The 121,999-nt window shown below is 40.3% G+C and overlaps 1 protein-coding gene across 2 annotated transcripts; it reads left to right on the top strand.

Moving 5' to 3' along the window:
• The first annotated feature begins 11,756 nt into the window (after positions 1 to 11,756).
• Positions 11,757 to 114,198, top strand: LOC138186801 (uncharacterized). 2 transcript variants are annotated; one of them, XM_069127017.1, is made up of 6 exons: positions 11,757 to 12,147; positions 40,099 to 40,617; positions 66,419 to 70,283; positions 104,384 to 104,556; positions 111,524 to 111,727; positions 112,259 to 114,198. In XM_069127017.1, the coding sequence occupies exons 3-6, from the start codon at positions 69,911 to 69,913 to the stop codon at positions 112,997 to 112,999; spliced, it is 1,491 nt and encodes a 496-aa protein (XP_068983118.1). In that variant the 5' UTR covers positions 11,757 to 12,147; positions 40,099 to 40,617; positions 66,419 to 69,910; the 3' UTR covers positions 113,000 to 114,198. The 2 variants fall into 2 exon arrangements, with proteins under 2 accessions (XP_068983118.1, XP_068983119.1); XM_069127018.1 differs by lacking the exon at positions 40,099 to 40,617.
• The last annotated feature ends 7,801 nt before the right edge of the window (positions 114,199 to 121,999 follow it).

The following is a 121,999-nucleotide window of genomic DNA, read 5'->3' as shown; positions in this document are numbered from 1 at the left end:
TATTTGCCTGTCCTGCGTATCGATACTAGTTCGGCATAATACGTGTGCTAGAATTTATATGGTGCTTGTTACAGGAAGCCCAGTATTCGACATGCATAAAATTAATAATCGTCCGATGAACTGGGTTACGATTTTTATTCAGTTCAACGTTCTTTCTAAAAATGGGAAAAGAAACTAGAACGTCTGGTCGAAGAAATGTCTAAAGAAACTTGCATATTATTAACCAACTAAATAAACAGCTTCGATATCAATTTTTTGTAACGAAACTTGTAAAATCACAAAATCTCCACGACAAATTGTTAAAAAAGAAAGAAGCGGAAAAAGAAAAGAAGATCGAAGTAAAGAGAAGAGAAAGCGTGGTCGTGAAAAGCGCAGCACGCGACGAGCTTTATTCCCCCAGAAACTCTACTTCTCGCCTCGGTTGTTTCACCGACATTGCGTCGAACTAATTTCAAAGTTGCCCGCCGTTGGCCGGCATAAAATTAAGAAAATCTATCCGCGAGGCCGGAAGTTCCCATCGAAAAGAAGCCACGGCACCACAATGAATATGAATACCAAGTTTTAGAAGAAAACCGTAGGTATAGCCCACTGATGGTGAAACTCAAGGGGAGCAAAAAGGGGGAGGTGGTAACAGAAAGAGAAAAGAAAGGCGAGCGGACGCGAGCCAGTCCCTGGCAGCAACTTAAATTGACTCGATAAAAGTTCGCGGAATAAAGCGGCGCTGGGCTTCGCCACTATATCAGAAACATCTGCCAAACGTTATTACAACTTTGAATAAAGAACGGCGCCGGTCGGGGGCGCGGAGGGGGTGCTAACCGTTCGGAGAAAGAGAGGAAACTTCCTTTTCTCGTGGCAACGACGACGACCGCGACCAGCCAGAATCTCGCCCTCATCCCTCGCCGTGGCGAAAACTTTTTCGCTCCTCGACCGTGAGAACTTCCACGATAAATCAAGCCGTTATTTTAATTTTTCCAGAGGGGGGCTGCGTATATTAGCCACGGCACGCCATCCGTTGCTTGATGTCGCCATTCCTTTTAATTTCCACGATACGGCCTACCATTCCTTCGTCATTTTTGTATCGCTTCTACGAAGACGAGCAAAGAGGGTATCTATCGTTCATTGGTCGCTTGTTTCTCAAGTGCGTGGAACGATATGTAGATCTGTATAATATACTAGAAGGAGATGCTTTGCTTTTGTAACTTACGGTGTTTGATAGATGAGATAGGGAAGGTTCGAAGGCGATGAGACGGTGGACAAAGATATTTATATAGTCATCGTCGTTGGGTATAATACCTTGGCAGCTCCGATTCATAGGGGGTTCTCTATTGAAAGAGGAATTTTTTCCACAGAGGAGATAGCACGACTAACGGTATGAAAGATTGAATAGCCTGTTCTGATTAAACCTCGAACGATCGTTGGAATTGCAAGAAAACGATTCGTGAAGCGAATCAATTAAAACCTCGGGCAACTGGGTGTCGGCGGATGGTACGATCGGCCGAGGTAGAAACAAACAGACGAGCGAGCACCGATACCTTGTATCTCAATTTATAATACAATCGCTTCTTCCTTGGAGCTTTTCAATGGACCCGTCGATCTCCTTGGAGCGACCATTTACGACGTGAAATCGTGGAGCCTGACGATTTCACCAGAGAAGAAGCGAACGAGAGGGAGAAAGAAGGAGAGAAGGGAAGAAGGAAAAAAGGAGAAAGCAAAGGGATCGTAAAGAGAAGAGAAAAAAAAAGAAGTACGCCACGTTCATATCTGTGCTGGGATCTTTTGTGGTAGCTTCTGGTCTTGGAAGCATCGACGAAACTCCTCGACGTTCAAAGCTGATATCTTTTGATCGGCTACCTTCCTTTCAGCAAGATATAGACTTCTCTCTTGACTCGTCCTCCTTCGATCCTCCCGTTCCTCGTTTCTTCGCTCTCTTTAACGTTCCTCGGTCACGTCCTCGCGGTTTTGTTCGACAAACAAGCCGATGATTGTTGCGGTCGGGCCTGCGCTCCTCCTGGTGGCACGCCATTTCGCGGTTACTGTGAAAAATCCATTATCGCCGCGTCTCGACCGAGAAACGCTCCGCTCTGCTCGCGAGATCATTATGCCCTCACATTACCTCGATGAAAATTGAACCGCTTTCGGGCTACTGTAAACGAGGAGATTACGGAAAGAGATCGAGTCTGCAAAATACCGGAGGAATTTTAACGAAATATGGAATCGATACACGTCCTGATAATTGTAATGTAAATTATTTTTCCAAAGATACAGTATCTATACGGCATCTATAAGAAGACGAAAGAATAGTTTACATTAACCGTACCGTCGGTCTAGTCAAAATGGACATTTTCCGAATTGGTCTTCTAAGTTACATCGTTGCGTTAATTTATAAAAATTGCGAGTGTCTTCTCGAAGTAGAAAAATAAATATCAACATAAATTCCGAAATTTTATACTTGATGACATTTTTTCATCTTGTAATTATGATTAGAAAGTTGCAACGCTAATCAGCGATAACATCAGTACAGACCTCACGTCGCATTTCGTAATTCAATTAAAACAATCCAGAAAATCTCGGACGCCTTCGAAATACCTTGAAAAAACATCAGAGTCGAATTGATATTACCGAACGAAGTTCGAAGAAAGGCGAGATTGAGAGGAAAGTAGCGAAGCTTGAACAGTAAACCGGTGGAAGGTGCGCGCCGAGACCGAATCGATCGGAATTAATCGAATCGACGGGGAAGAGCGGCAGGTTAGCCAAGATTTCTGACGATTTAATTCCGTGTGCCCGAGTTTCCATCGTCGCCTGGCAGCCGGTGGAATTCTGCGTTCCCATTCCCTAGCTCCGATCCGGTTCAATTGCATTGGACGCGAATGGCGTTGCGGGCACGTTCGATCCTCGGAAGTCGAGGATTCCGCGGCGGCCATTAGTAACCGAATTAATTAGGCAAATCGGTAGCCACGATGCAGTTACAATTAATCTGCAGCGCGATTCCGCGTGCAGCTATTCCGAACGTTGTACATTCTGCGGCGGGTAATTGTGCGGTTCCAGCATCGACCGTTCCTGTAGCTCGATAACAAAATAGCCGAACTTCCGGCCACCGCCAGCCGCTGGTCCGTTGTTTTTGTTAATTATAGTCGCCGAGGTAATTGAGATACGTTTCGAAAATCCGTACCGTGTATCTCACGGAGCTACCGCCCGCCGCCACTACTTTATCGAGCTTCTCTTTTTCTGCTCGTTCCTCGCCGCCTGATTGAGGCGAGTCTCTTGCGCAGTTTGTTCGGGAGCTTGTTTGTCTCGTTACTCGGTGGATAGGGGAAAAATGCCACGTTCTATTTTTTTACGCGATTTATCGTCGTAGTATATTACCTCTCATAAGATATTCTGAACGATTTTTTGGTGATAGTAGCTGAATTTTATCGGAGTAGAAATTAATGGTAAATTAATGTAGGTTGGGTCTGCGTGGAGAAATATTTCTTACGCTGAAAATTATGGAATAATAGGCAGACGTATCGATCATAATTTGTGTCACATTTTCTTTGTCTCTCTCACACATCCACGCACACTATTTGCATTGCAAATCGAACGTTCGGATTCACATGCGTTATTACAGCGTGATTTCCTTATTAACGACTAGAAGAAGCATTTACTATTTGCTTATGCAGTCAGCTGGCGCTATAAATTAAAATTATCTATTAAAGAACCTACCAATAGTAGTATCTATATTGTAATAAAATATGCCATTTGTCCATGTGATTAATGGTTTTAAATACGAGTGTCTCTTGTTTGAATCGATGTCAGTTGTCTATGAGTTTAGAAAAGCCTTGTACATTTATAAGGATAAAGAGCTTCACGAGCGATAAAACAGGTTCCACAAGAGTTGACCAATTACGAACCTCAATTTTATTATTATACAGCCAGCGTTTAAAAATCAATTTCATCATTTCATAATATTCTAATATATCATAAAGAATGAACTCATAGAAGATACTTTCATAATTAATTTTGCAATTAAGTAACATCCTATCAAAAAGAAAAGAAGAAGGTATGATTACTTTTAAAAGTAGATAACACATTAAGGTTAATAATATAAATTATGTAAATTGAAAACGCTAGCGCATTAAATTGTATGAGAGCGATATTGCTGTTAAATAGAAATCGATGTTAATTCATCTCGCTCCTCGACACGGTGCAAGAGAATTCGCAACGATTACGATCATCATTACGAAACAATGAACAATTCTTTGCGGTGTGTCCATTAGAAGGCAGATTAAAACAGCGACGTAAGAAGCGTAAGAAAATTACCTTTTCCCCAAACAAATAGAAAGAACCGTTAGCAGTTATAAACGGAACGCTGATCACATTAAGCGAATATTTATCTCGTGTTGCCATGGACGACGTTTCCGTCGTCGTTATTTCATCGTTATTTCCCAGTTATATCCGGCACGTGGTTAAGCGAGAATTATTACGAGCGTTCCTGGTATCGGCCAGACACGATCCACAGTCGCGACGTCATCTTTCTTTTTTTTTCTTTCAATATAAACAACCAAAAATTAAGTTACGGACAGGGATTATAAGCACTTCTCGGGTAATCTATGTTCGAGTCGGAGGAGAGAGAACGCGCGGAGAACGAATGGTACGATAAGAGTTTCACGGCTAGTTGATTTTCGCGCGTGTGTTAAAACATCGGAAGATGAATTGGAAAATTACTCCGCTTTGGGAAACGTAGCGTGCGCGTTTCAGAATTTAATTTAACCCTTAACGCTCGACAATTTTTCTTCGTTTAGGTTGCACTATTAGTACTCTTACAGTTGCGAGAGTTGTATTTAGAAGCCCAGATCTGTGTTATATAAATTAAACATCCGCTGGTCTTAGATGTTAATATCATTATTATCATTATTTGAAGAAATCGGAACAGAAGAAATACATTTACTTCGTAGAGGCTGCACCGCGAACGAATATCGATTAGATCATATAAAATCTATGTAAATTTGAAACGTACAATCTAGCACCTGCCTAATATGCCCATTATTTTTAAAGGTGAAATTTTATTTCTTGCGAGTAAAATGATTTTAGTTCGACGCGAAATTTGCACGATCTATCGGTCGGCGAAAAAAAGATATTAGCTCTGGCCCGAAAATGTACTTGGAATTCTTTTAAACACTTTAGAACGGTGTGATCAGAGACGATCGTAAAACAGATCGAAACGATTAATTATCGGCCGCGCAAGAGGCTCTCGACCATAATCCGGCCGAGTTTAAATGTCGAACGGGGGTTCCCAAATCGCGTCGGGGTGTGATTTGTGGCGAACGCTTAGAGGACGAAATTGCACCGCAGGACCAAGCAGGATCGGTTCTACGTCAGGGTGATTAGACGTTATTGATGCCCAAACGGCATTGCAGCTTCGTGGCAATGAGCATCTGAATCATTCTGCGCAACCGTACTGCTTGGAATTACCGTTAAATCCATATTCTTTCCGTTAACATAGCTGTTAACCATGTCGTAATTGACTGTAAAATTCTCTACCACCTCGTAATTGAACGGCTAAAGTCCTGATAGACAGTTTCACGTATTTTCTGTAAACGTTTTACCACTAATTAGGGTAAAATGTAAATTGCATGCAAAATAGAAATTTTACAGAGATCTCTGCTTTCCATTAAGGTTGGATATACTTGTCTATTTTTCGGAAAGAAACGATATGTGGAAATTGAGTATTACGGTTAATTGTTCGTGCAAAGAAATTTCATGCAGCACATTTTATTCGCAATGGTGACTTCTTATACAATCGTACACTATATTACACAATAACATTACCATTGATATTACATAGTTGTTAATAACAATTAAAATTAATCACACTATATTAATATTACCTAATATCGCACCGTTGGAAATTACAGTTAGATTAAAAAAAGATAATCACCTAACTATTCGTATAATATTCTTCAAATACGTCTAGTAAACGCTACAAGACACTGTTCGTACATTGTAATCTGCCATTTCGAAGATATTTGTATTAAAATATGTAGGTATCTATTTACGTATCAGCAGTGAAATAGTAATCACAGTTAAATATTTTCCACGATCACCAGATGCAACATAAATATCCGCAAGACATCTACGACACTCGTTAACCAGGTAGGTGTAGCAAACAAGATTGGTTAGCGACTATATAGGGGGAACAATTAATTAAGATAAACGAGAGAAAAGTCGAACGAAGAGTAACATATAATTAATAACGACGTTAATCTGCCGCTGTAATCTTGCCGCGAGATCGATCCTTGATCTTTAATCTTTTTCCCCGAATTGTTAATTGACGCCGATGGAGAATAAAAAATAAAGATGTAGATAAGAAGCGACGGAGAGATGGTTCGGCTGTCTTAATTACCGTCTCTTTCGCGTCTGATTCGTTTCAGATAACTATAATTATGAGTTGCTTCGTGAAAAAGCGTGCCACTACGAATTGGCGTCAAACTTTTCGTTTTTCCCGCGGACGAACGATCCAGGTGCAGAATTCACGCTTGCAACGGCGGTGTTTACGTGGTGTTACACCTTGTACTAGGGATTTTCTGATGCTTTATGCCTCTTCTAGCCCTTTGGAACAGCAGGAATCGTTGTTCCCTGATCGGCCAGCCGGGAACGATAAGGGAAACATATTTATTTCCAGGTGAACCGAGGCGAATAGCGGAGACGTGATGCGGAAACGATATCTGGATGTTCGCGGAAATAACACAGGCTTCGTATACAGTCCTCCTAGAAAGTTTATAGCCTGTCGCGATCCTACCTATCTTGCTGTATCAACCATTGTAACTTAGTTCTTCATTTATTTATGTACACAGTGTATGAAAAATTGAACGTAATATACTCAACGTCTTAATTCCATATCGTATAATTGTTAACGAAATTTACACGAGTTGAAAAGAAAAGAAGCGAAATATTGCACGTAACACGAAACATAGCAGAGCCACTGTCGCAACGTATCGAAGTACGATCTTAATTCAATTAACTTTATTAAAAGTCGTTTAACGTGTAAGATAACGCACGAATTGTTGGCGAGGTTATCGTAATTTTTCTATAGAGTGTACGGAATTTTTCATTTCGCTTGTACGTAAAGTTTTATATTCGAAGGAGGCAGTCGCGATGCCGTACATCTTTCTGATCTCCAATCGAGCCGTCGCTTAGCGGAGCGTGAAACACATTTGCTCGAATCGCGGTACCCTTAACCACGCAAGCTCTTACATACACCACCTCCTTAGGTGTGCTAAAGTAAAACTCGAGTGGAATACGTAGCCACTATTCAACCATATTCCGGGAAACATTTGCGGAATACTTTTTCCCCTATTCCCCTATTCCCCGCGCGGATCGTCTAAAGTATTTAGGGGATCGGTGTCCCAGTCTGGTGTGTTTATGCGTGTTTATTTCACAGCCATACTTTTCCACTCCATTTGTTCGATTCAACAACAGTAGCGCGACAGTACCGGCGATCCAGTGGAAGCTGGTTTAACTAATTCCTTCTTTCTGAAATTTCATATTGCCTGTATTACTTTTGTCGCTTCGGGGGAATTCTGTTTAATTTAGTTCGGAAGAAGAATTTATCGACCGGATCGGAAAGCAAAGTTACATCTTCAAGTTTCCTCTTTTCATACAGAAACACCACAGCATCTTCTTTCCTATAAAAAGTTTAGATTTATTAATAGTTACCGAATCGGACACTAATTGGACGAGAAAGCGAAGCTGCTGATAAAGGTAACATTCTATGTAACAGATCGCCTCGTCCCTAACTTCTTTAAGCTTCAGACGTGACGTTCGTTCAGCTCTCCATGGAATAATTAGTCAAATTAAGCCGATCTATAAATAAAATGGTTCAAGTGCCAATTATAATTCGCATCCAGTTATATCGCGCAACAAATCTACACACAATAGGTACGCGCCATCTATTTGACGCAACGATCTAGCAATCATCGGTTGGAATGGTGTTCGAATTGAAGCCTATTGACTGAATCCAATCGTGTAATCCCAACATCAGCGCAGCCATTCGAGCTTTCCAAATATGACTCAGCACCGGAGCTAGTCAAAATTACACACTGAGCACCAATAACCATCGATAGAACACCTCGGCTCCAGCTAACTTAGGATATACCAATTGAAACCTGCTTGTAACGGCCGATCTACCAATTTCCCTTACCCTCGGCCCAATCTATGAACTCTTCGAACACGTCCGAGACATCGCCAAACAGTCAGCCCTTGCTCTTCGAGGCGGCTAAGGATGAAAAATGAATTGAAGGCGGAGAAACGTCGGAGGATCGAGGATCTTCTCGCGACTCGGGACATTTTTATTCAGCAGAAAAGATTGCAGCGCATCCGGCGGAGGCACCGCGGCCAAAGAGATACATAGAACTAGCACGAGTGGAATTGAGCGGCGGATAATTGTTTCGAACAATCCCGGGCGACGCTTTTCGTCGGTTTCCATGGCGACTTGCGCCAGGCGAACGTTCGCTACGTCGGTTGGCAATCGAAGTACACCAACAGTGGGGAGTTTACCCCTCTCTCTAGGGGAATTCTGGTGGGGGCAGAGAACGACGGAGGCGTAGGCGGGGCAAAAGTTGGACGAAGAAGTCGCGTTCGCTGGAAACGCCTCTTCCGCCCGCGTGCCGTTGGTTTCCCCTCGCCGCGTCCTCCACGCTGCAGGGGCCCGAAGCCTCCGCGAAATCGTTTCGTTTTTATTATCGCTCTTAAAACAGTCGAGCCACGACGTCGGCAGGGCACATCGATCCACATTAGCTCCTAATTTCACGTTATTACCCCCACCAGAGGCGAAGCGTAGCGCGCGACCCGCGCCGAGCCCGGGACCCTTGATTTTTCAGTTTTACCACCTTCCGCTTTAGATCCGCTCGAGTCTACCAAATTAACCGGCTGCCCCGTTCCTGCGCGCGCGATCTCTCTCTCTCTCTCTCTCTCTCTCTCTCCCTCTCTCTTTCTCTCTTGCTTTTTCAATCGCTTCGCTCGGCGGCATGACGATTAGCAGCTGCGAAAAGGGACATTCGATATTCTCGTTGGATGGTTTGATGGATCTTTTTCGATGGAAGCTGTGGGGTTGGTGTTGTTCTATGTTAAGTATATTCAGAGTGGATAATAGACGGTATATGATACAAAATGTAGGGAATTATCTTGACTCTGATGTTTAGTGTGATACAAGTAAATCCAGTGTGTAGTTTGTCAGAATTAATTTCGACTGCTCTTATCGTAAGTTAAGGTTGCACAGTACGCGTGTATAATAAGAAAAAGGAAAAAGAAATGCCAGTGGAGATTATTTTAAACGAAAAGTTTGGAATAGTAAAAGTATAGTAAAAAATTCTTGGAATTAATTTGAATCGTTTGATGTCGAACGAAATCAACTTCCCAAGCGAAGGGGATTGAGGCCGTACTGGTTAGACGATCGATTTATAGAGTTTCTGGTATTTGTACGCGGTGACAGGCATTTGAGAGATTTTTGCGAAGTCTTATATCGATTAATACCGAACATTTTCCTTTATTAGAAATTTAAAAAAACACTGTCATTTATATAAAACAGTATATTATGACTCGTATATCCCAGTATTGAACGCCTAGTACAAAGTGGCATAGACAAAACATCCGCAATCAGTTCTACTCGCAGATTTCTCTGTTACAGTTATCGGTACTGTTCATCTCGATTAATCAGAACCTGAATAGCCTTCGTAATATTTTCGATACGGTGCAACGTTGAATATTCGAAACTGAAGGCTGGATAATCGAGTGATGAGGTGTTATCAGCCGGTAGCTCGATCTATCTCTTATCCTCGTTCGTTTCACAGTGTTGTTTTATCTGTCGTTTCATTCTACAGCTTCTCTATCATACTCGACTTGTCCTACCCCTAAACTAAATACTGGTTTCCATCGGACTAGCGTCTACGCTCGAACGTAACGCGTAAAAGAGAAAGAGAAACGTGCAACAACGATTTATCACGTCAGCCTATTTTACTCATACAGTTGGAAGAAACTTTGCTCGATTCATCGGACAAAAGTCTTACGACCCCTTCCCCGTTTTAGCGCTCGCATCCAACCTGATGATTTCCTCGATACACTGTGTTACATTTACGATGACTCCACATGTATTTCTGTCCAGTTGTACACGGTTTTGTCGGCTCGTTCAATCTACGATTCCATTTCCGCCTCTTTCATCGACTTCGATCGTTCCGATCAAAACGAGCTGTACGATTAGATTAACGCTCATAGTATGGAGCGGCGACGAAAAATGCAACCAGGGAGCAATCGTTGGATGGATGAATAATCAAGGTGCAATCGGATTTCTCGTGGTTGCGATCAAAATAGAAGGCACGTCCTGCGCGAATCTATCGTGCGATGTCTTCGCGTTATCAATGATGCCATCGTCTATGGGAGCTCTGATAGGATGAAACATACGGGGACTCGATTACACGCGCATGTGCCAGTAGGCATATATCGACATTTATTGCCTAGCACGGTGGTCGATAATAGGACACGTGATGCTTGGTTATCAGTTTACCTCGAAAACTGGTAAATTCGCCTCTTGTAATCGGCTCGATTAACGCGACAGATATAAATAATATTCTCGAATTCTACTCGATATCGTTTCAAATATTTTCCAATGTAGTAGGCAATATAATTAACACCGTGATGCAATCGCAAATGACGAACTATTAGATATTTCTATATTTTCATATCTTCGAAGTTTGCGGAACGTTAAGAAAAATATGTGCTGCCCTCAAACAAACCGAACAGTTATGTTATATTAACAGTAGTACCCTCGGACATAGTCCAGGAAAATATGTTTCTCAATTTTTGTACTCGTTCAAAGTCGTTTCTATCGAAAACGTACGAGATGTCCGAATCCATTGACGTGCACACGCGATGGTGTTTGTTGCTCGTGAAACAGAACAAATAGTGGAAGATAATTAATTTACGTGGACAAAGCCAGTAACACGTTCGGTGCATGCAATCTACGAGCGAGGAGACTGTTCCTCACGCGATATCCAGTGATATTCGTACGAAACGCAGCGTACATGTTGACTGGTCTTAATAACCCTCCTCCGGTTTCCTCGGTTGTCGTGTTTCGTCGTAGGTGTATCGACTCTGCCCACGCTTGATACTCCTTCTCTATATCTTTTGATTTATTGAAATTAATCAGCATACTGTTTCAGCTTTAAAATACTTTCATTTCACTCTTAACTTATCATACGAAACTTCTACTGAAAATCAAGTAAAATAAGAATAATCACTGTTTCAAGTTGCTTTTAAGTATGTGGTAGGTTGATAACGTACGAAATGTCCATTTAGACACTAAGAATTATTCATGTAGAAACGAGCATGGAGAAATATATTGTTTATGAGTAATCTGATTTATATGGAATCGAATTTCAATTCGTACCTTTTGGTTTTACGTATCTTTTGTTAGAAACCATTCAGTGCGAATACTCAAGAAATTCGGGTGATTTATATTTTTGAGTTTTTCTAATTCTTCAATCGAACCTGTAACGAAATTTTTGAAGCGTTGAAATTTTTCACTTTGAAATTTCAACAACAACAAAGGTGACGTTATGTAATCAACTATTCGTCGTTGTCATTTTTAATTTTATGCAATTGAAATTTGCATTGCTTTTTGAAAGTAGTATTAACACTAATCCAAAAAAGAGGACATTTCATACGTTACGACCTAGTGGAACAATTCACGAGTAACACCATATATTTTATTTTCAGATATTATCACTACAAGAAAAAGGCGTATTTGTCGAAAACACATGGAAAATTGATCGAACTAAATTACACAGATAATAATGAGGATGCAATTAAAACGCTGCACGCGGGGCGCATGTGTCAAAGTTGGCGCGAAAAGTGGGACGTGTTTCTCGTGTTCCTGCGGAGAAACAGCTGTCTCTATTCCGCGGCGAATCCCTTGGCAGCAGGAAAATTAGGTACGGATTCCTCTAGTCTCGATCGGAGATGCCCGTCACGAATTAGCATTTATATCACCGTGGTACCGTGCAACGAGGTGGAAATGGAATATCCAGAACGCCGTGATAGAGACTCGCCCGGTCTTCCTGCCACGAATTAATACGTCCGTGTCTCCTCCAGCTGGAATCGATCGTCTTGTAACAGGTAATTATGCCGATGTTAATTAACGCGACTTTTAATCGCCCACGGATGTTTCGTTCTCGTGTTATCTTCCACGAACAGGCTAAATATTCTTTTAGAGAATTTTTACTACAACTTTTACTATCTTCATTTTGATATCACGTTCCTTCGGCTCACTGTCAGGTTATTTTATAAACAATGTCGTCTTTCGTTTTATTTACGGTATATTTGAACAGTAATTACCAAAATTTACAGTTAACAATTAGAATAATCGAAAATAGCGTTATCTGATACAGAAAAATCAGCGAACCTTTATGCAGATATCAAAGAATGGGAAAGAAATGTTGTATCGTTATGCAGTGAAAGCAACACTCAATAAGATAAAAAAGTATAATTGAGAATCGTTACTTCGTTCGTTATATTTTTCAGACTTGGCATTGATTTTCATTCATTTTGATTACTTATTGAAAAGCTATAGACAAAGGACTCGAAAAGGCAGTAGGTGAATACCTATTTCTGGAGTCTGCTTAAAATCTCTTACAAACGTTGAATCACTCTAAAAGACACTCTATTCGTCTTTCTATTCGCGCGAGTGGTCGTCAAAGCACAAGTACGAAAACATGGTGGCGCGGTTAAGAGTGATCGATTTCGTGTCGCCAATAAACGCGTATCATCCTCGTGGGGGTTCGGGAATCGAATAACACGCCGTATGTCGTAAGAGCTGCTTGCCTTTACCCGTGGTAGACAGCGCGCAAGAAAAATGAATCGCTAATTACGCGCACGTATCGCGCATCAGAATGCTTACGTAAAACCGTTAAAACACAACGTAGAACAGAATTTGCGTAACATGATTGATGAGGATTGTCTTTCTAATTAACGTCGAGGCAACGCTTTCCTAGTCGCTTTTCTCCCTACACGTTCGTCTCTGTTTTCTCCGAACCCTCATGATCGAACTCTCGATTCTTGTAGCACTCTCGCAATTCCTTTTCAGCGACAAACATCGTTCTTTCAACTACCATAGCTATTACCGATAATAATTTAATAAAACTTTCTCTGAATACTATGATCTTCAGCTGGCTAAGGTACACGGGTATCATTTCTATATTTTTTACGATTATTGCGACGCGAAACAATAGGCACAAGGGGCAATAAATTGTTAATTTGGTGCTTGGTACTTTCCAATTATCTTTCGAAATTGATTTATTAAAATTAGTACTTAATCTTTGACTATTGAACGATATCAGACGTAGAAAATTGATGAAGTGCCAATTACAAATTATATCAATAAACTCTGTTACCGAAGTATTATATCACGTATTAATTTAGGATTTCTCCGAATATGCTAATGTCCCGAAACAAAAATCAAGTTTCCTGTGTTCGAACTCACACGTTGTAAAATTCCCTATAAAAATCCTTGCGGTAGAATATTGTCAAGCTCGTTGTCCTCTTTGGTCATCGTTATTTGCTAATTCGCTATTAGGATGTTTACGTTGGATTGCGCGTAGATTTGAAGAAAGCACGTGGAACAATGAGTTTGCAAGCGCGGGTCACGAAACATCCCCGTGGTGGCTCGTCAAAGAGGGACACGTCAGCAGTACACCGGGCGAGTCCCCTTTTTCGGTCCTGTGGGATGAACACGGATGAAAGATAGATGGAAACGATAAGGAGAACGTTTTTGATCGGCCGCCACGTCGCGTTAAGAGATGAGCACGATGATCAGACACGTTAATTACGCGATTCCCTCGTTCGAACCGATCCTATATGACGACAGAAGCTTTGTTAGGGGTGATTTGTCACGACCCGATGCCGTTTCGTGGATGCTGTAAGTTGCTTGGCGACTGATCAAAATACAATTGTAAGAACGTGGGTGGAATCGTTCGGCAGACTCTACAGGAGTTTAAACGTTCGATTGTATTTTTGTCGGAGATAATTGAATTATAATGTATAAAAATTTGTCATACAGATTTCTGATTTTGAAAATTTTTTTTGTTTCCGATGTTTACGCTTTGTCGTATCTCTGCAAAGTATTTATTGCTTTTGGACTCGTCCCTCGAAATTCTAAACCAAATGTCTTAAAAAGTACAATTGAACTAAACACATGATACAGCTTCGAAGCTTACGAGCGTTTACAATACGATCAGTATTTCACACGTTTGCCTGAGAAATCGACTAGACCTTTCTACTATCTGACTTTTCTTCACACATAATCCTTTACCGAGTCTCGCGCCAAATTATCTTACTTTCCACCATCGAATCACAATTACTCACCGCTAATACGCAAAAAATGAGGCATTATTTCATCGGCGATCTACGCGCACGGTAATCACGTTGAATTTCCAGCGCGAAAAGCGAGGCATCGCAATCGCAGATGAGCGCCTAGCCTGGTTCGAACGAATCCATGACTCACTGCTCACGGCTGTGGCAAACGGGAAGATCGTGTCGGTAATACTTTCAGCGTTGGCCGGCTCGCCTCTCGTTTCCTTTTTTCCTCGCCTCCGTGGTCCCCTTCCAACGCCGTGGACTTCCTCCTGTCCGGGCGTCCGCTTTTCATTATCACCCAGCACGGGATCGCGCGCGTTCTCTCCTCTTGAGTGAGACATAACCACCCGAGAACGGGCCGGGGCACCTAACAAGACGTACAAAATAAATTGAGAGACGCGAGATTAATGAAACGCCCGTAGGCGGCGGAGGGCTCGAAAGGAACGCGGCTAAAAAACCGCTTCGAAACGAGAGAGATCGAGTGCTACCTGGCTCACGGGAAACGAAAGAGAACGGAGAATCTCGTCGCGGAATTATTGCGTGGCTGAACACCGATCACGAACCGAGTCTACTCGACTGGTTAGTCTAATTTACTCGTTTTTAATTAGTCTCCGCTTATCGTGATCGCGATCGCCCTCTTTTTTCGCCGGCTTTACACTTTTTTCCTCTCGCTATCTCTTCTTTTTTTCTTTTTCTTTAAATTCTGGTTTAAGAAAAAAAGAGATTGCGACAAGTAGCAGGTAGCTGGTTCGACACCTTGGTAACGTGTTCGCGGAAATTTACTCACGGCAGAAAATTTAATAAGATTGATATTGATGTAATGAGGTATCGATCACGAAAGAGGTTATTATAGGATAAGTATCGAGGAGAGGTGTTGATTCAGTAAAAGGAGAAAACCTTGGCGGGCGTCGTGAGCAACTGATCAGGAATGTTTTTCATGAATAAGCAAGTGGACGTGGTTTGAGAAGAGTGATTTATGTGTGGAAATGTTCGGGAGGTTTGTAGTTCCTGGTGATACAAAAGCTTCGGTAGCTAATTGGTGTAAGGTATTCTATTTGATTAACTCTTGATTATCGTCGTTGATTATCTAGGTAGGCTATCTTGATTCTCATCGAGCCTGCTTTTTATCTGACTTGTAATTCCAGATCTCTGTCATTCTTCAACACTAACGTTCATTTTTTACCTTAACAGCATGGGAGTAATTGGATATTAATCATATTCCTTGAGCAATTAAATTACGAAACATTAATGATTTCCTTGATTCGAATCATTTTTAATATGTTTTCAATTCTTTTCTGAATATTGATTATTTCGCTCGAGCAATTCAATTATGGAACTCCATATTTTCCATTATTTTGCTACTCCTAACCATTCGATCGGCGAATTTCTTCAATTCTCTTCTCAGTGTCGATCTTTTTCGTGAAAATGTCGAAAGAAGATGCTGCAATTTTCTGGAACCTAATAATTCCTAATGTATTTCCAAATTCTTTTTTCTTTCGCTATCCAAATCAAACGCTTTCGCGAATTTCTTCCAATCTAATCGTTCCCGACATTCCCCCAATTTTCCTCGTTTTCCGGAACTTTTGCGCGGTCGGCGGGAACGCGAAAAAATCATTCATATTCATCGATGATTGTTTCGCGTGACGTTTTTTCCAAAAGCAATTCCGCTCTTCAATGAACGAACGCCCGGGTTGTCCCGCGATCAAATGGAAAAGCCAAAATACCGGCCCCGGAAACCCAATCTACGAGACCGTCACACCAGCCACGGTGGAGAGCTCGTTAAAAAATCATCACCGAATTAAATCGAGTTGCCTTTCCACCATGTAAACAACCACCCTTCGCATATAGATTTCGAAAGGGGGATACGGAGAGAGAGAGAGAGAGAGAGAGAGAGAGAGAGCGAGAAAAGGGAGGCTCGACTTTCGGGACAGTGGCAGGCCGACCCTCGATAATAGATGGCACCCCTGGGTACCGCAAATGAACCACGAAATGCTGCCGGTGCGCAGGACCAACCTGTCATAGGTCCTGCCGAGACGCTGCACCATCTGTTCACCGCTGTGCGTGCGGATGCAACGATGCACTTGGAGAGATAACGCGAAATTCGAGGCTGCGGCTGACACGTACGCTTCACGGCCGTGTTTAATGTCGTTTCGTGCGATCGCTTATGATGGACGAGGCGATGAAGGGTGAATCGTCGGGGGTTGACCGATTAGGAACACGCCAAATGCCAGACACTCGACAAATGTCGCCGTTTTGTCCACCAGATTTCGTTCGCTTTTTAATCGACCTCGTCGAATCGCGATGGGGGTTGATATAAGACATGGTTAGATAGCATCGTTCGAGTTACCTGCGCTTCGATATTTTTATATTTAATTTTGAATCTTGCACGGAATAATCAAACTTGTACAATTTAACCACGAGACACCATTAGATTTAGTACTATTTATATAGTAATGATAGAACGTGAAATTATCGCGCACTCTAAGCCCAGTGAAAAAAAATATTAGCACTGAGTAAACGATGCCACGAGACAATGAAGGCATTATTGGAATTAGGACGATTCGCCAGATTTTGTAGCCAATTATCTTTCATAGAACATAGAGATTATTATATTCGAAAGATACAACTTTTAAATTTTGCGATCTTTGATCGTAAAGTCTTTTCATTGCACGCTGTATCGTAACGAACAATGTCGCGATCGCGATATAGGAGGGTGGCATTGTGTATAAGGGATTGGCGGTTGTAAAAGCGCCAAATGGCGGTGGTGTGTAAGCGGGGCCGCGGATAATCGAGCGTGAAATTTGAAAATTTTCATTATTGCTGAACGCGCACGCGGACCTTTCGGTTGGCTGAGCGCGGAATGGAATTTCGAACTTTGTGTAATGTGCCTCTGAAGAGTGGTTAATACGTGTGACACGTTTAAACACGCCGCCGCCGCGCCAGTTGCCACGTTTGATCGGTTTTAACGATGATACGTTGTTGGTTCCTGAAGCTGTTAACGTGCACGAAGAATAATTTCTAGTGTTAAATGAATCCGATGTGCAATTACTGGAAATATCTATCATAATGTAAGCGAAGATATTGGATAGATATCGAGAAAATTTCTATAGTTTCTGACACGTATCGATATTAAGTACACGAGTGGACGTTTGATCTTTTTTTAACTTAATGACCATGTAAATGTACGTTATCTTTCTCAAGGACTTCGATATATTTTCCAAGCTACTATCTGTCTCAATCGCTGTTTTATAATTGAGAATTTATTTCCTTGGCAATGTCGTAATTTGCATTTTAACAAAGAACAGATAAATAATGAGGGCTCCGCAGAAGGGACGAAGATTTCGAAAGCGGATCGTTTAATCGCTTTTACCACTCATTAGGCTTCCGCAGCACTTGTGTTCCAAGTATTACAAACGTGATGTTGTAACAGAAAAATAATGCCATCCAATTACAACGGCGTCCCAATTAAGTCGCCCTATAATTTTCGCGCCGCGGTACTATTCGCGCTTGGCATACCTTTTTGTTTGAACAAACAATTCATCAAGAGCTGGCGGCGCGACGCGAAATTTGTCGCTTTTAAAAATAATTGCAAAAACGCGTGTTCAGGAGCGAGCGAAGTCGTTTTCGGGGCCATTATGTCACGTCCGCATAATTAACGTTCCTTCCTCGCAATTTTCTGCACGCCCGATTACACGACCGGCCTGGCTAATTACAATTTTCGCCGGGTAATTTAAATTATTTCAACGTTAACGTCTAAACGCTGGCCAGAACCATTGAAAAAGCAGCCGTTGGACCGTGCTCGCCAAAAATCCGCATCGTAAATCCTCCAACGCGCTGCCAATCAACTTGATGGAGAATCGCTGTTTTTTGTTTATTCGTTGTCCCGAAACAGTACATTGTTAGCCTGAATGTGTGCTACCCCCGGTGCACGCTCCACGGATGTCGAGGGTTTCGCGGAGCGTGGGAGTGGGGGGTAGCACCTTCCCCCTTTTCCGTCGTTAGCTAGCGTTAAATTAGAACTGTCATGGCGGGCCGAAGTGGAACAGGGATGAGGCCACAGCAAGAGAAAGAGGCACGAAGGAAGAGAAAACCGTGCTTTCGAATATTTAAACCGACCACCCTCGAAAAACGTTCAAGTGGCTCGTTTCACCGGAAGTTTCCTCGTTAAAGGATTTTTCCTGGTGCTTTCGACGCGCTTCGGCTAAGGAAGACTTTCCAAGTCGATGAACTATGGATAGCGATGGCCAATCGCCGACCAACTTTCCAATGAAAAATTCATCCGCCCACGCAGTCCCACAATTTTAGTATCTCTGCGAGTTTCCACAAACCATTGCCCTCGGTAATTAAACAGAGTTTTGCTTGGAGAGTAATCTTTGGCGAATCGTAAGGAAGGTTTCGTTTGGAGATTCATTAATGTGACTTTTCTTGTAACAGATTCTAGTGATAAATTTATTATTTCTTTATTTTCAGCACACTTATGATACCCATATCTTTGACATACCATAGAATCGCGGTTTTTACATCATTTACAGAATTTTCCAAAATACTCTAATTCCATTTTTCCAATTTGCAGAAAGTATGAGAAGATCCAAAGTTATCCAAAACTTAGAATCTCAGCGAAACTTTAAATTTGAAAGATCTAGATTTCGTAGAAAATCTATAACTTACAACTCCTGAAACTTGGAAATCCAAAATCCTGCAATTCCCGAAAAACCTAGAAACTGTAATTTCTAAAGTGCCTAAGGTCAAGAAAACTAATCAAGACCCTGCGGCTCTACTTTACCTATCAAGAACTACTCTCAACCGCGAACCTACAAATTTCGATTTCCTTCGCTCGGTACAGAATGGTTCGGAAGGGGTTGGTCAGACTTCCGCGCGTTTCACGGCGCATACGACAGCCGGGGTTTTCGAAAATTCCGATAAAATATCGGCGCGTCATCGATACCGTGGTCGAGGAACGCGGGTACACGGGGACGTGCAGATACAGACCGCTGATGCATTTTCGTCATAAATAACGGGCGCCGCGGCGAATAAATAAATGCCCGCTGCGTGATCACCGTAACTCACAATTATGGCGGGCCGGTTTTCACGGTGCCGATATGCAACCGTGCACAATACACGCCGCTCGCCCGTCACTTTTAATTTCGCGGCCGGCCCGTTTGACACGTTTTGATTTGCGATTTATGACTACGTTCGATATCCCCCGGGAGACCGCCCTCCAACCCCCTTGGCTCGCACCCTTTGCCCGTCCCGCCCCCGCCCAATGATTTGTGCCTCTTTCTCCGTGACTTTTTTTTTGAGTTATAGATACTTTTATCACTATCTGTGCTCACCTATGCTGTCTGCCGGAATATACGCCGGGTGAATAATAATTCGTGGATTTTTAAGGCTTGCAGATGCAAAATGCTGTTCGTTGTTCGTTTCTTGAAAAATGGATTCTGTCCGACAATTTAATGCCACGCAATTAGGAGGAATATTTGTGACAGATTTCGTTTGCATTGAGAATAAAATTCCGATATTTGAGATTATCGTTGTTATATGTGGAATTGTGTATACTGATTTTAACTAAATACGTTGGAACATTTCGCTTGTAATTTCAAATGTATCATCCATTAGCGTTCGTTGTTCATTTCTTCAAACATGGATTCTGTCGGGCTATTTAATGCAACGCAATTGGAACAGAAACTCGTGATAAATTTCGCGTCTGTTATTGTACTACTAAATAAAAATGATTTTTGTGCAAATTCTATCCATCCGAGATAATTCGATTACTATCGATATCATCGCAAATTTTAATTAAACTAATTAGAATACTCCTTTCCTGATTCTCGATGAATCCTCGAAACGTGTTTATTCACGACAAACAGTTTGGTGGAAAGCATAGTTAAAACAGTGCAAAGCGGAACAACTTCCTATGAACGCTTAACCAGATTAATCCCAGGATGACAGACACTGGTCTGGGAGGAGCGGTTCTTCCACGAAGTAGAACGTCGAAGTACGAAAGAGGATGGGGGTGGTGGTGGCACGAGGTCGACGATAGGGGTAAATGCCAGGGGGTAGAAAGTGTTGCAGGCGTACAGGTGCCACCAGGGTGCCGTTACTTTGCCGTGCAGAGCGGCGGAAAATTGTTTACTGGATTGTTTAAACGAAATTTACTAAAGCTTACTGATTTTATATCACGGCAACGGAGCCCCGGGGAGCCACCCCGGATTATACATTAACGAAGTTAGCTGCGGAATAGGGGCGTAGAGAAGGCGAGAGCAAGAGAGAAAGAGAAGAGAGAGGACGAGCTCTCAGCTAGTTGGAAATTAGCTTTTCACTATAATCGTCCTGTTATAAAGTCGCAGTTAGCGGCGACTGTAAAGAGTAAACGCGAAAAAACGACGGTGGTGAAATTGGTCGGAATACAAAACTGCAAAAGAGTGCGGTGCACCACCCGATGAAGTATTTTTAGTAACTCCTATCCACGGAATTCGTGAAATAGCGCGGTGTATTAAAGATACGTTTCCTTGGAATACTACACCTCTTCGTTGCAGCTTGGTTGTTTCATGGTACTGAAACTCCGTGCACACGAAATGGAAATGTGGTTAAGCGGATGTTTTAAAATATGAAACGCATGAAGATTTAGAAGATAGCCGGTTCTTCCATTAAGAATAAAGGATTCAAAGTACCATAAAGAACAATGTAAGACAAGAAAAAGAGATTCTGCGGTAAAGACACGGTACTTCTATCCTTGGAACACGATCTGAGCATTTTTCTTGAAACATTTGCAACACGTGTCCTGTTTTTAAGATCGGTTGGGATTTCTCTGCCCTTTCAAGATCATGCCTTTGGTGCCTGAAACGATTTTCAGCTTTTTCGCTCGGAATTCGAAGAATTTTTGAAATTTTGCATCTCACAGAAGCTGTAACGACGTTGGCCACGCTAGTCACGAAAATAGAAAAAGAAAGAGAATTTCAGAGGGTCTAGTGTCGATGAGCAGGAAGTTTGAAGAATATTTATGGGGGTTCCATATGCCGTGGCGCGAATCGCCACCGAAAACGGACCGATAGACCCATCTGGTCGAAGTGGCGATCGTAATGTCCCGTCGGTTATCACCTATAATTTGAGGTAATATATTATCTGGTAATTCACTGCTCATTGGTATAAGATGTAATTATGAGCGTAACAGGCGCATCCCTCGTGAGCACGTTTCACGTTCGCCACATGTTTTGTGGATGATCGGCGGCGACTCTCGATCGGCAATTTTTGATTTCGATCTCGCTATGCCTAAATCATTTAAGATGAGGCCACCTTACGATCGGTATAACTTAATCCGGCAGGTGAACCTCCACCACTCTTTTATTCTCTATATTCTCCTTTTGGCATCAGCTTTGTTATATTATTTTTTCCATAGACTGTTCAATGTTGAAGTCATGGTAAAGTTTGATAAGTCGACAAAAATAGAAAAGCAGTGAGAATTAACGTTAATGTTTCATAGTTATCGAAACCTTCTTTCAAAGTTTCATCAAATTAAACATAAAATTGTAATAAAAGCTTCCCTCTAAATTCACACGTAAGTTCAGGAATCGTACTGATAAATTTCATATATTAAAAGCAAAGAAACATAAAGAAAAATATAAAAAGTGTACGAGAAACAAATCTTCGTTTCGATTCCATCTCTTTAGACGTGCTGGGAGGAATATGAATCTCCATAAACAACCACAGTCTAGTAATTTCGAGGCTTATAGAAATTGAAGTTGAGAAATATTTCTTTCTTGTTTCTTGAGAAATTCGAAAAGAGACAATTAGCTTCGGGGTTAAATACCTGCCTCCCTTTGGCCGGCACCGAGATAGATTAGACTCGTAATAAAGTGCTGGGGGTGTAGTCACGTTGGAAACGGTCCACGAGGGAGCCACTAAGGCACCGCTCGTTGGAAACTGGTCTGAAACAGATTTAAACTCGTTTCCTCGGGGCTGCCGCGAAAGTTTCTCGCGTTTTAATTAGCCGACCGAGCACCGCCGTAGAATCCGCACTCTGAGCGTTTGAGGAAATTTTAAATAATCTTCCATCCTCTTCGATTTATCATCGGTTCAAGGCCAACAAACAACGAAGTGGAAATAACAAAATTCATTTTCTTTTTTTCATTTTAGAAGTCGATCGAACTTTCTGACAAGGGTCTTCTCCCTTTTTTTAAATTAAAAATAATCCTTATATATTTATGCGATACGAATGGGTGATCGGTCGTTCATGTTCTTGTTGAAGCAAAATACACAAAAATTTAACTCGTTCTTGCAATATATAAGAATTTTTGTTACAGTCTTTTAGGAATTGTCTAAACCTTCTTAAAAAAAGGAAGGAGCTAACGTAGGACGATTCATCTGTATTTTAATATTTAATTTCTGTAAACGAAACTTTTTATCAGATTTTTCATCGCACACCCATGAATTGCTTCCACGTATAATTATATCTATACCAAGTAAAATTATTCAGTCGCCCTGCGTCTGTAAACGATCGCGAATATCCAAAATCTTTTACCGAATTACACCTCATAAACATTCGAACGAAAGGCGATTCAGAAAATTACTATCCCCACAAGAAGAACCACGGTCGTGCACACTATGACACGCAAGAACATCAGTGATGTTCCGAATGAATAAGAACGGGCGAAGAAAGCATAAGAAGAAATTCGTTCAGTCAGCGGGATGGAGGTAATTCGTGAGGAGAAATTACTTAACTCTCGGATGATACATAAATTAAGTCAGAATCGTAAAGGGGTCCGTGGCACAGTCGCAGCCAGTTAGCGTGAGGGTGCCCCAGGGGGCAGTACACCCCTGCCACCGTTCTTCCTCCTTCCGCCTCTCTATCTGTCCGTCTGTCTCTCTTTCTCTCCAACTATGCTTCTCCCCTCCCTCTCTTTTTGTCTGTCCGTCTGTCTCTCGCTCTCAACCCTTTACGATGCTACGCCACTGCCTAATAGAATTACCCTCGGAGCTGAAGTTAGTCGGGCTGGATTGAAATTGCCATCGCATTTTTAAAATCTCGTTAATTAAGGCACACCGTGGCCGCGCGACGAGTTCCTTCGCCTCTCGTATGGATTAATACCAACGACGTTTCCTTTCTCCTTCCTGCCTATCTCCGTGGTTTCTGCCCGGATGTGCAGGATCGTTTCATTCTCGCGCGGTCTGATTAACATGATACCGGTAATTGTATTATCTCGTTCGTGGCGCGAATTTTTAGATCGCAGCACGATCATGGGGGAGATTACCTCGCAGGGAGAGGCAATAGGCTGGCGATTATTTTTTCTCTTTTTTCACTTCTTTCGATTTTTCCCAACGTCTTTCGTGTAAAAGAATTAACTGATTTCTTTAGAAACGGTTTTGCACGTTCTTGAATATCAAGTTACTCTAATTTTTTATTTAGGAATTCCGGGATTTTTATTTTTGTAGAACTTACAATCAGGGGAAAGATGGTACGAGTCTTACATTTGGGAGAATTGTGATTAAGTGATTAGTATGCTTTCGTATATTAAAATATTTCATTCGCGACGATTACAACATTAAAGTCCTAACAATTGATTAGAATATTTCCTAGGTAAACACATCCGTCAAAGTAAGATTGTTTTGCTTACAGTACTTTGTCTTACGACTAAATAATTTGCATAATTTACACTTTAATTACAAGGTTAACTTCCTCCGCTCTGACAGTGAAATAAAACATCACCCAGCGAATATTCCCAAGAAAAGACTCTGTGAAATGGCCCCACGTCACGCGAAGCGCCCTCCCGTCAAAAAGCTACCCCACCGTTGGCCGTTTCGTCCCACGTCACCCCGCAATCTCGTTACCCAATTCAACCTCGACGACGTCAGTCCTATCAACCTTACACGCTCGCATCTTGTGGTCGCGAAATTACCACGATTTCACGCGTTTCACGTGTTCCTGTCCGTCTTTCTCTCCCTCCGAGTCGGAAACAGGCCAACAGACACGTATGGGGTGACCAGGCCTCGGCAAAACACCGGGCCAGGAAGGAGAGGGCCAGCAGTCCATTAAACCTTAAGTCCCGTGTGAAGCGATGCGTCATTGAGATACATGAGGATCTTCGTAATAATAATTCGCCTGGATTCGCGTTCCACCCCTGATGGGGTTGCTCCGGCATCGTGTAAGTAGGGTAGCCGAATATTCGGTCCCATATCTATCGCGGATTACGAAATATGTTCCCTAATCCGCGAACGCACGCCCACCGTGGCGTGTAGCCGGCTTCTCTCATGGGAATCGGGATTATTGTCCGCGATAAGCTAATTTTTCCTCTTCTTGCGTGGCGTACCGCGCCGGAGTTCGCTGGGGCTTCGGGGAAAATTGGAAAACGACGCCGCGCCGTCGCTGCACAGTAATAATCATGGTAATGAGACACAGGGAGACGATGGAAAGACGGCACGATCCCCGAACAACACCGAATTGTGTGCGCTAGCTCGTCGAATATCGTTGGTTAAGCTTGGTTCGTGGTTACTTTTTTCCAGCCGGATTATTGAATCGTGCACGGATAAGCTGGAGATGGTGAGATAATTCGTGTTAGGAAATGTGGATGTAGGAAGGTAAGGGGTTACTGGGAAAATTATAGAGAATGATTTCTAAGGATAACGTTTGGGATTTAAATATGGAATAGAAAGATAGATTTAAGGGATAATTCATATTTCTTCCTTCAAAGAATAAACCTGGAATTAATACGTTTTCTGAAAGTTTCAATAGTAGCGCTTTATAATACTTGAAAATTATTTCTTTTTATTACTATAGAGGACTTAGGTCGGTTAAATAGATTCAAGTAAAAATATCATCTCTTTCAATAAAATATACAATGCTCCTATCAGACGTGTGAAGCAAGTATTGCGTAAAAATTAAATAAACAGAGTCTGAATATCAGGTTACGTGAAGCAGAAGCAGAGAGATGGCATAATTGCCAGCGATTCCCAGCGACGAAACTTTTTCTCCATGAAAAAAAAAAAAAAAAAAAAAGAAAAATCCCATGGAGCCGCGATTTCCATCCAACCAGGGAAAAATGGCGACGATCGGCCGTGGATGCTCTAACTCCTTATTTATTCCCGTCTAAAATCTCATTCCCGCTGAAATATTTGCTCTATACCCAGCGGTACGTGCATTCGCCGTATGATTTTTCATTAAAGTGTCTCTCGTTGCTGAGATATGGCCGGCACATTGAATGTAGCTACTCCCATGAGCGAGAGAGACCGGTGTATGAGAAATTCACGGGATAAAGCGCGACCACGGAAGAGAAATATAGCAGAAGCAACGAGGCAAAGGCAGAGGATCAGAGAGAGAAACGTGTAGCCGCGTTTTGCACAATATTGCGCCGGTGATCTACGGCCAGCCTGGTGTTCCCACGAGTGCGATAAAGATGGTGCCATGCAAAGTTATGCAGCACAAAGAGAAATGGCCGAATTGCTCTCCGATTTTCTTGCAAAATTCGTTTCGCCATTACCGGCCTCCCCCTTTTATTTTTCCACTTTCGAGTTTCGACGTTAGAGGAATAGTATATGTGTCCTTCGGTGCTTTTAGTTATTTCTATGATCTTTACTTAGAATCAATCCGTAAATTATTAATTATATCTAGTAATATTAAAATTTAAATTATTTTCTCACAATGGAGGAACTATTAACGTTTTAAGACGAAAATAGTTTTCTATTGAAGATGAAACATTTGTTTCCCTGCTACTCGTAATAGATCTGCACGAACTTACAATACTTTAATCATAGAAACACGAAATAATATGTCAGCAGTCGTTAATATATGATTTAGAATAATCCGAAAATTTTATTAAAACTTTTAATAAAGTTTGTTGAAACTTAAACTTAGCTTAACTTCGATCACTTAAATATAATTCCTGAAAGTTCAAAATACATCGTAAATTTACCATTACATCTAGCCACTTATGGCACTATGCCAGCCTCCATACAACAGTCAAAATACTTGCTCATCACGAGCAATCGTCATTCGGCGACAATGGTTCTTTTTGACACAGGAAATATCGAAAGATAGGCCCTATTCGGTTGACAATGGAGGGTCGAGAGAGCCACTCGACTTTCCCATTTCCTGGGCAAACGAGGAGCAGCGCGAGGTGCACATGGCGACAATAGACTCTCATCGACGTAGCCCCACTTTGGCACGCTCGACCGGAAGTCAAGACTAATGTGTTTGATCAGGACGACCTGACACGAGCGGAGGATCCTCCGGCCTCGTTAGCGAGAACTCGATATCCGCTTAGCCACGCTCACCACGATTTCTCACGTTCGAGCGTTACGAGCAGAAATACCTAACGATACAACCAGCTGATCGATATGTTTCTCTCCACTAGAGGTTCCAGGTGATTATTTTACGAGATGAACGCGATTGGAACTAATATACTCGTGATTCGCTCTTTTGATATATTAAACGGAAAATGTACTTTCCTTATATGATAGGTTTAATAAAGTTGGGATTAATAAAAAAGGATACCAAATACCGGAATTTAAGAAAATGATGGAAGTAACGTATAAATATAAGAACTTTGAGAAATAAAATAAACAGCATGTTGCAAAACTCGTTTCCAAGAGAATATTCATATCATACTCTAAAACGTTAAGTCTCATAAGAATCTATCTATAACATGGGAAAAATAAAAGACCAAATAGGAAACTTCCAATTCTTTGTGACACATAAAAAAGAAAATGTAGAAATTTCCATGGGAGACAAACAAGATACTTTGCAATTCTTTCAACAAGAACCATCAACTTTTATAAGCTTGATTATTGCTCGATTATTCTGATTCACAAGAACACTTAATTTCGCATGAAGCTCCTTGAAAAATAAACTAACCTATAAAATGGCGGAATATCTTGGAGATCATCGAATCGTGGCTTGCGTCTCCCCGAAGGCGGCCGCCAGATCGATCATCGAAATTCCCAGGCATTCTCACGCGTGCGAAAAGGGCAGGAAGAGAGCGGGGCCTGGAAATCCATTGATTCGCGTATCATCGTAATTTCACGGCGCGTTACCTACGCGAAATAACTCGGGGGACCGTGGCCTCGTCGACGTCCTATCTGGCTTCGGCTTTAAACAAGCCACGAAATTGGTTTACTTTTGAGCTGGATGCCACCCCATCGTCTGGCCGGGGCGAGTTTTCTCCATAAGCGAAGAAGGGCGACAAAGGGAGGTCGGAGGAGGATCCCACGGGCTTCCGTCAGGGAATTAGCCTTTTAAATTGGCTCGCCTACGCCCACAAACTCAATGCTTTTCGTGGATCACGCGGTTACAAGCGTACATGGAACTTGCAACTTAATGGTCTTTTTTACTAAGTGCTTCGATTACGCTCGCCATATTGCTGGAAACAGATTTTATCGTGGTGAAGAAACTCGAAACTCTGCTGATTGATTCTTGTTTAACATATGAGAAGGCAAGTATTTTTTAAGAGGATTTTTTGGAAAGAGAATTGGAACCACTTTTATTATCATTAATTTATTTTATTATTAATTTATTTTTATTATTATCAATTAGATAACTCTGGTAGAGAAATGAGTATTGTTCTCGAAGTTAATTTCAAGACACTAAATATCATATTTTTTATAAGCATAACTTGTGTAATATATGTACCTATATTTAAACGAAAAATTATTATTTTTACTGGGGATTCAAATTATTCAATTCGATTGAGTTACCCTGTATCATTTAGAAACATATTTTCAAATCCTAGTATTTTGTTGCAATAAATTTCCGAATCAGCTTTCGAATATTATTTCCAAAGTAACTCGTCACAGTATCTAATAAAAAAAGCGTCCAGCGCCAAAAATTTCCAGCAAATTCGAGAAACCCGTGTTCCTTGTTTCGCCCCGAAAAAAAGGCATCTCCAGAGCGCAGCGAGGTCAGCCCGGCCATTGGAAAATGGTTCAATCTACCGACTCGTAAAGTAGATTCCATGACGATCTCACCCCGCAGCTAGCACGTCGTGTTCAGGAATTGCGGCGAACAGAGAGAAGAACGAATCCCAAACATATTTTCGCCAGGTTGGCAAATTCTCTGGCTTTTGGTGTGCGGTATCGGTGGCTGACCGCGGGGCTGGTCACCTCCCCTGGCCAAGCCTCTCCCTGGGGGATGTTATCCTTGCGGTCTTGGCAGGACTTCGACCCACAAGTAAACGCATTCTGAGTGGACGAAAGAGAGGGGAAACGCGAGGGAAAATCGAGGAAAGAGCTAGACGAAGACAGGATCAAGCTGGACTATGAACATCGGATGGATGGAAGAAGATGAACAGAGTAGCAAAAAGATTATTGGAGTGGTGAAGGGGTGCCATCGAGGTGGGACTAGATGGCAAAAGTCCACGTGGAGAATCAGCTTGAAAATCCCGTAATACGTGTATCTACATAGCCATAGAGAGGGTCGAATTCGTTGCGTAGCCCGCGGCCGAATTCCCATGGGTGCCATAACGGGGCGTCTCTACCCTCCTGACACCGGGACACTAGGACCACGAGAATAACGGATCCCTTTTGCTGTTATCGCGTACGAGGCACCAGGACCATATGGACAAGTGCATACGCGTTAAAGACAAACCCTCCCCTCTCTGTCTCTATCCGGTCTCCGGTTGCTTTTTAAACGATTTTATACGGTTCGGTGTTTGGATGCCGCGCGTTTTTGATCTCGTTAATGGCTGTGTTAAAGCTGTGCTCGTCGCAGTGACGAAAAACGTGATTACGTTGAATCGTGGAATTTTACGTGGTTTCGTGTTTTTCGTATTTGGGTGGAATATTAATTATTTCATCTTTTTATGTTTTATCTGAATTTGTTTTATTACTATCGATTACCGTTTTAGTGAATGAACTAAAAGCCAGTGACTGTTGTGAAGTAATAGTACAATAACGAAACAAAGTTGTGCTATAGTGAAAAGGGCAAAGAAATAATTCTTGGGAGCGTTAAAATGTCCTCGAAAATAATATAAAGTGTCAGTAAGAAATAAGTTTCTGACGTGGCGTAGAAATTATCGAGAAATGGAAATATTTCTGCTAAGAAAATATCTATAGAAGAGGAATAGACCATCGAGAAGGACAGAAGAAAGGGAGGAAGAAAGAGAGGAAAGAAGAAAGAAAGAAAGGAAGCGCGACGATTCTTTCTGATTTCGAGCAGCAGGGTGAGAAGACACGAAAGCGATATCGCGTATACGCATCCCTCGAGGGGTGCGATGGTTATTTTTATTTATGAGGAAACCACCATGAAAAGGGAGCCACCGACGGGCGACAAACCCTCGTGGCAATCTGTTGGGATTTCCACAAGTTGAATTCGCTTGGTCGGCATGCCCGGGGCGTGTCAAAACTTAACGATAATCGTATTTCCTTTTTCTTCGTTGGTCAGACCTATAGAAATGGAATCCTTTGGAAACGGCTGCTTTCGATTTGTAAATTCCATATAAATTCTATCATTTCATTAAACTTCGTCGGTCGTCCCGTTGGCCCGATCGTTTAATGGAACACGAAGTGTGTGTGCCTGATAATTGAAAGTTCGCCGCGCTGGAAAATATCCCAGTTAATTATAACGTTAATGAGACGCGTTTAGATATCGGATCGAGGGTAGATTTAAGCCTTTCGCTGTTCAAAATAAAAAAATATATATATATATATATATATATAACGTGGAACATTTTAAAACTATTTTTCATTATTTTAGTTAACAACGAAGAAGTTAATGACGATCCCTTGTCAAATCGCGATTACGACTTTTTCATTCTTGTTAGGACTGTTTCTTAACTATCGTACAGGGATGCTTTTTATTTTTTGGTCGTATGAAAAAGTGATCAAGAAGGAGATCATATTTTTCTCTGGCTTATCTCTGTACCTCTCGCTTTAAAAAATAAGGCTGACAAATATTTCTTAGTCCATAATCTCTGAAGAACACTCTGTCGTCCCTATAGACCGTCCTGTTATCAGATAACAGGCTAATTAATTTTGTTGCTAATTGCCACGGAACACGCTCGTGTCAGCATTAATGGTGCGCCTCGTTATGTTTCAGAACGTCTCGAGGAATCTTAAAAGAATACTTCACACCCCACCCCCCGCACAATTTTGATCAAACTGAATAAAATATCAACCTATTTAATTCTGTTCAAAGTTTTCTTCCTGCTATTTTTAACTTTATTTAGAGAATCGTGATAATAGTATTTTCTTATCGATTATATTATCGATCATATACATTTTTATCGATTATATACATAATCTTTTTCTTTCATCAACGACTGATGTCGAAAATCGAAGCAGTAGCCACCGCTTCTCGAACCAATTTTCTTCGTCGGAGAATATCGTCTATGAGTTAGATAAGACTCGCGTTTTCACTGATCCTATCGCATATGAAATATTCGCGGAAACTCTGACGAGAATTCTCGCGCGTCTCCTCAGGATCGCGTGCCCGTAATTGGCTCTTCGCCAGCTCCTCTCCTCGAGCTTGGAAACCGGTAACGAGGTGGAACCTTTTCGCGAAAGCGAACGATCGCTCTCTCGTGCGGAGATAGCCGAGAGATGCCTTACATCGAATCGGCCGTGGCTCGCTCTATTTGCGTTTCAGCGCACGCCATTATGCGGTGTGTTTGCACGTAGAAGCGGATAATTTAATACCGGCCCCCGTATCATCGAGGGGTCGACGAATCACCTAGGAATATGGAAATCAGCTGCTGACGATCGTCAGGAGCATATGGAAAATCGTTCCCTTCTCGCTATGGAAGTATCATCAAATACGCTTATTCAAAAAATAATTTTTCATTCACTGAGCTGAATCACTTTTCTGAATCACTATTTTGTAAAAGGCTCGAGTATCCTTGAAAACAAATATGGATAAATCATGTATCGTTCTCTTAATAGGAATTTTACATTTAAATGATACTTATGAATTAAATACTGAGGATATCGATGAATGAATTTCTTGCGATGGACAGATTCAATTGACGAATATTTATGAGTTTCTTACAGATTGGTTCCATAAAATTTGCAACAATTTATTTTTACCATCGAATTAATTAAAAAATCTAGTTTAGTTGACCGATTATGTTAACGACATTAATCATTTAATATAAGAACGATGTCTGGATGTTTATTCTCTGCAACGACGATTTAATATCAGGAAAGTTGACAGTAAAACATAATCCGTTTACGATACGACATTACCTACCCCATTGCGTGACAAAAGCGTCGAATTCCGCTCTGATTCCTTTATCCTGGTATCATCTTGGGAACCATAAGGAGTCGAGTCGCTCGATACGATATAATGTCATAGTCTAGTGTATCGAATGGAAGCTCAGAGCGGCCCTGATCCGCGTGTAATTCGTCGTATCATCGAGGGTGGGTATGGTCGTGTGGTTGTTCCGGGGTTACTGGCGTCTGGCAGAGCTCGAACGTCGCCATCTATCCTTCTATTTGTTAGCGGGCTTAGCAAATCATCCGAACGAGCTTACCGTTGCCTGGAACGAGGGTGCTAAGCCGTGCCTTTTGCTCGTCTCGCGCCTCTCAAGCGTTTCCTTCGCAATATCGACGTTAATTTCGACTTAAGCTTGCGATCGTTGTGACGTTGTGACGTTGTAACGGTGACTTCCATTAGCGTAAATGTTATTCCATTTTTTCTCCATTACAGATAAATCTGATCGTTCGAACCGACTATTATTCAGTATCTTATATTTTTGGAATCGTTACCTCTTTCATACGGATCAGCATATTAAAAAGAAGGAATCAGTGTAGAATTCGTTCGTCTCAGAAAAATGTTTTGGCCATAGATCTATTAAGATGAAAGAAGATAAGAAGCATCTATTCGAGATTAAATACTTTTTTTTATAGAATTTAATATCGAGAAATCTGGACATATAAACAAGGATGAAATAAAAAAGGAAAGGGAAAGAATTATCTCCTCCACAGCGATATTCGTATTAATAATCCCCGAGGTCGTCAAGACGGCAGGCCATAAATCCACGAAAAATCGCGGCGTTCGAAAGTCACTCTGCCCGCCTCCTCGCCCGCCGTGATCCAGTAAATCAGACCGTAAAAAAAACCACGAAATTTCACGGTGCGGAAACCTCTTGGATCGGGGCAGCATGGTGGCGCGAGGCCGCCAATTTAAACTTACAAATTCGGCCATAAAAGGAACGCTGTTCGGAGTGCTTGGGTCACGCGTACCATTTAGAAAAAAAAAGAAGGAAAAACAGAGAAGGGAAAAAATCATAGACAAGGGTGAGACAGAGAAAAAGAGACAGAACAAAGTTCATAAAGGAGACGCTTAAAAAACCAGCAACCACCAAAGAGAGGGGGAGTTATAGGTGGAGTACGTAAGAGAGAAAAGGACGAGGAGAATTTCCACCCTCGCTCGACAATCGAGCTCGTATTTTCCGATTAGAGGGTGGCATTCACTTATAAGCCATACCATAACACTTGTCCGCCGGCCGTTATGAGCCCTTACAGGCCGCGTACAAGGGGTGAGCAGCGCGCTCTGCTCCATCGTGTTGCCGACGCCGCGACTCTACTCCAGGGGGACAGATTTACAGCCACCTTGGGTACTGATTTACTCGAGGTTACTTACGAGGTGACTCCTGTCCGAATGGGCCGCATTGCAACCCCCGAAATACGCGAGTTTGCCTACAGACGCTGCGCCACATGTTACTTCCACGTGAGTTTTTGGAACATGTAAAATATACACATGTTCAGTGTATGATTTATAGGAAGTTTTAGAAAGTGATTTAGGTTTTTTTTTTTAATTTGGCATTTCGGAAGGTTCGATTAACGCTCTGTTATTTGTAAATTCGGTTTACTTAGGAGGGAAAGGCGTTGTAATTCATTAGAGATCTGCAGCCTTGTAATTAGTACAGTGTCAAGTAGAAGATATAATAGAAAATATAGAATTATATTATTGAACAGAGATAGGTTGTTTAACGGTCGAAGCACCCAACAAGATAATTATTCGGTTTTACCTAATTTTTCTGAAAGTGTCTCGATATTTATGGACGAAGGTGTATATAAACACGTTTGTTAACTTTCGCCATAAATAATTCTTTTGCTTCTATAATTACGGTCTTGTGAAAAAGGGCAAAATATGGAACACACGACGTAACGTTTGACATTGCGATTATCGTTCCTACGTTAGGGGGTTTTCAAGCTCGTTAAATTTAACCAAAGTGTCTGATTTAAAACGTTTCTTTGTGTCTCGTTCTTCTTTTTAATTTTTTATTAACGGACCATTTCCGAGGAGCATGTAGGATTTCGGGAAGGTAGAAAGAGACGAAACGACTTTTTTTTGCCATCGGCTCGCGAATAATCATCGATCGGATGATTTATGTTATTTCGAAGCCTGCTGTTTTATCATTACACGAACCATCGGTTGTTGCTTAAATATGTAATATGCCAGCTTGGTAAAAAGCAAATTACAGTGAAACGTTGGATGCGATTATAACTGCATCCTTCACTCCTTATGATTATGTCAATCCAATGGTTACATGTGCTTTGCATACGCTTAAGCATGGCCCCTTGCATTGCTGGTAACACAATTTACGTAGCGGTTTCTCGAATCATCCGAACGATGGTCGTAGCGAATTTATTTTTCAACAACCAACGTGTATAATATATGTCAATTTCAGTGTAGAAATTCTTATACTAAATTCGGAATTAAATTGAACAATTTTCTTTATTGCATTTTGCAGCACGAAGTACAATTTAACATCTTTATCTTCCACTTTTCATAATGTTTTGTTTAACGATTGACGTACAAAGTATATAATTTTCTGATTAACTAAACTACTGATATATATATATATATATATATATATATATATATATATATATATATATTGCTGTAAAGATAACTATTGGTAAGCAAAAAATATCTATTTGCTTATACACGGTAATACAAATTTTATAGCTCGAAACTGGACGAGATGGTAGAATAATTTTTCCTCGTACAATACTTCGTCTTTTAGACAAATATGCTTCTGTAAATTGTAAGGAGTTTAAAATATGCAATAAAGACTCTTTCATGGACAGTTACTTTTCCCCTATCAAAGAAAAAATATTTATGTAACTAAAAGATACAACGTCTATCAAATTTTTTAACGCTTTCTACCATTCTCGGATTTCTAAATCATATCTGTTACCTCTACCACTAGAAAATTTCCTTCGCAACTTCATCAGAGAATTCCAACTCAATAAGACCGTATTATCCCAAGTCAATAAGCCATCTTGTGGAAGACATTCTATTGGCTGGAAAGGGAGGGAACGAGGGGGTTGATCGGTGTAAATTCGGTCGAGCTCTTTCGAGCTTAAGGAAGATTCACCGTTTCACGAGGAACGACGAGTGGACAGCGGGGCGGGAGGGGGAGGCTGAGAAGAAAAGAGGTGACCAAGGGTAGAATGAAAGGATGCTCGTAACAAATGGTCGTTTCCTCGAGGGGTGCCATGCTCCAACTCGTCTAACAAGGTGTCGGACGCCCCGGGACGCTCGGCTTTCATCTCGACCGACCGGGAATCGACTTTATCTTCATCTCGATGCCAAGACTCACGCCGTGAATCCCGAGTGAATCACGTACTCGAATTGATATTACCGCTGGATTCCGTCTTCTTTGTCGTCAGGTGTCTCTATCGTACCCTGCTAAATTATTCCCGGACATAATCGACTGTCCTTAGCCGGCCGGTCATTATTCCGGCTTGATTTATTTCATAGCCGGATTAACGCTAATGGTGTAACGCTGCTTTCCCTCGCGATGCAAATGGCCGATCGTCGTTTTCGTCTGTTCCTATCGAAACGCATTAGCGTCGTGAAGAATCGACGTCCTCTACTCTTCCTGCAACCTTCTACTTCCTTTTAATTTTGCGCCCGACTGATTACCGGATTTCTTTCGTACCGAAGTTGATAATGAGGGCTGTGGTTTCCGGAACATTTTAACTTAATGTTTTTTGAGGTGGGATTGGAAAGATGTATTTATTGTCAGTAGCCTCTTACCTCGTGTTAATTTACATTCAAGATCATTTGTAGGGATTGTTTCTAAAGTAGATCTATGCGTGATCTGGATATTTGTACGTTTCATCGGTTGCTAACGTGACTGCGAATATAATTAATTCCTATTCCACCGCTGTTCACTTTGTTCCCAGCAGATTGTTCCAGGGAAAGCGATATGATAGGTATATTAAATACCAGCGATTGTTGCAACTTGATTTTATCTCGACAATTAGTTTAATTTAGAATTTCATAATGAATACGGCTTCATCAAATTATCGAACCACATTTTATTTGCAGCATCGCGTGCATAAGTTATTCCCAGGTCCCGTATAAATTACAGTCGAGAATTGATCCTTGTTTTCGTAACACGGAGGAGTACGCATATTTGTTATTCAGTCATATCTCTATCAAATATATGGAACACACGCGTATCTATAAAAAGTTATAGATTTTCTATCATTTTTTTCATCAAACTCATCTTTATCGATATAGCAAGTAGAAGATCGTTGACAAATTATAATGACAACTGCGCTCGTAAATTGAGGTATTGAAATAACATTGATTTATGTAGGTTTCATTTGGAAACCAAAATGAATTCTTCCACTTTTGTGTCATTAATACAGCTTATTGGAGAAGATTAACGGTATAAGATCAAATTTAGAAAAAAAATCTGACCTTTTCCATTTTTCCATTTTTGACTGCAATGCCGCAATTGTATATCAACCCTAAGCTCGCGCCATATTCTCGGTACAGGCCGCAAAGTTGCTCGTCGACGAACCGCTTGCAGAATTGTCGGCTCTGCGAGTGGTCATCCGGGGCCGCGAAAGGGCTTAAATAGCACAATAAAATTCGCAGAGAAGGCCGACGGTAATAGCGAAGGAACGGGAACGAGAAGGAAAGAAAGAAAAGGGTAAAAGCACGCTTTCTTGCCGCCGTTTATTTTAATTTCGTGTATACGCGGTACCGACGGTCGTTCCTTTGTTCTGTCCGACTATGCCGCTTTTATTTCTCTTCTTCCTTATAGTTTTTCTTTTCATCCTTTTTCCCTCGGTTCACCAACACCAGGGAGATACAGTTCTTCTTCTTCTTCTGGCAGATGTTATTTTAAGACTCAAATCGACGGTGCTATTATTCATCATCAATTTGCTTCAATTCACGGGAATTCTAATTCCTCGGGATCTGGCTAAAGTGATTGTCACAGATCTCGATCCGATATGCATTTTCTTCACATACGCTATCACGAGTATTATAACACGAGTGTTTGATCGATTTTTAATAGCTTCTATATGATCTAATTTATAGGGAGCAGTAAGGAATGTTAAATACCTCTTTCGAGTCCTTCGACGTCTTATAAAATGATGTCAGTGCTCATAGTTAGAGATATCACATATAATTACACAGAAGTTTCATCGTACGCCCGGGAAAGTAGTTCTTTCGTTGTCGAATTGGTATTCCTGAAAATATTTACTACTGTGATTCATTTTCACGGTGTAGCAATTTCTTTTATACGTTCTACGCAAGCAAGGTAGATATCAGAAGCAAAAATAATGTGAATTAATTAAATTTTATACTTTCTAGAAAATATTGTCCTTAATCCCTTAATCTACGATTTATGTTCAAGAATTTTGGTTTGAAAACGTAAACAAGCTATTATATATCATATTATATATTATATTTGGCCCGATCATCGTACTGCGGGCTATGCCCGTAATATTTACGTTTGGTACGATCATCTACTACGGGTTATGCCCGTAATATTTATGTTTGGCCCGATTATCGTACTACGGGCTATGCTCGTAGTTGTAGGTTAAGGGGTTAACAAGTATTTGTTAGAATATATTTGAACACAGTTACCAACCGTTTCGAACAAAAGTTGCTTTAAACAGATAAACAATAATATAACTGAGGACTTCGAAGGTTAATACACGTCTTCTCTAACATTTGTGCTTCAACCCTCGCCTACGCTTCTCCGAAGCCTATTATCAATCCCCTTGTTCGACTACACCCTACCTCCCCCTATTCATCATTTCTAGCGCTCTATCAATCATCATCGTCGACTTGAAAATTCCCCAGAACGAGCTCCGGAACACTCCACGTTGGTCCCTTTGAAGCACCCACCAGCATCATCGGTGGATCACGATGCGGTGGCCGCGTAATTGCCACAGTCCAAGGCCGACAAAACGGACGTAATTAAAGAGCACGGCCGCGAAATCTTTCCACGTCAAAGAAACGATATTTATACGGTGCTTCCAGCATCCGTGAAAAGCCGCTGGTGCATTGTTGGCCGGCTCGTAGGCCTCGGTGCCTCGCCATGAGAAATGCGACTCTGGAGCTGCGGCATCGACTCGAAGGGGGCCGTGAGAGGGATGCTACGAAAGAGAGGGACGAGAGAACGTGGGGATGAACGGTGGAAACGGTGGAGCAAAGAGAGAGTGAAAGAGAGAGAAAGAGAGAGGTGAAACGGGGGTGGGGAGAACGAGCCGCGCGTTGCCGGGGCATAAATGCTACCGTAGTGGTGCCCGGACGTATAACGTTTAACATTTAAGCCTTTAGAAGGTTGTAAGGTTGGCTCCCTGTAATTATCGGCCGAGGTGCGGCGCCTTGAGGTCTTCATTATGGCGAGCATCCTTGTTATTTCTCTCTGTACCGAGCATGTACGCGCGAGCGCGTCCAGTCTCTGTTCTGTTGTGTACACGGCATGTATCGCAGGTATGCGCGCACGTACAGATAGAGAAAGGAAGAGAGAGAAAGAGAGTGAGAGAGAGGGAGAGAGCTGTAAAGAGCAGTAGGCTCGACAGAAAAAAGCGTTTTGGTTGGGCGTCGTAAAGCGGAGGACCGAGGAGAAAAAAGAAAAGGCACGTCGTGATTCTTCGCGTTCCTTTTGCTTGGTCGAGGCGAAGTGTCTCTTGGAGGTTGAAAGGAGATGGTGAGGAGATTGCGGAGGGCTTGGAGCGAGAGATTCTATGGGAAGGAAGGGGAAATATATCGAGGCGTGTGTTGTTTACAGGTTTGTTAATTAAGGGACGTTCAATTTAATTGGTTCGTGGTGGGTCGTTTTTTGGATTTCGTTTTTAAGAGTAGAATAGTGCTGATTTTAATTTTTTTTCGTACGTGTCGCGTTTTCTCAATTTACGAGATAAAATAATTTTCTATTTTTAACGATCTTCAAAGGGCAATTTTTTCCATAGAAGGTTGCGTTTCACAGGGTATGTGGAACTGTGGAACGATGCCGACGCGGTTTGCCTAGGAAAATCATGTTGCAGCAAGCGGCAGGAATTCGTACGGGCCGCCATATTTCAGTTAAAGCGCGCGGGGGTGGCGTTCAATGCCTCCGCTCCGCGTTGCCATGGCAATTAATTACCTTCATCCCTTCCCGGGGCATAGGTACGCCTATAACGGGTGTACTGATCGCGTTCGAAAGATATCCGCATCTGTCTCGGCGAGAGAGAACCGAGAACCCGGCAAATACGTTAATTACCGCGGACCAGTTTCCGTGCAAATTACTAATGAGATTTTCGCCTCCCGTAAGAAATCTCCTCGTAATTTCAAAAGCATCCTACAGGGGTGGACGCGTCAAAGGCTGTCGTCGGTAATTTTGGGGAAACGATTCGGTTAACTGGCCTCGCTCGATTATGCTCCACTCTTTCCTCGAAGGGGTGGCTGCTGGAAATATATTCGCCAGACGTTAGTTCGTGATTTGCCTTCCGGTTCTTTGGGAATTCGTTTGTGCCTCTGCGGCTGATTCGAAGTTGGTGAAATTTTCAAGTGATTTCTGACGTGCTTTCTTTTTCATATAATAAAGTTTGAGATTTTCAAGCTAAGGTTGATGGAATTGGGGATGATGAATTCGTAATGATATGCAGAATTATTATCTATAGAGATGAGTAGATAACGAGATAAAATGTTTGGTGTAACATGTACAATCCTTTTTTCCATGGATAGGAAGGTGATTGTGTGAAACACCCGGTATAAAGTAAACGCAACAAACACAATCGGGGCTTTTCCCCATAGCAGCTACTGGAGATAATAGTGTAACTGATAGTAGTGGCTAACTAGAACCCACCCTCTCGACTTTCCGCGTTCCTCTTACCATTTTCAGTTCTGTCCCTTCTCCTCGACTAATTTTCGGTTTCCCAGAGCTATCGTTATTGACCAAAGAAATCGTCCGCTCTATTCGTCTCCGTATCTTCTTCAATTTATCCCTGACGTTTCATTTAAAATTTAATGAAATGTCCACGTACTCGACGTTAAAGAAAATGGATACAATAAATTTAGCAAATTTTCTCTTTAACCAAAAAGCAAAGAAAATAACAACGAACGTCACAATTAAACAAATCCATCCGTCATCTGGTATCCGTGTGTACGTGTGTTCCTCTTCCACAAATCTCTCAGCACACACTGCACATTTCCGTGCAACCATTACATTGTAATTAGCCCATCCAGCTGTGTCTTCGTTAAATAGATTTAAGAGATACAAACAGGCAGGCGCAAACGCTTTATGAATAGCTTCATCAGAAGGTACTGCTCGAAATAAATAGAAGATCATCCATGTGGATGGCGTTATCGCTCAGCAGGGTATCCGTCAACCGTATAAATCAGATATTCATTTAAAAAATCTCAGCCTGTTAAACACGAGCGTCGCCGTTCCTCCGTTTTATACGCTCCTGTCGCAAAATATTTCTCGCGGTTTCTCTTCATACATCAAAACCGTGATCTCACTCTCGCTTTTGCGCATCGTTTTACAGAAACTCGAAGCGGATTTCTACGCCGAACAGGGGCCCGATCAACAAGCTGCTCGTTCCTTCAGCTTCTTCTCGACAAATGGATTGTACCTGTTTCCTCTGGACGCCTGTTTCATCAACCACGGCGTCAGCGTTCCGTCTCAATAATCATTGCGGTCTTTCACGTCATCGCGAGCAAGCGTAAAATCGTAATCCAATTTGTCTGCGGAGGCCGCAACGAGCGAACGAAGGCGACGCGGCCCGGTCCAATGAAGTCGTCGCGCATCCCTGGCCTGGGCCGCCCGTTTAATCATCATAAATTTCGCGAGGAAACCGCAAACCATCGTTCTCCCTTACGTCCACTTTGTCCCGGGGCCCGCGAGGCCGCTTCAAACGTGTCACGACGTTCCACGCGTGTTTCTCGTCGTGGTTTCACTTTGGACAGCTATCCACCGCTTCGTTTTTGTCGGGATGCAGGTGTTAGAAGGCTTGGTTGCACGCAGATCTTCGTTCGAAGCCGACGTTCTACAGGAAATTTATGACGTGAGTGTTTTTGGTTAATTCCTTTTTGTTTTTTTCTTGTTTCCTTTCTCCACAAGCGCTTCTGTTGTTAATTTAATAATCGCTATATTTCTTTATCTTTTTATTCTTCTTTTCCTTGAAAAAAAATTAATTAAGATTCTTACGGATCGTGGATATCGCAAAAATAACAAAAGAGCACCTTACGTATCGCTTATAGAATTAGAAAATACTTCAAATAGTTATATATTTCAATAGATCTGTTTATTATCGATGAATCTTGAAACTCGTTGCCCGAAGCCTGGATTGCTTTTTGCGTTATTAGCGAAAAGTAGGTAATTCTAATCGTCGTTCATTCTCGTGCGTAGTCGCTGGATTCCATTCACTAATGCTTCTATTAAATAAGTAATGCTCACCTGTCGCTGGAATCAAATAGCTGATTAATAGACTGGCTCGCAACGGGAGAAGAGAGAGAGAGGGAAGGAGAGAGGAGAGAGAGAGATAGAGAGAGAGAGAGAGAGAGAGAAAAGCTGCCAGCTGAGCGAGAAAAAAAAAGTGTCTTCGCCACTATAAAACACACTCGCGGGAATAAACCAACAATAATTAATGAGCGTAATTTATAGAAGTATAATTAGAAGAATGATTTATAGAAACTCTAATTTGCTGCGGGCAGTCGGCGGTAATTTGTAGCGCGGGAAACGTGTATAGCCGGTTTGAATGTTTAAAAAACAACTGCTCGAGCCCGGCAAAAATAGATGTTCCACTTATTTCGCGTGTTTGCGGGCATGCCTTAAGCTCGATATTCACCGTACAACAGGCTACGACTCTATCATCCAGCACGTACTAATTATTCAGTCATTGCTGTCTATCCGCCAATCATCGTTTTTTTCTATACCGTTTAAGACACTTCTAAAACTACACAGAAGGCATAAAGCATCGAATTTCCAAGCGGAGAATCTTTTTTGATGGAGGTGCTTATTAACTTAATACATTGTACGGCGCACGTCAGCCAGCATCGTTTAATCGACGCGTCTTCGAAATTTGACTGGCATGAAAAACGCTCGAAACACTCGAAAATGATAGGTTTATGGTAAAGCAGTTAATACCATCGACATCGACGAATCGACGCGGCGCGACGGTTAGTCGTTTAGTGTGAATAATACACTACCGTTCATAAGTATTGGGACACTTTGGTTAATCCATGGTAACAATGTATGAATTTTTCTGAAATTTACAACTTAATGCACAAATTATCTGTAATTTTAAAATGAGGGTAAAATTATATTCTGTCAAAGTCGTAGTACTACTAGTAGCAGTAGTATTAGTAGTAGTAATGTATTATAGGTTTGTATTTCAGTAGTAGAAGTGCTAAATAACTTTGCAAATCAGGTTTTTCAATTTTTACTCTAAACAGAGTGGTGTATGAGCTACTTCATCGAGGTAAGTGTAAACGTTAAGGATATACGAATCGATGATTCAGGTACATAGAACTTACTTACACTCATAGAAAATATACAATTCGCAAACGGTTCAACAAGTTCGAGCATCGACATAATTAATAAACCGGCGGCTTATCATTAGTTAATAGAATGTCGAACGGAATTACTAAGATGAACTTTGGAGGCTAGGGTTGGCCTTGGAACGAAATAATGCTCGTACAATTTTTTCCACGGTCGATGTTAATAACACGTTCGTTATACCGCGGTTAATTGCGAGGATTCCGTGTAATTACACCTTCGGGTAACTCGACTGTCAGTCAATTTGTGCGCACGTAAGACTTTCTCGCTCTAGGAGGAAATTAATTGTTTTATTCGATCGTTCGTGTCGACTCCGCTAATCGTTCGTTAAGAATAGTACCTTATAAATAATCTCAGAGATTACTGTGGTCAGCCGTATCTATAATCCTAAAACGCTGAAGCTTAAATGGAAAAGAAAAAGTTTACTGAAAATACGGCTAGAGAGGGCGGAAGGAGGGATAAGATAGAAAAGTAAGATACAAAATTCTCATACACAGACACTATTACAGATAATTACATTCGTAATTTTGAATTCACAGAGAACCTTACACTTTCGATGTTAAATTTTTGTAGAAAGAATGAAGCATCTCTAAAGCATAAAAGATTTAATAGTTTTGGACGTGCAAGTATTTAAAGACTGTATTTAATTCTAATAAATTCAACAAGGTCTATGCTTATAAAAAACTTAACATAACCATATAGCAGATCTTAAATGGAAACAAAAGAGTTCATTTCGTGAGAGCATGAAATTATCATGTGATAATGGATGCAAGTAATAATTACTCATAGGCATTCGCGTTTTTATATTCCTAAAACCACCTTACATCTCCGATCCTGGTCTGGAAAAATTACTTCGAAGTTAACTACAATATCTAATTGGTACTTGGAGCCTGAAATTAAGAGAACCATGAACAAATATTACCTTTTCCTTTTTTTTTTTTTTCACACAGTCGAATAAAACAACCGTAAAATGGAAACTAATCTGCAAAGTAGAACCTAGCGGAAGCGATGCAAGTACTAGGATGTAACGACGTTGTTCTGAAATAATGGCAAAACGTAATCATTTAAGTGGTTACACGCGAGCGTGACGGTTTTCTAACCAGACCAGAGGTTTTAAGACGTTAATACGCCATTGAGAATGTAAATCAACTGGGATGTTCACGATTATATTTCAACGACACCGTCGAAAGAATATTATCCTGTTTACCAGCAGGATGGTGTACACTGTACAGCAATCGTTGTGTGGTAAATGTGACAAGGAACGAGCAGGTAGCAAGAACAAGCACTAAAAGTCTTACTTTATTCCACGTGCGCTGGCAGTGAAGATAATTTCTGAAGCTGATTGGATCATTACTTATCCGCAGTTAGAAGTTACTCGCACGGAATCGAGTTCTAACTAAAAAGAAGCCCACGCCTAAATAGACAGGACTCTGTAATAATAACAACGAGGTGAAATATTCTAGTTTATGGTCTTGCAATTACATTGAGATATTTTTCTTGCAATTTCATTGAAATATCCTTCTTCGGTAATTATAATAGTCAATGTCTGGTTGAAGATGTTTTTAGAAATCGTATGAGAAAAAGTTACAAATTTTACCTGCTTCTGACTGCAATTTCGCTTGTTGATTTCCAAGCAAACTAGAGATCGTATAAATATTTGTAGTTTCGTAAGAAGTACTTACCTCTGTGGTGTAATTAAACGTAATACAGACTTCGAATTCGAGAACGTCCGTTCTCGGTTTCATAAAGATCCTGGAAACCTTACTATTTCCAAGCATGCGAACATTCTCCGCGAGCTTATTCGCGAATAATTACGGTCATAATTCAAACTTGCGCTCTGAATATCACTCAACGTTGATCTATGGCGCTTTCGAAGCATCATAGGGAATATGTAGAGCAGATCTTTCCACGAAATGTAAAAATCAACGTAAACGAGATATATGTTTGTATAATGAAAATTATCTTTTAAATAAAAAAACTAAAACGAAACAAAAATGAAATGAAGTAGTGGAGGATGAAAGAGAAAGGTTCGTTCCAAGAGGATTAAATCCATGAATCAAAAAATAGAAAGGCACAAGAATTTTGTATTTTGAATCATCTTCCCATCCTTTGCCTACTAAAATATTTCTAAACTACTTACACAGTAAAAAGAGAATTGATCACAAACGAAACATAAAAAATACATCTATTGACTAGTAATACATATTTGTTCTATTTCAAATCATATCCTATACGGACTTGAAACATTCCGAAACAATTTCAAACCTACTCATAAGAAGACAAAAAGACAGAAATGAAAGAAATTTCATTAATTTTGAAAGAATCGGACATTTTCTTGTCATCAAGCTGCTCCACCATCGCTGAGGATGAAGTAGTGGCGTAAGGCCAGTGGCTTACCACCCCGTCATCGTCCAGCTGTAAATTCCCGGACCATTGACGGGCAAACAAATGATTTCTCGAAAGTTTTCCGCGGCAAACGTGCCGACTATAGGCGGGCAGCGAAGGAACGGCTCGCCGTATCAATCTAAATTACAAATTCCATCGAACAATAGACCGAGGATCCAGAGGGCCGGGAAGGCGTTAATACTCTTCGCTTGGAGGGAGATCACACTGGTCGAGCGTTGGAACACATTAACTTAATTTATTTGTCCTTTATTTGGCTGTCAGCCACGCCGCCAGACGTCCGCCAGTGGCGTAGACACCGGTGCAGTATGCATTCTTAGGAGTGGCCTTTGGCATTATACACCGACGTCCGCGAATATATTGCGATTCGAATGACCTCGGAGGCTGAATTATGATTCGATGCCTCCTCGCGTTGACACCGGATTGAATTAATTACCGTGCCTACGATAGATCATTTAGGCACGGTTTGGTTCATGGACCAAGATCTATAGACATGGGATAGGTGTTTGGATTGGTTGGAAAAGGTACAAGTGGATTCGTAGAGTCATGGTTTATTGGAGAAAGTTTAATGGCAACTGTATAATTTTTTAGTTAAAGATTAACACTTTGCTGTCCACTCAAATGTACTAGTAAATTTGATTAGTAGACGGGCGTCTTTTGGTAAAGAAATGTCAAATTCGTAAACTTTACGTAGAGGGTCGATAAGTGCATGACATCAACGTGGAGAATCATCGAACACTAACGTTTGACTTGCATTTAACAACACGTTAGTGCCACCAGAAATTGCTAAGATTAATCAGGAATTTGCAAGGATTACAATTTCAAATACTCCTCATCACAGACACGATAGTAAATATTGTGGCGCGTCCTTGTATCATCCTCTCTCTTTCCTATATGTAGCGTAGACGGTTAAAACATTGTGTGTGGGTGTTCTTAAAATGATGATGCATTTAGTATATAAGAAATCCCGTGAATTTTCACACCTAAATCTTCATACATTCTTCTTCATCAACCCGACAAGCAGCAATCAAATTTCCAATCTCGCTAATGTTCTCACCGATTCTAACTAAGCTTCGCCATTAGCTGAAAACTATTGTAATTAGAAACAACGAAAAATCAGTATCGTAAGGATGATAAGCGATTGCAGGGGTGGCCTAATTTCTTGGTTGCTGGATGTCTGGTAGTCGTGAACGAGCGGCGTAGGGATGAATAAGCGAAAACCCTCGGCAATTCCGCTGCCATAAAAGTCAAGTTCATTCCGGGGCGATAATGCTTGTAATCCAAATATAATTCTTGTCGGAGGGGCGAAACCCGTCGAGTTAGCGCTCTCTCGACAGGGGTAGAGAGTTAAAATCATCCCGTGGCGTGGATGTATCTGCAGCCTCCATTTCGTTGTTGCCGCCAGTACACCCCTCTACAGGTCTCTTTGTACACCCTAGAATCATAGAACCCACCCCTACTTACGACCGCAAACACCGTCGGCCACCCTCGGCTGAGTTAACGCCAAGTCGAACCTCTCCTGGTTATTATTGCCGTGGAAACCTCTTCATCCTAACTAAGCTAAATTTCCTCTCGGAGCTAAGTTTACTCGTACAAATTGTTTAGACTGCCGCAGGGAGAATAAAATGTGATTGAACGATATTTTAACTTGTCTTGTATGTGAAAATTGTTGTAGTAAGTGGATTTAAGATTTTTATTAGACGATTGAATATTTTTGTTATGGTATATTGTTTAAATAAAGATAGGCAGGAAAGGGATAGACTGTCGTTAATTTTGTATCTTGCAACTTGACAACTAATAATTATTGTAATAATGCTATATTAGTAAGTTATAGGTAATAGTATATACAGTGATAGGAACATGTATATATATATTAGACGTAACTTTTGTGTTACGTCATGTTACATGGGATTAAATATTCTAAAAAAGATTGCTGATATATTCACTTTCTTTTTTTGCAAAAGAATTGTTAATGGAATGGAACTTTTTATCTGCTGATGAAATACTCGTTTCTGTAAAATATTAAAGATTCGTTAGGTTTTCGGAAGGAAGGGATTCGATACAGGTGAATTTCATAGAAGTTTTAGTAGAATAATTAGAATACGAAAGTTTTGTACAAATTTCGAATCTTTATGATAATTTTCTAAGTTAAGGAGAATATCGTAGAACACTAGGGGGCAGAATTCTACGGATTCTGCGAAATTGTCGCACAACGTCTGTACCTTAAATTATACAGAAAATTCACCCTTTTGGTCGAAGTGACATTTAGCTTTGAATCATGCTGTTTCTAATTAATGTAGGTTTGGTTTATAATGCTGTAATTAGCAATCTGAAGTAGATTAACAGATATTCGCATAAAACTAACCCAGTTAATACAGCAGACATCCCATTAATCATTTTCCATCTTGCACAATATCTTCTGACCTCGCTTCTAATCTTGCCTTCTGCATTTAATTCGCGCTACCATTTATCTCAAATCCGTTGCACTGCTATTTCCATCATTTGCATTCATTAGGTCTCGCGTAATTCACGCTCTGAACGTAAAACAATTAACTTTAATTATCGAACTTCATTTCCTCCGGATTTTTATAAAATTATACTATTCGCATAGTTTCTTCGTTTGCAATGCTAACTGTAAGTGTAATTATTGCTCGGTACACTGTACATAAAGATTACAGAAAATAATCAAATTTTCAAATAACATCTCCACGATAATCATTCATCCAGAAATTTACAAAGTGATTGCAAATCAAACGAATTATCTTTTCACCTTATCGCCGCGTTCTTTCTTCGCAATCCCTGAAAAAACATCGCCAGGTCGATCGATCAGGCAAAATTGTCGTAACGTTTAAAAGGGAGGAACGTCGAGGAGGGACGAAGGAAGAAATAGTCGATTCAAACCTGGGAGCCTTTCCTTCATCCACGGGCACGTGACTTCGTCAACGTTTTGACAGCGTTTAGCGGCCTCGGCCTTTCAGTCTGTTCGGCATCTTGGAGGCCCTTTAAAGGGATGATAGATGCTTGGCACGCGACCGACACGCCCACGACGCCCGATCCGTACACCCTGCCACCCAACGCCGGGGTTACGTTGGATATTTAGGACAATTTATCCGTCGAATGGGCGTCGAGCTGTTAGCACAGGCATCCCGGTGATATCAAACAATTCATATATCTCCTGGTTGACGTTCTGAAATAATAGGGAAATGAATTCGCGCAAAAGATGGAAATCGCCCGGGCGATCGAGCCATGGGCAGGAACAGTTAGGATCATCAGTCATTAAGTTACGATCTCGAGGAGGAGCGGGGCCAAGCCAAATGGATTTACGGCCCGGGTCCTTTCTGTTTTTTAATAAAAGTTTGACGCTCCTATCGGAAACTCGACGAGAAGCTCTAACGACGCCCCTGAAAAATCATTACTAGTTTAGTTCGATTTAGTTTGCTTGTGCTGGATCATCGATCATCCGCGTCCGTCTACCCCTTCCGGAACGGTGGATCGGTTAAACGATTGCTCGCGGAGTAATCAGTTTCGCTGTTTTATTCTATTTTAATGAAATGTTTGCTCCACTGGGAGAGAAGCGACATGTAATTCTGCCAGGAAAGGTGGTTAACGGAGAAGTAAAAAGGAAACGGGGAAACGATGAAATATATTTTAATTTAAGACGCGAGTTGTCGTGCCAAAAATGAAATGTAAGATGTTAATGTGGTTTTTAGCAATTAGTATCCGTTACAAACAACAACCGTTTTGTTCCGTTACAATGGGACATTTCGTCTATGGGGGGGGGGGTAAGGCAAATCAACGAGATTGGGTACTCCAAAAGAGGCGAAGAGAAATGAAGATAATGAAGAGTAAGTAAATGAAGAGTAAGTTAACTGCAAGTCATACCTTTGATGAAAGAAATGTACGAGTAATGTTTAGTTGATTTCCTCGTTTTGTTTTATGCTAGGTATTACTAGCTTCATTACAAATAGATACAAGGATAAGAAGTTGATTTATCCAATTTCATTTTGCGCTTAAACTTTTCGCCTCTTGACAAAATGTTTAAATATACACAGCCGAGCAGATATAAAAAGGTAAATAAAAAGACGGGAGAATATCTCAACGATAAATCTTACATCCTACAAGTATACCATCAACTCGATTCTCTGCGTCCGCTTTAAAGTTATCAATTTTTTAGTACAAAGAAGAAGAGAATGGCGCAGGCAATTTGTGGGTTCCCTTGTACAAAAGCAAATATAATTACGTTAGCGAATTTCTCATTTTCCCCGTTTATTATTCACTCCGTCGCTTATCTGGAATATATGTAATTTCCCGGCAGAAAGCCGGCGAATAAACGCAGCCTCGCGAACGTTCCATTTCTGCCAAACAAATTGCCCTCCCACGCGAGCGGGACAAAGGCTCGCTGCTGCATTACAAGCTCATTCAAGAATCGTGGCGGCAAGATACAACCTGGACATCCATTAGTGGTTGAACGGTGGCTCGGTAGAAGAGGAAACGCGCAGGTCCCAGCAATCCCAGAGCTAATAAATTCGCGAGGCTTTGCACTGCCTCGAGTGGACGTTAAACCAATATTCTCAGGGAAATTCGTGGACCGTTTCAATTTGTTTCTGATCGGGCTAGTTTATTCGTTCTCAAAGTAATTTCCTCGAAAAACACCCGTTTCTCTTGGCCAACGACGTTATTTTTCTTTATCGGCACCGATGAAAGTCGATTATTTTAACGTGTTCAGCTTGACAATTTGATTGATCGAAGGTTTCAAGGCCTTGTAATTCTTCTAAGAATTGTGATATCTTCGTTAATAATTCTTTTATTATATGTTTATTATTTTTCTATTACCATTTCTATGATGGTATTTCAAAAGAGGATGATCTAACATACATAATTACCATTTTATTGAGGATGCAAATTGTTTCAATCGATTAGAAAATTCTACCGAGAGAATCACACTACTCGTATTAAATGTAAAGTAATCACTATACCAATCCTATTAAATTTCCATTTTAATCAAATTCATCAAAGCAGACAAGAATTATTCAATAAATACAGTCGTCTTAAGATAAATAGGATTTTCGCAATAGAAATTTTAACTACTCAAGAACGGAAGAGTAAATCGAAGGAGACAAAGAGGCCGAGGTTAGTTCCGAACTAATAAATTCGCGAGATTCTGCAGCGCCCGGGGCAGAAGTTTTTTAATCGCGACGCATGAACCGTCGTCTGCCGGAGGCAGTCGGCTGTGAGACACTGCACTCTTGGGATAACCCCTGCGCTGGCCTGGAGCGGTTGTCATTTTAAATCACTGCCAGAATGCCGAACAACCCTGATTTTCGAGCCTCCGCAACCCCGAAACCCTTGGTCAAGTCTCGAAATCGCCGGAATTAAATTCTCTTTTTGCTTGTCCTACGAAAAGTGGCCTTTTTGCGCGCGGAAAAGAGGACACATTTCACCGAAATGCTGCGCAAACGTGCAATTTTTTTGCGCGGTCTTCTGAGAGTAAATTACTGCTACGATGAATTCGTGCTGTCTAGGTACGTGTAATTTGGAGTGGTTTTTTTTATTAAGGGAATGTAGTATGTAACGTTCGCAGAAGTAGTATCAACTACTTAACAATATAGTTAATTAATTCTTTCACTGTTATCCGGTTAGGAACTGAAAATATTTTTGCTATATGTTACATCTCTTTCAGTCTTCTTCTCAATCATAAACATCAATTTACCAAAAAATTTGGAAGATTAAACTTTTCTCGTTAGAGAGATAACTCGAAGTTCAAGAAGAAATACTTAATCTTCAATATATTTTAATCTTATTCAAATTTGAAATGTATCCTTTTTATTCGGAATACTAATAAGACGTTTATGAATGTTGATACGTGTCCAATCAAGAAACCAGCAATTTTCCTCTCTATGTAACTCAACTCGAACCAAAAAGAAGGTTCCGCTTTTCCAAGACCGTCGATGCATATTTACAACTGAAAAAAATCCTTGGAGAACGTGATCTTTTTTCCATGCAATATTTATCTGAACTTAAACACATGCAACTCATGCATAGTCCATCTAAGAAGCAGCTCCTGTAAACACGGAATATCTAGCAGAACATCCGCCCTTTCCTTCTCTTCTTTTTTTTTTTATCTTCCCTCCGCTTCGGTTCCATCAACTTTCCACATCTTAAGCGATGACTTTGAAACTTTGTGGACGAAGACTATCAAGCATCTTCCGTGGCATAGCGACTAGTTGTGATACGCGTGTTCACCGTCGCGATTTTCTTCAAGTTAACAGCTTCTGTAATTAACTGTACGCCAGCCACGACTACCGGGCTTAATACAATAATAAGGCGAAGGTAGCAAGTGCGAATAAATTACCGGCAAAGGGGTTGTATAGCTCCCACGTGCGTTGTATTTACGTGGCGCGAATGCGCGCCGGGGACGAGCGCTAATTACGAGGATGAATGAGCCGCGAATGGATGTCGTTCATCTTACTGAAAACGCAGCTTCCTCTTCCGGTGTACAGCCACCCCCATGCACCACCTCGTCGACTTAAGCCCAATTTGCATCTGTCGCCCGACTCGCGGATGCAATTAGATTGGAATTATCGCTGCCCGTTTGTCCGCGTATAATTGCAGTTAATCGCGACTGCTTTCCCAACGTTTCAACCGATCCGATTTTCTACTCGCGTTTGCCAACCGAAATAAGATTTTCTGTCGTATAAGATTTTGGAATCATTTTTGATATTAGTCGATTTGGAGAATTTTGTAATATAATCTGTGGGTATTGATCCGTTTCAATATTGATGTTATGATTGTACTATATGGTTCTCGAAACTTTCCCAATTCCAATTTCGATATTTTTAGCGTTAGTAGAGCAGCTCTGAATGGAATTATTTACTTAGCGGGTATTTTGTCATAACAATTTCATATAATATTTGAATATAGATTAAATTTTTTGTGTGAATTATCATGAAAGTTTCCTCAAAATTCTATAATTTTTAATTTGCATCCTGACTCCAAGTAGACGTTATGCGCAGCACAAGTGTTAATCGAATCACAGAATTTTCATCGTACAAAAAATTAAAAGCCTTCGAATGTTTCCCCTGAAACATCGGAAACCTACAAATATTCTATGAAAAAGGAATTCGACTATCGATATACCGCCAAAAATTTACATTGGAGATTGTACATCACGTTACGCGATTGAAACTGGGAATTGAATGGAATCTGAATCACCGAAACCATTGAATGAACGAGAGACGATGACCCATTGAACGCGCCGAGGAATCAATGGCCCGTCTTGATAGAAGATTTACGGATGCTATTTCCGTTTTATCAGCAGCTCTCGTTCCGTTTAGACGTCAGCCAAGCTAGGGAAACGTATCTGCTGGCCAATTAACGGATTCGTTGCTCCAGCGTGATTATCAGGCGGCATAATTAATATCCCATACGGAGCGGAACGAGGGGTAAACGATCGAAGAAACGAAAGAAAACGGAGGAAGAGGAGGAGAAGGTGGCCGCAGCTGGCTCGACCGTGGCAGACTTTAAGACGCCGCTATCGAAGGAAGTGAGGTCGACCTCGAAGATGGTTAATGGTCGACTGGGCGTGGGACAGGCTTTCCACGATCGTGGATCACGGTCAGCTAGAAAACACATGGATTTTCATATTCGAAAACAACGATAATCATCGGACAGTTTTAAAGTAACATCGAGGAAACTGATGTATCAACGGAATCTCCAACGAATGTGGAATAGTCCGTGATCATCGTCCCAGTTATTCATCCGTTGGTATCGCTGGCGCTGCATTTCTGATTTCAGTCGGCCTTTCATTGAGTTATTATGATCTAGAATGTAATCTGGCCGTTGATAATTTGGTAACGAATGTAACACATTATCTTGTGATTCGTTTGTCTCATATTTTTCAAAGTGGTAAGACCCTCTCGTTAGACAGCGACGAGATTAGCCGAGTTGAATTTATGAATGGCGCAGAGTGAATGTACCAATTGTGTAACAAGTTGAATGACGGAGTAAATATGATTCCATAATTAAGATATCGCTAACTGTTGCGTGATATGTCCTATTCGTGTGTAATAGACTTTTGATACGGTCTGATTAACTCCGAAGTGGTCATATTATTACAGAATGAAGTACTCAGCGTTCCAGAGAATCCATTAATGAAAATGTACTTACATAGCAAGTCTCTTGTTTAAATTGTTGTCACTTGACTATTTCCAAGTTAATTAGTCGCCGATCGGAGCGGTGTCGAACACAAATCAACAACGTCAAACTTGGCTCTTCGTCGTTTCAAAGCTTCGAACCAATTACATTTACATTCTGCACACCAGATCAGATGTTCAGTGAAATTATTGAAACTTGCAATATCCAAGGCAATTGAGCTCACTCAAAATCGATAGAATCAAACTCAAACCACCAACCCGAAGCTTCAAACCCAGACTCGATTCAATAACGTTGGAATCCAGTGGATGACCAACCCCGTCAGTCCAGTTGAAACAGCAACCCCATACCGTATCCCCGATCCCGTTCAGCGTTACGATATTCCCGTTCCAACCCTCTATTTCGATAAATCGCACGGGTTCGCAAATACTGGCGAGATAACGTACGATCCCATCTAATTTCGATAATTGCACCGACTGGTATCAGCCCGCGAGCAGGATCTTTTCCCTTGTACCTGCGATAGGAGGCACGAAAATCGGAATCGAGCGGTGGGAAGGGAGTGAAACGTCAGCCAGATGCGTCGCACGAGGCGTGTCGAATTCCCCTATGGGCCCGGAGTCGGCCTGCATTCCCATATTAACATAGAGATACGGTGTTACGATGGTTGGCACGAGGTTCGCGGCGCGCGGTGCCGTTTTGTCCTGTATACTTTAGGATGGTCTAATGGAGGCTCGCCACGTGGCGCCACGCGGCTCCGGGTTAAGCAAACTATCGATTATGGGATTTCACGCTAAGCACCTATAGGATTACCACCGGCGATGGACGATAAAGCCACTGGATTTGTTGCTCTTTTCAAACAGAGGGAGAAAGAGAGAGAAAGAGAGAGACAGAGAAAGAGTAAGATCTTCTTGGTGTTGCAACGGTCGGTCTATCTGATCGGTGCACTGCCTCCTCGTTGCCTGCTCCCGTGGTCCCCAAGGTCCACTCGATGCTCCCTTTGCACAACCTGACTGTGCGAAAATCTTGCCTCTACCGTGGCTCGTTCAAGGTTTATGGACTCGGTGGCTTTTGGTTTCGAAAGCGGATAATGGTAGAGAGTCAACGCTGTTGGGTTCTGTGTTGAATGGCAGAGAATTTCTGGAATGTTAAGGAAATTGAGAATAATCAGGATCTTAAAACGTACCTAATGAGATAATTAAGTTTTGTATTTTATTCCTGAGATTCAATATTCTTGAATGAATTAGCTATGTATTAGGTGTCAACGTTAATTCACTATCTTTTTGAACGAAATTTATGTACCATTTATGTAATTTATGTACCATTTATGTAATTTATGTACTATTTATGTATTATCTACTATCCATCTATTCGGTATTTTCTATTATCCTATTCCATTTTTGGCTGAAATACTCGGCCCCTTCTTCTGTTTTAAATATAAAATACATAAAAGCTAAAATAAATGCAACAGCGTACAAATATTTTCTTATCCTGTGTATATGCAAGATAAGAGAAAAGTTGCAGAGAATTTTTAATGCGAGCCAAGTTTTCTCATGGCACAGCGTTTTGTCGTGTTAAATAAGCTGTCAGGCGGCGTGCTTCCAAATATACTTTTATATAATTACCCGTGGCTGATCAGGGACACCGTTTTTTGAAACGATTTTTACGGCCATTAGAACCAGGGCGAGTCGATTTGCCGTGGCAGTCTGTTCCCATGACGTAGAAACGAGGTGTATTTAATCGTGTGTGCCAGTGATTCGATGCGGCCGGTTTGCAAGATGGCTAAATGATTTGGGAACCACCCACTGCAGCTTGCGTTTTCTCATAACGTTACGAACCATGTTCGAATTAATCGTCGATCTTCGATCGTTTTCCTTTACGCATTTGTATGTTCCTTTCGTTCTTCGTTATTAATATATTACAGTAGGGAAGTATCGTTAATTATTTGATATCGTTGGGGTAGTAAATGAGAGTGTGATTAGGTTTCATTGAACTTTCGATAGTGTAATAAATTGTCTGCCGCTATATTAATACACTTCGATTCGATATTTCACTTGAGATAAAATTAATTTTATATTTAGTTAAATACCAATGTGAGGAAATACAGAATCACGGACATTTAATTTACATTAAATCAGTTCTTTGTAGAAGTCTATTATTATTTCTACATCTGAATAATTTACATATAAAATAACTGAGAGGAAAAGAGAAGTGAATCAGATTCGTAGAATTTAAAACGTCCATCAAATAGAAATCAACGCGTGATCATAATTCCACCGAAGGTAATAGAAAATGATCAACTTCAGAATCGAAGTGGATTGATCTATTTTTCGAAGAACAGAGGGTCGTTGGCCTCCCACGAATCGACGAAAGAGGAAGCTGCGCCGGACAGAAATAACGAAGCAGGAAGTGGCGAATCGGAAAAAGAAAAGGGGTCGCTAGATACGAGACGACGCGACGATTCGTTGCTCGGTTGGTTCACAAGGCGTGAGTATGTCGAGCGTGCATATCGAAAGCGTGGTGAGAGGAAGAAAAGGAAGGACGAGACGCGGAGGGAAGAGCGAGGGACCTCAGCAGGAGATAAGGCCTTTGAATATAGCCGCAAGGTCAGCATGGAACTGACCCCAGCATCCTGCCCGACTGAATTCGAGTTTAATGAATAACTATTGAATCCCGCCTCTATCGCTGCCAATAAGAACAAAACGGAAGCCACGCCGATGGTGAACTGATGCTCAAGCTGGAACTTGCCGAAGGAAGTCGTGTCGGGCTCCTGTTTATGTGAGATGATTTAAAATAATCGAGCAGATCGATTAAAACCACCAGACATCGTTTTCTATCGTTCCTATTCGTGGAACGATGCCTTTGTTTCTGAGCCAGATAGAAACCGTTTAGAAAATAAACTACGGAGAATGTGGATTAGAAAACTGTTTAGCAGAAGTATATTTGTGGTTTTCGACTCTTTTTGCGTTTCTTTCGCGATATTTTTATAGAGAAATAAACTTGTTGCGCTATCGATTTGTTTCTTCGTTTCTTATATGATAGACTCGTTCAAAGAAACATTAAAGCTTAAACAACAATGTTGAACGCCATCTTTCTTCAGACGTAATATAATTTACGCATTTTAATCGTCATTGATATTGTGGTAGCGCACAAGACACTTTTGTTTCCACTCAGAAGTAATCTTAAATTTTCATTCGAATCACAGCGAATTGAAAAAGGCGAGAAAAGTTTCACCTTCCTGAATAGGATAATCGCTCGAGGCAACAGATTTCGCGCCCCTCATCCGGCAGGTGCGTCACGAAGCGTCATCGCTGATCCGTGGAAAATGGCGGAGACGCCTCGAATTCACCGGTGTACGGTGGGAAAAAAAGTACAAAGAAGAAAAGAGACGAGGGAGTAGACATGCGAAAAGGGGAGAAGGTAGAAAGGGGTAAAAGGAGGATCCGCAAGGAGGAATGGGAAGGGTTAGCGTAATCTGTATGGTGCTGTGGCATCGGTGCCATCAGGCCGAGAGACTAAGTATACATTTTATCCGTAACGTGTTCGCCATTACCCTACGACGCCGAGGCCACGGGCTAAGTAACGGCTCGTGAGGGTCGAGAACGGCCTCGTAATGCGATGTGTGTGCAACATAAGTGGCCATCAGCCAACATAAACAATCGCCATGGTAAGTATATGGTGCGACGATACTTGGCCCTCTCCCTCTTTCATTGTCTGCCATTTCTGTTCACCTTGCGCCGGTCGTTCTTGGTACATCCTCGTCTCACCGACTCGAGTGGCGATCATGGAATCGTACGGGGTCCTTCACGGGATACCTGCTACGTATACGGGGCCCCATTGGAGACGGTGCAACGTAATGGAGCCATTATCGCTGGATAACTTCATCATCGGCCATTGGCGTAGGCCGTTCACCACGCAGTGTACGCTCTCTCTCCGTTCTTCCGCTCGGTATCACGATCAACCGATACAAAACGATTGCCGGGTACGCGGGGAGGGGCCATCTTATCGATGATGGGAATTGTGCTTCGTCTTCGTTCCTTTGGCATCGTGTACCGATATTATAGCACATATTGAAAATTCTACATAATTTAATGTGCCCCTCGTGGACGGATATGGGCTATGGTTCTTGGAACAGAGCCGTTTATAATCTGGCCCCGATCGCGTTTTAACGTCCGCGCGGACCCGCGCAACTTTCAGCATCGATACACCGGCCATTCTTAATCAACGGGCAAAAAATAACACGCTGGAATCTTGGAAAAATAAATGTTTTGACGATCCGTATGCCGGATAACATGGAAAATTTCCTTCGAATCACTGATAAACGTTTCTCGTTCGTTCGTCGAACGATCTACAAGTTAATAACGTAGTTGTAGACGTAGCAACGTCGTACGAGAAGCAGTAGAAAAATTCTTTGGAACTTTAATGGGTTTAATTTCACTGGAATTTACATCGAACTCCGAGTTTCAACAAAGGAGAAATAATCTCCACATCGATTCAATAACTCGAGTATCTCACAAAGACCGTGAATCATCTCGCCATCATAACGCCGAGATTACACCCTAAGAAGCGTTAACTTGGCGCGAATCTCCAAGTAAAAAGGTTCTCGCGGCGATGGTGGAAATAATGTTCGAAGGAAGATGGTCAGAAGTTGATGTCGAAATTCGTCGAACTCGCCTCGTTCGGAAGGAAATTCAAGAGAGAATTTCAACCATATAAAACGAACGACGCGCCGTCACGAATGTAACGCGGACGAAAATTGCAACGTGGTGGAGAAAACGAGCCACCATGATTCCTAGATACCTGTTCGCATTGTCCGGTGAAATTTACCGTTTCCGGTGAATACGCAGACCCAGTGTGTACACCCTGGACGGCAGAGGATCACGATCAGCCGCGAGCACACACGTGCTTTTGAAGCATCGCGGCCTGTGTGTGCACGCAGAAGAAAGATATTGATATAAACAGGGGGCAGGGCCAGAGTGGAGCGTGCTTTGTAATCAAGCCCCCATTACTATCGAAGGTGGTCAATCTTCTCCGTGGACGTTGGCCGGAACGACGTTGTTCCAAACGATACGACTTTTAGCACGGTTTTCTTTTCTCTTTTTAATCCTGTGCCCGAGATGCGTACGGAGGAAAGGAGTTTGCTGACACCGGTCTTGTCTGCCCAGCCACCTGCCCGTTTCACTTGTGCAAAGTGTTAAATTATGCCAATTAAGCTGACTACGGGTTGATAGATTTTCAAAATTTGTCGCCGTTACCAACGCTATGTGCTTTATATTCTCGAGTCTTGTCTAGCAAATATGATTCGTAGTATTGCGATAATGGGATGGAATAAGTCAAGCATTTTTCGTATCAATATCTGAATAATGCGTAGTCAAGCTGATAGAAATACGATATAGATTTCTCGCCAAACTTTCACGAAACAATATTTACTATCGAAATTGATAGAAACAGAAAAACAGAAGCTTCGAAAGATTCTTTTAGCGATTACTCTCAAGGATGAATCAATTTCGACATTTTTTTGGTTACTTCTGTGAAGTTGATAAGGTCTTGATAAGGCCTTCACTGAGAAACAGCCCACAACGATTGACTAATCCAGATTGTTTCCTGAAGAAGTGAGTCACACGTTACTTCGCTGTACAAACTTTTTGAAACTCTCAACAGAACTAAGACGGAATTTTTAAGAAATCTACACCGAATTTCAATTATATAAATATCTTTCAAACTTCAAGACCTCTTGCAATTGTTTCTTTTCTCATTATCGCAATAATCAGCAGATGTCTATAAAAAGTTATTCCAAAATTTTTCTACTAGTAAGCCTCGTTTCATTTCATGAGCATCCATCCTGTCGAACGTTTGCTGTTTGGTAAAGGAATCTCCGAGAAAGAGATTCGAGGTGGCTTTGATGGTGGTTGTTTCTCAAAATACAATCCAATCCATGGCGAATTTCCCGTAGCTAAACCGTTTCCAATCGACCAACCGGTATTTCCAGCTGAAACCACCCTTCTCGGCTTGATCTCGAGACTTTTTTCGAGGGTGATCGCATAGACGGTACTACTGGCGCAGAAACGAGGGTTTCGAGGCGGAAAAGACGGAGTCAGCACACCATTCGCAGAGAACATGGCCGGTGAAATAAAATGTATCGTCTATTTTATTCGGTAGCCTCGTATTGGTCGAGTGGACGTTCCACGAACCCCTGGAAGTCGCAATTTCTGGCCGCCTTCTTTTGTACCCGAGCATTCAATATCCTCTGTGTCGTAATGGAGCTTCTTTGGTAATTCGAATTGCTTTGTTGTTCTTATAGTCGACACGTTTGCGAATCTTTAGGAAGATTGAATTTCTCGAAACAAAGAAGGCGTGACGCCGGGAATGATGCTTGGGAAGTTAGGTTATTTTAGAAATTATTCGATATCGAAAGATGAAATAATGGGATGATAGAGATAGGTAGTTTGTGTATAAGAATTTAACGCTAAAATAGTATTATAAAAAATATTCAAAGAGAATATTTCGTGTCTACAAAAATATGTGTATAAAGTTACCGAATATTTAGCAAACAATGAATGATCGAACAATTTACTATAACAACAAATTAAAAAGAATACCATTCCACAACAACATAACAAGAAATCTATATGTCCGACAAAATCTTTACTTAAGTCCTACCAAAAAGCACTAACACACTGACATTGTCGAATAAAAAATCCCATCAAATTAAATCACCTTTCCAATCTTCCAATCAATTTCATATGTATATTCAGCTCCCGAACATCATTCTCCGGGACAGGATCGATCAATCATCAGTGGAAACCAGGACGAAAGACGAAACCATCGCGACAATATCCCGTTGGTATACCACATAAGATGTCCACCGTTCCACTTCCATGCAGCAATCAAAGAAGAGTCGGCGTCCAATCAGACGCAGCTGGTCAAGAAGGGATCCTAGGAGCGGGCAGAGCGGGTTTGAAATCTTGGCAGGAGCCAGGGACAAAACATTCGCCGCGATGCCGCGGCCAGAACGTATAATAAGAGTGTGATTAGCATTATTTACGGCCGGTTAACTATTAACCCATAAATCAACCGGAGGACTACATTATCCGACTGGTGTAACCGTGTGTTGGTGCGTGTCTGGTCGTCTCTCTTGGCTCCTCTCTTTCGAACAAGAAAAATAAGAAAAAGAAGAAGAAGAAGAAGAAGAAAACGGTACCGTACCGAGGTGTGCAGACCTCGTAGATCGTACGAACGATAAGGGACGAGGATTCGTGAGCCGACGAGAAAGGAAAAAGAGGGGTGAAGGCGGGGGTGGCAAAGAGGAAAGCTTCGATGGAAGAAGAAGGGAGAACGGCAGAGGTGGCCAGCCATCTTCTTGGTGATTTAGGAGGACGCAGTGTGCCTTCTTTCCTTTATCAGCCGCTCCTTTCCTTCTTGTCTTCGCTGGATCTCTCGCGCGAGTTTCTAGCGGATTACGGTGAATCAGCTCGACACCCCTTCGTAGACGTGCTCCGATCGTGCCGCACTTTCGGTGAGTGTATCTTATACCGTATCACGAGGTTTGGATCGATTTGTTGAACTCCAAACATGTTGTATGCGAGTGTTGCGTGAGATGTTTTGGTTATTCGTATGTTCGAGGATAGTTTAATAAGAGGGCGACTTCGGGTATGGAAGGTTTGGAAATGGCAAAGATACGATATTAGTGGAAAGAGAGAGCTGGAACAGCATCTTTCAGGAAGTAGATCTTTCACGAAGGAAATGGCGTTTATTTTGACAATATGTATATTTTTGTAGAACTTTTTACATTATTGAGAAGATCTAAGGTATCGTCGTTTGAATGTTGTCCCTCTTTTTTGCGAGACAAAGCCGAGTTCTTTATAGCGTTGAAATTTCTATCCGCGACAGAATGTGCTGCGGAAAAAGCATTAAATTCTCGTTTCATTTTTATTTGCGGAAATGAAGGGGCATAAAATTACTATTTGGCCTGCCCATTCTCCTAAAATTTTCAGAAATTGACTGCCATCTACCGCGCGGTTTTTGTACGTAAATTGGAAAATAGGTCGATGATACATCCTGCCGGCTGTTTGGAAAACCGCGCTGGCTCGTATTATTCAATGAAGAATAAAATAATTTGTTCGGCGATGCTTTTACTAGCTGCACGCTGATTGTTAGTTATGGTATCATATATTCGCGTTAAACTTAATCATTTGTATCGGCACGATGGGCAATTTAATCGGAACATACTGACAGGAAGATCCGTGCGCTATATGTTTTAATATTCGATGATAAACACACGTAAATGACTAATTAATTTAATTACAGCGTCGGCCGTTACAACGGGAAAACTCACTGTTTAATCAGCGACCGTGTCACGATGTAATTTCGCTGTTAATATAACCTCGCTTTGACGATTATCATCGTCACGATTTTTATTTGGTGGAAAAAGCGTGATCTGTAGAATTCGCGTGAGATACCGTTCGCAAACAGTTTTAAATATATATATATATGTACACACACGATGTAATTAGATTTTACCTACACACAGTAGTAATGTAAATATGCGAAATAAGATACTTTCATGAATTTTATTAGGTTAAACCACCTACGCATAAAATAATTAGTCTATTTAAGTATATTAGTCTATTTAAGTTCAGATGCAATAAATCACATGAGGTCTCGAACGATCCTCCTCCGCTGAATTTCAAAGCACTGTATAGTACTTAATTACATAATCGCGGGACCAGGTAGCTACTCGAAATAAGAAATCGCGTGTGCGCATCGCGTTTTCATCGCAGTGGCCGGGAGATATCCGCAGCTCATAGAGGGCCGAAGGGGGGGCTGCTCGTGTAGTCACCGTGGATCCCTCTAAATAAATTCCCATAAAGCAGCGCCGGTGGCTTGGTCACGTTGGCCTGCTCTTGCCACTTGCCGCGTACACGGTCTGCTTCCGTATTCGAGACACGAGATCCTGCCAGTGGTACGTCATTCGCCCTGTCGCTAATCAGAACTAACCGCCGACGCGTGACTCGAATCCGCTATCGACGAAACGAACGAAGGAGGAGAAGCTGGAAAAACGCGAGAAGACCTGCCAGACGGAGGGAAAAAATGTAGAAGAGAGGAAGAGGACGAGAATGTGGAAGGAAGAAGGGGAAGAAGAAAGAGAAGAAGAAAGAGAAGAAGAAGCGTAGACACGTCGTTTTGCAGCAGCCATCTTTGCATCTCCCTTTCACCAGCAACCCCATTTTTGCGCTCCTGTTATGGCCGTTCCCTCGCGAACTGCCAGCTAAGTCTCCACCTTGAATATTTCCCTCCCTCTTGCACACCTTCCTTCGCGTTTCTCTTCGCTGCTCGCGATCGTGCCGGCAATTAGACTTGCAAAGCAACCGCGAATCTTGCGAAGATCCTCCGCTTCCGGAGCGAAGAGAGAGATTTTTGTTAGCTTCTCCGCGAGAATGTTCCGTGGATTGTGGCTTCGAGAAGTTCGCTGCAGAGTTCGGAGGTGTGGGTCCTAAGTTTCGGAAATTTCTTTTCCCTGGAAGTTTGAAAGAGGGGGGAGGGGGTGTTAAATATCGCGGAAGCGATATTCGAATTTCTGACACACGATTGATTTCAACTTTTCTTTTTATTTTCTTTTTCTTTTTTTCGTTACAGGTCTAAAATTCTGAAAAGTATAGCAAAAGGGGTAAAAGAGTTTCATTCCAAATGATCGAAAATTTCTAAAATTTGCTCAGCCAAATTGATACCTCGATCGATAGTTTAATGTTTTCCGAATCGTTGTTCGTTCACGAAATATTACGTAAACGGAGATAGCGCGTAATGGTGACTCTCGCGATCAATGGATCAACCCAGCTCACGAATTGAAATTTCTCAATGCAAGTACGGTCACGACCCCGTTGGCCAGTTAACTGACGTTTGACATCTTTATCGCGTCTTGATTGTGGAAAAAAGCGGGACGATCCATGCGCACGATCGGCTAAAAGAAAGAATCGACAGATTAGATGAAGCGTCGGGGTTAAGAATGGGGTACGAGGCGCGTTCATTAAATCGCGGCTCGTCATCGTCACGTTTCCTTGTCCTCGTTCAATTTCCGCTGCAGCTCGTGACGTTTTCGTCTCGACGATTTTTTTATTTCTCGGCCCTTTATTTTAAAAATTTGGAAGCTGCGTGCTCAATGACAAAATTTCTATATTCTAAGCTGCTCCAAACTCCAAAATAGGATCACGGTAAAAGCAATGAAATTTATAACAATTCACAGTATTTACTCTTCGATGGAAGTTTAATAAAAATGTTCCAAACACAATCTCGCAAAAAAATATTTGCCAAGTTACGTAGACTCACAAATTAATCAATGTTTCTCGGTTACGCGACATTCAAGAGACGAAATTGCGCGATATTTAGTTAATCATTTTTTTATTCCATTTGTGCAGAAACCATTTTTGCTTATATTTTCCATCATCGCATTTATGTCAATTCAGAGAATATCGTTGCATCGAAATCGTTGCGGGCTATCTCAAGTTAACGTAGTGCCGTGTAGCACGATAAAGTCTCGAAGTAATTAGTCTGATGTTTACACAGTTTAACGTTTCCCTCGTATCTTCGGTTCTCCTCCTACGCGGCTCAATTAACTTACGGCGTACTTAATTAGTCGTCCTGGCTCTTGGCACGCGGCAACAAACCGGCGAGGCGCTCTCGAATCGTTGGCGCCCGGTAAATTCTTCTCCTCGGCTCTTATCTGAAAAATAATTATCTACCGGACCGCTGTAGAATTTTTATCGAGCCACCAAGTTGTAAATAGGCTAACCAGACTGGTGTAACCGGTAATTGAACCGGTGTTTGGGGCGCGCCGATTCTTTCTCGGTTGAAAAAGTTTGGATTGTTGGACTATTGGGAGAAATAAACAAGGAACTTAATAACTAAACTGAATAAAAGTATTATGCCGTTTCGGAGATTTTCATTACTCGATAAAGGTAGTAGAGGAGAACAGAGGATTTTATAGTGCTGGAAAAGTAAGGAGACGTGTTCAAGCAAAGAATTTTAATAAGATTTATTAAGTATCGGTAAATTTGCAAGTATTTGAAAGATTAATATCCTGTAACTGGAATTCTGTTTATTTATCAGAGAAGAAATTATGGTCGATTATACTTTTTCACTTTAATATTACCAATCATAACGTTAGGTATAACTACCTTGCTACTTAGATGGATATGATGATATTCGTATAGATGAAAATAAATAGATATAATAATCATATTTCTGGCTCAGTAAATATCAACATTAATCGTTCCAGAGTAGCTACTTTTAGTGGGTAATTGTGAAAATATAAATCTGAAATGCATCAGTTTTATGCATTTAATAGTTCTGGCACTGATTTGAAAGCTAGGGATTAAAATAATTCTCGTGAATAAATTACTCACTCGAATCAAGAGGAAATTTAAAAGAAATGGGTTCTAAGTCACTTAATATAATAAAGGCCGGGGGAATCGAATAACAGGACAAATCGAATTACCCACAATGTCTGTTTAAATTCTCGCGATTTGTAGCACTTATGATAATGCAAATGTTAAACACAGAGAGGATTGCGGCAGATTGAATGAATTATAAATTGAAACGAGCGGAATGCGTTGATGCGAGGAGAATCGAGTGCGTGTTGAGATTCTAATTTATCAATTAGTAGGTAATTATTAGGAACGCGTGCACGCGTCCATTTGAATTGAATGTATTTCTCCCCATCGTGGCGTCACCGCGTAAAGAAAATCTAAACACGTTGCTTGCGTATGTGAACCGTATCATTATATCATTACGTGGCTACTCGTATACGCGTATGATAGAGGTTTTCAAGCGTACAATATCGCACAAAAAACACTCCCGGTAGTTAGTGTTCTCAGGTGGCAATAAAAAATTCCAGAGAATAAGTAATACACGCGGAAAATAATTTATTAGCATATTTATTCGCTTTTTCTTTTTCCAGCGATGTTCTTCGCTAATGAAATCCAAACACACTCGTCGTTCGTATGTACGTCATTACTTAAAAACGAGTAATAGCCGGTGTCTTTAAGAAGAGATAGCTAGACGTGTATGTACGTGAGAGGTCTCGCTCGTGTTACTTTAAGCCTACGAGAAGGAAATCGCAATTAAAAAATGACAAATGGTTGGGAAAGGTGAAAGTCTGTTTGAAATTCCGAGGAAAGTTCTAATTTATCAATCGAGCCTGCTTATTTCCGAGGAAGCAATATGTCAGGTTGTTATTCAAAATAAATAAGCAATTATCGTAAATAAATGCGAGTCTTGTAATTAAAACTTTCATGCGCGTTTCGGGCTAAGCGAGTATAATAATTTCGAGATTCATAAATCAATCTTAGAACAAAGAAAATCGCAGCTCTACGATCAATGGCGAATAAAACTATATCTTGTCAAGACCTGCTTTTTTATAATAATCCTATGATAAATAATTCGCACATTCGAAGTAAAATATCTTTATAACAATCTTACCCTTAATTTCTCCCTTTAGTCGAATTCTTTATTGCCATCTTTGACATTCTGTTTTGAACATGAAATCTTTTCGTAATAAAATAACTACGTGATAACCAAATAGCCATAAATATAATTACCGAGAATGCGCGAATTTATATTCACCCTCAATCTTAATTTTTGTAATTCGTTCGCATCATCAGTAATTCACAGGAGCAGTAGAAGCGATTATAAATAAATACAGAAACAAATAATGGAAAAAGAAGAGAAAGAATTTACCCACAATTAAAATGAGTTTCGAATTTCCGATAAAGAGTCTTCGAGTTACATCATCCACGATTATCTATCCTCTCGGAAGAGTAACTAAATGAAAGCTTGCAAACTGAACGAAAGGAGCGGAGGACTCGCGATGGAATTAATCATGACCGCGTCACGACGATCATGTCGGGATAATTTGTAAAATCGCGGAAGAGGGTTTTCAAATTTGCAACGATCTCGTGGCGAGTCGGATGAGCCAAGCACGCCCCGGGGAAGAACTTATTCATAAGATTATTTCCCATTTTCGTCATGGCGCCGCGTTGTATCGTTATTTAAGTTTTATATTAAAGCACCGGCCCCCGCCACTCGTTTGCCGCGCTTTTTGATGGACGAGCGGCGCGTGTCCTGCTTTCCTTCAACGGATTCGCCTAAACGTGAGATATCGTGCCCGATCAATTTTTCATAAGACTCGGTCCGCTCTTGCGAAAACCGCGCCACCGCCCACGGAATTTTCACGCAACGTCAGGGAAATTCGCCCCGTCGCTGCGCCCGTTTTTCTTTATTACGAACGCGAACAGAGATGCACGCGGCAAGACGCTGCTTTTTTTTTATCGGCCAGACGATCGCCTCATATGTCCTCCGATCCGATTACCGGACGCGTGACGATTTTCCTTGCACTATTCGGAGTAAGATCGGAAATCTCGAGTACGGAATATCTCGCAGTTTTTCGAAAAATTCGTGCAATTTAGAATTTTACATAGAGTGAATACATTTTTCTTAGAGCTCGCGAGGATTTTCCGCGTTTTTAACTTGATGTTTGTGGAATTTAAGATGGTCAGTAGCTTTAAGATTTTCCAGGCATACGCCACGAAGCAAAATATATCTCTTTAAGTGATAATTTACAATTAGACGATTCTGATAGTATTACTATCATGTTTTCCTTTGTGGAAACAGAAATCTTCTTCCCTTCGAACGACAAATTTTGTTCACCTAAACCAAAACTCTCTGTTCCATCGCCAGCAATAACGAATCGACATGTTTTTCAGGTACCTGCAGCTTTAAATTCCCCGGAATCGAAGAATTGCGACCGCAAAGATCTGGCAAGCTCAGAGAAGCTGATTCCGTGAAAACGGAAAGAATCCGGGGGCTCCGCTTTAATCAAGGTCGAATGTTCATTCTCCACGTCCACGGTCGGGCTATCAAATACAATCACCGAACGTGCGGCGTCTTTTTCCTTTTCCCGTAGCGACCGGATGCACAGTCTAACACACACCCTCTTCACCTACCGAAGCCAGAGTCGATTCGTTCTCGCTCTCACGAATTGAATCCAGCCCGGTGGTGGTGAAGCAGTTTCTGGAGGGAAGATGAAGGAGCGAGAGGAGGTTGCCCTGGCAACGACAGAGGGTTTCTCGACGTTGGTTGCCTGGGCAACCTCTAACCGACGATCCCTAAATATGCGCCAGCAGGCCAGAAGTGGCGTGAAAGAGGGAGGGAAAAGAGGGTGAGAAGAAGAGGTCGAGCCTGTAAGAAGAGGAAAGGGAGAATCGGGGTGAGAGAGGAAAGATCCTCGCCACTGGTTGGCAGAAGGAGCATACCGGTGGGTTGGTAACTGTTACCGCGGAAGGTGAGGAGACCCAGTTAATTACTAAAGCGTTTTAATCGTCGGCAAAGTTCCGACGGCACTCAGGAGTCTGGACCAAAAGGGCTTCGGAGAATGTGGCGGCTGTGTAAATTAGGAACTCACCAGTTTCCCTCTAGACTGTGTACACGAGTTTGTCTACCACGTTCAAGGAGCAAACCGGCAAGTTTTCATGGGGTGGGACGCGCGGTACGCGGAGCAGTCGAATCTTTATTCCAATCGTCTTATGAGATTTTTACATTATTTTCTTACAAGAAAAAACGATGCGTTTGGCGGGTCAATTTCAATTCATCGATCTTCAGAACATTTGTTGACGTTAATAAGCATATTTATAATTCGATTAATCAATAGACAAAACCTCAAAGTGCTAAAAATATGCTCACCGTCGATTCCTTGATTCACGAAGCAACAATATTCGTCAATGTATTACTTCGCGCTTGACCCAGCCAAGTTTACGTAAAGGTTAAACAATTCATCAAATTTCTTATTCAACTTTACTTGCTGGGAAAGCCATTACATCATTTCCCTAATACAAAGTAACAAAACACGAAGCAACAGACGATGCCATGGATTTGCAGTCAGCACAAGATCGTTGAAAAGCGTCGAATTCCTGCGTCGATCGGCGCAATACGTTCACCTATTCATCCAAATAGACGAGGACACGTCGGTAACCAAGCTAGCCCGACGTCCCGCGTTAAATAACTTTGCTTAACAAGGTGCTGCCGCCACTGTAAAAAGATTACGTAAGCGGTAATGGCCGCCGGCTCCTCCTAAATTCGAGTACGAAGAGTTCCAGCCACGGAGTGCACCGAGTCGAGAAGCAAGGCGCGAGAAAGAGAGGATGATAGAGGCTGAGGGGGAACAGGAATGGCGAACGAGAAGGAGGAGGAGGTGTAGGAGGAGGGAGAGGCGACACGACGCCCGGTGGCGGGGGTTAATTTTAATTTCCTAATTTTTCCCACCCCGAGGCACAGGTAATTTCCTCCCCAGAAGAGAATAGATGTAATTACTTAACGCCTCCGAGCTCAGAGCTCCTCTTATTAAAAGAGGATCGTGCCCTCGAGGGCTGGAGGGGTGGAAGATACTCGTCTGGTGGGGGTGGGAGTGGAGTGGTGGAAGCACAACAATCGTCGGAGAACGATCGCGAAGAAAGGGAAACGTTGTCGGGCTCGTTCCCTCGAAGATGAACAACGGCGGAGATCAAGCTTCATCGTGCTTTCGATCGTCTCTGGCTTTCCCAGAATATTTCTGCGTCGATCTCTTCAAGTCTGTATTCGTGAAATCTTCCGGAGGACAGTTGCGAGTTGTTTAATAAAAAAAAAAAAAAAAAAAAAAAGAGAGAAGGTGAAAAAATAAAGGAGGAGAAATAAAGGAAGGAGGATAGTTTTCTGTGGTGAAAAAAATTTGAACTTTGCAGAAGTGCGCATCTCGTTGACGGCATTAGAGGCTAAGGTCGACGCTGCTGCCTAGGCTCCACGACAGGGGTGGTTTGCCGAATGCTGTGGGGAAGGGAGGAGCCATCTTGCGGCTGCTTTCAGGGCAGCCACCAATTGATTCATCCCCACTACGGCACCACCATTACTGCAAGGAAGGGGCGTCGATTCAATTCCAGGGCAAAAAAACCGTCTACGAGGCGGAGTTCGCTCCGTAATCCATCCGTCCTCATTGGCCAGGAATAGAGTGGCACCCGTGAACCCACCATCTGTCCGACCAATCGAAAGCCTCTGGGTGGCGACCCAAACCAGTTTTGACTCCGTGGACAGAGGGGAGCCGTTGACTTCACTCTCCAGGCAGATAGTGCTGTGCCGTTGGCTCGTGCCGTAGTGGTCCTAACACTAACAGGTCCTTGCCAGCAAGGAATCCCTGGAATCCGTTCCGTTGCGCGCTCGAATTCACCCCACGGACTGCCAAATACACAAATACGACCCGTGCTATTCTCTAATCTCGTCAGCTGATCGGTGTTTTCGTTGCTGCTGATTGCGTAACCTGATGTCCAGGTACGACGACACCGTCACCTCTAAACAGTTTTCAACAAGTGTGATCGTCGACCAGTGCACCGTGGACTTGTGTTTTCAACGATGGCCCAGTTTCCCTAGTGACTTTTGCGGTTTGGCGGGTTCATTCGCGAAATTGACGGAAACATGAACATTCAGGGTGAAGATTAGATCCCGGATGGAAAGTTTGATCTCGGAAAGACCGACAATGAGAAATCGTGGCGTGAAACTGGAGTGTTAGTTACCGAGACTGTACTCGCGAAAGGACTAAATGGACTCTCGAAATACGTGTTTCATGAAATTCTGCTTGACTAACTTGGTGGGATTTTATGTTTTGGGATTTGGGAGAAAATCGTCGAGGACTTTGAATATTAGATAAAAGACTGAAGCATAGAAGCTGAAAATACTGGCAGAAAGAATTTACATGGAATCCTCGATGCAAGGATTCTTTTAAAAGGCAAAAAGGTCGATTGCCATTGACGGAAACCTCGAATCACGCCTTCCGACGGCTGTCGACTTACCACGAGCACGTTCACTCGCAAACACATTCGCCATCCTTCCACCTGCACGATTACCGATCTTCAACAAACATGATCAATCTCGCTGCATATGTCTAAAAGGAACCTCTAAATTCCATCAATCTTAAACTTAAATCTTCCATGTAAGATGTAAACAAACGACTCCTTGGTACATCATCGAAAACTTATCTCACGTGCGTCATACTCTGAAATTGAGGTGTCCAGACCTGCAACAACTGTTCTCGTCGAATGTCAGTTCCCATGAAGTTGAGGAAACCACGATCGTCGAAAGTATAGCGTATCGAGGATAGAATAGAGGGATATAGATGCAAAATAAGTGAAATCTCTCCGGTGGAGAGACAGCCAGTCGTCAAGTTGGTCCCAAACATGGTCCTGGAACCAGGAGGTGGTCTGTCCTTTCCACTGCCTCCTGGTAGCGGCTCTACTGGTTCCGGTGGTTCCCTCCTGACTCCGGCCAGACTGTTTCAGAGGGCGACACCCGTGTTTCCGTTTCATCTGACAGGATGGCCACCACATCATCCGGTCCTCGGACAGGTTCAAAGCCAGGTACAGCAGACGATGCAAGCTCAGCATCAAGCAGCCGCGGCCGCTGTCAGGTTCCTCAGTCATCATCATCCTCATCATCCGCATCCGGCACTAGGGAACCACCCCCTGGTGCCGGCGATAACTAGCCACCATCCGACCGCCCATCATCTTCATCACGGTGCCGATCACGCCGACGAGGATGACGAGAAGAAAGGTAAGTGGCTTTTTTTCGCGTTACACTTCAAGCTAAGCACCTTGAAATAATGAGCGCAGCTGCAAACTATCGCCGCGAGGATGGCCACGCTTGTTTGGGTTTCGGTTGTTAACATCTTCTTCCTGAATTAACCTTAGGACTGTCAAACATGTCAGGATGAATCAGCTTTACGGTTTTTATTTTTGATATTGCCGACAATACGCAGGTGTTTTCGGCAAAATTGCTGTCTTCCTCGCGACATTAATGTTGGAATTATCGAATATGTTAGAATGAGGGGGTTCAGATCTTTTATCTTTGAGATAAACTGAAAATATCATACGATAATGAAAGCGATCAGTTTATTAACAATTTTACTAGGAAATAAGATACCGAGGTTCATTAAAAGTAAAAAATGTCTTATACAAGTTCCAAGTGAAAGTCTGCCTTGTTTATTTTCGTGTCAGTATAATCATAATCGCATAGTATATTCAAATACGCAGTACAAGTTCGTAGCTTCAGTTTTAATGGAGTTCAGAAAAGTTAGTATCTTTTTGCAGTATGATTATTCTTACGATTAAAATCGACCGTGTTTCTATAGTGATCTTCTTAAACACTTTAGTTCTATTGATGGAATGATTGTTTGACAACTTTGCATTAGTATTCCTAGTTTTATTACGAGTCTTTCTTGCTTGTGTTATTCTTAGATTCGTTACTGTATATGATGTTTTGATATGTTCTATTTTAAGCTGCTATGTTTATAGGGGAAAATGCAGAATGACTTTACGAGAGATATCTTATCCACTTTTGCACTAAATTGAAACACAATTTCGAATTCATTGCCACGTTTCCTTGCTGCGATAGTTTGCATACTTATAGCACGGTAAGCTGTAATTTTGAGGCAAGTAAGATAGTAAACTAGCAGGTTACTTGCTACTTTGTTGCTTGATTTACAGTGTGAATTAAACCCCATGTTATTCTCGTGCTTCTAATCTTGCTCTATATTAATAAGATTAGAAACTAGCCTCTTTACGTGTCTGATAAAATCACGATCAGGTTCACATAGAAAAATTCAGTTAACAGTATAATTGCGAACGAATCCTTTTTATAAACACCTTACATTTCATATATTCTCCAGATTCTTCGACTGAAACTTTCGTCCTAGTAAGACAATAGTAATATCAACGAGCCTTGTTTTTCCTTTCTTTCTTTTCTCAGATATTTAAGTGTATAACGTACCAACAAGAAGAGCAAAAAGGTAGTTTGAAATTTTAATACAGACTCGCGTATTTCTACGTAATAAACGCAAAGTAATTTCATCCATTACAGCACGCTGTCCTACGGTTGTTTATATTATTCTCCTCATGAAGTATAACTCAGTTGAACATTTTGCACGGTGACATAAACGTTACTGTTACGCGTCTGGTCGCGACTCAGAGCACAGTCAAGTAATTATCATAAGCTGGGTTATTTATAATACGTAAATACACCGGAATATCTCCTATTAATACTTAACATCAACTCAATATCTAAAACCAGTTTACTCCTAAAACCACACCGACAAGCTTACACGTTGCAATTTTCGCCATCTCAAAGTACGTTCAACAACCAAATACGCTCGATTACGATACAGCTGCTGGTCACCCCAAATACCAGAAGCCTCGCGTTCAAATCTAATATCGGCGATGCATGTGCCGTTTGGTTCCGTTACTTCTAGATCAACTGAGCCTTTGACTAGAACGTATTTTCGAGATACGTTCGGAAAATGGTCTATAGGGAGTGTCGTAACACGGTCAATCATAAGATCGTTTCTGACGAGCCCCTGGGATCGCTTACAGGGTTAGCCCCAATCCGCAACGCCCTTTTTCCACCCTTCCTCCGAGCTGACGGCCTGAAATCACGTTTCGTGTACGAGATCGAGGGTGGAAATCTGTTTTTTACGTGATCCCATTCATGTCCCTAACGCTTGTTTATGCCTCGAAGGGAGCGCCACTTAACTCCATCCCTGTCCGACTTTGGGCGCAACTTTTTCTGTCCGTTTCGTGAAAACTCGCGTAAAACCACGGCGATCTTGAAACCATGTCCTCGCTCGTACGATTTCTGCCTTATTTATCGGTGGCAGATGAGTCGTCGTTTTCAAAAACGGTGCTCGAATCATCATAGATTTACGAGCGCCATATAGATTCAGAAGCAAACTGTTTCCTTTTTTCAGAGGTAATTTTGTTGTTAGCGTCCAAGCGATATTCCGAGTCCTGCACGCGCAAATGCTTGGTAATTCTTTTTTTTACCGCGATGCAGAATCTTTTTTGCTCGTAAATTTCCGTGGTTTTTGCGTCATAGACTTAATATTATCAATTTGTGTCTGAAAAAGTTTTCCTTATCGTCGTATTTCACTGCCTAAATACACGTATAGTGCCATGCTATGAACATCAACAATCTATTAATCAATGAAACAGTATCGTTCTTGTTCTGTTATACAGGGTGGTTGGTAACTGGTGGTACAAACGGAAAGAGGGTGATTCTACGCAAAAAAAGAAGTCGAAAATATAGAATAAAAATTGAAAAAAAAATTTTTTTTTTTAATTTTTCCATCGAGACAACGATCTACAGTGAGATCCGTTATAACGTACCGCACGCGTACCGAGCGAAAATTCAAAGTCGATTTTCTCGAAAACAAAGCCTCAAACGAAAAATTTTTATTCTGTATTTTCGACTTCTTTTTTCGCGTAGAATCACCCCCTTTCCGCTTGTACCACCAGTTACCAACCACCCTGTATTACTTGCCATCTATATACTTTCTGTACTCCCCGCAAAAACATTAAATTAGGTAGCTTGCAATTATCTTCTGAAAAGGTAACGACTTTAGTTATTTCAGATTCAAGTTTTGAAGAAGCCCGCCTCATAAAATGACGCAATAGTAAACAGATGTGAAACAAATTTTCTCCAATTATTAGCTTAATTGTATAATAATTATATTATTACAATACATTATTACAATAAAATTATATAATAAAAATGTAATAACGAGCGAAATAAAATACATTTCACCACGATGTACTGACACAACTTACTGCAGTCAGGAAAACAATCATCCCAAAATAATTCAGCGCGAAAATTAGAAAAAAAAGGACGATAGAGGGCCGCTTAAGTGGTACTTTTAAGTCTTTCGAGCGTTTTCATAGCACGCGGCGCGGTTAAAATACTTCTCTTTCTAATTTTGCTAATGGGCCAACCAGCGTAGGCAAGCGCACGTAACGCGAACTGCATGTGCGCAACCTAACTAATGAGTTCCGCGAGTGTTGAACGTAACGCTGTTTAAGATAAACGTGTCACGCCTGACAGCCGTGAGAGATCTGCTCCGCGAAGTTGTCTTATTTCCTCTCCTCTTTCTTCCCTCGTATCTTTGAACGTCTCGCCGAGCCTCGTTTTCACTGAATTTATTGGCCATCGCAATCAATTTCGAATGATCTCTAGGAACCAGCATCTTGTAAATAGCCATCGATGCGCCTGAAAACGGTCGGAAAGCGTATTAAAAAAAGAAAAAAAAAATTGGAACATTAAAGGGAGAGTATCGGAGGGAGTATTAAAAAAAATCAGAGAATACGTGGTACTCGTAAAAGATTGGCAAACAGTGTCGTAATTTCAGTCAATGTAGTATAAATTACATTTTTACGGTACTTCCTTCCGTAGACGTCGAATGTAAGGTATCTTTTTAGACGTTTAATTTGTGTGTAATTGATAAAATGATATAATAGACTAGAAAGTAACTGACAAGAAACTGGTAAATTATCGAGAATGCCGGATCCCATCGACATTTAATTAGACGAGGGAGTAATCGAAGTTCAGCCGTCGATAATCGTCGGTGGTTTTATTGTTGCGCCGCCGTTTTATCGTCCTTGCTTTAGTCGATTTCTTGTTGGGAAATTACGTGAAATTTTGTATTCGATCTCCTACGAGCAATTAATTCCGAGGGACTGTTCACGACGAGTAATTATTGTGAACTGATTATAGTCCACGCTCGGGAGTTATTGAGTTATTTTAGTAATAAGGATAGCTTGAGGAAATTGATCGGTTTTCGTGGAATTGTAATTGGAAGTCTGCTTTCTGATGGGCCACTGTTTGATACACGTAAATTTATTTTTATATATATTATTTTCCTGCCGAGCTTCAGAATAGTTTCGTGTATTCCCGGCCTTCTCTTAAATTTACCTTCCAGTCTATAATTATAAGAGTTGTTTATCCCTTTAGAAGCAACATCGATCAGGTAAAACTAGGTTCTTTGATCATGATTCTATGAGCTTTATCACGTCGTTGACGTTAAGTTTTCGATTCTTCTATTTAAAGATCTATCCACTTTCGCAATCGGAGATTTATAGCTTCTGCAGATAGATTGGGAATATTTTTGCTTATTTACTACAATGTTGCATCGATTACGTAAGCGATCTATGTCGCGTATCTACTTCTTTCTACATTTTCCCTTTCCACTTTTCTCTCGTCGTTGATTTTCACTTCAATTACAAAATTCCTGTGGTCCCGAACGTATCGGGGATAAACGTATTCAAAATCATTAACTCTGTGTAATAATAGATCTGAATCGTATTTAGAAACCACGATTCTAAATCAACGTTCCCACACTCGACCCTCACGCCTAATCTATTTAAACCGTACTATCTAATCGTCGCTATTCAACAAGCCACGAAATAGAACGTGCGGAAAATTGCGCAAATTGTTTCTATTTACTTAATCTCGCGACAAACCACGATGCATGGCGCATAGCCTGTTGTAACTTTAATTAAATCCGCGTCGCTAAACTCGTTCGCTGATTAATGATTTCATCTTCCAGTTTTGATGTTACACTTTTCCAATATTGCATTCCTCCAACCTTGAGCAAATGACAAGAAATAAAGCGAAGAAACGTAGCGTAAGAAACAAGCTTCATCATAAAAAGTTACTTCTTGCAACTAAACTTCGGTTAGCGATAACAATTGAACAGAAGTCGACGCGGTCCGGCGATTAATGAAGCGATCGCGAAAGCGTTTATCTGAATCGACCGATGGAATCCAATAATTTCCTCTTTATTAGCACCACCCCGGAGCGGCGGCTAATTACAGCAAATACATTATAGGAAATTAACGTTCGGAGGATCGTCGATGCGTCGATCAGTGACAGTGGCTTAATTTATATTCCGCTCGGGAATAAAATCCAGATAAACCGGCGAGAAAGTGGCAAATCGAAAGAAAACGAGAGAAAAAATAATCCGTCGCTCCGTGGCTTCGTATACATTTCTACGTGAGATGATTCTACTGGCGAGACCTATAATAGCTTTGAGTGTCTGCAATCGGTGAATTGGTCCAGGTTACCGCGAAAGACCAAAGTTGCGACGCGGCGGACGCTAAAGTTAGTTGTTCATTGCTCGAAACTTGAGTTTAATTCGCTCCGGTATGTCAGTTTTGGGTTTTAGACAAACACATTTAGGTTTGCCTGTTTAAACCTCGAAACTGTTCATGCTTGGGTGTTCTTAATTGGACCGTATTTAAATTTATTCTTCTAGATTGTCGCGGTGGAAGAATTTATGTCTAGAAATTTGTAATCTTTACAGAATATGTACTTTAATTATTCTGGTATAAAATCTAACACAATCATAAACAAACAAAAGGACTGTTAGAGATTATATTTGGTATTGTAATACCCTTTTATCTATAATATTGTTATATCTTGTAACCTACTAATGGTTAAATGAGCCATACAGAAGCTAAACCAGTCAACTCTCTTCTTCTAAATTGTGGTGAAAAAATCAGTGTTCAGAAATTCGTGATTTTTACAAAATATACGCTTTAATCGTTCTAGTATAAAATCTAACATGGCGATAAACAGACAAGAGAACTTTTAGAGATCATACGTGATATGAAATGTCAGTGAATCCATCTTGTAGTATACTAAGGGTTAAATGAGCTACACAAGATCTAAACCAGCCAACCGTGTTAAGTATAGTTACATAATTTCTCAAAAATGAAACTCTAAAGATCAGATCGTATAATTCACTACTGAAATTCAAATCTTTTTAAAAGAGCGAAACTGATCAATTTGACTCAAATTCGGGACACATGAGTAGATCCTAGATTATTTCTAAAAACCCAGGATCACCTTCTACGTAAATCCTCGATCGAACAATCACGATAAATCTTATTGTTCGTATTATTCGATGAAAATCAAAGTTGAGAAACCTATTGATCTGTTTCGAATCTCGATCGAACGTCTCAAACGTCGCGATTAATTACACGCACGGTGACGTGTATGCCTCTAACTTTTAACGAACGTCTTCGCCTGTGGACGTGGAGCAGCGACAATTTTCCTGGCCACGGATCCTAGACGCCGAAGAAAACTCTAGTTTACATAATTGTCTCGCGATAGGATGCTCGCATAGTCGCGTGCGTATGCTTTACACGATCGTTCAAGTTCTTCAGACGATCGTTAGAGCACCGGCGAGAAATCGTTGGCCTTTTGCCGTCGCGTCGGTACACGCCTATCCGGTGTTTGCTCCTCGAAGCTCGGCTTCTAAATCGCGGCGATCCGTCTTGATCGCTCGATCCGAGGCTACGTTCGTGGAAATTGCACGATCTACTCGGTACAGATTACGTGGAAACGCGTGAATAATGACCGGTTCGCGACACCCGAGCGATGCCCGGCCGGCTCGGATGAAGTCCTCCGCGACGATGAAAGCGGGAATGCGTTCGTTCCGATCTATATCGCGTTAATTTCTGTCCGTGGAATTGCACGTGTGATCGATGATTGATGACGTCGTGTTTCTCCTTCGCTTCGCTTTTAGTATTCATCGGTCTTTTAGATTCGACGGACTGTGGATTTTAATTTTTGCAGACGTGAACTTTTCTTTAAATCATTTAATTTGGTATAGCATTTTTAATTATGACTATAGGTAGTTTTGGGAAACCACGACAACGTACTTTTAAAGAATTTAAAATTATTTACGGAGATTATATACTCTTTAGTTAGGCGTAGTTTTTAAAAATTGCGATTGGGTGTTTTAACTGTTTAAGTATCGTAGGTAAAGGACAAAAGGAAAGTTTTCGTGCAGCACGGATATCATTAATTTATATCAAAAATTTCTAATTTCAACGTAGAAATTAAAATTTATTTATACAGAGATATATCAGGTGTTGCTACTATATCTTCTCGATGTAATTAAAAAAGGAATTCATACACGCGCAAAGATCTGTTATTGCGTTACAGTATTAGCTTGTAAAACGTTACGTGTCTACGATGATGGATCTTTTCATCCACAGATTGAGACGTAACGCAAAGACATGTTGATAATGTGATTTATTCGAGCTTCCGTAAGCGATCTCAACGGAGGATCGTTAATTCCAAGATTATTTTTTTATATCTACCGCGATCCCATCGATTCATCTTACCCACTGCTTTCATCCAACTCGACAAATCAGTGGTTTTTGTGTCAACCCGCTTAATGCTAGTTCGTTCATTCGGTCTAATCGTAAAATAATGACAGGATGCCCCACGATAACGCGACCGCTTCTGAAAAGAAGCCGAAGTCATTTGGATGCCACGAAATAAGAAGCGTCATTCCATCCACGTATTAGATTCCAAAACCAAACCCTAGCAAGTACCTAACTACTTCATTTAAAATAAAAAGCACAAAAACAGAAATGAAACTCAATCAACCCGTAAAATAAATTCTTTTTCCATATGTTTAACCCGTGACTGATAAAGCGAAGTCTATCACACCCTAGCAGATTTCATTTTTACGCTACTATATAAAATACCCGTCTTGAGACATTGAGCGCATCGGTAAATGTTACTTCTGTCGTAATTTGGAAAATACTTCCGTAAAACTTGCTAACAAATCGATCGTTATCCTAGTTACGAGTCAAGAAAACATACACGCTCTTATCCCAATATCGTTACGAATTTCTCAGGTATTCGTCGGAGATTCTCCCAGGATTCGAGGCAAGAAAGTTGAAATGGAAAAGCGATAATAGCTTTAACCCAGGCTCGACGATAGAGAGAAGGTTCGATCCCCGTCGACTCGGTTGAGAAAAACGCCAGGGAAGAAGCTGGAAATCGGCGGCGGGTTCCCTCCCCCATCGGCTAGGGTGGGGTGAGAGGGTGTCGTGGGGTCATAGTCGTGTAGAAAAGGGACAAACAAAACGGGGACGGCTCCGGGTAATAACTTAATTTAAACTAAACTACAGTTTAATAATTCTCGGCCAGGTCGGCCGTGGAAGATGCAGCGGGCAACCAGCAATTTCAGAGCCGTCGTTAACTGCCGGTCGTTAGTCCCTTTTCAAAACTTCTTTCTTTCTTTCGCCCCCTCTTCCATCTCCAATGAGATCCCTTTCGCCCCTGACTGTCTATCCCTTTCCTCCTTCTTCTCTCTCTATCCCGTCCTCTTTTCTCTCTTTCCTCTCGGTTCGTCTCGCTTTTCTTCTTCCACTCGTACGGATCACCATCCTTCGCTTCTCGCGTTCCTCTGGTATCGGCAATAACACCAGCCAACGGTGTTACTACTACTAATGCTAACGGCGTGGCTCGGTCACGAGCTAATTTTCGAGCGTGGCTTGCGTGCCACGCTGTGAATCTCGCCACGGGCCCCCAGAAACGCTCGCGCCGCGACCGACAAATTGAATCGTCCTCGGCCTTCGTCCGCTCTCCGATTCTTCGAGCTGGACGAGGTGAGTCTCTCGCACGTTACCAGCCCTGATACTCGCCAACGACGAGCTCGTTGCACGCGACTGAGTCTTTAATGATTTTTCTTGCGGTCATTTCGTGGATCGTGTTGTATGGGATGGTTTAAAGAGGATCACGAAAAATGCATTATATATTAAGCGGCAGTTTGTATATAGTATAGTGTATGGGTACCTTTGAAGTTTGGCACTCGGGCAGATGTCTTTGGTCGGCGTAACACACTTGTAGCAAGTAATTTCATCGCTTCCATGAAATTGAAAGTCGCCAGAGTAAGTGTAAAAGGTAGTCGCCATACCCCTGTGTCATTAACACGTTCACTGATGCTGAACGAATTTTTATCACGGTATATGGTAACGAATAAGTTTTTTACGATCTATTTGTATATCGTAAAATTTTATATATGCGAGAACTTTTGCAATTTTTTAATAAGATATGCATGCTAAGCGAACGACATGAATTGAAGGATATATTTTAAAATATTAGCTGTATTAAATATGTAATCGAGGACTGTCGGAGACAACATACGTTGTCTTATAACATTAGCGATAATCGTACGATAGTCCGTCTGAATTGGAAGTCCGGTATCTTGTACTTAGAAACTCGAGACGGCAAGTTTTTTTTAAGTGAATTTGTCTGGTTTCAATTGCTTTGAAAAATGTCAACTCGCGATTGAATTTCAATCGTCCTTCGACTTCTATGGTGTTCTAATTGGTCATCGATTGTAACTTCCGTACAATTTTAGCGGATCTATTACTTCTCGTATGTAGCTTTCCTATAGTATTTTCTAAATTGGTATAACGATTATTCTTAACGATTGCTGTGTCATGAAGTGTTTCAATTATTTTTCAGATTATTTTTTACTGAATCAGCATACTAATTAAAAGAATTGGTTGACGTCTTGAGTAATAGCTTGCGTTTTTCTCCGGTTGTTTAAAACTTGAAACAGATATAGATTTGTAATATTGCGAAACATGTTGTTTACTTCTCGTTATCGATTTCCTTTGAATTATGTATTAATATGTTTAATTTACATGTTTTATTCTCGTTATTCAGTTATCGTGCAAGATAAGTGCTTGGGATTTAATATCAGTACTTTATTAAAAAGCGCATCAATAGTCGATTCTTTTATTACAAAATCTCGCGCTAGATGGCTGGAAAAGGATTTTAGGGTAGAGTACACGAATATTAAATTAACGGAGTGGGTATTACACGCAGGATCTGAAAGCTTTATATCTCTCTTGAAGATAAGATAAAAACTTATGGTTCCGGATGTTGTTCTGAAACTGGAATCACCAGATACATCGACTGTCGCTTTTAACTGTTCGATTAACGATATCAGCGTGTTACGCAAGACGTTATCAGCGATTCTTGTCGAATTAATAATTGCCAGCAAAACGCTGACTCGAACCACTTTTGTTCTAATCATAAATTTCAAAGTCGTTAAGTTAGCACAAACATAATTTAGATTATTGTTTACTACTTGCCTATTACTACTTACAATTTCAAGTAAAAATGAAAAGAAAATTTCGCTGTTGCATGCTTTAAGTCAATTTATTGATCACGCAAGGAGTTAAAGTCATTTTCGATTCCAATAATCCAAACTAAGCAGCTCAAAAGTCTCAAATTTTATCATGAGTTTAATCATAAAATAGCGATCCCGATACAGACCTAAAATAGCGATTATCCGACAATTCAATCGACTGTTTTTCACTCGTTGTCGTGCATCCAGCGAGACAAAAGGAATGTCGATTAAATAGCCGGTATTATTAGAGAGAATAACAAAGAGAGAGAGAGAGAGAGAGACAGGGAAGGCGAGGGATCGTCAAAGGAGCAGTGAGAAAGATACGGCCGACAAACTATAAATACGCCATGTATTTATATGCCTCGCTAATTGTCTCTGATGATAAGGATCTCCCTTTTATTACTTTCTGACTAGCTTCTCTGTAACTTTACCAAGACTCCACCTCAACCCCCGCGCCTCCCACGTCCCTTCCACGGATTAGTATCTTGCAGAACGTCGTTTCGACCATACCAAAAGGAACTCGTGCCCCAGATTCTTCCGTTAACTAAAGAAGAAACCGAAGAATCCTCGGTTTTCCGTGTACACGGGCAACTTAGCGACCGTTGATGATAAAAAAGGAAATTGTCGGCTGCACGTCGGACCGGTTTACGGAAGAAATCGCGAAAGACACGCGGTTCCCCGATCGTTGGCCACGTATATTCGACCGGCGCAGCGATCATTACAGCGATTTGTTTCACGGCATTGGCCTCGTATATTGTTTTTAATGACAGCGCCGATAAAAACCGGGCCAACGATTGTACGGACGAAACGTGTGATTCCACGGGCGCTAGATTATCACTGCAAACGGGAAGAGATCAATTTCCTCGGGGAAATTGACGGTTGCTTTTCGCTGCACGAGGCGGCAATGATAGTGCTCCCGGCTTTGATTTATTTTTAACCGATTCGAGATGTTCCGCACTGATTTTTGATATATCGATTGCCTCGTTTCGACGTTCCTGTGACTAGCGTCGTTCGAAGAGAAAGATAGAGCATTCATCGGTGATATACGCTTTTAAATGGTTTAGGGAATTGAAATATCATCACTGACAAATTTTGAAAAATCTGGTTTCACGCAAATACTTATGCATATTGTCAGAAAAAGTGTGTAATAGAGTAAAGTATCATTAGTAAAACATCGAGTTAAGCAATCCATTCGTAATTCGCTAAATCTGCTTAGCCATAAATTCTGTATACTTTATCGAATAAATTCATTATTAGTGGTTTGATTAAATAAATGAATTGTGTAAAGATTGGATTATTAAGATGGATTAAATAAAAAAAATTGCCATCGAGGAATTTTGTAAAATATTTATTCTTCCCTATCTTTCCATCTCAAAAAGTTATAATCATAGCCGCGAGGAATTTCACTTCTACAATAAAGTGGACACGAACAATAAGAATTAAGTTTGCGTGTGGAACTCAGTTTGCACTCTTTCTGCGATCTGAAAATGTTGGAAGTCTTTGAACCTCGGTGTCAAAAACCTCTCTCTCGCCAGTTTGGAGTGCAAGAGATCTGAAAGAAATTAAGCTCCATTATTCCTCGGGGCATCGAAGTTCCTAATTGCCCGGCCCTTTAATTTCTGACAGTCTCGCCGACGCGAGCATTTTCCATAAATCTAAATTAAATATAAAGCACACGATCTATTCCGCCGGTGTTAATGATCGTTTCTGCGAAGTCTACCCACAGAGTTGCAACATTGATAAAGATATCAAGCCGGGGGAACGGCGTTCAGGCCGCTTCTGGAATTGTTTCGCTCACGAGAAACTCTGGCTCTGATGTATTGCGAGAAAGTCCGCGGCTGCTCGAAAGAAGCCTTTAAAGGCTGAAACGTTTCTTGATCGTAATTGTGGTATGACGTTTAAATTGCAGTACAGTGGCAAAATCGTAGTACCGCGGCATGATTGCGGTGCGCTCGCATGCAACTTAATAGCACGAAATTTATGACGGATCTCCTGACTCCTCTAGCTTGCCCAACATGGACGTAGACGTTGTGAATTACCGCCACGACATTTCACGTTTACAATAAATTGAATTTCCAGAGTTTTACCGATGACCGTTTCGAATTTCTCTCGTGATGCTGATTTTATTGGCTATCTCGTTCGAACTCTGATCGGAAATTTTATAGATCGTTTTACGTTTAGAATGATACAGCATAAGTAAAAGGGAGGAACGAATTCATAGATCTACTATCTTCATCATCGTGAACTTATAGTAATAGCTAAAAGCAACATTGTTTCATAATAAAACACTAAGAAAAGACGAAGAGGTAGCCGAAACGTTGCAACATACGGTAATAACGCAAGAACGCTGAACTGATCTGCGTCTAGTTTACAATGAAGTGTATCATGCAAACTTAAATACCAAACAAAGGGTACCACGAACTCAGAATTAAACTGACAAACCGTCAACAACCGGCAATCATACTCAACAAATTACCTAACGCGAAATTCTTCGATCTGCCTTTGTTTTCTCCCGCGCCTTCCTTATCCATCATTCAAGTCACTCGCGTATATCGTACGAAAATCACCTCCTTTTGTGCTCCTTTTGTGTTCGACAAATTTATTTGTCGTCGAGCATTTTTCCAATTATTCAATCGTGCAATTTCCGTGTCATTATATCGAACGTACGCGAAATCTAATACTGGCCGCTGTTTATCGCGGTATCGGTGAGCGGATGTGAATCACCAATCATTTATCAAGACGTGTCTAAATCATGCGAGCAAGTAGGCGAAACGCTATCCTCGTAACTCGCTACGTGCAATTAGTTATTAAATTCCGATTTTCTTGAATTTATCGACTTCGTTACACGCGCTATCAAAGCGCCTCTCAGCCGGCAGAAGAACAATGTTTTTCTGGTAATTAAATTAAAATGCTCGCGACGATTAGATTGAGCGGGAATGGCGGCGATAGTGGCGCAAGAATAGTGGAAGATTGCACGAACAGTGAGGCCATTGTTGCGAATCGTATTAGCAATAATGAAATTACTTATTAGAAAAAAAGGAGACATCGTGTTTTTATGACTTTATTGATTTTTAATATTCTACTTATGAGATCGTTGGTTACAAAAGGAAGAAAAATTGTGTTTTTGTGATTTCATTGATTTCTAGATTTACCGGAAATATTTTTCTGAAGTTACAATAATTTATGAGATACCAAATCGAAGGATTTTTCTGATGTCACTTTATGATGATACTTTATGTCGATATTTAGCATTTATTCTTTCTATTGTATTTAATCGACGTGATTGACTTTTGACAAACTCCTTTTTTAAAGAAGAGAATCTTATTGCTTCGCGATTGGCTACGACGACTTTTATTATCATCCCTTTTGTTATATGGATCTCACTCGTTAAAGTTATTGGCAAAAAGGAGTGCAAAAATTGACAGGACTTGTTCCGTGAAAGGTTTGACCAGGAACACGAAGAGAAAATTGATTTAAATTACCGACATAAATTTATCTGTAGCGGAATAGAATAAAACTACAGTCTCAGCAGAAATTTTAATCTTCGTCAATTGGTCACTTTACTCCTTCCTACTCTATTATATAAACAACCGGAATTTTTTCCACTTTAAGAGAAACTAGAACCAATACGTAATTCTACCAAACCAAAAAACTAATGAATTCTATCCGCTCATAATATTCATCTACTTTTCGTAGTTAAACTTTATTGCCACTGAATTATCATTTCTCCCTCCATAAACGAAAATAACGAAATCACACGTCCATCGACTATCTAATAATCCTTTGAACTATCTCCACGGTGAATCTCCATCTTTCCACTATCATTATATTAAAAGGAGAAAAGAAAAAATGATCGGAACCTATAATGCTTATGAACGACGATTTAACTACTAATATTAACGTAATCAAGCTGGAAAATAAGCTGAATCTTAATAATCTGCAACGCGGTATCTTAATAAGACGTCGTCTTCCGAGATACGTGAATCGTTTCGCGCGGTCAACGCATTAATCCGCCGTTAGACTGGTCGTTTGTCGTCGATTGTCTAATAGATTGTATCAAGCCGGTGAAAATGTTAATTCGGCTGGCAGCAAGTACCGTAAAAACGCGAATTTATTGGGCTGCTTGAATTAATCGAAGCCCAAGTTCCAGTCTCCCGTACACGCTACGTATTTCATCAGTCGTTACGAGTTCCGTCGGACCGGTGAAATATAATCTGCCAGCAGTTATTCTCTCTGAGGTCCTTCGCCTGAGGTTTGTCGCTGTTGCTCTCGAGGATTCGCGTAATTCATCGTTAGCGCAGGATAACGTGCTAACGATGCTGGGGGGAGAGAGTGGACAGCCTACTTAGACTTTTGTCGTCAAGAAGATCGTGATCGCGGAGTGAACTCTACTCTTGGGAAAATTAATTTTGAATACGTCGAATTGGTTATTTTGGCGATTTTTCCTTTTTTCTTTTTTTTTTGTTATTAATGGTATTGGCAATTGTTTATTCAAAGCAAAAAAATATCTTGTAACTTACGCTTTTGACAAATTGAAATTTATTCGAAATGTAGCGCTTACATTTCTAGAGAAATTAGGTATCGATGATTTAAATGGACATTGAAATATTAAATTTTGGGGAAATTTAGAAATTTCCAACAGCTTTCAAAGTTTAAAGTTTGTGAGTGCTAGTGCGAAATTGATTTGAAACGCAGCTTTCTAAAAAGAATTAATTACAGTACCTTGCATCTAATTAACTGGTGTATTTATATGGAAAAGTATTTTGAAATTACGAATATGTATATGAACTCGATATTTAGTAATCTCTCTCTCTTTTCGTAACCCACAAGATCAATGTACAGGATTGTGTAATAATGGTACATAAAATCGAAGAATAACAGTTGTACGATTCGAATAATCATCACGAAGATCGCGCAGACCTCGACGATGAAGATATTCGGCCACGATCGACACTTTAAAACAATCGACTGCAACGGGCTCGCAGAGATCGCACGCGAAGACGTTGATACGATATTGCCAGGCAAATGACACGCCATGGGGTAACAACCCATGGTTAGTAATTAGGGTGGCGAGAGGATGGCGGTGGCTAACTATAGCCGTGGCACGCGAATTCCCATTTTTCTTCGGAGCTTTTCACGATCGCTCGTTGTTGAATGTAAGTAGGGATTCGTTGATAAGCTCGCCTCTATCGAATTATTAATTATAAGCTCAATAGAGGGTGATAAAGTGCTTTGGCACGTAGTAAAGTTGCTTGCCACACATTTTCACTTTATTCAACGATAACATTCAGATTGTACAATTTTAATACAGAACTTGCAAAATTGTTTTAAAGATATTTTATTTCAGATAGTTTATCATTGCGTTTTATGATTGAGTGTAATTTATTTATTTTTTTATAGATTGCTCTCATGTCTCGCGGATGCTGTAGTTTCGAAAGAATTTGTTGGTCGGCAAAGAAATGTTTATCACTTACTTATGTGCCATTAGCATGCAAATTGACCATACGTTTCTATCGGCTTTCTGCTCTTACCATTTTTAACATTCTCGAATAGGTATTGGTGGTTTCGTGATCTTGTAGAAAAAACTGTTTTACTAATTAAAACATTCTCGAATTAATTTCATATAAATCGATATCTTCGGGGCAATCATTCGTAATTTGAGCTTTATCGTATTATGCACGAATTATTTGGCTAATTAAAATACGCTCGAATTAATTCCATGTTATGTTGCGACATCTTTATTACCTCTATCTATCTTTTAGTAAATGTACTGCTCGGAATATTCCTGTTTTTCGTCCTATCTGTAAAAATTATTTGGTAATTAAGATTCACATCCCCCGTCCCGCTTTTCTATAGATAAGTTTTAGAAATTTTATGTAATTGATGTTCTGTTCGTTCGATTATACGCGTGTTCATCAAATAACTTACATTTGCCGATCTTTCAAGTACAAACTATTCAAGTTCGATCAATCAAATTGCCAACATTTGGTCATAGTAATTGATCAAATCACCATTTGAATAAAACCTCGCCGATCTTCAACCACGACCATTACTCCAGCAATTAAATCAGACAATTTCATAGCATTGTTTGCTCCGAGTCCGTAAATACAACTTTGGCTGGCGGCCACGCACTTTCGTTTGCATTAACATCACGTAACGTTAATTATCGTTGCACTAAAACAGATCTGATCGTAGAAGCGCATAAACGCGAAATCTTGACGATTCGTCGTGATAAAATCGCCGTGAGACGACTCCTTCTAGTCACGTTCGAATCGAGCGATTCTTCGGTTCCGTTGGCGAAGAAAAACGGTGGAATCGGAGGCCAGACGAAGCGAGAAAGTTACGTGTGATGGTAGAAGAAGAGAGAAACGCGCCCCCCGGTGGGATACGATTTCAATATTAACCAAAGATCGAGATCTCGATCCAGATAAACTTAACATGCGCATCGGGCTACTTATCGTGATCCACCGTACAGACGTTGGTGCTTCTTAATTTGTTTACATGATGGTCTGCTATCATTACGCGGGATATGTACAATGTTCCTCTATCCGTCGTTTATTAAGGATATGCACAGCAGGATATAATTTCTCGGCTTCCTCTACCATCGAGATTATCGAATCCCTTGATCGATCGTAGACCCCCTGAGAGCACGTTGTCTCTCAAGAAAAAAAAATAATTTTCCGACGTTTATTTAACATTTCATAGACGAATCAGCGGAATGAGATTCGTCGAGATACAGTCGTAAGTAGATTAATCAGAGAAGAATCTGTGTAATTATAATCACTACATTACCAAGAACTTGGCTTTATTCAATTTGCACCTTTAATGAGAATTCGCTTTCTCGTGTTCCTTTTGACGATGCAAATGAAAATTTAAAATGGGCATCGAAATTTAAGAATGAGAATCCTGAAAGAGAGGACATTTTTTATATTTTCAGGTATTATATATTATTTGTAGGTTCGAAGTTTCTTTGTTAGATTACGTAAATCGGCAAACTTTGCATCGTATTGTACTTTTCTTTGTAATTGAAACAGGTCGTACGAATATAGATTCTAAGTTTTCTTTTCTAAGATACGAACGCGTTTGGTTTATGACAAACAAAAATGAAGAAGAAGAAAGAAATTTGTTGAAAATCATTTCCTTATACTATACCAATACATGTTTCTCACTGCATTTTTTACGTTAGAATGTCTGTGCTCGACCATAATTTATTTCTCGTACCATTACTCGAAAAATTAGGAATTCAACATCAGAACTAGATTTACTTGTTTCTAATTATATCCGCGAACATTTAAATAATTTTCACTTTAATATGTAAATATCTGTATTTCTATTACACATGGTATTACTAAATATTCTCGGTATAAAAACTTTCCTGCTTCCAAAGTACCTGGGATTGTAATTACAGCTAAACCAATTTTTACCTGTTTAATAGCATAGCACGTTATAAGCAGCATATATTATCCCGGTTCTGATAATAACCACGAATTACTCACTGCAGCGTTGAGAATTTCCTAAGAGCGCTTTGTCTCACCGCGTTCGACAAGCAAGCGGAAGCTTCCGCTTCGAATAATCAAAGATCACTCGTCCATGAGCCGGTGTTTGTCCATATCGAAATTCGATCTAAAAACGGACAGGCCAATTTAATTGGCGTTAACCGTTACAGTTTGTCGGCAATGCGACGCGAATCCACAGGAAATATTTTAATTAGCCGACATCGTGTCTCTGGCAAAATTTCAACAGGGCTGAACGTGCGTTCTTTATTGATTTACGGCGATCGACGTTCAACGTCCTGCTTTCCTTCCATTTTTTTCCTTTTTATCCCTATTCCTTTTCTTTTTCAGTCGCCTCCTCGTCTTTTTCTTCTGTTTATCACGACGATGATGAACATCGATCTCCTCGTTGCTTCTTCAATTTTTGTAAATTATGGCTCGCAATAGTCTGTTCCAGGCATCCATACCACAATTACGTATCGATACACGTGCGTGTGCCATCCGGTATGGAACATATCGTCGGTTTAATTGAAACGCTTGCGATCGGATCCATCGCAATTTCTGCGAGTATGGAAATTTGCACTCGAATTGTTACGTAATAATTGTCGTCCGATATTATAGGGTCTGTAATCGATACACGGGACCGTCTGCGTGATTTCGCATCAACGTTGCGTAAATTGAGGAAGTCCAGTAATCGGGCATTGTTTTGCTTGCGGGAAATACACAGTTTCTTAAGCGATCTCGTTGGAGAATCGCGAACCTGAAAAATTATACAGTCTTCTTCCGAGAATAATTTTAATTGGAGATATCGATCTTGCTTCCGTTTTGTTCCATCGATGTGGTTATTTCGCTACGGGTAATCTTGGAGTTAAATCGCGCAATGAAGCAGCAGGATCTGTTTTATTTTTATAGGGTATTTATCACGAGCATGATATCGATTCCTTTTACTATACTGTACTTAACCATGGTATCAAATCGCAGAAACTTTCATATACCTAACTGCCTACATAGACATACGAATGTCTAGCAATTTTGAAAAAAGAAACATTCTTCTATTTTTAAAGGCTTGATTTCCTGCAATCGCGTTAAAAGTGGCAATAGAGAATATTGAATACCTTGTTACGGGATTAAAACACGCGTGTTAAATCAGAATCTTAATAACCGCTGGCTATAATTAAAGGATTTTAACCCATGTATGTGTGAGATAAAAAGGAAGACTGCAAAAGCGAAATAATAAAAGTTACCCATCTCGTACGATGAAACTTTAATCATATCGTGCACATAATACCAGCCCTCGAATCCACGCACATCAAGAAAATGGTTATTCAGTAACACAAAGAAGCTTCGTTCATCTTCTCTCCTCGTCTGTATACCTGGTAAACAATTTTTCACTGTATAAGAAGTATAACAATTATCCGCGGCGTAGCGCGTATCAGCTGCTCGAACAGGGGAAAAACGAGAGAAGTGAAAAAAATAAAGAAGCGCGATAATTCTATTTCCATTAGATTACACTGGCCTATAATTAAAATGATCTCACGAGCGGCGCAATTTATCGCGTGATCTCGGAAAACGCATCGAACATGTTAATTATGATTTTTTAAATTAGCACTCCATATATTCGAGTTAAACAGCCCGGAGCTCATATCGTCAATTCATCACAGTGGGTTCCTGTAATTTTCGTCGGAATTCTAGCCACGATCGAAACGGTTTCGCGAATCGATATTAATCCGTCCAGTTCATCTAAAAATCTAATTTCCAACGGCAATAATAAAACGCTCCAGCGATCGCCGCGTAATCGCGGATCGATCAAAGGTTAAACGGATCGCTGTTGTAGCCTTGTTAGAGAACTGAAAGATTTTCTTGTTGCCTCTTGTGCTCGGCAGACTGTTTCATCGAACAATGGCCAGCTGCAAATTGATTGACTTTTTCCATGTTCTTGATAGGTACGAGTTAGAGAAGTGTTTTTTGAAATGGTTGTTGTTATATTGTAGTATATAACGGTTTTATTGAGATATTTGAAGGATGTTGATTGGAAAATTGTTTCTCCAAGTATTTTATATTATAATTCAACGAAGTGTAGTGTGCTACCTTCGTCTTATTTTCTTCGAATCTTGCTTAGAACTATTTGTTAGAATCTTTTAATTATAATCTATTTTCATTTGCTATTTAGCCGGGATTCAATTCAGTTCAAACCTACTTTTTCCTGCCCCTATATTCAGGATAATTAATAAAATTTTATGATAATGAATAAAATTTGTCATCTCTAAAAAATCTTGTATAATTCCTAAATCCTAATTCAGTGATATATTTTTTAGTAATCCAAGTAATTCGCAGTATATTTTCCTTGTTACATGAGTTATTTCAACTAAGAATGAACTAGGAGAAATTGTTTCAAAGAAAGACAATTCCACATCTAATTGCACCTTATTTTCTTATTCTTCGAAACAGCATAAATTTCTTAGTAAAAACAATATATGCCACGTCTACCGAATATCTGTGACAAAACACGAGTCACAAAAGCGTTGATCAGTTCCTTATCTAGTTGGCTTTTTGCTCGCCGGTCTTCTGGAAGAAGTGGCTTCCTCTTCCCATGCATTTACGCTGCACCAACCACCCCCGGAAGGGTCTCTGGCTTCTTAATGCTGGCTATACGTAGCCAAGGATTGCACGCGAAGGTATTAATATATAATTAACCGGCCTGGTTGTAGATCGTATCTGAAAACCTCCTTATCGGCCAGCAGGCCGCCGATACCGGGGCTACCCATATTATGCGAAGACCCTTTACGTGGCTTCGTACCTCGTTCGACGAGCTGCTGCACCGCTGCCGGCCTTTATTTTTCTTCTTTTTTCTTCAACCTCGTCCCTTCTTGCTCTCCCTTTCGTGCCTTTCCGTACGCCCGTCCCGTCATTTTTCTCTCGTTCCTCCTTTTGTTACTTTCGTTACCCGACGGAACACGATCCAAGTTCCTGCTTCAAAAATCGCGGAAAATTGCTACCACCATGTTTGTGTGATCACTAAATTTTCTAGGCATTATTAGGGTCGTTACTCTATGCCTCTGTTATTAGAACTGTTAACACTACAACTACAGGAGTTATTTTTTTATAAAAATTTGGTAAATTTACGACGGTGCATTTTTAGGAATTTGTAGATGAAAGTTTTCTTTTATGTTACATGTTTATTCGTATACCTGTCATTTTGATATTTTTGGTTCAAGCTTTCTACTTTCGTTGTTAATAGCTTTACTGCCAAATGCAACAGAATCCTGCTAAATAGAATGAATTTTGTGTGGTTTATGGCCTATGAAATTATTCTCTGATCTTTTCTATTCATCGTTCTGATTTCTTGGAGGCGTGAATAAGCTAGCTCACAGCATCTTTCCTGATTAAATTACCAGGTTAATGATACATTCTATCTTGTCATTCGGTATGTATAAGAAAGAAATTGTTTCAGAATTCAACCTGGCCTTGTCCCAAACAAACATACGAAAGACAGTATCCATCATGTGTAATAATTTGAAATACAATAACTCATATCCTGCTTATAGATGTTCAACGTTTAATCGAAGGTAAGCATTACGGTAAATTGAACTGGGCCGACTGACGTTTCTTTCTGAGACAACTGGTTCGCACCTGTCGATGGAGCATAGTCTCGTTTCTCGTAACAACGCTGTCTTTCCCGCAGTGTCCTTTTTTAATTAGCTTCCTTTAGCGCGCGAGACTTCACCGATGTGTTACAAGGTGTTGCGTGTCGCAATATGCTTCACATCTGGATTAGTTGTCACCCGATCGTCGATAAGATTTCGATCGACGATGGAACGCATTAAATCACACTGTTCCTCGCGAGAAACCGTCCGAATTTCGCGGCTATAAATTTTTCCTGGCACCCGTTTCCTTTCGTTTCTGTGTCTGGTGTTATATATATTATTTAATTGATTTCAGAGAAGCACATTCTTATTTATATAATATATAGGTATTTAATTGTTGAGAAAGTTTGCCCGATTAGAAGAAAAGAAAGACTAACGAAACCTCAATAGAAAGTAACTCAAATTCGATTAAATTTCAATGGAAAATTCCGAATACAAATTTCAATCTCAATTTCATAGTAACAAAAATTTGTATCTGAATTTTTCTTTAATATTTTGCTTTAAAACAAACATTTTTGTAAATATTTCGGAAAATCAACAATTAATTATTATTAGAGCGAATTAAACTCTCAAATTTAGCTATGTCAAAGATAGGATAATTCCTGATAAAAATGTCTCAAAATGAAAATATTTACTATTTAAAAAAATTAAAAACACGAAGTGCAACATAATCTGGAAATGTAGAAAAATACATTTAATCATACGGGTTCCTGAAGAGCACCAGCCACAATACGTCGCTCCAACACTCTTATTACTCTGGATATTTAATTTAAGATCGTCCAAGTCGAGGCACGGAGAGTCGAGCAGAGAAAAGGATGAAGGGAAGGTCTGGAGGGGTTGTTGAGAGGGTTGGCGGGGTCGGGAGGGGGGCAGTGTAACCGGGCGTCAGGAGGATTGATGGCGTCTAGATGCAAATGCAGTCAGTCTGGCACGCAAGCAACGTATCCACCTACCGACGCCTTATGCCAGTTAACGCCTTACAGCTTAATAATCTTGTTCCTTGTCCACCTCTTCTTCTTTTTATCTTTTCTGTCCTTCTCGGATTTTCTCGTCTTTTCTTTCATCCCTATGTGAGTACCTATTCCCTCGTCTTCTTTCTTCCTCTCTATTTTTTTATGCAATTTTATCCCATGCATCTTTCTCTTATCTTCTAATAAATTACTCAAGTTTCCTCTTATAATTTCATCTCCCCTTCTGTGCTAATCATTTTCTTCCTGTCTAATGTTCGTCGTTTCTTTCATCTCCTTTTTTTATTTTTAATTTTCTACATTTTTTCCCTCTGGTTCCTCCTTTACATAGCGTAATACACATTTCCTGTAGCATCATGCTCTCTCATATGTAAATATTAGTTTAATTTTTCCCCGTCCTCTCTCCTCGCAATAATTCTCTCCTTTTTTACATCTTTTTTTAATTCTCAATTTTCTAAAATTTGACTCCTCGACTTGCCAATTTCCTATTTTCCGGGCATCCGTTTCGTTACATCTGTGCTCCCACTCTTCGCCTATCTGCTTTTTTCTTTCTCACTCCCCCCCTCCTTCCTTTCCTATTCCCCTCCTCTGCCTCTCTCTTTCTCCATCTGCCGTCTTTTTGGCCCGTTTTTCTTATTCGCTGAAACTCGTTCCATCTTCCCCTTCAGACGACGCACTTTATCACTCTCTCTCGCCGGTTAAATTACTTTATTAGCCCTGTTTTCCTGCGATACCCCCGCCGGTGGCCCTTCAAGTCTCGCCACAACATGGTTTCGATGATCGAGCCGTACGGGAAGGTGGAGAAATTATCCGACGTACAAGGGTCCTTCAGTTCGTTAAACACCACAGTAATGAAGTTTATATTAATGTTTTGGGTAGATCTGAGATATCGCTTCCCGTTTGCATACACGATGGATTATAGAATGGCTGTTAAAATTAATCGTCGAACCAGCCAGTTGTCTGACGAGCGGCTCTTGTTTAAAATGTCCCTCGTTAGACGTTGAACCACAAGAAGTCCACTTCTGAGCGTTTCAAATTGCGTTTGTTGTGTTTCCGGTTCTTCCTCGTTTCGCATACTTTGTTTTAGCGTTGATAAATGTGGATTTGGAAAGATCGTTTCGGATGGCAGAAAAGTGACATTAAGAGTTAAATAGGAAAGGTATTTAATCTTGTTTCTTTTATTCCATTGAACGATTGATGCTAGATGACAAGACGTATAACATGCATTTAAGTATGCTATGTTTAAATAATTTTAATTAACATAGTATGGTCAATATAACATAACGTTCGATTCTTAATAAAAATCAACATTAACTATATTGCAAAAATTGCTAAATGTTTTCACTCGAAACTTAGAGACATAGTTGAAATTATTATGATTTCTCCCACTCTAACTTCTTCTACTTTCATTAAAAAAGAACAGACTCTACCGTTTATTTAAATAACCTCTCTTTGTGGATGTCATTAACTAGAATCTAAAATTTGTTCATGCTCCTCCCGAAATGTCCCAAAATCATCATGAATACCAGGAACCACGGAAGGCAGCTGCCGATCGCTTAATTCAGTTCGAACCTACTAAGTAGCTCAGCGGAATCTCCTGGAGCCTGTAATTTATCATTATAAATCAGGCGGCGGGCGGTTCAGAGATAACCCGGCCAAACGTGAAGAAGAAATTCTCGTGCACGGTCACCGTGGAAATTCGTCGGTGCATCCCCTTTCTGGGCAGAAAGTGGCGGTCTCACGGGTGCCAGAATGTCGTTCCTAACGCTAATGACGTCGTTGGCTCTCACTTAACAAGAGACTACCCTCTAAATGGAGGGTTGCGTTCTGCAGTCAACCGGTCCGCCTGGTACACGGCAACCCGGTGATTACGGAACTCGAATTCACTTCTAAATTACATCCGTCGTAAGTGCTGTTAAAGTACGTGCAACCGTCCACCTTGTGGGATTCGCGATGCAACTTCACTGTGAATTTTCGTCGAATCGATTCACGCTCATTGTTGCTTTAATTCACCGTGACGATCGTAGCTTGCTTTGTGTTTAGAAGTGACGAGACAATTTTGTGACATGAATATACGGTTAGAAGCTATTTGAAGATATATATGGAAGTGAGACATATGTACGTGTTAAAAAGGCAACAGAATCGTGTATCAACAGTTCGCTCTTTATTCCAACAACAGCTCAATAACTCAAGCGTAAAATCTATATTTGTAACTTCTTAAACTTCTTTGCAAACTTCTCTCTTTTGCAAAGCTTTTGGCAATGACGCCAATCGTCACGAGTCAGAATATAATGTCGCGATTGATTTACAGACAACGTTCCCCCATACGCCTTGCGGCGACAAACAAACCTCGCGAATCGGTAAGGCATGAGAGACATATTTTCCAATCAGTCACCATCGAAAGTTGACGCGGTACGGTGTGTCGAAGAGACGGGTTCAATTAAAATTTTTAATTAAGAATCGTCACGTGGAACGCGGGGACGCTCGAGAGACTTTATTAAGCCCGTACAATGTATGCGACTGGAAAATGGGTGCCGGCCTATTAAGTTTAATGTCATTATAAAGGTGTCAAGGCACGGCAGCGTCGTAAAACGCGGCACGCAAAAATATTCCACGCGCGTCCTGTATTCGGCCTCCGGTTAATTACGGTTTAATTGCAGCCTACGTCGTCGCTAACAGACAGCCGATCGCTTTCTTTCATTAACAGATAGAGAGCCGTGCCTCGGGACCCGTGCTTTTATTCGAGATATAAAATCTCAATTTCGCGCTGATCCCGAGCCTCCTCGTTCGGTACCATCTTCGTTTCTGTTCGATTCATCCGAGACAGCTGAAACGTGCGTCCCCCTGAGACACGTGACGAGACGTTTCTCACCGGTTTCACGCGATTTACCGCAAGCCAACTCGCGCGACGCAACTCTACGGGCAACTCATTAAGCGGATGCACTAGTGACGATGCTACTTTCGTTCTTCATAATAGAATTTGTATCTTATTCTTGAAAGGTTAGTCCTCCACATGTAGATTGTCAATAACACTGTTCTGTTTTTGCTATTTCAGACTAATTGTACGATGGATACACAAGCTACGATTGTCAATAGAACTCGAAATTTATTCGTAGTAGCACTTTTGACGTGATCAGTGCTCGTCTTTCATAAATTCTATAAGTCTGTTGTCTCGCGGTAATTATGCGAATAATAAGCTGGTAGTAAAGTTGTTAATAATATCCAGAGCCTGGGTATCTATTTCAATACGTTGGAAATTACGACTCCAGAGTCGCTATTATGTTCTACATTAATCTAACATTTAATCGGTACTTTGAAAGGGAAAGTTAAGAGAACGTAGAACTGCAAATCGACTCTATTGCAGATATTAATTAGAGTAATCTAGTCCAGCAGTATGCAATTTTTCTTACGCTCGAACCTCGAATCATTCCTTCTTTTATCGCATAAATTTAGAACACGTTACCTAACTAATCGTAATACCAATCTAAATAATACCTTTGAAGATATGCATAAATCACAAAGAAACAACAATATTTTTGCTAATTACGTTTCCGATCGCACAATACATGCAAAAATAATATATTGTATATAAGAGGAAGAGCCACTTTTGGCAGAACAGATCGGTCAATTTTGGAAAATTTCATTGTCTCTATAAAACGGACAGCGATGCGTTCGAGTAAATAGCTTCTTGAATTTTCAGGATAGCGTGTAATTGGTGGTCACACGTAAAAAGATAATAGTATAGACGGGGGAACGAAATTTGAAGGCGCGACCCTTTTTAACAATTGAACGATATTAATCGCGCAATTCATCAGGATTTCGTGAAAAGGGGCAATTTCGTTTTTATATCGACGAAATTAGCCTTCCGTTGATGCTTTTAAATGACAGCCCACACACATAGACGCTTTATGCCGCCGTTATTACGGTTAATGTGTCTGACGGAAAGCGAGAGGTAATCATTGTAATTTCATTCGCGGGCTGCCAGTTTCGAGAGCATTTTGGCCAACGAAACGAAGTAGTTTTCTCTTCTTTCGATGGGCTTGGATCATTCAATGACTGCGATATCGTGAGGTTGGCTATGAGATCGTGAGGATATCACCTTTCAGCATGACAATTCGATTGAAATAAGGAAAGTGAGTCAGGTCAATGGTGATTGTAAAAAGTATCAAAATATTGGTAAACTTTTGAATACTTAAAAAGCCCCTATATGTAAAACCTCTATATGCAGTAAAGAATATAAAATATAATGAAGAATATTATAAAAGTGTAATATGGTCAGTATATAGTGAAAATATAAAAGAAAGGTAATATTTAAAAACGCGGTGACGACATGGCACGCTTTTTGTGTTCTCTTTCATGCAAAAATTAACAAACGTGTATCACGAACGATACAGCCACTAATTGCGCCATAAATCTGCTAAATTGTAAGAAAAACATTTAACTTTCCATATTCAGAGAAGATTCAAATATTACGCACAGTTTTGCTCGAAGAAAATGATTATAGTCTTCGTTCAACACGCGGAAGTATTCATAAGCTACAGTAATGGAATTTTTTCCAGTGTCTATACCTATGAAGAGAATGCATTTCGCTTAATGAACAGCTTAGGTATACTTTTAATTATTTACTTCTGGTTCATTATCAATAACTCAAAGAACAAAAATTTAGACACGAATGTGTCAGGAATAATTTCTTTTCTTTTTTGTAAAATTACCGAAAATCTTTGTTAAAATTAGGAAGGAATCCAAGTAAGAATGTTACTCGATAAAATGCAGTATTTTCCCCTTAATTTTTTCTTCTTTTTTTATGGCTGCGATCAATGGCCCACCGGGCAATCTGAACTTTCGACACGTTAAAATCTACGTCTGCAGACAGGACACGATACATGAGTACCTACGCAAAAGCATTCATGTGCAATTGGGTACAGGTATACGTGTAATTTCAATTTAATTGCGGGTCATTTTCCATCATGCATAGCCTTGTAAAATACCAGCCATTATTATACGTATTTAATCACTATTGGATATCGGTAAATTTTATTGCTAATTTAAGCCACCCTTACGCGGATGCTGAATCAGAAGGAAAACCCATTGTCGGCAAAAATTCTTCGCTACGAAATCATCGAACGTTCAAAACAATCGACTTAAAACCCACTATAACAGAGGAATTCTCTAAGACGCGTATATAGCAACCGATCTCGATATCGTAATTTCACGAAATTACGAAAATCCGTGGAAGCTACGGTGAACTTCACGGTCCAGGGGATCGAGGATCGATTATTACTGGAAAGAGACCCGGCGCGTTTCGTGCGCGTTTATGGCGGTCCACTGGTGTATACGCGACGACCAGCTACGTTCTTAGCGTGGCGTAATTGCATGATGATACGTTTCGGCCATGTTGGGCCCCATAACGACGCACGCGACCCTACACGCAGCCCTTTTTCCTTTTAAAACCGCGGATGTCTTATTTCTCAACCGCGTGGAAATGGAAGCCAGACAGGGCTGGCCGAATTGGCAGCAATGACCAAGAATTGGTACTTAGTCCCTATTGGGCGGCGCATTCGTTCCCAGTCGCTTCTTTCGCCCTTTTTTCTCCTTCTCTCTTTTCTCTTTAGTAACGCGACGCTTTATAATCTTGAAACCCGCTCGTTCTTATTATTATTACCGTTACGACCAGTGTACACTAGGGAGATGTTAATAACAGTCCAACACGTAACCGCTTTTACGCTAAACGTTCCTTCGGCCTTCTGTTTTTCTGAAACAGTCGCTTCGAGTGAGGATCGTGGCGTAAAGACGTTCGGTCGGCTTTTTATTCGGTCATTGGATTTTGATACCTTCAGTAGCGATCCTTTGTCAGTTGCAACTGTTTCGTGATGATTTACAACTGGGTTTCGTTGAAATAAATTCGACTTGAAGCAGAATTTGATACTAGAGACGATCCTAAGTCTGTTTGGTTTGCCGATAGAAAGATTTAAACACGAGTTCAACTTCGACTTCAAGTTTGACTTAAATCTGAACGGAGAATTTTCAAATTTAGATGTAATTCTCATTAGCAATCATACCATCGAACATCCAAATTTAAATTCAGTTCAAATATATATCAAAAATTTCCAAATTCCAATTTGACTCAAATTTTAACTGTGAAATTCAAGTCTCCTAGATTCCATCGCTTATTTAGAATGCTGACACCAGTGATCGTCTTCTTTTCAATTGAATTCTCGCTATTTCCACCATATGGACGCGTAAATTAACTCATTCGTTAAAAAGAAAATAAATGCGGCATTTCGAAGCATCGAAGAGTATAAAAGCGATCCGTAGAAGCAAGTTCCTTAGGTTGCCACCGTGTACAGCTGGATGGATCGCTTATGACGGAGTATAGATTATCAATAATGAGCGGATCGATTGATATCCGTCCTGCTCTCATTCAGTCTTCTTGCAAGACGAAGGAAAGAAGAGGAGAGAGGTAATCGATGGATAAATAGCATCTAATTACGCTGATTAATGCGTGACCGAATAATTTTTTATTTCTCTTTAGCTTCTCGTCAACAACGACACGGCCGATTCGCGAACATTATCGTCGATTGGTAAATCTTAATTGGACAAGAGGTACCGAAAGAGAAGCGGGCGAATCGCGATGACCCAGCCTGCAATAAATAGCAGCTGGACACCGGCGGCGTCTGTTTCGGATGAAAGTAATTTATATTCGAAACACGTTTTGTTACAAGCACGTTTTAATCTTCCACCATCGCGAGAATGATCCGCTGTGTTCCTATTTCGTTTTTTATTGTTCCGATTCTCTCTTCTTACCTGAATATACGTTTCTCGATTCGATCGATTCTTTCCTGCATCTTGCGTTCTTTCTGCAACAATTTTTATCAGTATTTTAGATTTGCAATATTGTCTAGTGTTAACGGAGGAAATATAGAGTAAAGTATCTTTTACTGCATCCTTGAGCCGTAATTTTCCTTTCAGTGAATATTCAGTACGTCGATTATGTCGATAATTTATTCATGTTTCGTTCGATTAATTGAATAATTTCTTGAAAATTAAATACGCAATGGATAATAAGATTATCAAATATTCAGCTATTAAATAATACAAAAAAAGATCTGTAGAACGAGCCAGTGGTTCTCAAACTTCTATATTGTACAACTATCAATCGTCCAAAAAAAGATACTCGACTGTACTTTAGCAATTGACTGTAATTTCACGGAAATTCGAGAGATCTTTGAGTTTGATTACGTCAAGGAGGTAGGAGTGTCTTAGAATGGAAATTACACTCAAGTCGGATCATCGTTTGGCGAAACGATCGTAGCGAAGTAATAGTAATCGTTGGAGATTTATTAACGAAACGTGCTGATTATCGAAGTGTCCCACGGCTTGTCTATCCGTAGCCTGTTGTCTGTTCCTTTATATATACATATAATAAAATTGCGTTACACGGTAATTCGTATGCATGCCTCTCCGGAGTATTGAATTAGCCTTTTTAACCTACGATAACCGGTGAAAATTTTTTATTCCCCACGGAACGAAGACATTTCGATCCCTTAATGATCCCTCTAGTAGAAATTGCTTCTCGCGTGCAGCGACAATTAGCTTAAACGCCGACTCCCCTCGAAGGACGAGGTTCCGATGAAAAAAGGAAAAAGAAAAGATGGCTCCGTAGACCGATGCTCGAAAGAGAGAGATAGTATAGAGCTATCGTAATAAATTACCCTGCCATTAAAACGATGTTGGCGCCGTGCGTAATTTGTATTCATAATCCGTCATAACGTGGGGCAAACTCGTCATTACGAAGGAGCCAACGTTCCTGAAGTTTCCTGTGACAAACATACGCATTACAGCTGTTTAGATTTTTAACTGTCCCTCTATATTCCGATAGGATGTACGAACGAGAGGCGCAAGGGGATACGTCAATTTCCCTGGACCAGTTTCGCCAATGTGTAAGTAGGAAATTATACGTATGCTCGTGCATAACGCGATCTCTTAAAATTGTCGACGATTGACGATTGCCTGATCGGATAAACGATTTTCATGAAAATCGCTGTCGGCGTGTTTATTTTTGCGCAAAACACCGTGGAACGTGTTCGCGTTTTAAACTCAGGGATATGATACGCGCGAAGGTGCTGGTTTGGCAGACGAATCTCCTTATTTCTTCAGTTTAAAAGAGAAGTGGCGTATCCAGGATAAATCTTGTGGATTTTACGCGGTATACATTATATGGGAAACTTGTATTTCTGAAGGGAAAGTGTATAGGTTGATTGCATGTTTCGTGCTCGAAATATTAACTTGCATGCTTCCATGCACTGATTTGGGCCGGTTTGATTCGTGTGCGAAATATCTGCTGAGCGATATTGCTCGATTATTCGACGTCAATTTGTAAACCGGAATGTTTTTGTCTAAAAACGATAACTGGTCGTTTCCAAATGAAATTACGTGTTGAAAATGTAGTGGCACATGAACGTAGGAAAAGTTCAAGTGGAAATGTAAAATTCAAATAAGGCAGAGACCCATATTATTGTGCCTTCGAGTACTAACGTTGTTTAACTTTTTACAAGGTCTAGAGGCGAATGAACTCCGAACAGATTTTTATTGCCGTTTTTTTCAGCCAGAATCTTCAGCCAGAGTTACATGAGAAAGTTAACTTTTTGTGGTAACGTCTGTCGATATAAATGTATGAACGTGCTCCCTAAGACAGAGTATTGTTATCCTTTTTCCGATCGGCATAGTAGCATTGAGCGAGTCACTATCTCTTGTACTCGAACTTATACTGATTTTAATACATTGGACTATTACGAATTCATCCACTCGTTACATTATTAAATACACCCACACGTTTAATCCACCCAAAAACAGTGTAGAAATTTTTCAGCCCTTTGGCAAAGCTTAATACATACCTATGTAGAGGATTGTGTATGATGGTTGATGAAATAACCATGTAACGCGTTGTTGGAACCGTCAAGTGTGTTTAAAATAATAAATAAATGAATAATTACAGATACTGTCGTTAAGACGCTCGTACTAACAAATTCGCTAAGACAGTGTATAATCGCTCGCTGATAACTCGTTGGTAACTGATAGATAAATACTCAATAGGTATTGTAGTATCGTGGAAATTACATATAAATTTTTTCCCCGATTACTTACAATTTATTAATAGTGAATTAAATATACAAGTATTAATAGGACAGAAAACGATGTTTGTTTAACTGAAACTAAATGCGATACTCGTATCTATCTCAAATAACTTTACAATAATTTGGCAACTCTCGTCACAACGAATCTAACACTCTCTCTCTCTCTCTCTCTCTCTCTCTCTCTCTCTCTCTCTCTCACTAGCAACTCTAACAACTCTACAACACTGACAACTCGATCAACTCTCTCAACTCTACTCTTCGATGTCTCGATCAACTCTGATTCTCGCAACACACTCACTTTTCGACTCGCATACTCTGACTTCTCGGTCACCCCTCCGTGAAAACCGAAACCGTCCTTCTGTTCTAACGTTGTTTATTGTTTTTTCTCATACCTCTGCAAGAACTAGGTGACTTTAGTCACATAGGCGTTCTTAAATGTAAACGAACCACAGAAGGACAACGTACACGGTTTTTTCTATTTTTAAACGATCTCTAATCAAACTCTTTTACGATATTACAATATGTTAAGATATAGTTATGTTCAATCGTTTCTTTCGAACAGAATTTTTAATTCCCCGAAAAGAAATATGCAAAATCCTCTACCGTAATAAAAATTTACTTGGATAATTCTGAAGAACGTCTCAATCCATCGTGAATATAATTAAATCAGGAACAATAGATCGGTTCGAGTTAAAGACTATCAACGTCCAATCAAAGCAATAAAAGTCGGATGTCAAGTATGGCGGCGGGCAATCCTCTCAATTACATATTTTGTTTCGATAAATGACGAGTAAATGGTCATGCGTTCTTAGATAAATTGAGAGATACCATTTACGGAAGCGATGATTACGAGGCGGCTGATCATTGTGTCCGAACGCGTCATGCTTGTGCCGCGGAATTAAGCGAATCATTATCATCATGTCAAGTTCATTATGCGATCGGCTATATTATCAAAAGATGGGCAGTGCTTTCTCGTCTGGAAAGAGGAAAACGTAATTCTGTCCCGTTGAACGCGACGAAAATAGATTGAGAGGACGTTCGGCGATCAAGCCGGACGTGAAAATTGTTTAACTCGTTCTCTCATAAATTATTTAACGTGCTACCTGTATCATCTATCAAGTTTGATAGTCGTTTCCGATAATAATACCGTGCCGCGGACGTGAAAGAAGAAAAATTGCCTGTGTCAGGCTACACTTTTCGCCAGCGAACGCTCCAATGTGCCTCTCAACCACAGTTCCTTCTTTCGCCAACGTAAGTGCTCAATTCTCTGCACTAATACGATTTTTAGTCATTTATCTTTGGATAAATTAAATCACGAATTAACAGAGATTACAATCTATCCCTTTTTCGATGAATTTTGTAAGGAGAGGATTGATCGGAGTTCTTTTCCGAAAATTGGTCGTTCGATTTTTTTTTTAAATCGAATTACCTGAAATCATTAATAATATTTGGCATTATCTCATAAGAGCAAAAATTTCACCGGTTGCTACGCAAATCCAAAATACATGAACCTTAAAATATCATGAAAATCATTGATAATACTTAACATTGTTAATCATTCAAATTTAAATTTTACCTCATAAAATCCTTATCGATTCTTCCAATTCCTAACAATTTCACCAAAATATTTAGAAGGATATTAAATGTTATACATGAAGCTCTTTTCGAATCATTTCGATCTCGGGAAACGTTTCGTCTCGTGCTATTTCATTTCCCGATCCAGATAACGGCGACCTTATTGCAGAGTCAATCATAATTGCCGATCTTTTTTCAATTCCGCTCCGTCTGCATTAGCATACGTATCAGCGCATACTTGGACGGAGACGTCTGCCAAAACAATCGAGGATCCGCAGATTTTTGCTTGAGATAGGGTGGAGGGTAGACGTGAGTCCTCGTAAAATCACTGAAATTCTATGTTTATTCAATATGTCGGGATTCTGCTTCCCGGTCTTATCTGCGACGAGACGATAGGTCCGAATGATACGATAGCTCGAACAATTTCACGACGATAAGCCTTAGCGTGTTTCTCCCTTTCACATGGAAACTGATGTCTCTATGCAATTACCAGACGTGCAGCTTTTAGGGAAATATCGCATCAGATCGTGCTTGGGAGAAATAGATTTCGATAGTATTTTTCGGGCAATGTATAGTTTGATATTGATTTCTATTAAGAAGTTTGAAAACATTTTTCTGTAGGTAATTATTCTCTATCGGAGTTCTAACAGCTGTTTTCTATACTATAATTATTATTTTTAGTGGAAGTTTGTCTAAGACAAAATAAGAAGATTGAAGTCAAGTATATCATGTCATACATCAGTCCATGTATCAACTTTTATTTAAAAAATTATCCTATTTAAAAATTCCAATAACAATCTAACGAAAAGAATAAATATCAATTTTCTTAACTTTCCTTTTGAAAAGCGAGAAAATACTCTTCAAACAACCTTCGAATCTATGCACGATGTTTTCAGAAGAAACACCGTATAATATCGAATATGTAATTGAATATTATTCTCCAACAAATATCAGGTGAAGCTTAAGATCTTAATCCCGAAATGAAAGGATAATAAGTGACTAAGTGGCTTAACTTTCTTGCCGAAAAATCTACAGAGATTCTAACGTGGGTACGTTCATAATTTCAGGCTGCGATGGTGAATCAGACGAAGGTGGAAGCAAAAGGCGAAGGAGCAGGACCAACTTTAATAGCTGGCAACTGGAGGAATTGGAACGAGCATTTCTCTCGAGTCATTATCCTGATGTGTTTATGCGAGAAGCTCTGGCTGTGAGACTCGAGCTGAAAGAGAGCCGCGTGGCCGTGAGTATATTTCGTTCGTATTTTTACAAACTCAACGCTCGAATCTTCGGAGGATAATCCCTTGTGAGGAAAACGGGTATAAAAGGCAACTCGGATCTTATGAAAAAGAAACCAGTCGACGAAGGGTTGAACGAATGGCATTAAATTTACATCCGCCGAACTTTACGAAGTCGGTGAAGTTGACAGCGTGGTAGAAAATGAAGAGATTATTTGAGAATATGTAAGAGGATTTATAAGACTCTTGGGTACAAATAGTGGCAAATTGATGTCAACTTAAGTACACAAATTAAGATTACGCTTATTCTTCCCGAAAGGAAGGCTTTTACATTTTTTTTTATTCTTTATATTCCACGAATGCATTTTTAGCTCAACAACTTAAGTTGAAATTCAGAAAAAATGTAAAGCTTTCATTAGAATCAAGTCAAAGTAAAAAATCTAATTTTTGATCGAATTATCTCTAATCGAATTATGTCTAATCGAATCTCATTCCGAATTAAGAAATTTTTAGAAAAGGAGCCGATCACTTTGCTCCCTGCTTTGTTTTCTGCTTAAGTGGCCCAATTTTTTTTGAAAAGGGGCATGAACATCGAAAAACATCGAAAAATGCATTTTTATTGCGACCTGATTTAACGTTTGGCGTAGCATTATCTGGTGTCCTAGATCGGCTGTACCGATAGGCGAGAATTTATAGCGAATTCGTTGTCATTTTTCGAGGGTTGATGCCCGACAGAAGACGGGGGTGGTTTGATCTCGGTACCGTCGGCCCTTGAGCTACTCTCCCGGGTGTAGTTAGTCCATCTGCTCGATTCTGAGTGCGGTTACCTTAGCAAAGGCCGAGCCGTGTGCCGGTCGAATGGTGTTGGAGGGTAGTAAACTGAGGAAGATCTATCTTGGGACCCGCAGCTTCGATTCGTCGACCGTATCCATTTGAATAATGAACTGAATTTTATGTGTACGTCGTTTCTTTCGTCAAGCCGTTTGTACTAAAAGAAGAAGGTCCGTAAAAATTTTTAGAAAATTTTGTTTTCTTTGATCACAAAGATATTTCGCAAATGGAAAAATTGATAATCGCATTGAAATATTTTCGAAAATGGTTGAAAGAGTTGATACTACGACTTTGCCACACATACAATAGATGCTCTTTGAACAAAAAATGTTATAAAAAACTTCCAATATGGGAAGGTTAAAAGTTATAAATTCTTCGGATGACATTAGGAATGATGCATCATGGCGCATGCATAGAGAAACGTTTCATGTGAAAGGGCAATTCGTCAGTCGCAGGAAATCGATTTCGCGGGAAAACGTTTTTTAATGTTATCGCCAGACGGAACTCTTTCTTTTCTCCTTTAACACGTAACACGCCCATCTCGTACGTCGTGGAATAAAATAATAGTAAACGATAACATTCTCTTAATTTATTCTTCCGGAAGCTCGTGATGCCAGGATAAATTGGCGAACCACGCGAATCGTTTTCCGTAAAAGTCGTAGAATTGCATGTAACTAAAAAAACGTATACGGTTTAACAATTGTTTTCATGACTAGCGCCCGTTTCTCAAATAATTAGCGATGTTTTGCTTTTAATTGACGGACCATATTTCTGAAAACCATCCACGGTGGTTCCTTAAGTCATTCCATTACAGAAAAATGTATCATTATAATTCGAAAGAAGAACAGATTTTCTCTTTTCGAAGTGAAGTTCAGTTCGCTGCTTTGTTACTCATCGCAAAATTAATTATGCAAGATAAGATTTGCTTCTGTTTACTCGTTATATTTCTAATAAATTATTGGTAGATTTTATTTAGTAAACAAGCTTAAATATCATTAAGAACTTTTTAAAATATGAATTATTCTAGAATGTTGCATTCATTCGTTTATTACGATAAACGGATGAAAAGATTCGCAACATCCTTTCGCTTCTGTTAGAACTCGACACCATAACACGCTGGTAGCCTTTTGTGGGACCAACGAAAAAGGGTGGACCTTCAATTTCACGGCCCATCGGATATGAAGCTACCCTCACATCTCCCCAACTTGATAAGATATTTATATTTATGTGCTTAGACACGCTTCATATGCTTCGTACTAGCCAATGGTCCACTGTTTTCTAATAATTAATCGTACCTCATTTTCTCTCCTAAATCGCACATGCAATGCATCATCTGCTCGGAATTTAGTTTCCTTAACCCATTTGAATCGAAGCTTCGTCAGTCATCGACTTTATTACAATTACACTAAACCATCTTATTAATAATCATTCCAATATTTAACATAACAATAGAAAAATATTATTATAAATACAGTTTTCATAATACGTATAATAACAATTAATTTATAATCGTCGAATTATTCATGTCATATTATATAATAATTCAAATCTCTCTCTCATTTCACATAATAGAAAGCGTAGCACAAATGTAGTAGTAGGTCGACACGCGAAACCAGGCGTTGAAATCACCGCGCGAAACCCACGCGATATGCGATTTGATCGCTTCTTTGCTAGCTGAACATAGACTATCCCCTTTGTAGGGCCGAAAACCGAGCGACCTTGGTGACAGGGGTGATCCTGAGATAACCCAAGCTGGTGACACGATGTCACGCTGCAGCCGGTGCGTCTTTTGGTAGGGACTGTCCTCAGATTAGATATCTGATACCCATGCTAGATAACCCCTGCGGATGCTAGTCGAGGCTTTTAAAAAATATTGTCACGATGAGATAAATCGATGACACGGTTCGCCACGGGCAACTGGAAGCCGAGGACAGCCTGGGACCCATGTCGGTTTACACGTGGGTGTCGCCTTTCGGAAAGGGTGCGTTTTCGAAAACGATCGGTATCTTACTCAATCGCAACGAATTCATTAGTCTCGTGCGAACACGAAGCGTTTTGTGACTTTAAACGGGTACTGCTCTGCTTCCTCGGAAGCTTGAAATAAGCGTGAGTGGATTTCTTCGAAAAGTCAGAATCTTGGTGTAGTTGGTTGTATTATTCCGAAGTTTCTTCTTTCGATGCACTTTTTTCAAATGATAAAAATATTCTTGCGCCGCGCTTATTCAAACGAATGTACAATAATTATTCATTTAATGAACCTTTAGAACTGATCTTCCAAAGCGTTGAAAATATTTTTGTATCTTAAATTAATTCCCTTAAATTACTAAACCATAATCGTAGAATTTCCATGTCGAAAATATTAGATATGTTGTGAATAGTAACGTAATGGCTTAATTAAAAATTTGCGATTTTGCAGTTCAGTCGTTATTCTCCCGGTTCAATTATGCGATGCCTTAAAAAATCAATTACTTAACAAAGTAATAGAATGCAGAAAATCTTGAAGCGTTTAAAAATAAGGTCGAAAGTATCAACTGGCGGACAGCTCGTTGAAGCAGCGCCATTTTCTCGCCCACCATGTTCCGTTCCGTTTATATTTAAATGAAGGGCTACGTATCATGCTCGTTGATTGTCGATCGTTGCACGCGTCGTTGAACGATCTTGTGGTATCATTATCATATTTACTTAAAACCAGCGAACAAGCTGCCCCCTTGTACGCTTTTTGTCCTCGACATGAAAGAGGGAACGTGAAAGAAGAAGGAAGATCGGACAAACTGGTGCAGGGGAGGCGGGATGCTGCTTAAAAATCAATTGCACTCCGAACGACACGAACGATCGACGGTCTTCTCCCTTTTTCAATACTCTTTTACGACGTCGTGTCAGAACTGGTCCTCTTTGATCCACTTCGTTAACGTTGTCCGACGATTGGCATCCATTTGGGTGGAATGGGGACAATTTTAATAACCGCTCAGAAATTTTCCAAGGCCTCTCAATCCTGTGTTGGTGTTGGTTCTTTCAGGGAGATGATCCTTGATCCTGTGAAGAGAAATTTTATTTCTTTCTTTCTTCTCTTTATCTTTTTTCTGTTTATTAGGTAAGAAGGTGGAATTTTCTAATTAAAATATACATCTTCATTTAGAGAGAATATCTTGAATTTCCGTTCCAGTGTTTTGAAAATTACTAGAAGGGATAATTATAGGGACAAATATTAATAATTTTCATATAACATTGAATTCTTTGAAAATTTCTTTTGCAAGCCTTTACCCTACATTTTTTGTAACATTGCTTAATTTGTTAGGACAAATACAATATTTGTGTAGTCGCGACACCTATTGTTGTTGTCATGAGCGTGTTATGTATTGTGGCATAACCACCGAGGATCGTAACAATTCTCGCCATTCTTTTTGGTTCGGCCACCGTATGATTCGGATGTACAAGCGTGAAATGGAAAGTACGTACATACGTATCTATATCGATTAAAAGCACACAACACAACAAACATTACAACATTATTAAACGTATCGTATTTACTAATATGTTGAAATACAAGTTCTTTATAAATGTATGTATAAACTTGGAAGAATAATCAAAGGAGAAAACTGCAACGTTGAAACAATCTCGATGAAGATGTATGTCGATTAAAAAATAATTCACTCGCTTGCCTCTGTCTAAGGCTAATTAATAGTTATACCTTTTTTATATGGATGTTTTACGAGCGTTTGTTGTTTTGTCGGCGTAAATCGATTCGACAGAACACACGACGCGTTCTACGTTTCGTGCATACGAATTGCCGGCATGTAATAAACCGAGCGACGAGAGCTGAATATTAATTAGCTCAGCGTCAGGGTAATTATCGCAGTGTTAAATTTCTTTTACGTTCAGATCTCTTTATTATTTTCACCGGTCAAAAAGTCAAAACCGTCAGTAGCTATTCTTATCGATAATATTCCAGTCGATAATCTTCTCGAAACGAAACTTTATTTTAATGTAAAGGCGCAAAAACGTATCACATCGATACAACGATTAGCTTAGAATACACGTATGAAAGATGTTTCGGATAGTGTATTATATTTTATGCGACACGCTTCACGATATCATTGACGTAAATCAGGTTGTGAGTGTTTTCAGCTAATTACTCGTTCTATTCGTGTTATATATTCGTGAAGATGTAGAGATACATCCTATATTTTTTTTCTAGAATTTCGAGAATATCAACGTTTTAAGGCGGTCTTCTTATCCATACAGTCGTTTTATGAATGCTTCTCTGAAGAAGAAAGGCAGTCGTAAACTGGCCAGAAAAAAATATGTTACACATTTAGCATCAGTCAAAGCACATAATAATCGATGGAGTAGCTTGTTAGCGGTTATCAGCCGGCGATAATTCCTAACGAATAGTGGTAATAATGCCGAAATAATGTTTCTCGTTGGTCGAGTTAACGTGGAGCAGCTGTAAGTCGTTCTTCCTTGATAATAATGAAAATAGAAACATCTGTGTTACAAAGCATGATCCGTGGGAAAATTTTCTAACACTTTATTCTTTTATTTTTTATTCTATTTATTTTTTTCCCCATATTACTAAAAGACACTGCGAACATGAAGCCTGGGGATTATCGTTTTATTTATGCAGACGTTATATCAACGAATTTATCACTGTTTAGGCGAGTAAATATTCCCAAGAAAAATGTATGTATGTAGATCATAAACAATGGTTTATCTCGGGTTAGGACAGAGAATAAGATTGAATGATGTTCGACAACCAATTGACATCGCTTATTATTTCTGATAATGACATACGATTGACGATGAACTTGCGACTGTCTGATATTTTATCAAATGTCGAACGGCGTAGTTCCTTGCATTGAAATGATTCACTTTCGCACAATATTATACATCAGTATGAAATATTTTAAAAATTAATATTTTAGAAATTACTTTGCTGGAACCCTGCAAACTTCTCTATCCGAAGTTCAGAAATTTCAGTGCTTCCTACGGTTTATAATATTTCTATGTCATCTGAATCGCATAAAAGTACTTTTGCAAATAAATTGAATTGCATTTCACAATCCATTATCGCGTGAGAAATACATCAATTAACTATTTTCCAGTTTTCAAGATAACACACCCCACTTTCGTTTCACCAAGTTCGAGCAAACAAAGTTCCGCCAAACTCCGGCAGAATTCGGTGAAAAATGGCCAGCTGCGCGTGGAACATTCCGATCTTTCCTCCGATTGAATCTCATTTTCGTTTGAAAAGTAAGAAGCGAAGGGAAGAAAGGAAAGCGAAGAAAATTGTAAGGGCACGTGACGTGCAGAGGATAGTTAGAGGGGTTGGCGGGGGTGTATTGATCTGTAGCTCGCGTGAGAACAGCGCCGCATACCGGGCCGCAGCCACAACTAATGTCTTCATCGTTTTCAACCACCTTTTCAACCCCTTTCTCCTCTGTTTCCATGTTTCTTTCTCTCTTAGTCGAGCGGCGAAATTCACGCCGGCTTTAAATCGTGCTTTACGCCGCGAGCGTTCACGCGAGCAAAGGGTTGAAACTCACCATGAATCAAGACACCCTAGGGGGTCGTTGGTTCCTCCGCGCGGGCTGCCCTCCTTCGTGTAATTTCGATATTTAACCGTTGTGACCGCTCCACGCTTGGACGTGCTTTTAATTACTCCAGGTAAAACAGATAAAGTCGCAGTCGTCGCGGTGAAATACTGCGTTCTCCCCTTTGATCCTGCGGTATTCCATGAAACACTCGACGGTGGAATTGCAATTATATTTAACAGAACATAGATTTTCGCACAGAAGACTCATCTTTCAAAAGTGTAAGGTCAAAGTTGAGGGTTGCTTCTCGTTTGGTTTATAGAGCGTAAGAATTTTAAAAATCCTCCCTTTCAGATGAAGATTCATCTTTCAAAGATTTAAGATCAAAGATGAGAACTGCTTTTCATTTGGTTCAGGAAATGTAGCAGTTTCAGAAAATTTATCATTTTCAAGGAACATTCATGTTTCGTAGGGCCAAGATTAAAGTTGAGCGTTTGCTTAAAAGAAATGAATTAAAAATTAAGGAATTTTAAATAAATTTCTAAGAAACATTGCACTTCTGAAGTGGGATTCTTTCTTAAGTTAACAAATCCGCTTTGTTTGCTTGCAGGTATGGTTCCAAAACAGAAGGGCAAAATGGAGGAAGAAGGAGCACACGAAGAAGGGTCCAGGAAGGCCGGCGCATAACGCTCATCCTCAGAGTTGTAGCGGCGAACCCATTCCACCTGAAGAGCTGAGAAGAAAGGAGAGGGAAAGGCGGCAGAAGAAATTGTTGAAAGCTCTTGAACGACAGCAGAGGAAATTAGCTGCGAAGGTAACTCCTAGACTTAATACAATCTGCGTTATCCAATATTAAGTTACAGAATACAATGAACGTATAAAAAGCAATTGATGGTAATCTCTGAAATTGTAATTCTATCATAGATTAATTTCTAATATCTGATTACAATCGAAAGCAATTTAGACACTTGCAAATGAATATTATTATAATCTATATTTCTATTAAAATGAAATGAATCTTATTATCTATCGAATATAATTTCAATCTTCACAGAATTCAACAGAAAAAACGTTATTACCTTCGATCAGTTTGATAGTATTTCTTTTCAATTAAAACTTACATCATATCAAGATCGTACTGTAGATTCTGTTAAAGTGGAACAAATCTTGTTATACCTATCGAATATCAATTCAATCTTCAGTGCGTTTCATCAAAGGGTAGCGATCACTTAAATAAAATTTCTTTCGTTAAAAAATTAAGTCTATCCAAGTTCCATAATATCCGCAGATTACTGCGATCCAAAGTAGAAGCTCAGAAGGGAAGAACGCAATATTCTGATTTCAGGGAATCACCGTGGACCTCTCGACGCTTCGCGCCGAATGGGAGTCCCGGAGCGCCGCGGCATCCAGCGGAAATTCCCTGAACGGCAGCCTAGGAAACTCGTTCAACCACTTGACAAACAACAACGAGAGCAGCAGCGTGTCAGGTTCCGGAAACGACGCGAACGAGGAGATTGACGTGGTGGGTGGTCTGGATTCTTGCAGCGAGAGCGGCAGCGAGAGAGTCGATTCGGCTGCGGATGGCTCTATCGACGGAGAGTGTTATCCAAGGCTAGCAAATACCAGCAACGAGCAAAACGATGCTCGGAGATCGGTGAACCAGGTCTCAGGGAGTCTTCAGAGTCCCAACTCCAGCCTGAGCCTCGATCATTTGAACCATCAGCAAGGGATTCATCATTGGGGTCTAAGCCTTCTAGAGAGAAGAAGGGAGCTAGTGAACATCAACAGTGCAGGTGGACCGCGCCAGACAACGAACAGTAGCAGCAACCCTGGCAGAACATCCGTCAGGCAACTGACCAACGAAGAAGAGGTCCAAAGCAGTAGCATAGACTTGTCCGTGAAAGGGAGAGAAGAAAGAAAGAGGCTGAACCCCTTCTCCATCGACAGTCTCCTGGGCAATAACAGGACCAGCACCCCTGGAATCCACAACGAATACAGAGCCTCGACGCCAACCCTTTCTAACGGAAGGGAGTCGAGCAGCCCCACATCGCCGATCTCCGTACCCACTTCGCCATCCACCACGTAGTGAGTCAAGAAGTCGAATTCCTTCCAGTCGAGATTTTCCGGTGACAAACGACGCGAGTTTCGGTGTTAGACAACGAAGTGATGGGCCAGTTTCGCGAGAACATTATCGTGAACAACGAGAAGATTGAGGTTAGGGAGATCCACACGTTTAGGATAGTACCCTATTATCGCTGTTCGAGGTGGAACAGAAGAGTTCCTGTGATGGCGAGCCTAGATCTTTCGTTTCTTAGAAGACTTGCCACGGTTTCGTGATAGGTCGAGCAAGGTTAACATTGTTTAGTATCGTTCGATTGGTCAAGAAGAAAGGATCTTTAACGAAGGATGACGAACAGTGATTCGATCTACGTTCCACGATCCAGTTGGAGATTCCAGAGAGTTTTCGCTGTCGAAGCGTGACTGTTTTCGTCGGTCGCGTGGCTCGAAAGAGACAAAGAAAAAAGCGACGAGTTTTTTGACTGAATAAAGGGAAGCTTATATCAGTTTCGACATATCTGCATCGAGTGCGTGAGTGACGTTGAGTCTGTCCAGGGTGTTCGACTTTCTTCTTTGTCCTGCGTGTTCGAGTGTAGAGATCGAGACGAGAATGTGCAATAAAACAAGCATCATCTTCCTCTTTTTCGTTCTAGAACGATTTTGTTCGGGAGATATGGCGGAGGATGAGAGATAGATAGAGATAGTACGGATGCGTGTGCGAGAGAGCGACAGACTGCGCGTGTATTTAATGTAAATAGCTCGAAGTATGGACGATTTCGTTTTATTTAATTGATCGTAGTCGATACCCAAGTGTTCGTCGAGTCGCGGATATTATTTAAAGCAATAGAGATTTCGCCTGGTACGCGTGTATATAACATAAAGAATAAAAGGAAAGTTTTAGACAGTGCGTGAAGGATGCTGAAAATAATGACAAGCGGTACAAAGCTGAATTACGGGATGTTTCTCCTCTTCTTGTTTTTTTCCTTTTTTCTTTTTGTGTCATACCAGGGTGCATTTTGAGTGTGTGTGAGAAAGAGAGGGATATCGGAGATCGATAAGGGGATGCGAAGAGGAGAAAAGAAGGACAGCGGAAGAGTGAGAGAGAGAGAGAGAGAGAGAGAGAGAGAGAGAGAGAGAGAAGATGTTACGAGATGCCATAAAATCTGGGATGCGAGACAGTATCTACCGTATATTCATTTCAAATATATTAATTTATTCTCAACACTATATACATAGTATCGTGTGATGAATATACTCCATCATTCGATCCTCCTCTTTCCTGTGCACCATCCGTATCGATTTGTGTAAAAGGTAAGTGCGAATAACTTATTTCATTGAAACAAAGAAATTGGAAAAGATGAAGGATTATCGAAGAAAAAGATTAAATGAAAAATTGCAGAGAACGTCCAAATTTTTCCTGCTGTTAGCAATTATGTATCATTTTACTTATTTATGGGGACCATCAAATTTATTTCGTAATTTATATTACATATCGATGCATTGGTAAAACAAACCAACCGGCATAATGTGCTCTCCATATAGTTGCAAAATTTGCCGCATTCCTAAATTTATTTATACGAGTTGTTCGTCATATCGTGAATATGTTGGTGCAACACGGAATATCATATATAGGATTAATATTTAATTACGTTTAAAGATTCATCAACGTGAAAGCACGATACACTATTGTTTATTAAACGAAACGACAGAAATTAATTGGAATGAAACCGAATGAATCCTGATAACTTAATTAGCATAACTTTAGCCGACCGGTTGACCGTACGAATTGCACAATTTTCGTGGATTTCGCCAGGAGGGAAGGACAAAATGAAAAGTAACAGAAAATCGTGAAAGCTGAATAGAAAGCTTCCATTGAAATAAATCACTGTCTGTCGTTAAATCTTCCACATTGTCTTCGAATTACCATGAGGATATCATTACGATTTTCCTCAATTTCGTTTCGCGAAATCCTTCAATTTTTTTTTCAACTTTATACTCTCATTATTTTTAAAGTACACGATATTCACAGCCGTGTGGTAGAAATGTTTTTCTAAACTGCAATGAAACACGATACAAAATATGGTTTATACGTATGATAAAATTGCGGCGGAAACTAAAAGAGACATTCGTACCGTTTATAAATTCGCGGAATAGGAAGAATAATGGGGCCATAGGCGTCCTCGTAAAACAAATACCGAGGCCACGTATGAATTCACGTATGAATATGCATAGAAAATGATATATCAACTTTCCGTCGTCGTATATCAAATTTACATACAAAGCGCGATCTGTTAATTTTATATATGGCACTTTATTCTAGATTACATTCCGCCAATTTTTTGCTGCTTCCCTTTTCTTTTTCTTTTTTACCTGTTCCCTTCTCTTTCTTTTTTTCTATTCTTTCCCTTTTTATTTCATGGTAAATTTTCGTTGATTTTCGCTTGGAGGTCGGAATTCGCGTGAAAAATTCAGGCTAACCGCGATGCAATTATTATTCACGAGAAAAACGAATATTTATTTAACGCTTTCAGTCGCCTCCCCCTCCCGGGTGTCTATTATAACGGGCCGGATCATTTAATAAATATTTATGAATTTAATTCGCGACTTTCGATTGGAGCAATCGCGAATATGCTCGCTACCGAGTTCGTTCAACGTGATGGAGAACGAAATTGATAATGCACGCGGAAACTGGTTGCGTATTCTCGACATACAACAAAAATCATCGAGTTTTATTTTGTTCGTTCCAAAAGTTGAAGTTCAGGATTATTTAGTCGTGGATAATTTCTTTACGGTTGCAATAAATTGTATTTATTACAAACGTTATTACTAATTAGGTTTATGACCAAAATGTTTCAGTCATGAGATTTAGGTGTAGAAATGAGAAATATTATTGGCGCGATTGAATAATTTACACTGGTTTCGCTTAAAATTTTATTCACATTTCACGTTTCGCAGGAAACTACATTTTATATCTTATCGATTATGTTGCAAGAATGTTTTATTAATCATTTCGTATTCACTGAACAGAAACAGCTAAATTTTTCCATTTGAAGTTCTTTTGAGGATTTAGTATAATTAAAACACTTCTGTGTTCTATTAACCGTGTTCAGCGATCCTTTCATTAACCCTTTCATAACCAGTGAACAATAATAATCGCACGCTTACTTAGAAACCTGCATCATTACAAGAAAGGAGCTCATTTGATAGTTTCTCTAATTATTCTATAGTCCTTAGACAGAAATACGTAAATATATTTCATTTAGGAAATTACTGAGAATTACACGCTTTGTTCCATCAGCATTATGCTTGGAAAATTAACAACACCTTTCTCGTAATTTCTTTTTTACTTTTTATTTTGGAGATACATATATATTAAGTAATTTTTTAAGGCGTTTGAAGAATAGATTTTGAAAAGAATATATTATCGTAGTGGAAGATAATGTTGTGGTATTATTAAGCATTATTCTCATAATAGTTCTCTTCAGTCCTGCATAGTTCTCTTCAAAACTTAACTCTTCAAAATTTCTATAATCACCAAAATAGAAAATAATTCTCATATTAATTCTATTCTAGTTATATTCTACATACATGCAATCAATCAACTATTTTAATCAATAAATCATTTAGCTTTTTCTAATCTAATCAAATCTCTTTCAAAAATCGTCACGCGCACCAACATCTATTTTAATCGGGTTAAAAGGCACTTCATAAATGCACAGGCTTCTCTCTATCCGCTGAAACACTCGTAAAGCCATAATAATCGTAGCGATGATAATAATAATAATCCACACGTGACGTACAAGTGCCTCATTGTCTGACTCCTACATTTCCATTCTACTTCCGCTATTTATTTGTCATTTCAATGAAAGAATGTCTCGCGGGGATAAAATTGCCACAGCTCGGGCGCGGAATCAGGGGAAGTTATAATTTATTCGCGATCAGAGTACGGTTCACTGTCTTCGTCGAGATGATAACGTTTCAAAAAGAGAGAATCGGCTTTTCTTTCTCTTCTTCGTTGTGCATTGTGCGGCGTCGATGAAACAAGCTTACCCTTGATGTCTCCGCCGTTTGATGACGATAATAGTATCATTGTAATTCATAAAATCCCTGACAAACAAAGTTGATAGGCGGCGAACGCGAAACAATTAGCGAAATGATTGTTCCTAGCGTGGAGTTGATTGGCAGAAGTCTGTGACGTGATCATGCAACTTTCAGAGGAAGTTGCACTCATGTTGGCTCTACAGAATAATTAGTGGAGGATTATGAGTTAGAGAATGGAAGTTGACCACGCTGGTGATTGTATCGTGAATCTTTCGATTAACGTGTGTGGGACGATACGTGGTTTGGATCACTGCAATTCGTCCAGATGTGGTTTCAGTAATACGTAATTAGGGAAAATAGCGTTGCTTCGTTAACAGAGAATTCTATGGTTTTGGTAAATTTTGGTAGATTTGCGAATTCGACTGAAATTCGATTGAAAATTAAGAAATAAATAGACGTAGCGATGGATCGTGTGAAATGTATAACATATATATATAACATAGTAAATACATAACACTAATATAAATACACGATCTTACTATGTCTAATTTGAATTATTTTTAGTAGCATCGGAAAAAGTGGAAACGAGGGAAAATTCTTAGCGATCTGAAATGGGGTAACTTAAACACGAACAGTGTTAAATAATAAATGTAACGAGTAAGAATAATTATATGTAATTTAACTAAATATTATCAAAATGTGAGCATGGTGGCATAAAATTTAGAATGGAAATTAACGCAAGTACTCTAGAATAGCTCCTAATCTAGAAATATCAAGATCGTCAATTTTTCACGCAGCTCGATTGTAAAGAAAAATCCGCGATATTTTCTCTGCCTGGCGATAAATCATGAAAGTATGAAGGTAGGAAAATAAAACGGGGCGGTTTAAACGCGATACGTAGCGAGTTTCGTGGAAGCGTGGACACTTGTTGAAGGCAGGATTCATTCTTCGTTAAAATTGCAGGCGAAAGAGTGGTAGAATAATAATGATATAGTCTTGACTCACGCGCTGTCGTCGTCGCGTGGCGAACAATGACTGGCATATAAATCATAGACGAGGTCCGCGATTGCGTGTGTTGTTATTATCGTTCGCGAACAATTTGTATACAACGGTGTGGTGCACCGTTCGCTGGAAAAATCTCCTCGTTGAAGGCTCGCTTCGTACCATGAGAATTAATAGGGGCTCATTAATTTTACTCGCGCAAGGGTGAAGTCATAGACAGCGAGAAAATGTTCCGAGTACTCGTCTCAGTTGCTAAATTCAAAGTAAGAAAGGCGAAGGGTTGAAAAATTGGACTGGAATTAATTTTTTGGTCAGGTGTATTGATTATATCTCAGAGGCAGTGTAATTTGTTAGTTGACGCTGAAACCGAAACAAGGTTCAATTTATCATGCTAGAGATTTAATTTTCAGGTTCGATTTTGAAAGGTAGCGATAGGATTTAATATTAAAGCATAGAGATATTCGTTGGACCTTCTCCGTAATGTATTTTTATTATATTCGTCTTAGTGTTATATCTAAACTGTCACGATGTGGTAAATAACAAGGATTTATATAAGATTTTGTTATTTATTTTGCACATATTTATACAATTCTCCATGTTTTAATTTCTTTTTTTATCCAAAAGTACAGTGTTCTATTTTTTCCTATTTTCACTGCTTTCTATGCCATAACAAATACTTTTCCTTTTGATTCGAAATTCTGAGAAAAAAAGCACTTATTTTATCACTAAGTTAGAATCTTTCCACTCTCCGCGAAAAGTTTTTCAAAGTAAGGAGGCAGAAATCAAGAGTCTTGTGATCTTTCCTTAGTTCCGGACGCTTGTACCTTGCCTTCTCAGTAACTATCTTTTATTCATTAAGTCTGTTCCTATTAACGTAGTGTACCAGCATAGTCATTTAGAACTGTTCTCTTCCATGTACCGACCGTGTAATTACAAGTATGTTTCGGTTGATATTATTAATTTATGCGTGTTATCTGACATGAAGGCGTACGCAATGTATACGTACACTTCCAATCATTGTTGCGTATATTAGGTTAGATATCTACCCATTTTCAATTAAACCGTTTCATATTCAGTCCTTTGCCTAATTGTAGGAGAATGGGCCAAAATAAAGAAAAATATATTATTTCACTGAATTACTTTATTATATAAGTAAATCTATAAAATTATATTAAAAGAGTGGAGTTAGTATGGCTTTCTTCCTCGATTAAAAAAAGATAAATTTAGAATACATGTTCTTAAAATTTGTTTAAATAAATTACGCAAAAAGACTCATGTTCAGTAATGTCTTCATAAATTCAAGAAAGCTATAGAATATCTTTAAGATATTTATTAGAGGCAGAGTTTAAGTCCCACTGAATAAAATATGCAGATGTATTTCTAAGAATTGAAGTAAACTTTAAAGTGAACGAACAGTCGGAAAACACTGGTTGAAATTATAATAGAATGCATAAAGCAAAAAGTGTAGGTTGGCTGGGTGCCTTGGCTCTCGTTGATTAAGCGATGCACACGCTTCTATTGCTTTCTTTTCATAAATATTCACCGATTCAAGGTTTCTCCAGCACGCGTAATTTCACGTGGCGTTTCAGTGAAGTTCCAACCGGCACTTCACTCAGAAGCCAGCAATTTCAGTATTTAATGGGACGTTCAAGCGCGATTTCTTAATTAGCCCCCGTGCACAGTACCTTTTAGGTTGATATTCCGAAAGAAAGAAAAGAGAAAGACGAAAAAGGGGGCTCCTTCGGCGTTAAAGAGATAACTCCTCTCGGTAATTACTTAGGAATATCATAAATATGGATAGTCTTTAATGGTCGTAGATCGTGGAATACGAAACACTTAGGAATTGTTGCAACTTGTAACGCATACCTAAAAGGGCCATCGTGTTAACTAATTACTAGTTAATCGTACACTGAATATCTTTTCTTTCTGCGTTCTGCCAGGTTATTGTCTACGGTTACGAATATAATTAACCATTCTTTCGAACCCTGTACTGCAGACGTTCTCAAATTTCACGTCTCTCTGAGTTCTGTATGGAACGTTAAACAGAACAGACTGCTGACTTGGTTCGTGGCATGCAAAGTGACTATCATTTCCTGAATTAAGCGATATTATCCGCGAGAGTGGCGTTTGTGGATGCTTTTAAAACAAGGTTTAAATCGGTGGAGGAGGAGTTCTAAGAAATTAAACGACGAATCGCGTTAAAATGTCATTGAATAAAAAAACAATAGGATTGTTATTTCTATAAAAATAGTAATCGAAAGATTTGGAAAACATATAGACTTCTAATGTCAGACATGTTTCCATATCTTGATTAATTACACTACACTGTCTAGTTAAATAATCACGAAGTACCAATTACAACTCTGAATCTTTGTATCGAGAGTATTACAGTATCTAATATATCTAACCTAATTCCATGTACTCTAAGAATTTAGCCCATCATTCATCAAACATGGCTAATCCATGAGCCATACATTTATGAATAAATATTCTTCGTACACAGGTATTCAACTCTTACTATCTTTTCACCGATCTAACATAAATCGTGCACAACATGAAATCTCATTCAACACAAGGAATTATTTAAGAAATGTCGGTGAAGATATATCTACTTTCTTTAAGCGTACTCGTCGAACACCTTTAACAAAAACAAAACGATTCGTTAAAGAAAACACGAAACTATTCGATTTGATTGTCTAGAGAAGCAAATTAAAAGTCACCAATTGTATCGAAGTTAATTCAAAATAATCGACGTATTAGGTTAAAAAGAACAATTAGTAGATCAAAAAGCGAAACGAGTCGTGGCTTTTCGGAAGCAAGAGCAGAACGACAGCGGTTAATATTACCGATATGGTTTATGCTATTGAAATAATGACGAGGCGAGCGGCGCGATCCGATCGACAATGAAGGCGTCTTTCCTAACGAAGCGATCGAGGATCCCATAAATCCTCGGATTATTAATACCTGGCAGTCTCGGTGCGTGAATCCGGCAGGTGGTTGGCTGGCCTCTAATCGTGATCCAGGAATAATTTACACTCGTACCGCTCGGAAGCCATCGGAATCCTTAACGACTATTGCCTTGCTTTCGTGCAGTTTCCTTCGACGAGATGAGAGAACACCAGGTGACGGAGAATGGCCAACGATACCACAGCACCGTCGATACATCGATACGATCTGTGATTTTTAATTAGAATGGCTCAATATTATGTGGTGCTCTCGATCAGACGAGATATCGCCGCTTTTTGGTCGAATACATCTTTTCGAAGATCGTTAGGCTGGTGAAAGGATAGCAATGTAGTTGAGGACCGATGATCGATAGCTTAAGATGGGATGAGGAGCTACAGTTTCGTCCTTTATATGTACATGTATCTATGCGAGGTCTAGAGAATTGCGCGAGCTGTTTCGTCTTATAAAATATTGCAAGCTTCCATTAGGAATGTTAAATTAATTATATTTTTCATCCAAAGTTTCAAAACTCTCCAGCGTTTTTTTAATGATAAAGAAACTTCGATAAATCTTTCTGAATTACATTTTACTCTGATACTCTTACACACGCTCGTACATACTCGTATATCTACTAAGAAACTCCAACTTCTGAGATACTTCACTCCATAAATTCTTCTTAAGCAAACCATACAAACAACACCCTTCGAAAACAACATCCTTCTCCAAGATTTAGCGGTACTAGATCGCACTATTTAAATATCCAATAAAATATTACTGACAACTCTCTTACATCCATCTTAAAAATATAGAAAAAGAAAAAAAAGAAGTGCCAAGGAAACAGACAGAAAGCAACGACTCTATTAATTCCACGATCGCTTAAAATATAGAAACCGATCGATCTCGCGTATTCAGCTTTCGAACGTCCAATTGCTTGGACTCTGTCAGACACACCGGTGTTCCAGCCAGATTAATGAGTCTGATTAGTCACAATCAACAAGCACTTCCGCCTGCGCGGAACATTATAAATACTGCGATACAT

Source organism: Bombus flavifrons, chromosome 14 (assembly GCF_040668555.2).
Source record: "Bombus flavifrons isolate JBK064 chromosome 14, iyBomFlav1_principal, whole genome shotgun sequence".
Classification (NCBI taxonomy): domain Eukaryota; kingdom Metazoa; phylum Arthropoda; class Insecta; order Hymenoptera; family Apidae; genus Bombus; species Bombus flavifrons.
The sequence above is the reverse complement of the archived record's forward strand: the minus strand, read 5'-3'. Positions and strand labels throughout refer to the sequence as shown.

What these genes read in the sequence shown, in the direction of transcription:
- LOC138186801 (XM_069127018.1), top strand. Translation starts at nt 69,911, where the DNA reads ATGGTCCTGGAACCAGGAGGTGGTCTGTCCTTTCCACTGCCTCCTGGT. An exon ending in CGAGGATGACGAGAAGAAAG is followed by an intron (nt 70,284 to 104,383) that starts GTAAGTGGCTTT and finishes TCATAATTTCAG; the next exon opens with GCTGCGATGGTGAATCAGAC. An exon ending in TGAAAGAGAGCCGCGTGGCC is followed by an intron (nt 104,557 to 111,523) that starts GTGAGTATATTT and finishes GTTTGCTTGCAG; the next exon opens with GTATGGTTCCAAAACAGAAG.